Genomic DNA, 144,179 nt, shown 5'->3' with positions numbered 1-144,179 from the left:
AGGGAAAACTGCTCTAGAGGTCCTCTTCAAAAAGAACTACAATATCAGCCAGCTGCTGGCATTATGTCAGGCTGTCAGTGAATAATGTGTAACATGTGCCAAAAACAATGCTTGCTCTGCCCCACAGCCCCTGCCTGGCTCACAAAGGATGGACTTAGGGGTGGACTTTACCAACATACAACCAAATAAAGGGTTTAGGTACCTTCTTGGAACAATCTGCACCAATTTGGGATGCGTCCAAGCATTGCAGACCAGAATGGAATGAAGTCACGCGGTGGCCAAAGTACTTCTATGGGAGATTGGGCTTAACCACACACAGTAATAACGGACTTGCATTTGGAGCGGACATTATACAAACCCTAACAAAGTCCCTTAACATTGCCTGGTAACTGCACACTATTTAACGCCCCCAGAGCTCAGGGAAACGTAGAGCGGATGAATTGCACCCTCAAGGAAACCCTGACCAAGTTCCACCAAGAGACTCACCCCCTATGGCCAGATTTACTTTGCCTGGCCCTCCTGTGTGCCCAATGCCCGCCTGGGGCACTGGATTCTCCCCTTTTGAGTTATTATATGGACGACCCTCCCCCCCCCTCCCACACACACGTTTAGGAAAGCTCCCAGGAGACCTACACCAGATTGCAGATGGAAATGAGTGAGGTTGCACCCTTGGGGTGTTCTATCTGTATTCTAATTCAACCTATCGATGCTTAGAGGCCAACTGGACTCAGAAATGTTATTCCATCTTCTGGACCCCAGGGATATTTGTATACACTGAAGATCAGTTCCTAACAACCTTTAGCCCCAAGTCTCAGGCAAAACGGGCCGTCCTGCTAGCCATTCGGATAGGCTCAGAAATTGTGACAGGAATAGGAACTGGATAAGGGGGCATAGGTTTATGCATAGGACTGTACCATAGACTATCTCAAGAGCTAAATGAAGACATGGAACGGGTGGCTGAACTCTGGTAACCTTAGAAAACCAAATAAACTCTCTGGTGGCAGTAACCCCCCAAAATAGACAAGCCCCCGACCTCCTCACTTCAGAAAATGGAGGGACTCGCATCTTTTTGGGGGAGGAATGTTGCTATTTTTTAAACAGTCAGAAATACTTACAACTAAGGTTAAGGAACTAAAAATGATTAATAATAATAATAATAATAATAATAATAATAATTCAACATTGACAACAGGAAAGTGCCAATCAATGGAACAAATGAGATCTCACAAATTGGGATCCTGGCTTCCTGCCCTGGCAGGGCCCCTCTTCTCCCTAATTTTACTTGTATCCATTGGCCCCTGTATACTGAATACCATGGTACATTTTATTGAAAACACTGTTGCTCGCCAAAGTACTGCAGGCATCTTAGCCTTCTGAGGGTACCAACCTAAAAAACTGAAAGGTGATACCTACTAAAAAGGTGTTTTAAAAGGCAAAAAATAGGATAACGTTGGAGAAGTGAAAGATGGCCAGTGGGACTAAAACGAACTCTGGTCTGTATCTTAGAGACCCCTCCTCCTGATTCTTCTTCCTTTGTTTTCTGTGTGCAGGAAAACCCCCACAGATATGGCAGCTGATGATTGTAAATTTCCTGCTCCACTTGCATTCAGCGCTCAGAAGTTTGGAGAAACAGGGTCCTCTGAGCCCGCCGTTCCACCAAGTTCTGCAACCCAAAGAAGATCTCTGAGTGCCGCTTGGTTTTTCGGCCAGCGTTCCAGCCTGGTTTTGTAACATTATAAACACAGAAGTGACCAAGGCAGACCAAGTCCCTTCTTATACAGTATAAGGAGGCAGAGGACCATTAACTGGTAAACAAGTAATTAACAAGTGTACAAGGGTAATGGGGTGCTGGGACTCAACCAGCTCCAAGTTGTCTAAAGGAAACATATGTTATATCACCCACCTCATATATGGATCATAGTTCTAAGTGTTGTGATGTTTATAATTGATACACGTGATAACTGCCAGGGTATTTCCCCTTTTCCCAAGTTACATTTATTTTGAAGAACTTATGTGAGTTAATGAAAGATACTGGGGATTCCGAGAATCAGTAGATGCTGGTGGACCATGTTTGAAATAGCAGCCCCAGAGGTCAAAAGACACAATATCTAATCATGTTTTTTTTTTTTAACAACTTCATTAATGTTTAACTGATATACACAAACTGTACATATTTAAAGTACGTAATTAGTGGAGCACCTGGGTGGCTCAGTCACTTGAACATCAGACTCTTGATTTTGGCTCAGGTCATGACCCCAGGTTCGAGCAAGCCCTTTATTGAGCTCCATGCTAAGCATGGAGTCTGCTTAAGATTCTCTCTTTCTCCCTTGCCTCTCTCCCCCAGTTATGAATGCTTCAGCTCTCTCTCTGAAAAAAAAAAGCCCTATGGGGCGCCTGGGTGGCTTAGTCAATTAAGCGTCCGACTTCGGCTCAGATCATGATCTCACGGTCCGTGGGTTCGAGCCCCGTCGGGCTCTGTGCTGACAGCTCAGAGCCTGGAACCTGTTTCAGATTCTGTGTCTCCCTCTGTCTCTGCTCCTCACCTGTTCATGCTCTGTCTCTCTCTGTCTCAAAAATAAATAAACGTTAAAAAAATTTTTTAAAAAGCCCTAATAAATAAATTACTTAATTAATAATTAATACTAATACTAATAAATACAATTGCATAATTTGGTAAATTTTGGTTACATATACACCAATGTATACATAACAACAAGGAAAAGAATATGTGTGTCACCACTAAAAATGTCCTTGTATCCGTTAGATATTCCTCCGTCCCCCACATCTTCCCGATTCCCATTCCTAGGCAATCTCTAGTCTGTTTTCTGTCCCTACATATTATCTTGCATTTTCTAGAATAGTATACAAATAAAATTATATAAGACATACTCCTTATTTTTTAGGGGTGGGGAGTTGACTTCTTTCACTTGGTATTTTGAATATTATCCATAGTGTTATGTGTTCCAATAGTCTGTTACTACTTGTTTATCCGTTGTTCACATTTCAGTGGACATTTGTATTATTTCCACATTTGGCGTATTTATTTCTTTTTATTAGAGAGTGAGGGGGGAGGAGAAGGAGAGGGGAGGGTGGAAGGAGAGGTGGGGGAGAGATAGGGAAAGGGAGATGGAGAGGAAGAGGGAGATAGAGAGGGAGAGGGAGAGGGGGAGGGAGAGAGAAAGAGAAAGAGAGAGCAGAGGGAAAGAGAAAAAGAATCTTAAGCAGCCTCCATGCTTAGTGTGGAGCTCAATGTGAGTCTCAATAACACGACCCTGGGATGATGACCCAAGCAGAAATCAAGAAATCAAGAAATCTACCAACTGAAGCACCAGCTGCTCCTTATCCTATTAAAAACAAAGCTTCTATAAACATTCATTTTTTTCTTTTCTTTCATCTCTCTCTCTCTCTCTCTTTTTTTTTTTTTTTTGTTTGTTTTTGTATGATCGTAAACTTTGATCTCTCTAGGGAAAATATTTGAGAGTAGTTTTGGCTGAATCATAGAATAGGTTGCATGTTCAGCTTTTTAGGATACTGTCAAAGTGTTTGCCAGGGTAGTTTTATCACTTTTACATTCTCATCAGCAGTATGTGAGAATTCCAGTTCTTTCATATCCTAGCTAACACTTTGGAGCCCTGTCTTTTGATTTTAGACATCTCGTAGGTATGACGTAGTAGTTGATCTCATTGTATCTCATTTATCTCATTGTAGTTTATATTTGCATTTCCCCTCATGATGCTCAACACATTTGCATGTGTGTATCTGCTGTACATATGTCTTTTTTGGTAATGTGTCTTTTCAAATCTTTTGCCTTTTTTTGGATTATTTCGCTTCAGAATATTGAATCTTGCGGATTGCCCATATGTTCTAGATATAAGTCCCATTTCACATAGGTGATTTGTAACTATATTCTCCCAGTCTCAGTCTTCTATTTCACACTCTTTGTTCTTTGAAAAGCAAAAGTTTTGGTTTGATAAAATCCAATCAATCATATTTTTTTCTTGTAATGAGTCATATTGTTGGTGGTGTAGCTAAGAAATGTTTGCCTAATCCAAGATCATAATGGTTTCCTACTTTAGGTACTTTTAAAAAGCTATCGTACTGTATTCTAGATCGCATTGGTTCTGATGAGAAGTCTTTTTCCTCCCTTTCTCTGGATTAAAGCAATTTGATTGTGGGGTGCCTTGGTGTAGTTTTCCTCCTATTTCCTGTCCTTGAGGTTCATTGAATTTATTGCAACTATATATTTTTAGTTTGCATCAACCTTAACAACTATAAATTCAAATTAGTTTCATTATTTACTGAAATTAGTTTTCTTGTCTGTGTTCCTTGGAGATACAATTACATGTATATGGGATGATTTGCAGTCACATTTTCTCCGTGTGTTTCATTTCAGATGATTTCCATTGCTATGTCTTTAGGTTCATCAAACTTTTTTTTTTCCTTCACTGTCTATATGCCTTTAATTCCATTCAGTAATCATAGACCAGATTTCTTATTTTAGTCATTGCTTTTGTCATGAGAAGTTTGGTTTAGGTCTTCCATATCACTTGCATGTCTCTATTTAACATGCTCATTCTGCCCTATAATTTCTTGGATATACTGATAATAGTTATAATAACTATTTGAATGTTCTTATGTATGAATTATATCATTTGTGTAATTTCTGGGTCAGTGTCAGTTGAGTTCCCCTTCCTTACGTGTCTTAGTTTCCTGCTTCTTTGCATGCCTGATAATTTTTATGGGTTGCCAAACATGGTCAGTTTTAGCCTGTCAGAGGCTGGATACTTCTAGATGCCTAAAAACATTCTTGGTTTTTGTTTTGGGACATAGTTTAGTTACTTACAAATAGCTTGATCCTTTCAGGTCTTTCTTTAAATATACTTTGGGCAAGGCACAGGCAGCACTTAGTTTAGGGATAATTTTTGTCCAGTACTGACACAAAAATCAAGTATTTTCCAAATGGCATGTAAATTGTGAGGTCTTCCACACTGGCTGTCAGGCATTATTCCTGACCCTGTATGGCAGTGGGTATTGTTCCTTCCCCTGGTCTCAGTTTCCTCATACACAAGAGTTTATCAATATCCAATTGAATACTCAAGACAGGCAATCTGTTGATCTCTGGAGTTCTCTCTGTGAACAACTTTCTCTTCTTTGGTACTCTGCTCTGTGAAATATAGCAGTCTTCCTGAATCAGTGACTACCCCCTCCACAATTCAGGGAAAATGTTGGGCTATGCCAGCTTCCTCCTCTCTAAACCACAGACTCAAATCCCCGCCTAGTCAATAAGCTAGGACACTGTAGGAACCATTTCATTTATTTCCCAATATCAGGGATCACTGCTCTTCACTGCCTGATGTCTGATGTTTTGAGAACAGCTTCTTATATATTTTGTCTACGCTTTTAGCTGCTTCCATAAGGAGTATAAATCTAGTTTTTGTTATTGCATTTGACTGGAAGTAGAAGTGTTAACACCAATTTACATTTTAGTATTGAGTCTTACTTCTCTGGCTTTGTTCTTTTATCTTTTTATTCTTCTTTGATGATAGATTTAATGTGGACATATGGAGAATGGCCATTGCTAGACATAGGGAGAAACTAGGGATGAGCTGGCAGATTGCAAGTATAGTTAAAAAAGAAAAAAAAGGAAAGAGTGAGAATATGCAGTCAAATCTTGAAGAAAGGAATTGATGGCGATTGTCAAAGCCATGTGAAATCCCAGCTTCCACTTTAACACCCACAATATGAGAATTCAAACTAATGTCTTCAACTTGGAAACCTTAATCTGCCAGTGAGCTTTACTAATTTCTACTGGTCTTCATAACTCCGTAACAAAGGCCAAGGTTTGGAATTTCTCACCTTTGTTTCTCAGAGAGAAAACACACCAAATTCACCCAGAAAGCAGTGCTTGGGTGAAAACTAGACGTCTTAAATGATTTTTTTTTTTTTTTTACTGCTTTGCTCAAATGATTCTTTAGCAGTGTTCGCCTTGGAAGAGAACAAACTGTGGCACAGAAGAAGACACATTGGACATGGAGTAGAGTCTAGGGTTGTTGTCTAACACAGTCATAAACAAGTTATGGGGAAGGCACTTGACTTTCCTAGGTCTCAATTTCCTCACCTGGAAATTGGAATAAGGACTCCCATATGAAGGGCCATTGTGAGATTAAATGAGATGATGCATGTGCCAGTTTTACAGAGCCTAACACTTAATATTACATGCAAGCGACTGTGTATTATTTCTTCTAGAGGGAGGGATTTGCATTTCTTTTAGTGGAAGGAAAGAGATGAATATACAACTGGACTATCAAATAAGAGGTGGATAGAGGACTGGCTTACTGGTGTACCTCCTTGTACTCATTCAGCCATCCTGGCCCTGGGCTCCCTCCAAATTAAAGAATCAGTGTCAGAAGACCTGAGATCCACCCGTAGGTATCTGACCCCACACAGAATATTAGCCTGTCTTAGCTGTTCAAATGAGGATAATGATGGCTATCATCGGTGGAGCACTTGTTCCGTGTTGTCAGGTGTTGGATTAAGCACCTTGCCAATACTGTCATTTAAACTTTTTGACGCTTTGTTATTATTTCCATTTTATAAATTAGGCAGCTGACTTTCAGATATGTTAAGTAATTGGTCCAAGGTAACACAAACACAAGTGGTGTGGCTGGGATGGGCACCAGCTCTGCTCCTATGCCAACATGCATGCTCTCACCCATGTTACACTGCCTTCCCATTAGCATGTTAAGGGTTTGGAAAGCTGAGGGCCAACCCTGATAAAGTACCATGGAGTATGTTGGTGCCCTAGCTAAGATCTTTTTCCCTTACCTGACCGGAAACATTTTCATATTAACTGAAACACTAGTCCCTGCATAAGACAAGTTTCCTCAAATTTCTCTTAACGTTATACACTGGTCAGAATATAAAAAGCAACGACTTCAGAACTTGAAAGTTAGCAATAGGAGGTGAATGAGGGAAGGGAAGCAAAACAGGAATGACCGTGTGATGGTTATTATTACGTGTCTACTTGAGTTGGCCGTGGGGTGCCCCAGACTAAACATTTTTTCTCTGGATATTTGTAGAGTGTTTCTGGGTGAGACTAGCGTTTGATTTGGTGGACTCAGTAAAGCAGACTATCGTCGCCAGTGAGTGTGGGCAGCATTCAATGTCCTGAGGTCCTGAAGAGAACACAGGGTAGAAAAAGGAGGAATCCATGCCCCACCGCTTCTTTTCTCAGCCTCAGAAGGTGATCCCGCTTAGAGGCAGAGCAGTGGGTAGGGTTAGGGTTGGTTCTCCGGAATTGCCTTTGCTCCAACAACCCACAGTGATGTGATTTCCCTGCAGGACTGAAATGAGGCCCCATGTGCAGTTATGGGTCAGGGGTAGCGTTGGAAGAGCAGAGCCAAACATATGGGTGGGCCAGACTGAAACTGTCTCAGGATCTCCTCCTCCATCTCCATCATGGCCATGGAAATGTCATGGAGAGAGTGTGACTTCCACACAGCATTTTCCCCAATGGTAATTGGCCCCAATCCGTTATTTCTCTCAGACGTCCATGCTAAGTCCCTTTAGGGCCAGAGCCCAGGCCAGCGTTAGGGTTAGGTCCTAGCTACCTGCATGTAGATCTCCTGGTTTCCCAATACCATTTGTTGAAGAGACTGTCTTTCCCCCATTGTTTATTCTTGCCTCCTCTGTTATGATGTTATGATAGTTATGAGTAATATGGACATTTTAATGATATTGATTCTTCCAATCCATGATCATGGGATAGGTTTCCGTTTGTTTGTGTCATCTTCAATTTCATCATTAACTTATGGTTTTCACACTACAGGTCTTTCACTTCTTTGGATAAGTTTAGTCCTAGCTATTTTACTCTCTCTTTTTTTGGTGTGATTAGGAACGGTGTTGTTTTCTTAATTGCTCTTTCTGTGACTTCATTATTATTATATAGAAACCCTACCAATTTCTGTGTATCAATTCCGTATCTGCAACTTTACTGAATTCGTTTATTACTTCTCGTAGTTTTGGGGGAAAGTTTTAGGGTTTTCTAGCATATTCTTATGTCATCTGTAGATAGTGACAGTTCAGCTTCTTTACAAAGGTAGATGACTTTAACTTCTTTTTTCTTATCTGATTCCTGGGGCTAGGACTTCTAGTGTTATATTAAACAAGAGTGGCAAAAGTAGACATATTTATCTTGTTCTTGATCTTAGGGGGAAAGCTCTCAGTTTTTCACCATTGAGATGTTAGGTGTGAACTTAATATAAACAATATATAAAATAATATTTTTATGTGTTGAGGCATGTCCGCCCCCCTGACTTTGTTGAGAACTTTTACCATGAATACCTGTTAAATTTTGTCATATGTTTTTTCTGCATTTATTGGTATAAACATATGATTTTTACCCTTCGTTTTGTTGAGGTGGGATATTATGTTGATTGATTGGATGAGCCATCTTTGTTTCCCTGGAATAAAAGCCACTTAATCATTTTAGTGTGTTGTTGAGAGGAGTTTGCTAATATTTTATTGAGGATTTTAAAGTCTACTTGGTTTGATATAGGTGTTGCTACCTGGTTCTGAGGTGTTGTTGTTGTTTGATGTTGTTTTTGTTGTTTTTGTTGTTGTTTGCTTTCATTTGCACGGGAAATGTATCTCCATCCCTTCACTTTCAGTCTGTATGTGTCTAGGTCTGAAGGGAGTCTGTGCTAGGCAGCATACGGATGAGGGTGGTTTTTTGTCCATCCTGTTACCCTATGTACTTGGACTGGAGCACTTCAGCCATTTTTTTTTTTTTTTTTTAATTTTTTTTTTCAACGTTTTTTATTTATTTATTTTTGGGACAGAGAGAGACATAGCATGAACGGGGGAGGGGCAGAGAGAGAGGGAGACACAGAATCGGAAACAGGCTCCAGGCTCCGAGCCATCAGCCCAGAGCCTGACGCGGGGCTCGAACTCATGGACCGTGAGATCGTGACCTGGCTGAAGTCGGACGCTTAACCGACTGCGCCACCCAGGCGCCCCCAGCCATTTATTTTTAAAGTAATTGTTGACCGTTATGTACTAATTGTAATTTTGTTATTTGTTTTCCGGTTGCTTTTGTAGGTCTCTGTTTCTTTTTTTCCTTACTCTCTTTCTTTCTCATAGATGGATTTGTGTTGTGCTTTACGTGGCTTTCTTTTTCTTTATTTTTCATGTATTTTGTGTTTTGAGTTTGTTATCACAAGGCTTACATATAACATCCCAAGGAAAAGGCAGTCTATGTTAATTTGGCGGTCACTTAAATATAAACACATTTGAGAAATTTAAAAAGACTAACCTTTGGGGCAAGTGAGTGGCTCAGTCAGTTAAGTGTGCGATTTGGACCTCAGGTCATGATCTCACAATACGTGAGTTTGAACCGCACGTTGGACTTTGTGCTGACAGCTCAGAGCCTGGAGCCTGCTTCAGATTCTGTGCCTCCCCTTCTCTCTGTCCCTCCCTGTTAACACTCTGTCTCTCTCTCTCAAACATGAAATAAAACATATATTTTTTTGTAAAATAAAATACAAAGAGTAACTTTTTTAAGTCCCTCCTCCAAATTTTATGTGTATGGTATCATATTTTACATCTTTTTATTCATAATTCTGTAATATCTAATTATGATTTTCCCCCATTAACATTTGTTGCATTGCTGATTAGTGGTGATAAACTTCTTTATCTTCTGTCTGAGAAACTCTTTATCTCTTTTTTTTTTTCAAATCTTAATGATAATCTTTTCAGGTAAAGTTTTCTTGGCCATGGGATTATCCTTTCAGGCCTTTGAAGAAATCATGTCACTCTTTCCCAGCATGCCAACTTTCTGCTGAAATATCAGCTGACAGCTTTAGGTGTTTGTTTGTTCTGATTTGTTTTTTAAATCATAGGTAACTTTGCTTCTCTCTTACAACTTTTGAAATTCTTCATTAATCTTTAAACTTTGACGTTTTAATTCTGATGTGTCATAGTGTGGGGCTCCTTGGTTTCATCATGTTTGGAACTCGGTGCTTCTTGTCCTAGATGTCTGTTTTCTTCTCTAGTTTTGGAAAGTCTTCAGTTATCTTTTCTTCGAATAATTTTGGTCCTTTTTTTCCTTCTGGTGGAATCCCTATTATGTGGATTTTTGCTCACTTGATATTTCCAAAGTATCCCTTAAACTATACTCAATAAAAAAAAAAAAAAATCTTTCTGCTGTTTGTTTTGGGTGCTTTCCCTTAATCTCTCTTCCATATCACTGATATGTCCTTCCGCATGCCATCTTCTACTGTTGATTCCCTCTAGTGTTTTTTTTTCCAGCTATTATATTCTTGAACTCTGATTTTGTGTGTGTTTGCTATCTCTTAATTAAGGGTCTCACTTAGTTCTTCCTTTTCTCTGCAGCCCGGCGAGCATCTTGACCATCATTAGTTTATATTCTTTATTTAATTGAGGCACAATGCTTACCTGCATTTCAGCTCTTTTCTGGGTTTTTTATTGTTCTTTCTTTTGGAGCATATTTCCCTGTCTCTCCTTTTGCTTACCTTTCTGCATTTGTCTCTATAGATGATGCAGAGCAGCTACTGCTCCTACACTTGAAGGAATTGTCTTATATATGATTGTCCCCCTAGGTAGACTCTGTGTGCTAGTTGGTGACATTGGCTGGCTGGCGGAAGCCGTGGCTTGCATGGACTGGGGATCCTGGGGCTTTCTACATAACAGGCGCCCTGTCAGGATACTTAAAGCTGAAGTGAAGGCAGACTGGGGTGTCCCAGGATTCTGTGTGTTGAGGGTACCCTGGCAGGACAGGTGAAGCTGAAATTATTGCAAGTTGAGGCATGCTGGGGTGCTGTGTATAGGTGCCCTGTACAGGGTGGCTAGAACATAAGCAGTCTGGGGGACAGGTTGTCCTTGATCTCTCTATGCAGATGGTTCCTGGGCATGATAGGTGAAGCTAAAGTGGGTACAAGCTGAAGGCACCTGGGGCTGTATATGCAGAGGATACCTTGCCAATATAGTTGAAGCTGAAGTGAATATAAACTAGGGTGTACCAGGACTTTCCACTGAGAGGGTGCCCTGAAGGGGCCGTGGGAGCTGAGGTGGGTTACAGTCCAGGAATGGCTCATTTTATATGCTAGTTCCTCTTTAAAGTGCATTGTTTAAGGGGGGAAAGCATGCCATGGGTGTGTGTGTGTCCAGTGCAATTGGGGCTGGTGTGTATTGTGGGCCTGGAACTTACTGAGGCACCAGGCCAGCTACAGCAACTGGACCCTGCTCTGGTCTATGCTTTTAAAGTGGAAGGAGAATGTGGGGCAGCTGGGTGGCTCAGTGGATGGAGTATCTGACTTCAGCTCAGGTCATGATTTCACAGTTCATGAATTTGAGAACCACATTGGGCTTGATGCTGTCAGTGTAGAGCCTTTCCTGAATCTTCTTTCCCCCTCTTTCTGCCCCTGCTCTGCTTGTATTCTCTGCTTCTCAAAAATAAGTAAACATTTAAAAATGTGGATGTAAAATGTAACCCTGCCATTCTTCCATCTCTATGACCCGGAGAGAACTCCTGTGGCTCCTCTGTCGTTGACAGACTTCTAATGCTCTCTTTTATATGACAGTTGCTCTTTTCAAACTGCAGTGTTTTTTTTTTCTTTCTTTTTTCTGCCCAAAGACAGAGGAGTCTGTTCCTGGTCCTTCCCCAACTGCCCTTTGCAACGTTAGGGGTGAGTGTTTCCTTTGTTACTGTCTCTCTGTCTTGCTGTTGTCTTTCAATTTTCTATGTTTTGTTAGGCACAATCTGTGCATTCAGTCCTCAGCTCCTCAGGAGGAATTGTTATATCAATGGGTGCAATCCCCAGGGAGCTGGACAAATTGGAAGTACACCTTCTGGCTGGTTCACCAGAAACATAGTCAGGGAGTTCAGACACAAGAGCACCTATCTCCAAGGGAACAAAAAAAAGTGAGGTTTGGCTACCCATTACTGACAAGATCGCAATTCAAAGGAACTAGTGGAGGTGAAACAAATGGGAAATTTATTCAGAGGCCGACACCAGAAATGCAGCAGACTCACATCAAAGACTCTCTCTAAGCGCTGAAAATACTTCCAGGTTTATGTAAGGAAAATGTGGGACAAAAAGAGGTAGGTATACACAGGTGGTCACTAAGGTCAGGCTGGTCATTGTCTTGGGCTTGAGGGTGGAGAGTAATTGGCTCAGGCAGTCCTTATTGCTAGAGCGGTAGATTCAGTTCCCATCAGGTGATACTTTGCTTTCAGGATCCTGAATTAAGAGATAAGCTGAGGGTGGGGAGGGGGCGCCTGGGTGGCTCGGCCGATTAAGCATCCTACTTCAGTTCAGGTCATGATCTCATGGTTCATGGGTTCATGCCCCACATTGGGCTCTGTGCTGACAGCTCAGAGCCTGGAGCCTGTTTCAGATTCTATGTCCCCTGCTATCCCTGCCCGTCCCCCACTTGCGCTCTGTCTCCCTCTGTCTCAAAAACAAAGAATCATAAAGAAGGAGACAAGCTGGAAAGAAAAAGTTAATCAATTGGAAATTTTCAGGTCAATATGGAGGTAGATGAAATCTTCTTTCACCTTGGAGGAGTTGAGTTCAAGGCCTTCCTACACAGCCATCTTGAACCGAAACTAGAATAGGGTCCCTCTGAATCCTATTTTGATTGGGGAAAGTTTGGGAGAAATCCAAGGAAGGAGACAATAAAAGCAAGGAATCTGCCAGTTCTGTGTACAAATCGACATAAACACCAGTACTTCCCCTGATTACAAGTGTGGCATGTACAGAAAAAGGCATAGAAAAGGCCTTCAGATTGGAAAAAGTAAAAATAAAAATTATCTCGATTCTTTTATTTATTTATTTTTCAATTTGTATTTTGGAAAGAGAGAATGAGCAGAGATGGGGAGAGACAGAGACAGAGAGAAAGACAGAGAGAGAAGCTTAAGCAGGCTCCATGCTTAGCACAGAGCCCCACACGGGGCTCAATCCCCTGACCATGGGACCATGACCTGAGCTGCTGAACCCAGCAGTCTGGTAGTCAACTGATGGAGCCATCAAGGCGCCCTGAAAACTGCCGCGACTCTTAAATCATGTGATTATCAACATGAAACAAATTCTAAGGGGTATACATCAGTTTTCTAGAACTCAAACATAATTAAATAAGCCCCAGAATACACGGTCAATATATACAACTTAGTTTTATTTTTATACATAAGCAGTGAACAATTAGAATATGAAATGCTTTTAAAGAAACATTTATTATCACACCAAACATTGAAATACTTACATTTAAATCTAACAGCCATGCACAGGATCTGTATGCTAAAAGCCACAGAAGGCTGATTGGATCAATCAAGGAAGATATAAATAAATGGAGAGATATACCATATCTACCCATGGAAGCCCTGCTAGTAAGATGTCAGTTATCAACTTGATCTAGAGATTCAACAGAATCCCAGTCGAAATCCCAGGATTGTTTTGTGGATATCAGCAAGCTGATTCTAAAATGTTTGTGAAAAGACAAAGGAACTAGAACAGCCAAACAGCTCTGAAAAATAACCAAGTTGGAGAACTCATGTTGCACAATTTTAAGACTCAATATAAACCTCCCGTATTCAAGGCAGTGTGATAGTGAAGAAAGATGGAGACACAGGTCAAGAGATAGAACAGAGAATCCAGAAACTGAGCCCATACACAAGCATCCTCACCCAACTTCTGATAATGACATATAGCCAACCTAACAGAAAAAGGGATATAGTCTTTCATCAAGTGTTACTGGAACAATTAAGTGTTCGTATGCAATAGTAATCAATGAACTAAGTAATTATTTGTTTAATTAATCGGTTCATTGATTAATTAATTAAGAGAGACCTTGACCTAAATTCATAACTTATACAAATATTCACCCAAATGGATCATAGATGTAAGTGTAAAGTACAAAATTATAAAACTTTCATAAGAAAGAAGGAGTGATGTTGATTCATTGAATCTTTCAATAAAAACTTTTGGAGCACTTAGAATGAGACAACACAGTCTACACCCAGAGGATCCATTAGTGAACAAAAGGAGCAAGGGTCACTGTGATCTTGGTGCTTAATAGTCCAGTGGTGGGACTGACAAAGATAATGGAAATAGAAACTATGGTAGAGAATAATGAATGGGGAAAAAAAGGAAATACATCTTGGAGAGGATAGAAGAATTGGGGGAGGGGGTGTGAAATACTAGACAGGGTGAAATACTAGACACAGAGGGTCCTGCTGAAAAAGGTGTCAGTTGAATAAATACCTCAAGGAAATTCGAGAACTACCTGCTGACGGGAAGGTGATCTAGGCAGAAGGACCCATGAATTCCCCAAGGCAGGAGTGTGAAAGTGTACTGATGGGAAGCAAGGAGGCCAGTATAGACAGAGAAACGAGGATGAGAAGAAGGAGGAATAAAGAGGTGGAGGTTGTGGGTCAAGGAGGAGAAAAAGAGGATGAGGGAGAGAAGGATGTAAACACTGCCAGCAATAGACAAGGTGAAGCCAAATCTGGTCATACCTGTTCCTCCGCCTCACATTACCGGCTGCAGATCTTTTTAGTTTTTAATTGACATTTACTAAACTGTGTCTAGACCATGAAAAGCTAATTCTACTTGTAGCAACTAATTGAAGCAAGAAAATGGAACACCCTCAATGATCAATAGCAGTGTTTAAATAGGTTATGGCATGCTATGTGGCCTTTAAAATTCATAGCCCTGCAGAACATTTATGACCTAGCGAAATGCTCGTATCACTAGATGACCAGAAATGGGATTCACAGCTACATAGCTAATTTTGGTTAATGCATGTACATATACCTCTTCCCTGGCGATTATACCACAGTGTTAGAGGTGCTTACCTCCAGGGGCACCTGAATGGCTCAGTCGGTTAAGCATCTGGCTCTAGATTCCAGCTCAGTTATGATTCCACAGTGTGTGGGACCAAGCTGCATATTGGGCTCTGCACTGACAGCGTGGAGCCTGCTTATGATTCTATCTCTCTCTCTCCTCCCATCCCTCACTCTTGCTCATCTCTCTCTCATTCTCTCTCTCTGCCAAAAATACATAAACATTAAAAAAAGGGTGTTTAGATATGCTTATCTCCAGGTGTTTGACTTATGACCATTTTTCTTTCTTTTTTTTTAAATTTTCTAAATTTTCTGCAATAAATTTTAAGACTACCATAATCATAAAATAACGTTTCAAATAAATGATTCAGTCTAGTGTCATTTAAATAAATAAAGGGTTTCAATTCATAAATTTATTAGGTACATTCAACATATCAAGGATAATTTCAAATAGTCCAGTGTTAACGTTGCTAAGGTCTAGATTACAATGGGAGTCTAGGGATACCTGGGTAGCTGAGTCAGCTGAGTGTCCAACCTCTGCTCAGGTCATGATCTCACATTTGTGAATACAAGCACCACACCAGACTCAGTGCTATCAGCATAAAACTCACTTTGGATCATCTGTGTCCTCTGTTTGCCCCTTCTCTGTTTGTGCTCTCTCTGTCTCAAAATCAACATTATTATTTTTTTCATTGTTTTAATTTTTTAAATGTTGATCTATTTTTAAGAGAGAGAGAAAGAGTAAAATTCAGGAGAGGGACAGAGAGACAGAGAGACAGAGAGAGAGAGAGAGACAGAGACAGAGACAGAGACAGAGAGACAGAGAGACAGAGAGACAGAGAGACAGAGAGAGAGAGACAGAGAGAAAATCCAAAATCCAAATCCGATTCCGGGCTCAAACTGACAGACTGTGAGATCATGACCTGACCTGAAGTCAGATGCTTGACCAACTGAGCCACACAAGAGTCCATAAAAACTGTGAGTATATAAGAAATTACATTTGTTTGAAAATCATATAATAGGCTTTACACCATATGCTATTGGCTTTAGGAAAGACTTTAGTGAACAGATTCATCAACCCACTGACTCTAATTAATATATTAACTTCCAAAATGTCATCTTCAGTGGGTCTGCTCCAGGACCACATCATATTAAACACGAACAAACAAGCAAGCAAGCCAACAAACAGACAGACAAAGAAACAAACAAAACAAGAACTAGTAGCAAATCATGACACAATGATCCATCCCACGGTCAACTTTTGTTACTATTTTTTTTGGCCAAAGAGCTTATTTCAAAGGATTCTATTGCTTTTAATACAGATGAACTTCTGCAATTAGTTCAGCATATAGGTTTGTGGACATACTGAAAATGTAAAGTAAATACATAATTTTATATTGTATAACCTTAGGCCTCTAACTTCCATGAAACTCCAAAAGGAGGACATTACCAGCACCATCTCCCTGCGATCACTCCCCATTCCTGCTCCATCTCCCTTCCCCAACGTAATCAATATCCTGACTTTGAGCAACAGAGATTAAATTAGTCCATGTTTGAATTTTCTAAAAATATAATGGAATAATATGCATTTCTTTAGATCTGGCTTCTTCCGTTCAACATTATAAGGCTCATCGGTGTTGTTTTGGATAGGTGTAACTCAGGGATTGGTACTTCCACATTATATTCTCTTACATGATTATTTAACAATTTGCTTATCCATTCTGCTGTTGATTCACGTCTGGAATGTATGTTTCCATACTGTACTCATTATTCGGAAGGCTGCTATGAACACTTCCCTTTTACTGTGCTCAGCATGAAGCATATCTACTACAGCGCGTTAATGTTTAGTTAGCTGCCTTAGCCTTAAACCCTGGCTGTACATCAGAATCACCCTGATGTCTGGATGGCAGTTCCACAGATCATTCTAATTTGAGCTTGGGTTAAGAACCACTAGGGTAGATGTTGAAATCCCCAGACAAAAGGAGGAGATGAATCCAGTTTAAGGAATTCTCAATGGGTTCCACTTTCTGGACAATAAAATGCAATGTAAAAATTATTTTCTGGCCATATTGACATCACTTTTCTCCCCCTCCACCTCCCCATCTTTCTCCTTCTCCTTCTCCTTCTCCTTCTCCTTCTCCTTCTCCTTCTCCTTCTCCTTCTCCTTCTCCTTCTCCTTCTCCTTCTCCTTCTCCTTCTCCTTCTCCTTCTCCTTCTCCTTCTCCTTCTCCTTCTCCTTCTCCTTCTTCTTCTTCTTCTTCTTCTTCTTCTTCTTCTTCTTCTTCTTCTTCTCCTCCTGAGGACTCCTCTTCCTCCTCCTCCCCCTCCCCCTCCCCCTCCCCCTCCCCCTCCCCCTCCTTCTCCTTCTTCTTCTTCTTCTTCTTCTTCTTCTTCTTCTTCTTCTTCTTCTTCTTCTTCTTCTTCTTCTTCTCCTCCTCCACCTGAGTACTCCTCTTCCTCCTCCTCCCCCTCCCCTCCCCCTCCCCCCTCCTCCTCCTCCTCTTTCTTCTTGTTCTTCTTGTTCTTCTTCTTGTTCTTCTTGTTCTTGTTCTTGTTCTTCCCTTCTTCTTCTTCTTCTTCTTCTTCTTCTTCTTCTTCTTCTTCTTCTTCTTCTTCTTCTTCTTCTTCTTCTATGGTGTAGCTTACATTTTGACCTACAAAAGACCCCACCCTGGAGATACAGGTTGCATGGATGTAGTGACAACTATGAGGAAATCAAAACAAAATACAGTGTTTTTGTTTTGTACATGAGTGTAATGTGCCAGGATTTTTTCCACACGTTTTACAGGCATTACCAATAATCTCACAACTATACTGAACATAGGCGTTATACTTCCCCTTACAAATTGGAAAAGCAAACTCTGAGGTATCATTTGCCTACAATCGAAGATCTGGCTGGTAGAAGAAATTGATGGGGCCAGGTAATTTAAAAAATCCACAATTTTGCCCAAGGTAACCTCTGGGAAATCAGAAAATGAGCGGCTTTCATAAGTGCAGCTGCCCAGAGCCTTTCGGCGGAGCCGTCTGTGTGGAGCCCGGGCTTTGGCGCCATCACATCTCCAGGATCTCACTACCAGGAGAAACCCCCATTGTTGGGAAGGGCAAGAACATCCATGCATGGCAACTTAAGGTGTTTTAACCCCTGTCAAGATAGTGCAAACCTCTAATTACTTCATTCGGTACTTCAAGGAGCAAATCAAAGCACACCTCGTGGGATTTTCAAAAATCACTCTGAGATGAGAAATCAAACAACGAAAAGTCATAGCAACGCAAAGCAAGAAACACTTTCCAAAACAGAAAGGGCCCTCTGGAAGGGCCAGGCCATGAAGAGGGGATGAGCCCACTTTAATGCAGCAGTGCTCTCAGGAGCAGAGCACATAAAACAAAACAAAACAAAGCAACACAACAACAACAACAACAACAACAACAACAACAACAACAACAACAACAAAAACGTTAAACAACGTTAAACAAAAACGTTAAAACACATAAGGAATAGAAAACTATCCACAATGATGAAACCGAAGAATTCCTGTCAGACGAAATTCCAGGAAGAAGTGACCGTTAAAGAATTGATCAAAATAGATAAAAGCAGTATAACAGCAAGAATTTAGATTAATTGTCATAAGATTAATCACTGGGCTTAAAAAAAGGCATACAAGACAACAGAGAATTTAGTATTGCAGTGATAAAAGAACTAAAACATAGCCATGGTTAATTAAAAAGGCAATGACATAGGGATTGGTTTTAATCACTGATACAAAAACAGATAAGCTGGAAACTTGGATGTCTATTACCCAAGTTAATAGTTATGCGATTGTAGCAAAAGCTAATTCTAAAAAAACTTCTAAATAATGAAAAACAGAAAGCTAAAATATGTCAAGGTTTAAATACCTAGCATGAGCCGTGCAGCTGTATAGTTGTTTAAAATTCTAGGATATCAAATAATATTATGTGATAGCCTTTGTAACACATGCGAAGTTCACCATTTCTACCTTTGCTCTTCTACATGTGGAGTAATACTTTATTGGGCCTTATAGAATATCTGAAAAAATGAATAGTAAAAATTATAAAGTTTTTGAAAGTATATTTTGCTAATGATTTTGTCATGTCAAACAAAGTTATAAATAGGTGTTATTTCCAAACCCTATTCACGTGCACTCTTATTATGGCTAGACTCCATAAAAAGTTATTGCACAATTGCAATAAACATGATTACCAGTGCAATCTATTTTTTTTTTTTAATTCCATTTGTTCATTTATTTGAAAGCCAGAATAGAGCATGGAGAGTGTACCCTGTAGGTTCTGGATTCTCTCCTTGATTCCACATATCTTATTTGGGCTGCTACCATAAAGACAGTAAAACAATATTATCTGGACAATGAACATGTAAACTTTAGTACACCTCACTAGTATTACAATTTTGCTGATTAGCATATGTGTTTACAAATACACTCGTGTGCACTGGGTGAAGTTAGATGTTTCATACTTCTATCCATATCATGAGGAATTCAATATATTTTAAAGAGTTAGATTCCAGTTACCAAATCTAATGGGGGATAACATGCACAGTTCTTGCTTATTTCTCACTTATTGTGCAATTATGAAGTTAACATAGAGCCCAAAGGGTAAATTCTTTTTAACTACACTTAACTGAACATATATCACTGAAAGTCAAACTTTGGCCTTTCAAAGATGACATGAGACTGAACGCGGAAAACCCAAAAGACTCCATGAAAACGCTGCTAGATCTGATACATGAATTGACCAAACTCACAGGATACAAAATCAGTGTAAAGAAACTGGTTGCATTTCTATACACCAATAAGGAAGCAACAGAAAGAGAAGTCAAGAAATCAATGCCAATTACAATTTCACCACGAACCCTAAAATACCGAGCAAGAAACCTAACCAGAGATGTAAAATATCTGTAAGGTGAAAAGTATAGACAATGTATGAAGGGAAATGATGAAGACATAACAAAATCAGAAACAAACAAACAAACAAACAAACAATCCATTCCCATAGAGTGGAAGAATGAATAGTGTTAAAATGTCAATACTACCCAAAGCAATCTACACATTTAATGCAATACCAATCAAAATTGTACCAACATTCTTCTCCAGACTAGAGTAAGCAACCTGAAAATTGGCACGGAACAACCAAAGAACCTGAGTACTCAAACTTATGTTGAAAAAAGAAAGCCAAAGTGGGAGGCAGCCCAGACTTCCCCTTTCCTATGGAGCTGTAATCATCAAGATAGTATGACATTGGCACAGAAACAGGCACATTAACCAATGAAACAGAGTAGAGAACCCAGAAGGGGCCCCACAAATGTATGGTGAACTAATCTTTGACAAAGCTGGAAAGAGAATCCAATGGATAGAAGACAGTCTCTTTACAAGTGGTGCTGGGAGAACTGAACAGCAGCATGATGAAGAATCAACTAGATGACTTTCTTACAACGTGCACAAAAATAAATGCAAAATGGATGAAAGACTTAAATGTAGACAGGAAACCATCAAAACACTAGAGGAGAAAAGAGGAAAAAAACCCTTTGACCTCAACTGCAGCAATTTCTTCCTTGGCATGTCTCAAAAGCCAAGGGAACGAAAAGGAAAAATGAATTATCAGGACCTGGTCTAGATAAAAATCTTCTGCACTGCAAAGGAAATAATCAGCCAAATTAAAAGGCAACCGATGGAAGGAGTGAAGATATTTGCGAATGACATATTGGTAAAGGGTTAGTATACAAAATGTATAAAGAACTTACCCAAGTCACACCTGGAAAATGTAATACAGTGAAAAAATGGGCAGAAGACATGAATAGACACTTTTCCAAAGGAGACATCCAGATGGCCCACAGACACATGAAAAGATGCTCAACATCACTCATCATCAGGAAAATACAAATCAAAGCCACACTGAGATACCACCTCACACTAGTCAGTGTGGCTAAAATGAGCAACTCAGGAAACCACAGATGCTGGCGAGCATATGGAGAAAGAGTAACCCTCTCTCCCTGTTGGTGGGAAAGGAAACTGGTGCACCACTGTAAGCATGAAACCTACGGACATCACAATGACTCTAAACGCATATCTTTCCCTAATAACACTGAATTTCAATGGACTAAATGCTCCAACCAAACAACATAGCGTATCAGAATGGATAGAAAAAACAAAAACAAAAAACAAAACAAGACCCATCTCTTTGCTGTCTACAAGAGACTGATTTTACACATGAGGACACCTTCAGATCGAAAGGGAGGGGATGGAGAACTATCTATCATGCTACTGGAGGTCAAAAGAATCCTGGAGTAGCCAACTTATATCATGCAAAGTAGAGTTTAAATTGAAGACTGTAACAAGAGATGACGAAGAGCTTTTTATTTTAATTTCAGGGTCTCTCCATCAGGAAGAGCTAAACATTTTAAATGTCTACACACCAAATTCGGAGACACACACATATATAAAACAATCAATTAAAAACATACAGAAACTTGTTGATAAGAATGTGGTAATTGCAGGGACATTAAATTAACCACAGAAAAAAGGATGGAAAATCTCCAAAAGCATGGAGGTTAAAAAACATCCCACTAACGAATAAATGGGTCAACCAGGCAATTTGAGAAGAAATTAAAAGATATAAGGAAACAAATGAAAACGAAATACAACAATATAAACCCTTCGGGATGCAGCAAGGGCAGTCCTGACAGGGAACAACAAAACAAAACAAAACAAAACAAAAAAACAAAACACAACAAAACAACAACAGCAACAACAAACATTGCTATCCAGGCCTATCTCAAGAAACAAGTAAAATCCCCAATACAAAATGTAACAGCACACCTACAGGAACTAGAAGCAGAAGAGCAAGGCACCCCAAGCCGAGCAGAAGTAGAGAAATAATAAAGATCAGAGCAGAAATAAGCAATATGGAGTCTAAAGGAAAACAGGTGAGCACATCAATGAAATCAAGAATTGTGTTTTTGGAAAATACACAAAAGTGATAAACGTCTAGCCTGGCTTCTCAAAAAGAAAAGAGAGGGGACCCAAACAGGTAAAATCACAAATGAAAATGGAATTATGACAACGAATCCCTCAGAAATTCAAGCAATCATCAGGAAACACTATAAGATCTTCTATGCCAACAAACTGGACAACCTGGGAGAAATGGACAAATGCCTCCATACCCACACACTTGCAAAACTCAAACGGGAAGAAATAGAAAATGTGTACGGACCCATAACTAGTGAGGAAATTGAATCAGTTATCAAAAATATCCCAATAAATAAGAGTCCTAGACCAGGTGGCTTCCCTGGCGAATTCTAGCAGACATTTAACGTAGAGATAATAGCTATCCTTCCCAAGCTGTTCCAAAATATGGAAATGAAAGGAAAACTTCCAGACTCATTTTATGAAGCCAGCATTACTTTAATTCCCAAATCAGACAGAGACACAGAAAAAAAAGGAGAATTACAGGCCAATATCCCTGATGAACAGGGGTGCAAAAATTCTCAACAAGATACTAGCAAATCTCATTCAATAGCATATAGAAAGTATTCAACATGATCAAGCGGCATTCATTCCTGGCCTGCAGGGCTAGTGCAATATTCACAAATCAATCAATGTGCTACATCACATTAATAAAAGAAAAGATAAGAACCATAGTACACTGTCAATAGATGCAGAAAAAGTACTTGAGAAAATACAGCGTCCTTACTTAATACAAACGCTCAAGAAAGTTGGGATAGAAGGAACCTACTTGAAACATCATAAAAGCCATTTATGAGAAGCCACAGTAAATATCGTCCTCAATGGGGAAAAACTGAGAGCATTCCCCCTGAGATCAGGAATAAGACAGAGATGTCCAATATCACCCCGTTGTTGAACATAGTGTTGGAAGTCTTAGCATCAGTAATCAGACAATAAATGAAATGAAAGGTGTCATCATTTGCAACGATGAATTCAAACTTCCAATTTTGCAGATAACATGACACTATACATGGAAAATCCGACAGACTCCACCAGAAGTCCTCTAGCATTGATACATGAATTTAGCAATGGTGCAGGGTACAAAATCAATGTACAGAAATTGGTTGCGTTTTATACACCAATAATGAAGCAACAGAAAGAGAAATAAAGAAACGGAACCAATTAAAAATGCACCAAGAGTCAAAAAATACCAAGGAATAAACCTAACCAAAGATGTAAAAGATCTGTATGCTGAAAACTATAGAAAGCTTGTGAAGGATATTGAAGAAGATACAGAGAAAGCGAAAAACATTCCATGCTCGGGGATTGGAAGAATAAATATTGACAAAATGTCAATACGACCCAACGCAGTCCTCACATTATATGTAGCCCCAATTACATTGCACCAGCATTCTTCTCCAAGCTGGAACAAGCAATCATAAAATGTGTATGGAACCACAAAAGACCCTGAATAGCCAAAGTAATACTGAAGAAGAAAACCAAAGTGAGAGGCACCACAATGCCAGACTTTAGCCACTACCACAAAGCTGTAACCATCAAGACAGCATGGTATTGGCACAGAAACAAATACATAGACTTAATGGCATAGAATAGAGACCCCAGAACTGGACCCACATACGTATGGCCAACTAATCTTTGACAGAGCAGGAAAGAATATCCAATGGAAAAAAAGACAGTCTATTTAACAAATGGTGCTGAGAGAAGTGGACAGCAACATGCAGAAGAATGAAACTAGACCACTTTCTTACACCACTCTCAAAAATAAACTCACAATGGATGAAGGATGTGAATGTGAGACAGGAAACCATCAAACACTTGAGGAGAAAGCAGGAAAAATCGTCTCTGACCTCAGCGTCAGCAAGTTCTTAGTTGACACATCTCCAGAGGCAAGGGAACTAAAAGCAGAAATGAACTATCGGGACCTCATCAAAATGAAAATCTTCTCCACAGTGAAGGAAACAATCAACAAAACTAAAAGGCAACTGACCGAATGGGAAAAGATGTGTGCAAAAGTCATACTGGATAATTGGCTAGTATCCAAAACCTATCAAAAGAACTCACCAACTCCACACCCGGGAAACAAATAATCCAGGGAAGAAACAGGCAGAAGACTTGAACAGACACTGTTCTAAAAACGACATCCAGATTGTCAAGAGACACATGAAAAGATGCTCAACAGCACTCCCCTTCAGGGAAATCCAAATCAAAACTGCACTGAGATACCACCTCATGCCAGTCAGAGTGGCTGATGTGAGCAAATTAGAAGACTATAGATGCTGGTGAGGATGTGGAGAAACAGGAACCCTCTTGCACTGTTGGTGGGAATGCAACCTGGTGCTGCCGCTGTGGAAAACAGTGTGGAGGTTCCTCAAATCATTAAAAATAGATCTACCCTAAGACCCAGCAACAGCACTGCTAGGAATTTACCCAAGGGGTAGAGGAGTGCTGAGACATAGGGGCACATGTACCCCAATGTTTATAGCACTACTTTCAACAACAGCCAAACTATGGAAAGAGCCTAGCTGTCCATCAACTGACAAGAGAATAAAGAAGTTGTGGTTTATGTATATACAATGGAATACTACTTGGCAATAAGAATGAAATCTGGCCATTTGTGGCAACGTGGATGGAACTGGGGGGGGGGGGTATTATGCTACGTGAAATAAGTCAGGCAGAGAAAGACCGATACCATATGTTTTCATCCATGTGTGGATCCTGAGAAACTCAGCGGAAGACCATGGGGGAGGCGATGGGGGGAAAAAGTTATAGAGAGGGAGGGAGGCAAACCATAAGAGACTCTTCAATACTGATAACAGACCGAGGGTTGACGTGGGGTTGGGGAGAGGGGAAAGTGGGTGACGGGCATTGAGGAGAGCACCTGTTCGGATGAACCCTGGGTGTTGCGTGGAAACCAATTTGAAAATAAATTACATTGAATGAAAAAGGAAATCCAGGGGTTGCTCTTACTGAATATAAGGATAGCTTTCCATTTTCAGCACTTTATGAGCGTGAGGTAGTAGTAGATTAAGCTGCGTAGATGAAAGTTTTGTTTGTGTGTTTAAGAAAAGGAGTTGAATAAAGACAGAGGCCTGTCACATGTATCACGTTGACCGTGGCAAGTTTCTCTTCTGATTGTTACCATGACTTATCACTCTTAGTGATTCACATAGTTTGGAGTCATCCTTTCATACGAAGTGGATTTCAGTTCATCATGGTAGGTGGTCTTTGTAGTATTTTGTGAATGAATTGTGTATGTGGTGATGATGGATGGACTATGCTGGTTGCTTTCAAAAGCACTTACACGGACGGTGTAACACGTTTTCTACCCTTGGAATCCCATACGGTCTCTTACTCCCTTGTGTATGCCTTACCTGAAATATTCATGAATTGGTAGGTAGTGAATAGGTTTTAGTGGCACTGAATGCCCTACTGGCCACTCACACAGAATTCGTTGACGCTTTGCTCTTAAGCACACAATGACTCGGTCTTCCCTAAGCTGCATGAAAGTGAGCATGGATACTAACTAGGCAAACTGTTTGCTGCTGCTGTGAAGAACAGCTTCGTGAACTGTGAGCTGTACCAACACAGGTATGGAACCCTAAGCAAGGCACAGTATATCGGTATTCTTTGAAAGGGTAGAGTAGTTATTTCAATTTGGCTTTCAGTGCGTTGCATGACAAGGCATTTAATTAGCTAAAACCCTCTTAGAGTCGTGTTTGATTGCAAGTTGTGTGTACTGTCCACCGCTAAGTGTCATTTCATGTTAGATGGAATTAATGGAGGCTGAAGCACCCGTGCATTCACCTCTAAGACAACCCTCTTGAACTCGTGAAGAATTATGGGCCTTCTCAGGTAAGATTAGGTACAGGTCTTTCTCAAGGGCATAGTCTTAAACACAGCCAAACCTAAGGCAGCTTTGGGCAGCCCACCGTGATAAGATATGCAGACATTGTGACCTCACAAAGCGCCTGGTCTCCTAGCAACTGCGATGTAACTCTCACAGCCTGCCTCCTGATTTGGCTTCACGGTAGAAAATTCATCAGGGCCCTGCGGCGGCCGCGAGACCTGGCAAGCGCGGGCGGCCCCTAGTGGCCTCACATCCTGAGCAGCAAGAAGAAGCTGGGGGCGCTGGCCCCAGGAGGCCCTGGCCCTGGCAGCAGGGGAAGGAGCCTCTAGCGCTGCAGGAGGGGCCGCCCTGGAGGCGCCTGAGGAGAAGATGGTGTACACGCGGAGGCAGCAGCCCCCGGAGGCCTGCCTCCAGACGGGCCGGCCAGCTGCCAGGCGGAGGCGCCACGGAGCCCGGACGGTGGCGGTCGGCCAGAGGAAGATGCCGCCCCCGCCGCCGCCCTCCCGCGAAGACAGCAGCCACCGCAAGCCCATGGCCCCCGGGCCCTCCTCCGGGGGCTGCACCCTGGAGGAGAGTGGGAGGGCGGCCACCCCGACGCTGACCACCTGCCCCACCATTCGCGGAGTGGACGACGTGTGGGTCGAGAGCAGCCTGGCAGAAGCGCGGCGCCAGGCGCGCCAAGTCCTGGGAGTGAACCTGGAACCCGTGGTGAGACTCCGCTGCTTCCCAGTGCCTGGGCGTGAGATGCGGGCCACCGCCGCGCGACCTCTCAGCCCCGGGACGGGTTGTGCCTGGAGGGATGAACCAGGGACAGCCGGGACCGCGTCCCCTAGTACACTTTATGGGCGAAGAAGCACCAGATGGTCCCGGCCCGCGCCCCCGGGATGCGGCGCCGCCTGCTGGGTCTCCGCGGCAGCTGTGCCCCTCTGCTGCCTCCCAGCACCGGGTCTGCGGAGGGAGGAGACCCCTGGACCGCCAGGGAGGTCCCCTTTCTTCCTAACCCCAGATTGAGATGTCTCCAGGACTGTAGGGGCAGATCCATGTGCTCTCTTGTTCCCTCATTGGTCTGAAGTCGTCAGAAGAAGCCATTCCACCCCCACCCCCTCCAAACGAATTTGGTTCCATGCTTGTGTAATAAAGCTAGAATTTCCTTGCTGTTCTCCCACCTCTGGCTCCTCCCGCCTCATTTTCTTTCTTTCTTTCCTTTTTTGACTGCCACTCTTTCTGGACGAAAGATCGAATATGTGTGGAAAGTTGTTGCAATAGTTGGTATTCTCAACACCAGTTGCAATAGTGGGTATTCTCAATCCCACACCTTTCTGAGTTTTAACTGGATTCCAACGCTTTGACCAAGGATACTGTCTAAGAAATTCAAGCGTATCACTGTTAATAATGTAAGGATTTGTATGGCTTTGAATGTCATGGGCTCGGTGATTACAAACCAAAAGATTCAAAGTTTCAACTGTGTACACATTCTTAAGACGTTTCTAAAGATTTTATACTGAAATGTAATGTTGATGTTTACTGAACTCCTAAAGGAAATGGTAGACCCTCGGAAGGTTTTGTTTAGTAAAATTAACTTGGGAAATTCTTTATAAGTGGGTAAAATTGAAAATGCATTGAGAAACCTCACAGTTTCCATTAAAAACCAATGAGTGAATTTCAAAAAATAATAAATAAATAAATAAATAAATAAATAAATAAATAAATAAATAAATAAATAAATAAATAAAATAAATAATTAAATAAAAAACTGGTGCTGGTTATGGACATGGATGGAATCCACTCGGAAATGACTTGGCCTTGTACCAATCTCACATACTGATCTGGGAATCTTTCCAGGATAATTTATTTTAAAATGGAAGTCACATAGTGTAAATGAGTAGGGGTAAGCGTGGTGACTAAACCTGCATACATAATAGCCGTTGGAATTCTCTGAAGTATTACTGATCTAGAGTGGTGGTACATTTTTTTTTTTTTGGCACCAAATAACTGGTGGAGGTTATCTTTGGGCAAAACAGATTTTCCTCACTTATGTTTGTCATTGTTGTTGGATAACAGGAAATATCCACATTACCATGCATCACTCTTATAAATATCATGGCAGTTGGTTAACAGTTTTGCTCCAGGACTCTCCTTTATTATCTTATGTCCATGCACAGTTATGTTAGCAGGTATTGGTCTTTTGTTTGACAATCAAAGACCACAGGGATCAAACAGGAGAGCCACACAGAGTACTTTTCACTTTTATGATAGTGTTTATGTCCTGTGGCCCAGCATGGAATTCTTGATTATCCAAGTGACCTCAGTTATTGGTGGCAGCAAGACTTAATGGTGTTTAGTCAGTGGTGCCGCAGCCAGATTTTACTGCGATATCGGAAGGGCCAAGGAGTGATTTTGTACCACTATTCTTTCAAGTTTAAGTATTTTGCAATAGAACCATCCATCCCAGGCTGAAACATGACCTATTAAATCTTCCATATTACGGTTTCTCCCTGCTTGGCAGCTTTTTAGGGGAATAATGAGAGTTGTGATTCTTTTTTTAATTTTCTTTTAATGTTTATTTATTTTTGAGACAGAGAGAGACAGAGCATGAATGGGGGAGGGTCAGAGAGAGAGGGAGACACAGAATCTGAAGCAGGCTCCAGGCTCCGAGCTGTCAGCACAGAGCCCGACGCGGGGCTCGAACGCACGGACCGTGAGATCATGACCTGAGCCGAAGTCGGACGCTTAACCGACTGAGCCACCAAGGCACCCCGAGAGTTGTGATTTTGACTCTTGAGCTTGTAGAGTTCAAATGGCATAGCTTCCTAATATACAGTTTTCAGTAAGCCTCATATTCTTGTTTTCACTACTCAGTGGTAATGTGTTGTTACAAATACTGCCACATGAGTAAACAAAAGTGAATAATTATTTAAAAGATGCAGAGGGTTAAATTATACTCGTTTCATAGGAAGCTTATATAAATTTTCGTTACTAGCTTCCATGGCCAATGGTATTTCAAATACAGAGGTTTTTCTCCCCCACCCTTCCCAAATTAACTGTTTTAGCTAATTAGCCCCTGAGGAAAAGATACATATTTGTACAACTTCCCTATTGTATATAATTGTATAGTAATTAAAAATGAATCCAATGACCATATTTGAATGTAATTTCAACATATAGCTTACCGAGGTAGCTTCCCAGAGGGTTTTGAAATTAGATGTAGCTGGGAGGATAACTTTGCTCAGCACAGCTTTGAAACACAACCATTGACACCATGCAGTTATTTGAACTTAACTGAGAATCTTAGTTTTTCCCTGCTATACCTTGTTACTTTATTGCACTTGAACTTGCATTCATGCTTTGGGTTATCTGGGCTATCTGATTTCGGTTTGGATCTGAATGTCCATCCTAAATTCAATATGTTGTTTAGCTGGTCCCTTAAAAAATATTGCCATTTCTAGTTTAAAAAACAGGATATTTAAAAAAAAATTGTTTTTGCTAAATTTTTAGCAAAATTTAGTAGGAAAATGAAAGTACTTTATGTATCCTTTTGGGCAGACCGTGAAAAGGAACTTGACACGGTGGCTTTTCTGGTGAGGCATTCATTTGCTGTCTTCTAAAATGAGTCTGCGCTTAGGTTGTACAGGTTTTTGAAATAAGTCCCATAGTCTTTATTCATTCTCGTACCTTTATATCTCATATGACACAAGAAGGAGAAAGTTTATGACCTTGCTATGCTTGAGTGCCTATATGTGGTGACTGTCACCTCAAATAAGCTTTTGAATTCCTGATGTCATTTTTATCCCCCTTCTACTTGTCACCCAGCAACTAAATTTTCCTTACAGAACCAGTAATGTTATAATTGTGGAGAGCAAGCTTCATTGTTGTTTACTGTCACTGTTGTGCTGTGTGTTTTGTCCAAGTTGGAGTACACAATTGATCCAGTATAATTTAAACCGGTGGCTTACACATATTCATTTGCTGTGTGCAAACAATAGTACTAGTGTTCTGAACACTGTTGAATAAAAATGCATGAAACATATTTGGATACAAAGAAACCTGAGCAATTTTGAACTCATAGTTTTTTGGTGTTCCAAGGATTGCCATGGAGCTCTTAAAATCAGTGGTTTTAGTGCATATATAATTTATATATATATATAATATTTATATCATTTAGAGGGTATATATATTATATAGTGGATATATATATATATATATATGTATATATATATATATATATATACACACACACACACACACATACATATATGAAATTTGCTTTATTGGTGTATTTAAAATATTTTTGGTAGATTGTCATGTCTTATGGGAATTAGAACTCAGTTGTTTGTCATGGAACTGAATTGTGTTCTGGGACAGTTTAATGTGCACATATGATTAAGATTTACAATCTGGTTGTACTTTTCTTTTTAATGTATTAACTGTAAATACGTGTTAGGGAATGTGCAGTGTCTGGCTCTTGTAATGATGTTGGAAAGTTTTGAAATGGAATCTTATGTTTGCATGTGAATCGCAAAGCAATGTGAGAAATTTTTATTTCTTTTGTTTACGGCAACACCCTGGAAGCCTGGAGATATGGTTTTTATGCTATTTTGGGAGTCAACAGTATGTCAATATAAAGACTGATGATCTAGTGAATCTCGGAGACAATGCTTCATGTCAGAGTCCAAACCATTACCCAGTTTGCCACAATAAACACGTTAAAACTGCATCAAAGTTCATTTTGAGTCCTGACTCCAACCCCCTTCTAGTAGTGATAGAAAGCCTAACACTCACGTATGTTTACATTATAAAAGAACATAATGTGCTGCATAAGAGTAGCAGCAGTAAAGCCTGTCCTAGAGAATAAAGTAAAGCCAGAATTTTCATTACAGCCTAGCGGGTAGAGGTAGAGTGCTAGCAAGGGCAGGATTCATAGTATTATGTGCCCTGGATTTGTCTTTGTGTCTGAGTTCCTATCCATATTTGGAGGCAGCAGCATACTAACTGTGGATCAAATTGCCTGCGGTGGGATGAAAGATTGACCACTTGAAACCGTTAGAACTGTACGTAAGTTACAGAAATGCTCTGTACTTTAGCTTCCTGAAAAACCACATGTGGTTAGTAAAATAAACTATTGGACTACTGAGAGGATTAAAAAAGGATGTTAATGGGTGAACACATAGAAAATGCTTTATAAATGCTATTAATTGGAGGCATGTGGGCTGAAAATAAATATATATATGCTGAGAGGTACTTGCGAGTTTAACATCCTGAAAATAGAGTGTGGTCTGAGAAAGCCAAAAGACAAATGATGAGAAGGTAATGTATGAGTGGGTTTAGTTGAAGAAAGAGACAGCAGGAGGTGAGGTTAAGTTGATTTATTAGGAAGTTTTCACTCTTGGAGGTTTTCTAGACTTTTCTAGACTTCCTTAGATATTTGGGGTCTTTTGTCCTTTGTTCTGAAATATATTTAAAACATATTGTTATGTATATTAAACTATCTGAGAATTTATACAAATAATAAGAGTTACCGATCACAAACTTGCCAAATGTCAACATGAAATTTTCATTTTGGGTAAGCTCGGTAATGTTTGCTTTAAATCCATGTGAGTTTACATGTACAAAACTAAATCTGAAGCAATATGTGTGAGTTTTGTACTTCCTGTGTTAAAGGAGACCAGTAAGTGCAGTAGTTAGATTTGAAATAGCAGAACGTTGCTACCATAGGGAAAAGATAGCCTCACAGTTGAAGCATGGACACACTCATCTTTAGATTTGGGTCTAATGCCTGTGACTTAGCTCTGATTCCACTCCCACCTGCAGAAGGAATAACAACATATTCTAGGTTGGGGAGCAAGTCAAAGTTACAGTAGCTGAAATTAACAATAAAAGAATTTCCCTAGATGGAATTTATCTGGTGGTAAGAAGATCAAAACTGAGCCTGGCTGCAGAGTTTGCAAGAACAATGACTTATCGTCAGCACTCCCTTGTCTTGGCAATGGCTCCTTACACTGAAATTTATAACATGCGGGACATATCCAGAGCCCAAAAGGAAAGCAGTGTTCAGAACAAGATGGGACAGTATTGCTCTCAAACAAATTTGAATAAATATTCTTGGGGACTCAAAACTGAACTTCTCTTACTTTGAAAGGTATTCATCGAAATGTTAATGTTGAGATTCTTCCAACTACTGAAATAAGTTATGTAAAATGTGTATGTATATATATATGTGTATATATGTATATGTGTATGTATATACATATACATATATACACATATATACACATGTGTATGTATATATACATATATATACACATATACAAATATATATACATATATACATATATGTAAAGAAAGGAAGGAGGTTATCATGAGTCACTGGTCCATAACAATTCTGAAGTTCAGCTGGCCCAGGTAGGCAGTCCTTTCATTGGGTCTTAAGGCCTGGGAATGATTTTCCATGGCTCTAGCTCCTCTGGGGTTCTGGCTTTCAACCTCCAAGTCATTCTTCCCTTCTCATGAAAGGTAGCCTGTGTCTACAGCCTTATGGTTGTCTTGGCCTACTTACTTATTGTAGGAGTTTGTGGGTCCAAAGCCTTCTTTCATTTTACTCTCTGGGATTAAGTAAACCCTTCTCTAACATGGACGTTTTCAAACCTTTATAAGGAAAAACACTCCTAAACTTCAAGTTATGTTGTAACAGAGAGACCCCTGTGCCCCACAGTTTAGTCTGCGAGGGTATGCTTATGAGAGAGAACACCAGTATTCTCCAAGACCCTTCTTCATTTAGGACACTTTTCTAGCATCTTTTCCCCAACGTCATCTGCTGAGTGAGGTTGGTAATAATTTCACCTTCAATAAGAGTGACATTATTGATGTTATCTGTGCTAACAAAACATGAAATTGTATTTGAATGGCATTGAGTAAGGGCAAGTAGTATCGGTTAGGGATGTGTTCAGCTGACACAGAAAGGCTGCCACCAGTGGCATGAACAAAGACAGTTTTACTTACAAAGAGGCTGTAGGCTGTGTCCCATTAAGGCAGCAATGTCATCTGCAGCAGGCTGCATGGAATGGCAGAGCTGCCAATTTCTTTACGACCTACTACACAATTTTGGAAAAAAGGGTAGCAGCCATTAATATAATAATACCAATATTTTTACCACTTTCCATCTTCAAGATGCATCACATGTGTGAGCATTTCAAGCAAACTCATAGGACTTCTAGAATTTAATACTTGTGAGTCACGGAGAAACCAGTTCTGTCTTATCAAATCACATTAAATACTCATGCCATTCAGTATCCTCTCAGATGAACCGTTGGAAGGTGTTCCTGTATTAGCGTTGTATTTCTGTTGGCAAGAACCTTGCCTCCTAGGAGGCACTATAACTTTCATATCTATTAGTAATTGCCAATGAAGTAAAAACCAAGAGTTTTCTTTGTCTTCTTGTTGACACGTTATAATGTATACTAAGTTACCCCGTTTCCTTGTTTAATTTCTTCGCATCATATACCAACTGCAATATCATCACGGAACAACGGTGGCCCCGAATGTAGCATCATTAGCTTTGGAAACTTCAGATATGGCCACGGTAACAGTTAGGGTGGACTCCATCCAGTTCTTGGCCACTTTGTCTTGTCTGATTCTCCCCGTTTATCTACCTCCCACCCCACACACCTAGCCCCAGCAGCACTGAGAATCTTGTTAGTCAGTGAATCTCCAGCAGATACAGATGCAGACCATTTCTCTGGATAATCTTTATGGTTGACTGTGGCCTGGGTAGCAGGACTGGTTCAGACAGAAACACCTGATTTGGGTGCCATCAAGCAGTATCTGTGCCCTCCCTGAGAAATGGGACAGTATGCATTTCAAACCCTTCAAGTCTCCCTGCAGACTTCTGTGTTTTGTTGCTTTCATCCACCTACCAAAGCAAGCCAAACTTTATGCTAAAGAGAGTGGGCCTCGTGTGTCCTTTGCAGATTGGAATGCTGTTACTAGTTTGGGTTATCTTAACAAAAACTGGCAAATTATCTAAAAATGTAGAATTCGGTGTGAATTCAGAATCCATACCTGTAGTAAGCCTCCATGGTTCCGTTGATTAGGGAGAGGTATCAGACCTTACTGTAAGAAACCCTGCCTTCGAATGCTACAGCTCTATGGGCTTTCAAAGCACTATTTCTAACCTGGTTATCAAAAGTCGTTAAGTCTTTGTGAGTATACATTCAGAGCTTTTTTTAAGATCTGGATCGTAGTCTCCAATTTTTCATTACCTTCCTAACACATTTATTCCCAGAGTTCTCTTTATTTTTGAATCGTTCTGTTGGGCCTTTCACCACACCTGTCAAATAAAAAATTTCCTCAAATTGAATATATGAACATTTAAGAGCAGTCACGTGTTCAGTGCCCAAATATTTTATGTTTTCCGTTAGGAGTTTATTCTGTCTGTGGATGGTGAATAAACAAATGTCTTTTTTTTTTCTTTTTCCCCCACATAATTAAGTAGATGTGCAAGGCAGGATGCTAGGTACCTGTCAAGGGTAATAGGACGTTCAGGAGTGTAAATAAGATTTCTGTCATCAAAAAAAGAAAAAGAAAGATTATTTGATGAACTAAGATAAGCTAAAAAGCTTAAAGAACTTGATGAACTAAGATAAGCTAAAAAGCTTGATGAACTAAGATAAGCTAAAAAGCTCTACTGACATGATGATAAAGCTCATCTTTAAAGCTTGCTTTGTGTACTGATATTATTCCTTTTTTCTTGAAATCTAAAGACGCTTTTCTCTTTGGCTCTTAACATGAAATGAAAAGACATTTTCCCCCTATATGTTCTTCTGTCGTTTTTAGGCTGAGCTTTTACAAAAGGCTTTTATGTATTCATTGCTTTTTATCTTCATCCTTTGTCCGAAACAAGCCTTGAGATGGGGAGTGAGGGGGACTATTTCTAACCCAAGCTCAGAGGACTTAACTTCTCATAAAACCCATCAATTGATGAGGCATTGAACTCGTATCATGGTGTTCCTTGTGCAGCCCATGGGCAGGATTCCACTGAAGTAATCGATAGCATCGTGGAGACCCTGTCTCTGGAAGGAACTAACAACAAATAAGGATTTGACCTTATAGGCAGATTTTCCTAGAAATCTAGGAATCAAGAGGGCCAGAAGTGGGATGGTGGGAGAGGGACACTGCAGATGTGCTGAATACCCAGGTTCGCTTGAAGCCAACTGAGCAGAGGAAGGTTCTGTCCTGGAGGAGCTTGGCTCAGCAGGGATCAGCTCCCAATTGTTATGCACTTAGTGAAAATACACTCATGAGAGCCTACATGAAGGATGCCTCCAGAACTCTAAGAGGATTCGTTCCTTTCTTATGTCTTTTTTTATGGAAAGTGTCTTGGCGATGCTTACTTCACCTTTGTGTGTCCACAGTTCTTCCTCCCACTAGTTGTGTTGCCATGAACCTCCTTACATAGCCCTTGCTCCCCTCCTAGACCATGTGTTCCTCATGGGCAGGGCTCACCTTAGCCATCCGTGTGTCATTACTACAGTGCCAGCCATGTGCACAGGACCCTGTACATACTGAATGAATGCAATGTGTTTATGGGGTTTCAGTTCCCCATTTTTACAGAAGAACTAGCTGTCTCACTTCAATTTTATGTGTAACAGCAGCACTCTATACTGGGGATTCTCTCTCACATTCTCTCTTTTTACAAACACCTGCATAATCAACTTTTGATGAACTCTTACCCTTTTGTGATCAGATGAATTGGGTGGAACCTTTGCCATCTTGACCTACTATCTTATTTGCAACCCAACACCACTTCAATTCCCTATCCTACAGTAAATTCTTGCTTAGCAAGAGGCACTATAGTTCAGTGACTAAGAGGGTGGCCCCTGGAGCCAGGCTGCTTGGCATCTAAAATCCTATTTTGCTCTATTTCTAGCAGCAGACCTTTGGATAACTTACTTTTTCTCTTTGTTACTCAGTTTTCTCAGCTGTAAAATCAGGCACAACCTAGCACCTTCACCACAGAGCTCTGAAATGAATTCAGTGAGGTAACAAAGGTAAAACACTTGGAATAATGCATGGAACCCCCTTCACTGCGAGTCAGTAAACACTCGCCTTTATTAGTGATGTAACTACGTTTTTGACAAAGTCGCTGCTTGCTTACTTAAAACCTCCACATTGTCTGTGTTGAATGTACAGAAGAGGTGAACTATGGAAGGGACCATGTCAGAGTCAGGCTTACTTGGTAGAATGAGGTCCAATTCCCTGATGCTGGTGATTGCAAGAGGATACTCAAGGGCACATAGAGGCACAGAGAGGCACAAGGCCCTCGGTACAAACCCATAACAAGATGATCAGAAAGCCATAGGAAAACAGAGGGAACAAACTAATTTTCCTTTAGTTCCCACCATACACCAGTACAGTTCTCTGCAATTCACACACGTTTCCCTCTCAAGCAAACATAACAGGCCTGTGGGAAAGGTATTATTATTCCCATTTAACACGCAACTAGACTAATGCTTAGAAAGTTTAAAAAACTTGCCAAATATCACATCTATGTGGCAGAGCTAGGATTTGAACCAGCATCGGTCACATCCCACTGCCTCTGGCAATCTTTAGAAACATCTTTGGAAGAAGTGAAATACGTTCATCATAATCATGCGCTGAATAACATAGGACTGGGTACTATAGGCCCATGCAATCCCAAGGCGGGAAAAATATTAATTTACGAAGGCTATTTTGCTTACTGTTATATTTCTCAGAGTGCACAGCGTAAGTGTTCACTCTTTGTGAAATGAGTGAGTTTACGAGGGAATGGACAGAAGTGTGAATACCTATGCTCATACGATTACACCGTGTAGTTTGGTTGAGGATCTCGGGACACTCTGCCTTACATCTTAACTCAGCAGAGTAACGGGAACGTTAGAGCTGTCATAGCAGGTGAAAGAGAAAGTTACTTATCATACCACTTGTCCCAAATTACTCGTAGGCCAGTTTAAAAAGTAGCACACAAACATAAGACAGTGAGAGAGAGCCAGGAAAGCTCAGAGAGAGGGAGAGAGAGAATCCCAAGCAGGTTCTACGCTGTCCGCACAAAGCCTGATGCAGAACTGGAGCTCGCAAACCATGAGATCATGACCTGAGTCGAAAGCAATATAGTCACATGCATAACTGACTGAGCCATCCAGGTGCTCTCACCTTTGTTAAGATTGAAATTCCCAGGTTTTTACGTAGGTAAATGACAGATCTTACAAACAACAACAAAACAGATTAGAAGGATGGTTCAAAACCAAGGATTGCAAGATTGCAGTAAGGACATAATATGTGGGAGTTATCGGGGTGGGTGGGAGGAAGAAAGGGCCAGGGGCCAGATGGAGGGTCTGTAAATGGAAGCCGACATTCTAGCAAAGGTGGAGACTTGTTACTTCCACTCCTTTACTCCCGAACGTGTTGTCCCCAGCATGTGGTGTCCACTTACCATATGCTTCAGGGCTGGAGGATGGATAAGCTGCCCATTGTAATCAGGAGAAAACATTCCACCCACAGTTTTCACTAATTGGCCTGTTCTATAATGTTTACCCTCTTACTGGCATTGCTAAAAGCACCTACTTTCTCTATACCACCATAGAACAGGCGGATTTTCCCTTGTCTGCCTTTGCTCGCTTGCTTGTCAGTTTATTGGTCCACCTGTGGCTTTATTCACCACTCACCGAAAACTGACTGAGGGACTCTGTGTGCCAGGCTCTATTCTTGAGGTATACCCCTGCCTCCGTAGTGGTGGTGGGTAATTCTTGACCTCTGGGCTTTCAGCTACTACATCAGGTGGGGCTCTCCATCACCTTCTGTTGCTTTTTCATTGTCATTGGGAAGGTGTCTGCCTGTTTCTTCTCTCTAATTATGTACACGGTAGAAATCAGTGCTTTGGGGATATGGATGACTGCAGTGAAAAGACCCCTGGACGTGTCTTTTCCCTTGGGGAATTTGCATATTTGTGCATATTTGTGTCTCAAAATCTAGTTTATCCTAGAGGTAGACATTTTAAACAAAGCAAACACAGTCCAGAAGGGGCTCAAGAAACAAAATCGTTGGATGTGTCCCTGAACCTGGTAGCAATGCAGGTGGGCTAGAGGCTTACAGATGTGTAGCTAGACTGTTGTTGGAAGACAGCTTCACTGTGCATCTTCAGCCAGGAAGTGGTACAGCTGGAATGAGAATTCTCCTAGTGTGATTCTTGGCCTGGTGTTTTCCTGCTGACTCATTGGCCTGGGAGGGCTGAGACCTGTTGGAACTTTGTTACGTTTTGCTGCAGAATCAAACACTAGCTAGGTTTGTCAGGTAGTTATAGAATGGGCTTTTACAGCAAGGTAGGGTTGGGGTCAGGGTGACCTGGCAGGAGGGAGGAAACTGCACAGGCAGGAGAGTGGGACTGACAGAGGCTGTTTTCTTCCACTTTGTTTGGGCAGACCTTAGTGAGGATGTCTAGTCCTGAGTACTGGTGAAGCTTCTGTACTGGCCATGGAGTTGGGCGGGCACCTTAGAGAGATTCCTGACAGTCTGGGGGAAGAGTGTGTGTGTATGTGTGTGTGTGTGTGTGTGTGTGTATGTGTGTGTGTGTGTCAAAGAGAGAGAGTGAGAGAGACAGAGACAGAGAGAGTGAGAGAGAGAGAGAGAAAGAGAGAGAGAGACAGAGACAGAGACAGAGATGGAGAGAGAGAAGTCCCAGTAAGGGAATGTGATATTTATTCGGATTGCCTCTTCAATTCATTTTCAAAGGATTCAAATCACAGGGAATTTCTCTTAATACTAAAAGTATGTACTGAATTTAATCCTAATAACATTAATAAGAAAATAGGATCTAGAATTTGATGTCCATCAATTTATAAATAAATCCTTCTGGGGCAGAAGGGTCAACATGGTGGAGAAGTAGGGGGAACTGTACAATCCATGTCTCTCAAACAAAGTGCTGAAGCCAAAGTATTTTGAACCCCAAAAGTCTGCGAGGAAAACACACTGAATACTCCTGAAGGAAATGAGACAGCTTGAGAAATGACAGGTGGCTGATTGTGAACTGGGTTACATAAATTGGGCCGAGTAGGAATGGAGGGAAGAGATCCCCTTCTGCGGAGAGACAAAAGTAAGAGAAAGAGTGGCTCCGGGAGTGTAGGGCTGTATGTGGATAAGAAGAGAACCTCGGACTGGGACTGAGAGGGATCTTATCTCTAACTGTGGGGCTTTCTTGGGTCTGGGGCTAGGCTCCATGTTTGCGCACCTGGGGAGGAGAGGAGCCAGCATTGGTTTCAGGGGTAGATCAGGGGCACAGTCCACAGAAGGAGACAGTAGCACCTCCCTGGAGGGCTGTGCAATAGAACAAAGCCTGCCTGCCTCCACCACCCCCCGGATCAGTGGCTGGGTCTAGGGCGCAGTCTGCAGTAGGAGAAAGCGGCCCCCTCCCTGGGGGCGTCGCTGTGGGACAAAACAATGCCTGCCTGCATCCACCATGCCCAAGCTCAGCAGTGAGGTCAGCAGCGCAGTCCACGGCAGGAAAAGGCGGGGCTCCCTGAAGCACAGCAGCACAAAGATAGCCAGGAAGACATTTGTAGCAGCACAGAGAGGCACTTCCCCAGTGCCAGAGCACACGGAACGGGTCTGCGAATCCTAGACAAGCGCTATGCCAAAGGAGTCAGCGGAGCAAGAAGGACCACCCTGCGTGTGCCTGGGCACAATGAGGACAACTGGAACGGAGTACACCAGGTCATGGAGAAGAGGCTGGGCATCACCGTTTCCCCACCACCATCACCACCACCACCACCACCACCAAGGCGGGGCCTCAGGGATCAGTCCGAGGGTCCATAGCGGAGGTGGGACCAGCCTACCCCAAACCATGCCCCTCTGTGCTGGGTACCTGCTTATCTGATGGAGCAGGGTAGGCGCTGTGGAACCAGGCAGGTCCATCATCCGGACCAATGATGTTGCATAGACTGGATTAATTCCGGAACAACTCTTGTTAGTTAGACATATTCTCCCTTCCTTTCTCTTCCCTCTTTTAGGTCGATAACTCTGCTTGTTGGTTCGTTTAAGCGGACATTTATAATCCATTCCCTGGATACATTTCCTACCTATATTTGTATACTTTCCTTTCTCTCTCTCTGGAATCATCAAGCCATCTAGTTTCTCTGTCTGGGTAAACTTATCTTCCTTTTGTTCCCCCATCTCCTTCCTTATTTTCCTTTCTCTCTCTCTGCATTAAGCCATTTAGCCTCCCAGTCTGGTCAATATATATTTTTTTTCCTTTTCCCCACTCCTGTCATTTCCCTCTTTATATGTGTTCTTCCAACAGCAACGCCTCTACCTTGTTCTTTACTTGTAGCTGGTGTTTCTGGTTTGTTTGTTTTGTTTTGTTTTTTATTTCAGACTGTTTTTCTGTGTGTGTGAGTGTGTGTGTCCATTTATTTCTTTTAGTTGCACGTTTCCTTCCATGTCACTGTTTCCTGTGTGTTGGTTTGTTTGTTTTCCTTTCCAGGGCTACCTCAAGGGACAAATAAAAGCACTCCTTGTGGAGGGTCAAAAACATCATGACGAGTAGAGAACTCAAAGAGCCAATGCCACAACAACAGAGAGCCAGTACCACTCTCCAAGAAACACTACCTGCAGGGCTAGAACCTGCAAAGGGCGTGACCCCCATTTCATATAGCAATTCTTGCAGGTGCAGAGCAAATAACAAGCTTGTAAACCTCATAAGAGAGAGAAAACTAGCCAAAATAATGAAACAGAAGCATTCCCCTCAAAAGAAGTTCCGGGAAGAAGTGGACAGCTAAAGACTTGATCAAAACAGATATAAGCTACATATCAGAATTTAGCATAACAGTCAAAAGATGAATCATTGAGATTGGCAAAGGCATAGAAGACAGCATGGAATCCATTATTGCAGAGATCAAGGAAATAAAAAGTATTCATGAAGAATTCAAATGGTATAAATGAGGTGCAATTTAAAATGGAGGCAGCCACAGCGCGGATTGAAGAGACAGAGGGGAGACTAAATGAGTTAGAAGATAAAAATATGGGGAAAAGGAGGCGAGAAAAGATAGAGAGAAAATTGAGGATCGAGAGGGGAGAATAAGAGAAGTAAGTGATGCAACCAAGGATTTCCAGAAGAGAGCAAAAAGTGGTGTGAAGATGACCTTGAACAAATCATAGCTGAGAACTTCCACAATCTGGGGAAGGAAACCGGCATTGAAACCAAACGAGCACAGAGAACTCCCTTCAGATGTAACTTGATTTGATATTCTGCACAACATATAATAGTGAAACTGGCAAAATACAAGCATGAAGAGAGAATTCTGAAAGCAGCTAGGGATGAATGGACGTTAACGTACAAAGGTAGAAGTATTGGGATAGGAGCAGACCCATCTACTGAAATCAGACAAGCCATAAAGGAATAGGGGAATCTTCAATGTGATGAATAGGAAAAATATGCAACCAAGAATCCTTTATCCAGCCAGCCTGCCATTCAGAATCAAAGGAGAGGTAAAGGTCTTCCCAAACAAACCAAAACTGAAGGAATTCATCACCGCTAAACCATCCCTGCAAGAGATCCTAAGAGGGATTCTATGAGGGAAATGTCGCAAGTATCACAAAGTGCCACAGACACCAGTACAATCATGAAAAGTACAGACATCACACTGCCTCGGAACCATAGCTTTCCATAATAACACTGCATGGAAGTGGAATAAATGCTCCAACCAAAAGACATAGGGTATCAGAATGGATAATACAAAACAAGACCCATCTATTTGCTGTCTTACAAGAGACTCCTTTCAGACCTGAGGACACCTTACTATTGAAAGTGGGGGGATGGAGAACTACCTTTCATGCTACTGAGAGTCAAGAGGAAGCTGTATTAGCCATACTTATATCAGAAAAACTTGACCTTAAATTAAAGTTTGTAGCAAGAGATTTTTTTTTTTAACATTTTTTATTTTTATTTTTGGGACAGAGAGAGACAGAGCATGAACGGGGGAGGGGCAAAGAGAGAGGGAGACACAGAATCGGAAACAGGCTCCAGGCTCCGAGCCATCAGCCCAGAGCCTGACGCGGGGCTCGAACTCACGGACCACGAGATCGTGACCTGGCTGAAGTCGGACACTTAACCGACTGTGCCACCCAGGCGCCCCGAGATGTTTAAGGGCATTATTAAATAACTACAGTGTCTGTCCATCAGGAGGAGCTAACAATTATAATGACTATGCAGTGAATTCGGAAGCACAAAAAGATTTAAAACATTTAATCACAAACATTAACAATCTCATTGATAAGAATGTGGTAATGGCAGGGGGCTTTAATATTCAACTTACAACAATGGACAGAAAATCTAGACAGAATCAGGAAAGAAACAATGGTCCTGAATGATACATTGGACCAGAAGGACGCGTCAGATATTTTAGAACTCTACATCCCAAAGCAGCAGAGCATACTTTCTTCTGGAGTGCACGTGGAACATTCTCCAAGAGAGACCACATACGGGGTCACTAAAAGCCTTCAATAAATATAACAGAATTGAGATGACACCATGCACACTTTCAGATCACAATGGTTAGAACTTGAAATAAACTACAGGAAAAAGTCTGCTAAACGTCTAAAAGCATACAGGTTAAAAAACATCTTACTAAAGAATGAATCAATCAAACAGACAGAGAAGAAATTAAAAGACATAAGGAAACAGATAAAAATGAAAATAACAATCAAAACTTTTTGAAAACAAATTTACTTAAAAAGATGGTAAAAGGGTTACTGAAGCCGAGTTTTGCATACTTGAGACAGCATGTAATGCACTAAGGAGTCAGAGTGCTTGGGGTAACGGCCATTTCCATAACTTTCTTAGTTCTGTGACCTTGAGCAATTATCACATCTCCTTCAGCCTCAATTCCTTCTTCTGTACACAGGGTCAATTGAGATGCTTTATCAGGTAACCGTGCTTGCCACAGGGAAGTGATTGGTAGCTGTAAGTTCATTGCTTTGCCCCTGATATTCCCAGGACTCCTGCCAGGGAGCCTGGAGGCCTGTGTGCTGGCCTGAATCTGCAGCATTTTCAGGCAAATTGTTCACTTTGTGATTAAGTCTTCCATTTCACTGAGCCCTTGATTCACCCCATTTGTTCTGGCATCTGCCGCCTTGCTTGGGTTCCCTCCTCCTTTTTAAGACCCTTACTTGGTTTTGTGTGATACAGTGATCACACCACCTGAGCATCAGTTATTCGCAATAAGCGTGACTCCTCTGAGTAGCTATGGTATTCTGATTATTCCCACATACAGCTAGTTTCTGCAGCTCTGATTATCTGCTAAATTATACCAATGCATATTTTAGAAGACTCTTTTGTTGTTGTTGTTGCTGTTTTTGTTGTTGTTGTTGTTGTTGTTTTTGTTGTTTAGAAATCATTTGCTTCAGGTTCATCTAGTCTATCCAGGAACACCTGCAATAACATTGAGATAAACCTTGGTGTTACCTGTTTTCACTTTTTAACGCCAGTGGATTTTGTTTTTGGTTTTCTTTTTCAGGCTCCCTTTGGGAACTTCTATTTCTTCCATCTTCTCGCTCATGTTTCCTAAATAGACAACGGATTGTTTGCTAGTTGCTGTCTCTGGGACGTTGTTGCTGTTTGCCAAGTGTTAGTATTGGCATGCCAGGCCTGGGGTGTTCATTCTTTCACAGATTTTTGTTCCAGGTCTTCATGACAAAGGCAACAGAATGAAGAAGGTACTGAGTTGAAGCAGTTAGAAATTCACTTCAAGTAGGACTGCCAGAGGAAGTGGGCACTGCATTTAGAGGAGGAGACACAGAAATGAACCACAAGTGAGCAAAATGAGTTGGGTGTAAGAGAAAAAAAAATAATTCCAGCATGATAGTCAAGTTTTCTCTGCTTTTATTTGAACTATGGGATAAATGTGTAACGTACTACAAACCCTTATGATTTGGGCTGCTTATTTTGATTTTAATGTTTGTTCGTTGGTTGGATGGTTGGTTGGTTGGTTGCGTGATTGGGTGGGTGGGAGGTTGATTTGCAGTGTGTGTGAGGAAGGGGAGGGGATGAGAGAGGGGGAAGAGAAAATTCCAAGCAGGCTCTGTGCAGAGTGTGACCTGGGGCTTGAAACCACAAATGGCGAAATCATGACCTGAACTGAAACTAAGATTAGGTCACTCAACTAACTGAGCCACTCAGGCTCCCCTTGGCTGCTTATTGTATTTGCACATTGGGTCTTCGTGTTACAAATACCATAGGGAGTGGTGTACATGCATGATCTAAGGAAGGTGCAGCTATTATTTTTTTTCCTTATAACACTTTATTCAGGAGTAATATTTCATAAGTTTATTAGAAAGACAGTGTGAAGATTGTAATTGGGAGGAAATCAGGTAAGGAGTCATTGCAGTTGACCAGGAGAGGTGAACATGACAGGAATTAGTGTGGACGCAGGAAATGGAGACATGAGGACAGATGTGTTATTTTTTTGAAAATGATTTTTGTTGTGTACTTAACATTATATAAAATAACTCTTTTGGTGCATGGTGCTTTGAGTTTTAAAGATTGTATATACTCATGTAAATGTCACCCCAGTGATAATACAGAAGAGTTCTGTTCCTGGGACACATAGGTGGCTTAGTCACTTAAGCATCCCACTCTTGATTTCGGCTAAGGTCATGATCTCACTGTTCTTGAGTTTGAGCCCCTGCTCACGAACTTCCCGGATCCTACTTGGGATTATCCCTCTCTACCTCTTTTTCTGTGCCTCCTCCACTCTCACTCTCTGTCTCCCCCCAAAAAAAATTAGACACAAAGAGAACAATTCCTTCAGCTCCCAGAATTCCCTCGTGTTGAATCACTATCACCCCACCCCTGAGGCCTGGCAACTATATATCTCCAACTTTAATATCATATAAATGGATCCTTATTGTAGGTAACTTTATGAGACTGGTTTCTTTCGTTCAACATCATGCCTTTACAATACATCTGTTTCTTAGTGTTTCCCTGTACGGATATACCAGGGTTTGTTTAACCATTCATTTCCTGAAGGAAATTTGTGTTTTTCCATTTTTGTCAGTTATGATTAGAGTTGCTGTAAACATTTGTGTGCATGTTTTGTTTTTGTTTTTGTTTTATAAACATAAGTTTTCACTTCTCTAGAGCAAATGTCTAGGAGTCAGATTTATGGGTCACATGCAAGTATTAGGTATTGTCTTTAAAAATATATATATATTTCATGGGCTCCTGGTTGGCTCAGTAGATTGAGTAGCTGACCTCAGCTCAGGTCATGATCTCACGGTTTGTGAGTTCAAGCCCCATGTTTGGCTCTATGCTGACAACTCGGAACCTGGAGCCTGCTTTGGATTCTGTATCTCCTCTCTCTCTGCCCCTCCCTGCTCACACTCTGTCTCTCTTTATCCCTCAAAAATAAGATTGAAAAAAAACATTTTCAATATGTGTATAGCAGTATTTCAGGGCAGTTTTAATGTGTTTCCCTGAAGCCTAGTGTTGTGGAGCATCGTTTTGCACACTTCAACATATGATATTCTGGACACAAGACCTTTCCTGGATACATGATTTGGGAATATTTTCTCCAAGTCCATAGATTGTCTTTTTGTTCTTTTCACAGAGTCTTTTACCAAGCAAAAGTTTTAGTACTAATGAAGAGCAATTTAGAGATTTTTTTCTTTTATATGAATCCAATTTATACACCTTATAACTTCAGATGTACTTTGTACTCCTTGTTCATATATTTGCTATTCTATAGCAGCATCAGAATATTTTCAGTTTGTTGCTATTGGTTGCACAAGTTGTATACTGCACAGTTCTAGGAGGCATGATTTATATGAACTATAGTGCGAATGGTAACCCTCAAATCTGTAAAATGTACAACTTGTACACACATGTATTATCTCCTGGAGGGTCTTTTCTACTGTACAGATTGGAGTCATTGCTGTGGTTCTGTTTTACTTTCCTTGTCATTTATTTATTATGTGGAGTGTATACTGAAGCCAAATTTAAGAAGCTCCTGTTTATGAGCTATCTAAAGGTAATTTATTCTCACTGATTCTCAACTAGCTGGGGCCTATCCTTGGGGTACAGCAACATCTGGCTTTCAAGCTTGTTCCCTTAATTGAATCTATTAATGTGCATTCATGGAAACTGGAAACTATCTTCAACCAGCCAGTTTTATCTAGATACCCATGATATTAAAATTCACCTCTAAACAAATGACTAAACCTTTAATATTTGTAGAATCATCAGGATTTGAAAAAAAAAAAGGAACAATATAAAAAAGATAGAAAAAATCAACAGAATATAATATAAAAACAAAAATATCATTTGCAGGGAATACTTTGGCTCCATGTAATTCTCTATTTACTCTGAGTAGCTCTAAGTTGGGGTATGACGTCCCTCTGACAATATGAATGTACATTCAGTGTTACAAGATGTTTGTTTTGTCAATACTTAGTTCCTCTGAAGATGGAATCACAAATTATTAACTGATCAACAGTTAGTGTTGTAGCAGAATCAGGAACAATTCAACAGAACAGGACTTTTCTGGGTGTGTTCTTATAGAATTATATAATTATGTCCATTATTACTACAGGTGTCTTCACCTACCTGGCCTCTTCATAATCAGCTACAGTAGCATTTCAGAAAGTATCCCATTCTTCCGCACTGAAATGTTGAAACATTTTTTTTTTTAATTTTTGTGTCTACATTGATTTATTTTTGAGAAACAGTGAGACAAAGTGTGAGTGGGGGAAAGGCAGAGAGAGAAGGAGACAGAATACGAAGCAGGCTCCAGGCTCTGAGCAAGTGGTCAGCACAGAGCCTGATGCAGGGCTCAAACCCATGAACTGTGAGACCCTGACCTGAGCTGAAGTCGGACACTCAACCGACTGAGCCACCCAGGCGCCCCATGAAATGGTGAAACTTTTATGATGCTAGTTGTAGGCTTTTTTGGTGGGGAGTTGTTTTTGTTTGTTTTATAAAAGTCCTTTATCAAGTTGATGAAGTCTCTCTGGACTCATAGTTTGCGGAGAGAATGATTTATTTACTATGAATGGAGGTAACAAATGCCTTGTCTGCATCTGTTTTTAAGACCATCTAATCATTATCCTGTCTTTCTTCTTTAGCCTATTGTTGTGAGGGGTTAAACTAATTGATTTTTGAATATTGAACCAGTCTCCCATACTGGTACTAAATCCCTCTTGGTTATGGATGTATAATTCTTTTTACACATTGTGGGATTTGATTTGCTAACATGTATTGGGTATTTTGTGCATGAAAATGCAAGACACTGGTCTCCAGTTTTACTTTCTTATAATGACTTTACCTTGTTTTGTCAATGCTGGCCTCCTAGAATGAGGAAGTTTTCCCTCTGTTTTTATTTTCGGGAAGAGATCATAGGACATTAGCATCATTTTTTCCTGTAAATGTTTGCTAGAATTCTTCAGTGAAACCATGTGGGCCGGATGCTTTCTTTTGGGAAGGTTATTCGTCCTTGACTCTATTTACTTAATAAATATAGGCCTATCCAGATAATCTTTGTTTCCTTATGTGGGTTTTAGTAGTGTGTGTCTTTTATTTGTTTTCTATATTTTTCTAAAATGTTTTCATTTCTTTCTGAGAGAGAGCTGTAGAGTGGGAGGTGGGAAGGGGCAGAAAGAGAGGGAGACACAGAATCTGAAGCAGGCCCCAGGGTCTGAGATGTTAGCGCAGAGCCTGACACAGGGCTCAAACCCACGGGCCAGGAGATTATGACCTGAGCTGAAGTCAAACATTTACTGACTGAGACACCCAGGTGCCCCATCGTGTGCATCTTTTAAATAATTGATCCGTTTCATCTAAGTGATGAAATTTGGGGGCATAGAGTCATTCATAATATTTTCCATTATCCTCTTGATGTTCATGGAATCGGTAGCAGTTATGTCTCTTTCAATTTTGATATTAGCCATTTGTGCCTACTTTTTTCCTTGGATAACCTAGTTAGGTGTCCTTTGCCTTTATTGATATTTTCAAAGAACCATCTTTTGATTTCTCTATTGATTATCTCCAGTATTTTACTATCTTTTATTTTATTGATTTCTGTTCTAATTATTATTCTTTTTAATTATTATTATTTCTTTTCTTCTACTTCAGCCTTCAACTCTACCTCCTCCCCTATTTTCCTAAGGTGGAAGTTTAGGCTACTAATTTAAGGTCTTTCTCCTTTTCGATTTTGTTACATTTATTTCCTTACTTTGAGAGAGAGAGAGAGAAAGCATGTACGTGAGCAGGGGCATGGCAGAGAGAGGGAGAGAGAGAATCCCAAGCAGGAACCCAATACAGGGGATTGATCTCATGACCATGATAGCATGACCTGAGTGGAAACTAAGAGTTGCATGCTAAAACGACTGAGCACCCAGATGCCCGAAGATCTTTCTACTTTTCTAATAAATGCATTCAGTGCTGTTCATTTTACTGGAAGCCATGTCTTCAGTGCCCCCCTCACCAAGCCCTGCACATTTTGGTAGGTTGTATTTAATTTTCATTGAGTCCAAACTACTTTGAAATTTCTCTCAAGATTCCTTCTTTGATGTGTTATTTAGAAGTATGTTCTTAAATCTCTAAACATTTGGGGATTTTTTCTGCTATCTTTTTATTATTGCTTTCCATCCAGTTCAATTCCAGTGTGGCCTGACAGCATACTTTGTATGGCTTCTAGTCTTTGAAATTTGGTAGGATGTGTTTTATGGCCCAGAACATGTTCTGACTTGGTGCAGGTTCTGTGGGAACTTGAGAAACATGTTTATTCAACTACTGTTGGACAAAATATTCCATACGTATCAGTTAGATCTAGGTGATTACTGCTACTGCTTAGTCCAGCTGTAGCCTTACCTATATCCTTCTAGACCTGTCAGTCACTGACAGAAAGGTGTTGAAGTCTCCACTATAATAATGAATTTTTCTCTTTCTCCTTGAAATTCTAAAAGTTTTTCCATCATGTATTTTCATTCTCTGTTGTTAGACATAGAAAATTAGGGATTGTTATGTTTTCTTACAGAACTGACCCTTTATCTCTCTAGATAATCTCTTTATATAATGACACTCTTTATCTCTCTAGAGTTTCCTTGTTTGGAAGTTTGCTTTGTCTGGAATTAATGCAATTACTCCAACTCTCTTTTGATAAGCATTAGCATGATAAATCTTTCTTCATCCTTTTACTTTTAATCTATCGGTACCTTTATATGTCATGTGAATTTCTTCTAGACAATATAGAGTTGCATCTTGTTTTTGGATCTCCTGTGACAATCTCTGAGCTTTAATTGGTATATTTAGACTATTCACATTTGATGTGAGTATTGATATAGTTGGAATAATATCTACCATGTTTGTAACTGTTTTCTATTCACTGCATTTATACTTTGCTTCCTTTCTATCTTCACCTTTTTCTGCCTTCTGGATGTTAATGCAGCAGTGGGTATATTCCATTTTCTTCTTTCTCTTAGCATATTCATTATACTTTTTTATTTTCAACAGTTGGAGTGGTATCCCCTTTATTTGCATTTGCATTACTCATTTATAACTAGTCAAATTCCTCTTTCAAATCACACTGTACCACTTCACAGGTAGTGCAGCTACCTTATAAAACTTTCTCAATTCCTCCAACCCATGCCTTCTAATATTGAGGTCATCTACCTCCTTATCCATATGCTATGATCAACCGAGTATATTGCTGCTGTTATCACTTTAAACAAATTGTTATCTATCAGATAAGTTGGGAATGAGAAAAATAAAATATTTTTATCTTACCTTCCCTTATTCCTACTCTAATCCTCTTCTTTTTTAAACATAGATCTGAATTCCTTATCTATAACCTATATCCATATTCCTTTTTCTAAAGACCTTTCTCTTGAGAGAGACAGGGGGCACAAACGAGCAAGGGGCAGAGAGAGAATCCCAGGACAGGCAGAGAGAGAGGGAGAGATAATGGGATCTCACGCAAAGCATGGCTCATGCTCACTTGCAGTGGGGCTGGAGCTCACTTGATGTGGCACTTGAACTCACAAACTGTGGGACTTGAACTCATGAATGATGAGATCATGACCTGAGCTAAAGTCAGGTATTTAACCACTGAGGTATCCTCCAAGGAAATTTTTTTTTTTTTTTATTTCTTACAAGGCAGATCTGCTAGTGATAAAGTCCTTCCTTTTTTGTTTGACAACGTATTACTTGTTTTTGGGTTGTTGTTGTGGTTTTTCTTGTTGTTGTTCTTGTTGTTTACAAAGGTGAGGGATTGTAAAATTCAGATGCTTTTGGAAAGAGTAACGCACTCCATGCCTAACGTCTTTTTTTAATGTTTATTTATTTATGTTGAGGGAGAAAGGGGCAAGGGGGGGGGAGAGAGAGAAGTCCAAGCAGACTCCATTCTGATAGCAGAGAGCCCTATGTGGGGCTCAATCTCATTAAACATGAGATCATGACTTGAGCAGAAACCAAGATCGGATGCTCAACCGACTGAGCCACACAGGCACCCCAAAAAGTCTTTTTTCTTCAGTTTGAAATACACTTTTGCTGGATATAGAATTTTCAATGGGTGTTTTTTTTTTTTCCTTTCAACACTATTTTTATTTTTATTTTTATTTATTTTTATTTTTATTTTTATTTGTTCTTCTACCCTGGCTATGAAGAAAGGGATAGATGGGGTAAGAGGAGAGAGAGTGCTGCTGGCTGGTGGAAGGGCATGATCTTAGCCTGGCTGGTGAATTGCTGTCTGACAGACACACTAAATGGAGCACTGAAGCAAACGTGCAGTCATCTGAGGGAAGATGCAGGAAGAGCTGAAAGTGTAAAAGGACAGTGGTATCACTGAGGTATTTGAGAAAGGGGATGATGTGAAACATGCCAGTATTGTGTTGGCTCAAAAAGCACATCTGCAAGCAGTCTTGTATATTCACAAAAACACTTTCTACCTACCTGGCATTGCGGCTCTCTGTAGTTTTATGATGCCTGTATTTTTCTTTTTTTTTCTTTTTTTTTTTTTTTTTTTTAGTAATGAAAGGAAAATGTTGAATTCTCTAGTTTCCAAACTCATTTCTGGGACATCATTTTTTCTTGGAAGTTTTTGAAAACCATCCAGTACTACTCAAGGGAAGGTGAGACTTTGCTTCTATGGTATAAGGGGAAGGCCCCAAAGCCCAGTGTGGTCTGAGCCAGTGAAACCACTGAATGTATCTGTGGTATCAATCTAAGTATGCATGTCGGAATGGTAGCTGTTGCTGCTTTAGCTGTGGATTTATTCCTGAATGAAACCAGGAGATACTGTATGTGGAGAAAAGTAATTAAGAAAAGCATGTGTAACAAGGGACATGTTTCAGTTGCATATCCAAGATCAAATGTGTGTGTGTGTGTGTGCGTGTGTGTGTGTGTGTTTTGTGTGTTTAAAGTTTTTATTTATTCTGTGTGAGAGAGAGACAGAGAGAAAGAATGCAAGCAGGGGAAGGAGAGAGAGAGAGATAGAGAGAGAGAGAGAGAGAGGAAGAGAGAGAACCTGGCAGTGCAGAACCTGACGCAGGGCTCCCTGTCACTAACCATGAGATCATGACCTGAGCTGAAATCAAGAGTCCGATGGTAACTGACTGAGCCACTCAGGCGCTCTGTCTTTATTTTTTAAACATATGAACTCTTGAGTCATAGTTCTCCTTGGGTTTTAGCCATTTTCTTGTAGCAAATGTATTCTGAAATACAGAGAGGTTTGTGTGCTTCAAAGTGAACAGTGGGATGATGTATTTTTTTTAAGGTAGTATATCAGCTCAGAGGGGGCACATGGCAGAATGGCTGAATATGAGCCTGGAGCCAGATGACCTGGGCTTGAACCCTGGCTGACTAGATGTGTGACCCTGGGTAGCTTATTTAACCTTTCTGTTCCTTCAGTCTCCATTTGCAAAATGAGGCTAATGATTCTATGCCCCAATGTTCCTGGATTGTGGCCGTGCCTGGCACAATTGTTAATGGCTTTCCGCTTTGATTCCCCAAAGTATCTTTATTTGGACAAGAAATTATATTGTTGCCCTCACAATAAGCGAACCTGTGTCAGAAGATCCATTTTGAAGATTAAAAACATTAAAAACAACACCTGCTCATAATATGTGCTCAGCAAGTACTAGTTGCTATTATTAGCTATGACAACCAGAATACACGTTTTAACTATCCAGTTTCATGCATTACCCCAGAAGCAAGGATTGTTACTGTAGACCTTGAACTCTGAAAGTGACATGTTTTGTTGGAAAATGGAGAATCACCACAGTGTGAGCAAATTTAATACAGTTTTGAAAAATTCTCTTCCAGTTTAACCTAGCATGGGTGAAACTAGTAGCTTGAAAAAAATGGCCGTTTTCTTTCATTTCACTAACAGGGTAATCACCACCCAGGACATGCTGGTGTTACAGAGAAAATACCATGGGGGTCGTTAATTTGGGTTTTGTGTTTACTGTGCTGTTCTTTCCAGTCTGATCCCTAGTTTTCTTTCTTTGATCTTTCTTTGGGCAATACCTTCCTTTTCCTCCCCTCATGTAATGTCTAAAGTCAATTGCTGTCCCTTCTTCATACATCCTTGTGCTAGCGGATAAAGAAATTATACATAACTGAAAAAGCTTTATTTGCAGTAATGGTTTCATGTGCCTACTCTTAAAATCCTTTGACGTGTTTGAGATTGGGTAGAAAAAAAGTGGGTTAATTGGGATATGACTTTTCTTCATATAGGCATCTTGATGACAGTTTCTGCCAAGCTTGTGAGGTAGTCACGCTAGACAGGCACAGAAGTGGGACGGACCTCGACTCCTGGCCCTGCCACAGGCTAGCTGTGTGACCTTGGGCACTCCATTTGTTTCATCTCTCTGAGATTCAGTATTTAGCATGCTTAAAAAGGGGGGTAAAGACATGTGCTGCTTCCCAAGGTTAAACATGAGGCTCAAATGAGATGATGAGTTAGTGTGCTCTAAGCAAATGTTGGCCAAGAGTTCCTTTCTTTAAAAATCAGTTGATGTGATTGGGACTCCTTTTGTAAGATCCATGAGCAGAGGCTTGGAGGAAAAGAAGATAAAAATGCTGCTTCTGTTTGTGTGTTTCTGAGTTGCCTGTGGCTGTAGTACTTGGCTATCTAACCAGGTGCTGCTTCAGCATGCATGAAATACTTCAAATGGGTGACAAGATGGTTTTTCTTTTATCCTAAACTTCAGGCTGTTGGAAGCATATCTGTGGAAGCCTGTGTGATCTGACAGCTTGAAGGCTCCACGAGAAGTCAAGTGTGCAAGGGAGCCCAGCTTTGAGCCAACCAGGGAAAGGATGGCTTAGCTCTCAAAGGAGCGTGCACGTTTCTCAGGTGATAGAGTAGAGAATAAAATGTGTCCCTTTAAACTCCACATTCCCCTGCTCTTCAACTTCTAAGAAACTCTTTGGCTACTAGCAGTCTGGGCTCTGGAGCCAGCATAGTATTTTTCTTCTTTTAGTTTCTCCTGGTTTATGATTTGCTCCCCTCAACTGAAAAAATGTTTTTATTATAGAAAATTTCAAATATGTAAAAGTCAAGAAAATAGTATATTATACCCCCATGTGCTTAGGATGTAGTTTGAAAAATTATCAAAAACTCATGTCTAATCTTGTTTCATCTGTCTTTCTACCCGTTTTGTCCTTGCTCCCGTCTTCCCCTGGTTTATTTGAGACAAATCCCACACGTTGCATTTTATTAAAAATATCATGATGTTTGTTTTTATTTTTAAAAAGTTTTATTGTTGTATAATTGGCATAACTTGCAGGAAACTAAAGTGTGCTATTTGATAAGTTTATACATCAGTGTGGATGAGTATACACACAGATCAAAAACTATATACACACACATATCCATGAAACCACCACAGTCTAGATAGTGAACATATCCATCACCGAAAAGTTTCCTTGTGTCCCTTGGTTATCCTTTCCTCTTGCCCCACTCTGCCACCCATTACTGAATTGCACTCTGTCACAATATATTAATTTCTTTTTTTTTAGAGTTCTAGATGAATGAGATCATAAATGACGTACTTTTGTTTTTGGTCCAGTTTTTTTTGTTTTCTTGTTTTTTGTTTTTGTTTTTGTTTTGTTTTGTTTTGTTTTTTCCCGCCGTGGCATATTCTTTGTCTATTCTACCAATATCATCATGTGGTGACTAGGTACCATTTAGGAACCTGCACGTCTGGGATGCAGATGGGATACCTGATGAGACCTAGACTAATCTTACAATCAGTGTTAGAGCTGTAACTTGGACCCAGGCAGGTCCCAGATGGTACTCCTGGGTGGCCCAGTTGGTTAAGCCTGCTTGGGATTCTCTCTCTGCTGCTCCCCTGCTTGTACACTCTGGGAGAAAGCCGGGTGACATCCCGGAGGAGGAGACTGAGCAGGTGCCCCGAGGGTCCGAGCTGACTGTGCTAAATTCATTAAGAGATAATATTTTCATTAAGAGATGGTACTCCAGGTTGGCTCAGTTGGTTAAGCCTGCTTGGGATTCTCTCTCTGCTGCTCCCCTGCTTGTGCTCGCATTCTCTCTCTCTCTCTCTCTCTCTCTCTCTCTCTCTCTGTCTCAAAACAAATAAAAATGTGTTCTTTCTAAAAAAAGAGATAATACTTGAGGTGGATCTTGCAAGATAAATAGAAGTTTAATGGACAGTAGGGAGTGGTGTATAAGGTAGAAAGAATGTAGTATCAATGCGGGGACATGAGAAACTTATTGTCCTGGGGGCTGATGATGAGAAATAATGTTGGGAATTCTGGTATGGCCAGAAAGATGTAGGGTGTAAAAAAATACCTGTTTTGGTTATCCAGAGCAGCTTTTTCATTGATAATATTAATGAGGTCTTTAAAAAGTCTCATTGATATGTTGAGTAAGTGCAGGAGATCCCATTTCTGTTTTCTCAGTTCCAAGGATCTCAGATGGGGAGCTTCTGAACAAGCTGATCTCAAAAGCATTTTCTGATTTCAGCCAACCTAGGTTTTGCCATCCAGGAGTAAATTCACTGCTCCCACCTTTTCTGCTCATCTCTGAGTCCCTTTCGTGTTAAAAGAGATCTGCTTGCTACTTTTAAACTGAATAGTATTTCCAAACCTGTCCCCACTGTCAGTAGTTGAAAGGCTAATAGTCAGCTAGCATCTGAATACCATTGGAGTGGTACCTCACTTATTTGGTTCATAAAAGGATGATGGTTGTAAAAAGGAAAGTGAATGATGTGGTAGTTTAGTCATGTTTTGGAGGCTAACTCTTGTTTCCTGCTTTAAAAATGCATTTTGCTATTTCCTAGTTAAGAATCGATTATAATGAGAGGTAGTAAATGCAAAATAAAAGGCGCTTTTAGGTTTTAATGCACAGTGCTGTTGTTGAGAATCAGTGAAACAGATTGGTTTTTGTTTTTGTTTTTGTTTTTTAAATGAATAGGTAGTTTGTGGATGTGAATTTCAAAAGGTACACGTGTTCAAATCCCTTCTTTCCTCCTCAAGCAACTTTAATTGTTCTTTAGTGGCCCCTTTTATAAAGGGAGTCTATGCTTGTATTAGCACATATGAGTGTGTTATTGTTTCTAGGATTTTGTTATGGAAATGTTAATTAGTAAGAGTAGAGAGAATATTATCTCTTGCCAGTCAGGATAGCAAGGAGTGTGTGTGTGCATGCGTGCCTGCGCACGTGCCCGCAAGTGAGCAGATAATCTAAATAAGTGTTTACTTTTCACCTAAAAAATAATAAACATGCACATTAACAAAGTTTAACCCATACTGAAGAAAAAGAGTAGTTAAACAGAAACTGACTAGGCCCTTTGGATTTAACAAAGACTTCAAGCAGCTACTATATTTAAAGAACTAAAGGAAAATGTATTTGGATTTAACAAAGACTTCCAGCAGCTAGTATATTTAAAGAACTAAAGGAAAATATATTCAAAGATACAGTAGGAAACATGATGTGAGTCCACCGAGAATCACAATAGACAAATGGAAGTGATTTTTAAAAAAGTGAAATTTATGGAATTGAAAAATACTATAACTCAAATAAAATTTCACTAGATTAACTCAGTAGATTAGAAATAGAAGAAGGAATCTGTGAACTTGAAGGTAAATCAAGGGAAATGTGCCAAGCCAAAGAATAGAGAGGGGAGAAAAATTGGACACCAATCAGTAGAACACCATATGACAATATCAGGTGCTCCAACATAATTATGTAACACATGTATAATAGGTGCCCCAGATGGAGAGGAGGGAGAAAAAGGGACAAAAATATTACTGAACTAGTTGTTTACATACCAAATTTGATGAAAATTATCTGAAAGATCCAAAAAGTTGAAATAACTTCAATTTGGATGAACTCAAAGAAGAACACACCTAGACAAATCATAGTTACACTATTGAAAAATAAAGATATTATTTTGAAAGTAGAAAGAGGAAGCTCCTTATCACATATAGGGCAAGAATAATGTGACTAATGGCTGATTTCTCATCAGACACAATGGAAGCCCGAAGATGGTGTACTGATAAACCCGAAGTGCTGAAAAAAACATCAACTAAGAATTCTGTGCCCAACAAAACTCTCCTTTAAAAATGAAGATGAAGAATTTAGGCTGTTTCAGTCGCCCTGCTCCTCTTCGCTGGCTAGGAATTCACCACGTGTGGAGAAATGGTCTTGGCGGCCAGACAGCAGGCCCCGGGTTTCACAACTGAGGTCGAGCTAGCAGGCTGAAGAATTGTACTTCAGGTGTGAAATGGCATCTGTACTGTTGAACTCCATCACGGGGAAACCCGCAGAAATGCACTGGGGAGGCAGTGTGGGGTGCGTCTGTACACTCTGGGAGGAAGCCGGGTGACGTCCCGGAGGAGGAGACTGAGCAGGTACCTCGAGGGTCCGAGCTGACTGTGCTAAATTCTGCCTGCTTGGCTGCACACCTGGATTTCACACATTGGTCCTCGGCACATTGAAGCTCTGTGTGGCCAGCGTCATGGGATACCTGGATCAGAAACCGTGGCGGTGGGGACACCCTTCCTGTGCACGTGCCGTGTACCGGGCTCCCAGCTGAGCATGCACAGAGGTCATCCTCACTTTCAAACTGATGATGGGCAAGCTGAGACATCAACTGCCCTCCAACGTCACCCGTGCACTTGAAAGTGGCTGAGGCGTTGGGCCTCGTCTGGGCACGTGCTTCCCGGATCACTGGCTGTGCCATCAGGCATCTGGGAACAAAGACTGGTGTTGGCACTAACGGGTGACAGGGGTTTGGACACCTGCTTGGCCTCTCTGCACCTCAGCCTTCTTGCCCACAGGTGACACCATAGGGGTTCCGTTGGGAAACAGAGACGGTGTGAGTCTGTGGGCTCTAAGGGGTCGTTTTCTTCTCTGCACCCCCACCACCTTCTTGGGTGTCTTGGCCCTTAAGGAGATCAGGAAGAAATGGAGAGATTTTGCCGTGGGATATGATGGCTTAACAGGGCAGGATTCGGAGACTCGGGAGTTTGGCCCTAAGTTTGACCACGTGCCGACCAAGGGGTGCAGGCCACCTTTTGAGGTTCTGCCTCTCCCTGCCACCCTGACCGCGGTGTGAAATCCAAGAACAGGCACAAAGTCATTATCAAGACTTTCAAAATAAGATCATCAAGGAAGTAAATAAGACTGGGTCTCCAACAGAAGAACCCCATCCCCTTCTCCACAGCTTTTGGGGTCTTAATGGCCAGGTAAAGCGGTTTGCCTTTGGGCAAGCTTGACCGCCCGCTGCCCATGGACCATCGAAGAGGCACAACCACACAGCTTGGAATCCCTTACCGCCCCTGATACGCCACACTGGGTGCCCCCGCTGGCCGTGCTCCTGCCTGACCTCTGCATTCTCAGACGCTCAAAGACGAGGGACGGTGCCGGCCGCTACGAGGACGGAGTGTTTCCTCTGTGCACCAGACACAGGAGGCCAGGTGCATGCTCCAGCCTCAGCTTTGCCACTAACCGTCTGGTCAACCTCCGTGAGTCCTGTTCCCCGGCGAGACAGCTTCCCCGCCCCAGAACTGGGCACAGCGATTGGAGGAGGCCTGGAAAGTTAGAAGTGTGTGTGTTTTGTTCAGCTCTGGGATTCCCAGCACCCAGGCCCGGGGGCCCCAGATGGTCCATAAGCCTCCTTCCACTTTGCTTCCCTGCTTAGGTGCTCCAAGGAGGCAGGGACTACATGTCCCATAGAGGGTGCCCTGGACCACTCCCCCCACCCATTCATCCATCCGTCCGGGTGTCATGGCTGACTGTGTGCCTACAGTGTCTCCGTCCCTACCCTGGCCCGGAACACCACACTGGCCCCCAAGTTGCTTATAGTTCAGTGCGTGTGGTGATGAGGAGGGACCAAGCCTGTCTTAGTTTCTGTGGGCATTACCCATGTCTCCTGGCCTGGCTCACAGAAAAGAGCAGTCTATTGGTTGTCATAGCTTGGAAGTTGAGGGATGGCCTGTCTTCAGGCACAGCTGGGTCCAGGGCTCTCAGTCGTGAAAAATACGCAATCAATAAAGTTCTTTTCTGTCCCGTTCTGCTCTTCTGGCGGGTAGACTGAGCCTCCTTGGCTGTGGGCTCTTAGCAAACATCACACAGCATCTACAAACTCCCCTGCCAGCTGGTGACGTCCTCACGCACAGACTAAGTTCACACACTCCTCAGCAGGAGACGGTGATTCACATCACCCCCCCTTGTCCCCTCGTTTCAGCCAAGGCCTCGCTTTGTACCCTGTCACTTGCTGCCCTCCACTTGAAGGTGCCAAGTCAGTTTTAGGGACAGAAAGCCAGTTCAATGCATTAGCTCTATGACCAGAAACACAAGCTGCAGGCATGGCTGGATCCAGGAGCTCTCATGATATCACTGGGGTTCTAGCTCTCTCTGTGTCTTTGCGCCGTTTCCCTCTCCTTCTCCAGATAGGCTGTCTCTCCGTGGAAAGGAAAGATGGCTGTGAGGGACGATGGCCCTGAGGCACCAGGACCAGGGCAGGGCAAATTTGCACAGATTCAAGGAGACGCTCACTCTCAGGGTCATGCCTGAGAGCTACGTCCCCCCTTACACTTTGTGTCCCGGCTACCCCCCTCCCTCGAGCTAGAGCCAGCCCTGTGCTCACTTCAGCAGTGGGGCAGAAAAGAGCTCTTGGTTCAAGCAGTTTCCATAGATGATAAGGGAACTCTGGTAACAAGTTTGACTGGCCCTGCTTGGGCACACGATCCCACTTGCAGTACCGCTGAGCAGACAGGACCCCTGGGCTCCCGGGAGCAAGGTCTTCTGCGTCACGGTCCCTTGGGAACCACAAGTACCGGAGGGTCAGCCCCCAAAGCACAAGCTGGATGGGCAAATGTAACACATGGTCTCTGGGGTTCCACACGAACCCGCGAGCACCTAAGTGTACCCTATCTTTTATTACCTGGTACTGCTACGTGCTTACAGATCTCAGCCCTTCAGTCAAACACGGAATCTGTGAGGATGAGAGCTGTGCCTTACGCCCCCACAGCGCTGAACAGAGAGCCTCGTGCCTCCAGGTGCCCACGGAACCTTCCTACTATGACTTGATTCTGCACTGGGGCTGCTGAGGAAGTAGACTCTTATGCTGCCTGATGGGAAAGTTTGATGGCTCCCCCTACTGGCTAGGCTAATCCGCATCAGGGATGGGATGACGCTATTTCCACGGATGGCCTCTTATGGGTCACATGTGCATGCGAAACACGGCCTCCTCGTGGAGCTGCGAGAACCCGACTCTCTCTCTCTCTCTCTCTCTCTGTGATCCCTGCTTCGGAGAACTCCGGCCGGTGGGGGAGACGCTGTATTCTACCTTTGTGCTTTGGGAACACCAAAACCGGGCCTCATACATCCCGGAGACCCCTGCTTCTTCTAGCCAATGGGAAAACTGGGCGAATGGCAGCGTGGTGGGCCTCTGGGCCTCCACTCCAGAGTTCTTGGATCAATGAAAAAATATCACTGCCTGCCTTTGCTCTCGGTGAGCAGCTTGGGGTCTCGGCTGGGTCCCAGGGAAGGCTCTCCTTCCTAAGGACACCAGGGTCGCAGCTTAACAAAGGACGGGTCTTGTCGGTGGGAAGCAAGACCAGAAAACAGCATGGTGGGGAGCTTGGCAGATACTCAAGATGCTTGGCAGATGCTTGGCAGATTCCCACCTACCCTCATTTTATTTGGAGAGACCAGAAAGCTTCTGAAGCCGTCCGCCCTCTTGAAGTGAATGTATTCTTTAGTTATTCATTATAATTGCCTTCGGAATGTGCTCACTAATCTTAGTCTCCTAGTTACTTAATGGTTTTGATTGGCTGGAGAACACTTTATCTGGGTTAATTTACTATTCATAGTACAACGATGGAGTATTCATTTTGCTACCCAGATTACAGCGGTAAATGGAGTTATATATCATCCACAGGAAAGCTACATGGGAGGTTAGTGTTAAAACGCCTTTCAGGCATCTTAAAGTAGAAAACAACATTCCTGCCCAAACTTTTTCACGCGCCGCATTTCCTGCCCGAACTTGAAGCTGTCCGTGGCCCTTCTGTGAATGCATGTGCTTCTCAATGCCTGGGAAGTACTCGCCCTGACCCCTTTGAGCGGCTCTCTCTGATTCCAGCAGGTGTGGGATCTCAGGGAAAGCGTGTCCCAAAGGAGGCAAAGACGGGAGCAGCCAGAACTCCTGGGAATGTCCAGGTTTTCTTCAACATATTCCAAATGCTCTTGGAATTTCCTGCAACCCTTGCTCAGAACCTGACCCCCTGCCTACTAGGCTGTCCAGAGTCTGGACCCCCATCCCAGTCCAAAATCTCATTCCTACCTTCCTGACTTCTGATGTGCGGACTCTATTTAGGGATTCCATTCTGCCAGGACTTAAGACCTGTCCTGGTCGTATCTAAATGTCACTTTCCCCCCAAACCCCAAAGGACTTGGCCCTCCTGCTTGTGCTCTGAAATCAGGATCCTCTACCTAAAATTCTTTAGAAGAATGGAGACAGACGGTGTGCATAATTTAACCGGTTGAAACCGGCTTTCTCCAATCCCCACCGGAACTCTTAATACTTACACTGGAGGCCACACCATGAAATTATAACCCCCTTCTGCCTGTCCCCTATATCAATGTCTGGACCCAGGAACCCTGCCTCCTCCTGGCCCTGGAAGGCTATCTGCTTGATGTTGTGAAGCTAAACAGGAATGGGGAGAGGTCTACTTGCAGAGGTAAACAGAGGCTGGGCATCCAGGAGGGACCTAGACACACTTCTACGGACTGTTCTCCAACACAGAGAGTCAGTCACTCATTCCTGGGGACCTCAGCAAACCGCGAGAGGTACGGCTGATACGGGCTGGGGAGCCAAGAGTAAATGGGATGGGAACTGAGAGCCTCGCACATCTGAGAAGATGACCCCAGACCTGAGGTGTCTTCTGTCCAAAGGGAACAAACTCTCTTCCAGGACAAGGTGGCAGTGGAGCTGAAAACAGCATTTGCTTTCCCAGATATAGGCTCTGCAAACAACCACTTGCCTTCCTTATCAGTGCCTAGAAGCCAGAGTTCACTAGGAGTTAAAGACTGAGCTGGTGCATGACGATAGGTATGTACATAAAGCACATTGTAGCACTGCTGCCTGGCCTGTAAAACCCCCACCCACCAAAAACAAAAAGAACTAGAAACTAAGTGGATGTTCGTCACTGGGGCAAAGGTTGCTAAGTTATTATATAGCCACAGAGCAATGAGTGTGCAACAATTTTTGTAAAGGGTCTTGACTCGGAGAGACTCCTAAATGAATACGCTGTCCAGCCCATCCCTCAAAGAAATGGTGGAGAGAAGTGGAAAGAAATAGTAAGTCGAAGGATTTGAATAAAAACATCGAGTCGCCATTTGCCACGGGTTAGACCAGGCCAACAGGGACTCAGGAGACTTTTACTTCCTTCATGTTATTTTTGTGTGCTCTTATGACTTTTAAGTGATCAACACAAATTATTTATAAGCAGAGGACAGCCACTGAGGGTGTGGGAGTAAACACAAGATGTATCTAACAAGAGGGCAGAGAGGAGCCCATGGACGGGGTCTTATGCCCCTCAGGCTGGGCCCCCAGAACTGTGTTGTAGACACAGGTGTATAACCTGCCTGTCTCTTCCAGAGTGAGGCTCTCCGGAATTCTGAATATTCAAGAGACAGAGATAAAGGGCCGGAGGCCCATCATGAGAATACAGAATGTTCGCTGACTGCAGAATGACCATTTTCCCATCCAACATCTTGCCCTGAGCTGTCAGCCTCTCTACCAATGATCTGGGTATGTGGGGGACCTAACATCTTGCACAAACTGAAGTACGGTCTTCATTTTGCAAACAAGAAAGCCCGATTCCCTTCGGGATAGCAATCTGAAGCAAACAGAAACAGCTGTTTGAATAATGAGCTCTGTTGTTGGCATATTCAGGAGGCAGGAGGCAGCTGGTGATCAGATACGGACATCCCGGACCCTGGCTTGGCCGCCGCAGGCAGTATGGGAGGGCAGTGGGTGGGGGTGGAGGGTGTTGATTGGCATCTGGGAAGCCTGCACACATCTCCCCGAGGCCTTCCAAGGTCCCACGCCATCTCGGTGCCAAGATTAGCTCACCGTGGTGAGAATGATGGTGCTTTCTTGATTTTCAAGAAGCCACCACCTCAGACCCGACTTGTCCGCGGTCCCCTAAGCCAGCCCTCCCACCTTGGGGGAGCGATTATGGGTCTGAAGATGCATCTCAGTGGATGTTAACTGAGACAAATGTTCCGCTCTGTGCATTTTCCAATTTTAATCGAAGGAAAGTAACTAATTATCTCGGAGAAGCAGCCATTATACACTGGCTGCAGGCTGACCTTTAGCAGGAGATGCCTTAGGGCTTGTGGGGGCAGTCGATATGTTAACCAGTCATTAAAGCTCGAGATTTCCAAGGGAAGGAGAACATCTGCAACCCAGGATGGGCCCCAGCACTGGCTGCAGCTGGAGGGGAAGAACGAGCCTGTCATATTCCTGGAGAAATTGATCGGACCCAGTGTTGATAGGTAATGACATACAGCATCTCCCGGGGCCCCCATACCCGGGGGAAGCGGGAAGCGTGTCTGTGCCCTGCGGGCAGAGTGGCATGTCAGCTCATTTGCACAGAGGACTTTGTTGGCCCAAATCAGACAGGTGTGGGGGTATATGGAGAACAAGGCACAGCGTAAACAGATGTCTCTGGCACTTGGAGAGGCTGTGATACTGCGTGTGTGTGCAATACTGTACGCGCACATACATTTGTGACGCAGGTGAAGGGCCAGACCCTCCTGCCGGGCCCATAAAACACAAGTGAACTCACACAGCCTGGAAACACACCCCCAGGCCAAAATACAGAGTCACTTCTAACACTCATGAGACCAGTATTGCCTAAAATGATTTCCAAAGCAGAATTCCATGATCGCCGCAAAGGACAGCATTAACAACAATAAAAACCGGGGGACTGAACATCAGCAGAGCTCATGTGTCCCCTTGAGTGATGCGACCCCTCAAAGGGGGTGACAATGGGTGGGAATGAAGCAGAGCAGTGCCCGGGTCTGGCTGGTTTGGCAACGGGCGACAAGTTCAAAGGGCACTCTTGCCTGGACATGGGATCTACCCAGTGACCAGAGCCACCCACCCCATAGTCAGCAACTACAAGGGAGGGTCCCCAGGCTTGGCGCTTTCTTCTGAATGAGGTGAAATATTTCCCCCTCCTCCACACAGGTAGTCCAGGCCAGACCTTCCATGAGAATCACCTGCTTCTGAACAAAACCAACCAATCAGAATCACCAGAACCCCTCCCCTCCCCCCAGGTCCCTGATCACGTGGCCCAAATCAACCAATTAGAATCGTGGGAACCCCTTTCCCCTCTCCTTTAGAGAAGTGATTATATTTTTCTCTCCCTCTTTGCTGTCTGGACAAAAGCCAGTCTCCTTTAGCAGAGAGGGAGAGGCACAGGGTAGGGGGAGTGGAGGGGGTAGATATAAACCCTTATCCGAGGGAGGCACCACACAGGAGCCACAGCCCCTCAGCCCAGCTCCATCTGTAACTGCTGGGGTCGCTGCTCTGTTTTCTGGAGCCAGATGCCCCTGATCCCTGACCGACAGGACTGGGTCTGTCTCTTACATCCAAACTGACCCCAAGATGCTGAAAGAAAGTGGAATGTCGTCAGGTTTGTCCTCATTGCTCGCCTGTGCTGGGCAAACCCTATCCAGGAGTATTAATCCAGCTTTTCCTTTCCTTTCCTTTCCTTTCCTTTCCTTTCCTTTCCTTTCCTTTCCTTTCCTTTCCTTTCCTTTCCTTTCCTTTCCTTTCCTTTCCTTTCTTTTCTTTCTTATTTATTTATTGATTTTAAGAGAGAGCGAGCAAGGGAGGGGCAGAGAAAGAGGGAGAGAGAATCCCAAGCAGGCTCCATACTGTCCACACTGAGACCAACGCAGGGCCTGAACTCATGAACCCGGAGATCATGACCTGACCCAAAACCAAGAGTCGACCACCTAACGGACCGAGCCACCCAGGTGCCCCTAATCCAGCCTTTCTTGTCCCTGACAAAGCCTCCAGGCCTTACTGTGTTCACCCCACAAATGAGACCTCCCTCCGGGATGGGAAAGAAAACACAGGAAATAAAAGACAGCTAGTAGCTGTGGGAAGGAAGCAGGTAAGTGTTTCAACACTGTGGGACCACAGAGGGCTTCCTTCCCTGGGGGCTCTGTCAGGTCAGGTGCCAGAACCCCCTGGTTGTGCCATGGGATACGGGCCACTAGACCTCTCTGCTGGCTGGTTATCTTCACTGCTCTGAGGGGACTGGACCTTCCTTCCTGCTTAGGGCAAGTGCACAGCTTTCCCAAGAGAAGTTCTACCATGACGTGGATTCTCAATTACCAGGAGTTCATGTGGTCTCATTTTTCTCACCGACCGTTTTACTGAGACAGGCTGTGTATGTCACCCCGCCCCTCACCCTGCAGGGGACAGGCAGGTTCGTCATCCCCATCACACCAGAGGGGAAGCAGGCTGGCCCGAGCTGTTGCAGCACTCGGTGTCTTTCCTGGTCACGATGCAGAAACGGTGGTGTCTGCTCTGGCCACTGTCCTGACCAGATCGGCACCAGCAGGTGTGGCCCCTGCACACAGTGGCCAGAGATGGGAGTCAAGATCCTGTATCTGACATAACGTTATCTCCCCCAAATTAAATCTGTGCATAGCATGCTTGCCCTGGTTGCAAAACTGTTTCTACAAGCGTGCGTTCGAATCATGTCTTCCCCTTACAAAATCAAGAGCAGGCTTTCTCTTTCATCAGTAACTAACACTTGTGACCTGAAGCGGTGCACAGTGCTTGGTTTGCTAACTGATGAGGAAATGAACAATAGTAATATCTGACCTTTAAAGGGCATCGGATGAGTCATAAAAAACATTCAGCAAGAAAATACAGCACAAAACTGTCTGCCTACAACTTCACCCCTTGGTCTGTCTTTCACTGTCTCCTTCATTTGGAATGCAAAACAAAACAAAATGTTTTCTCGGGTGTGGAAATGTGCCAACAATCTTCCAGATCGGACGTGTTCCGCTGCCTAGGGACAGGCCGGCCGGGGAGACGGGGCCCGAGGGGTGTGGGCTCCAGGCCCGATGCTGCAGGACTCAGGGACTGTGGTGTATATGTCCCCGGCACAACTGTGGGTTCCTACCCTGTATGGTGATGAGGACCCGGGTGCTTGTGGCCGAGCAGCGTCATTTGCAGAGTGAAATGAGGCCGTGCAGAGTCTGGCCCCCTGAAAACATGGAAGCCATGTGAGCTCCGTGACATTCAGACCCCAAACACCCAGGGGAGGGCCCGGGACTCCCAGCTGGAGAGCCAGAGCCCAATCCGTGCCTCTCAGGCCATGGGCTTGGGAAGCAGCTGGGGATCATATGACAATGCAGATTTTGAATCAGAGGCCAGGGCTGGACCACAGTGGGATTTCTCATGGCTCCCAGGCGAGGCGGGAGCTGCCCGGCCGCTGGCCAGACTGGGAGCAGCTAGGCTGGAGACAAGTTGAAGCAGGCCCTCGTCCGTCTCAGGGACACAGGCTGGGCTGCACGGTCCTTGCGCTGGAGCTGAGCTGGGGACGCCATGTACGAGTGAGCCTCAAACACACTGCCTTCCCCTGCCCCCCCTGCAGTGCACCTCCCACTACTTGCTGTCCCATTTCTGTTCCCTTACTTCCCCTCTGCTCCTCACCTCCCAGTCCCACTCAGGTCTGGGGGCCTCTCACACTGCCAGCACCAGTGAAGCTCTGCAGAAGGTTCTGAATGGCACAAATGTAGGCTCAGGTGGTGACGTTCACCATGACCCCAGAGCCCCACGTCCCCAGGTGGCTGTTCTCACTGGGATGCCACCACACCATCTGGATCCAAGGTCACAGATGCGACTTCGCAGTGTCACTCTGGTGTGACTCCTGGGGCCCCGGGTGTGCAGCGAGAAACGTGGGACTAGGGTCTCCTAAACGTGGGGACCACCACTGACCCAGCCACTGCCCCACAGTGCACGTTCCAGCCACCCCATCTCCCCACTCCCCTGCCCCCCAGCCCCGCCACCAGCAGGGCCGGCCAGAAATGCCAAGCAAGGAGGGGGACCTGGATCACATCCCCGCCAGGGATGAGTGGGCATCAGGGGCTATGCCCCCCTGCCCCCTCGCCCCTGGGGGAGCTCGGAGGTGTTTCACAAGGATCTTCGAGTCTGATACAAACAGACTGGGTTTGGGCCCCTGCCCAAACCCTATGATTCTTCTGGCATCTCTTTGTAAGTGAACTCTTGGACCCAAGTCCTTGTCTGAAGGCTTGCGCCCAAGGGCCCCAATCACAGAGCCCCTGGGGCACCTGTCAGCCCCCGAGCGGCAGTGACACTGTGTCCCGGGTCTCCCACTGGCAGGTGCTTCTTTCTGGCAAAGGTTCTAAGAGAAGCGCCTTCAGGCGCCTGCTTCTGGCTCATGGAGTCCTCATGTCTCCCAGGGGTGGGGGGTTTCCCTGTAGGCTGATGCAGTCTTCGGGCCCCAGAGCAACATGCCGAGATGCAGACAAGAGCAGATTTTGCATATCTGCACATCCCCTAATTTCCTCACCGGGGACATGCTGCCCAAACCAATAAATCCAATTGCTCCTTCAACGTGTTGTCACGTACGCGGGGCTGGCTGCGGGTTTCAGAGGAAGTGTGTCAAGTCCACGTTTGCAGAGCATGAAAGGGATGTGGAGGCTCCGTGGCAATCAATTTTTCGTAAATAATACACACGTGCAGCCTCATCACGTATTCAAAGAAGCAATCAAGTGGTCGGGGAGAATGATCATTTATTCTGTTGGATTTCTTCAGAATGAAATCTGGGACAGATCAAACAAAAAGGTTATAAAATAGGAATTAGAGGTAATGAATGCCTGCTTGTTGCCAAGGAATCTGAGCACCTCGTGCATAATTAAAGCGGGTGAGGTCAGGGGCAAGCTCGAGGTGACTTTGCGAGCAATCCCTCTGCATTCATTCATGGGGCAGCAGTGACATCGGTTTACAGTATAAGGCTTCATCATTTGAAGTGAGCAGAATTCGAAAGCTTCGTATTAATGTGTTGTGATGAGCACATCGTCAGCACAGGACGGCAGACGGGTGGCTGCGGTCTTCGTGTTTGGATTCCCTGAAGTTTTCCTTCTCTGCCCTCTTCCAGCTCAGGCAGATGGGGCTTGCCTGTGTTCTAAGGTCACCCCTCCCCTGGGGGCAATGACAGAAACTTTCCAGTGTTTGAATGGCATCTGTCTCATCAGCAGGCAGGGTAAGGACGAGGCGGGAGAGAGCTGGAGGTTCGTGAGGGCTCTTGGATGAACGGTTGGTTCTAAACTACCAGGTAAGTCAGAACCTTCAGCCTCTCACCGTCACATTCCCTACAGGAGCAAACTGTCACAGAGACGTGGGTCTAGGTGCACGTCAGTAACAGGTGAGAGTCCAGGCACGTCTGGCATTCAGACTCAGCTGGGTCCAAATTTTAAACAAAAAAATGTTTTTAACGTTTATGTGTTTTTGAGAAACAGAGAACAAGCGGGGGGAGGGGCAGAGAGAGCGAGACACAGAATCCGAAGCAGGTTCCAGGCTCCGAGCTGTCAGCACAGAGCCTGACACAGGGCTCGAACGAATGAACCATGAGATCGTGACCTGAGATGAAGTCAGTTGCTTAACCGACTGAGTCCCCCAGGCGCCCCTGGGTCCAAATATTGATTCCACACTCTTCGTGCTGTGTGTCTTGGACAGTTCCTGAACCTCTCTGACCTCTGCCTTCACTTACAAAATGGAGCTAATAGGTCGGTGGGAGGAATAAGTTAGAAGGTGGGGGAAGGACTTAGCACTCTGAAGGCACATGAAGAAAACCGTTACCGAAAAGAAGTTCTCCCTGCAATTCTTGTCATCGTCTGGCCAGGTGCCTCCCAAAGCACTAGGTCCTTCCTGGGTGCCCTGCACTCTGCTCACCGCAGAAACACCAATTCAGTTAAACTGCCTGTAACATGGGAAGCCTGCGTGGCAAAGTCGGGTAAGCGTCCGACTCTTGATTTCGGTTCAGGTCATGATCTGTCAGTTTGCGGGTTCGAGCCCCACATCGGGTTCTGTGCTGACAGCGTGGAGCCTGCCTGGGATTCTCTCTTCTTATCTCGCTGCCCATCCCCTGCTCATACTCGCATGTGCAGGCTCCCCCCAGCCTCTAACCCAAACCTAACTAAATAAACACAAAAATAAATAGTCCGTAACACTGAAGAAGCCGCTGAGCACTGACACAATTCCCATCCCACAGCCTTCCAAACTCGGCCGTGCCTGTGGCCGGAGTTGCCACGTCAGGCTCCCCGGCCTCCAGCACTTCTGCCCACACTGAGCTGGCGGGGGGCGCAGGACAGCCTGTCAGGAGAGCAGCAGGAGGGCTGTGCAGCTGGGGATGCTCTGCCACTGAAGACCTGGGACCCTCACTCATACAGGCGGAGCCCAGGGGTCCACGCCCAGGGTGGTCTGGGCCGTGCAGAGGCACCAGAAGCAGTGGTGGGCGGTGCAGGGCATCTGGCCCATGAAAAGCCTCCATCACGCAGCCTCCCTGAGGCCTCCAGGGAATGCAGTGGCCTCTGTGCTCCCACTCTGCTGCCTTTCTGGGGTGAACAGGGGTGCGAGGCCCTTCTCCTGGCAGGACGGGGAGAATGACGCCATGCCTGGGTGGCTCCTGCTCCGGGAGCACAAGAAACTTCCACCCAAGGGCCTCCGAAGTCAACAACGACTGAGTAGGCCACCTTGGGATCACCTGGATCCCAGATACGTAGTATGAACAGCTAGCTCTCAGCTTCCAGGGACTCTCTTGCCTGTGAATAAAGAGGCCCCACTCCGATGGCAGCCATACAGAAGGAGTCACCGGGCCCATCTTCCTGCACGTCTGGCTTCGGAGCACCCTTCACCCGTCCCCCGGGCTGGCCTCCACCAGCAAGTGGCTGCAGCATGTCGCTGCCCTGACACACAGCAGAATCCCAAAGCCGAGGCTGGGTGTGAATGCTTGTGGAAGATCCCAGGAGGCCTCGTGTCTCCAGGACCCCCAGTGCACACGTGCAGGCATGTGCCTGGCCCCCCAGGTGCGGCTGGCACCCCTGGAGCCATGTGGGCCTCCAGGCGGAGGGGCGGATGCGGGCGGAGACTCTGCGGGGAGAGAGAGAAGGGGAGGTGAACATGGGACAGGTGGTCAGCAGTGCCCAATGGCCCCTTTTCACACTCGGCTGTCGGAGTCTGTGTTTGGATTTTGGGTGGTTCAAAGAGAATGCCTACTTTCCTTCCACTAAGTCATTTGAAATTAAGTCCACAAAGTGAGTATCAATCTTTGACTTCATCGTGACAGGCTGTCCGTAAATTAAGGGCGTAAACGTGATGGTGATTTCTTTTTGTTGTTGTTGTTCTCATATATTTTTTGCTACCTCCTCACAGATGCATAAAGGATTCTCTATGTACTGGCCCCAGAAGAGCCTTTTTTTCCAAGAGAAATAGAACATCTGGAGGCACCCAGGATTTCCGGTCCCTAGAAAAACCCACCCCAGCATCCTCACAGCACATCAGAGACAGCCAGCCATGCTCGTGGCCGTGACACTCAGCCACATGTTGAAGAAGAGCAACAGTGAAGTGCCACACAGAACTGTGGGGACACTCGCAACCTGTCGCCCAGCAAACCACAACGACCTGCCACTATCACTCATCACACCTTCCTCTTACTTGCTGAACTTGTATTAAAGCTCCTAAGAGCCATGGTCTGGGAACAAGAGACAGAGAGATGGGCCAGGTTTAGGAGTTCCCTAGAACTACTTATAGGGGTCACTGCTTCCTTGAGAGGAGTATTGGCTTTTCAGGAGAAACTCAGACAAATGTTGAGAGAGAGGGAAAACAGGAAACAGCGAGGGCAGAGGGTGAGGCTTTGTGCCACACAGGCGGTGTCAGTGACACATCTGTAGCCCGATTCCATGTCCAGTAAAGTGAGTCCCTACCACTGCTGGCCCCCTCTTTGCAGAAACAGTGTCAGGACCCTGGCCATTCTTTTCTTAAGTTTTGTATTTATTTTTGAGAGACAGAAAGCATGAGCACATGTACGTGAGCAGGGAGGGGGCAGAGAGAGAGGGAGAGAGAGAAACTCAAGCGGGATCCGTGTGCTGTCAGCACAGAGCCCAATGGGGGTCCCCACCCCACGAAGCTGAGACCATGACCTGAGCCAAAGTCAGATGCTTAACTGGCGGAACCACCCAGGTGCCCCGACCCTGGCCACGTGGTTAAGGGAAGCAGATAACACTCTTTAGTGATGTTGTTAGCTTGTCACCTAACAGGACACTCTGCAGACCCAAGGTCCCCAAAGCTGGGGTCTGAAAGAGCAAGGGGTCTCCTCACAATCCCGCATCCTGCTCAGCACCAAAGCGGCATTCCAAATCGTGGGTGTGCCCACCCTCTGGCTCCACTCCCCACCTCCTCCGGGTGGCCACCTTCACGGGCTCCTTCCTGCCTGTCTGGCCAGAGAGGCCCTCTCCTGCCCCAGTGTGTATCCTCTAGATCTATGTCCTCCTGTGAGGTCAGAGTTGAGCCGTATTTGTCCACTAACAGGCCCAGCATCAGCCCCAAGTTTTGGACCAATACATGTTTTTAGAATCCTGTCTTCCTTACGCCCATACCTATCAGCGCAATTCCACACTTTCAAAATGCATTTTCAGCTCAAGTATTTCTTGCTCTTAGCAAATCCCTTCCCACCCCCACCTTGTGAAATTGAATTTGCGTTTACATTCTAGCAAGGTGCAATGTAATCCATTTCACAGACTGAGTTCCACCAAATTTGAACCCTGGGTCAGTTTCCACCATTTGGTGGGATCACACATCCTCATAAAAACCACTGTAGGTTTCAGCAAATCACAGACGGGGTGCCCACTGGGAGGGGCTGGGGATGGAAGGAATGTCACACAGTTTCCATAAATAAGACCATCGGGGAGACTGGGGGGCTCAGTCAGTTGAGCATCTGACTTTGGCTCAGATCATGATCTTGCTTTCGTGGGTTCGAGCCCCGCATTGGGCTCTGTGCTGATAGTTCAGAGCCTGGAGCCTGCTTCGGCTTGTCTCCCTCCCTCTTTGCTCCTCCCCTGCTCAAGCTCTGTCTCTCTCTCTCAAAATAAATAACGATTGGAGAAAAATTAAAAAAAAAATATCTTTATGTTGTCTTGCCCATGTTTTGGCCCCGCTCCCCATTACCATGGCGAATTGAAAGTTTTTAAAAGGGTGGGCACTGATGTCATGCAGTTTTGTTCCTTTCCTGGAGAAGTATCACATCAGGCACACTGTGGGGTGCTCCCCGAGTCTGCAGCAGAGGGTCACGTTTTGGTTTGTGGGGGGATGAGTATATTGTACATCCCACAGATGTGCAAGAAGACTATTGTTAACAGGTGCATTTTCACCTACATATGTTGAAATCGATGGGCCCCACATCTGTACATGGGGCTCGAGGGCACCAGACGGGAAGATTCATTGACGAGGGGACCATGCTTGGGCTCTCAGGGAGTTCTGAGGTGGAACCAACCCACAGGGGACCATCTTATTCTACAGGTTAATATTCATCAAATAGAAGCACCCAGCTCTATCTGGACCAAAACTAATGGGTCTTGATTTTTTTTGCATCTTTCTTGCTATGAGAAAAGGCAATTAGTTTCAATCTGGGAAACACCCCAGGGTGACAATTTTAGGTGCCTTCAACCACCAAGCTCACCTTCCTCCCCATTGTTTCCAAAATGGGGCAGGATTAAGCAGCGTGCTCCCCAGTGGCTCAATGCCAGCCCCTGTGTCCTCCCTGTGGGTTGGATACCGCCTTTGCGCTAAGCAGCAGACCTCCCTGGCTTCGCTCCGATAGGTACACGACATCTGTCAGGGCAGGGGCCCTCCCGTGTAAGGATCTTAGCCACAACAGGCCTGGAGATGTGTGGACACGGACCTTCGTGGTGTGGGCACTATGATCCGGGATTATGTGTTACATCCATAGCCACTGCTGTTTCCAGACAGAAAGATGATATTGCCCAGGGCTGGTAAAGCTTCAAAGGCACGATTGGATGTAAATTTCCTCGAAACGTCCATATCCTCTGAATGATAACACCACTAATGTTGCCTTAAAAAAAAAAAAAAAAAAGAGGTTCTGAATGCAATGTTCCCAGATTAAAATATAGTATCTATCTTTCTTCACAGGATAGTTTATCTCAAAAAAAAAAAAAAATCTCCAAGCTACATTTTGGGAAGCAGACTCAATGGCAGTCCACAAAATGTATCTCTTAGGAGAAAGACAATGAAAATACAAATAGAAGTTGTCGCCATCAGCACAGAGGAGGAGGGCTTCACAGAAGTGCGGCCGTCAGCAGCTTTGAAGTCTGGGCTCCTCCAGGCACCCTGGATGGCTCTCGCACTGCGTGGCTGCACTTGGAAGACAGAACTGCACCCCAACAAACATGCCTTGACTCTCCACTACGCTCACCTCGTGCCAGGCACTTTGCCGAGTGCCTCATTGCCCATACCTAACGCAGAAATGACCGGCAGCGTGAAGCGCGCGGGATCGAGAATAGAAACGGCGACGCTGCCTTAATTGGAGGCACAAAGCAGCCGAAGACCACTGTGTCTCTGTCTCTGCTGTGCGGTCTGCAGATCTTTGTGAGGAATGATGCTTTTAATCTTCAAAGCCTCTATGGCATGCACACCACGACTGTCCCCATTCTGCATGTAAGAAGCTGAAACACAGGAAGGTTGAGAAACTTGTCTGAGGTCACACAGTGGGAGACAGAAACAGGGTTGAGATATTGGGCCAGTGCTCTTCTCACTCTGCTAGCATGTCTGGCAGACCCGCACAAGGGTATGAGTGCACCCCCAACACACACACACACACACACACACACACACACACACACACACACACACACGGCAACAATTTGCATCTCCAAGGCCCAGGTCTGGTAACATCTCTCCCCCTGTGGTCTCTAATCAATCCCTGAATCTTCTTTTAAACAGTGTTGCCAAAGCCAGTGGGGATCACCTGACACTGCTCTAAGAATCTGATGAAAAAATTAAGGATCCTTTCCCCCCAAAATGGACACACCAGCTGGCTTGGAATCCCATATCCAGGACTACACGGACCCCGTAATGCTGAGGTGTGAGGCCCCAGCTAAGAACTTCTACCCTAAAGGACGCCCTTGTCCGACCTCTCTGGTAAAGGCGTGAAGCCTTTATTGGTTTGATTTAGCTTGCCTTGTGCCAGTTCATCTTAAATGACCCTGAGATCCACCATGGCGAAAGTCTATTGATTGCTATTAGATTTTTTCTGTTTTCATCCTGATTCATATTCAAAACTGAATTAAGTTCTGTGGAAAAACACCCATCAAATGCTTCTCAAGGAGTAGAAAGCCATTACTATGGCCCTGAGATTCCACCCTACTATTTTTCTCGACTCCCCCCACCCCAGCTCACTCAGCTGGAGAAGGGAACATTAACTAATTGGATAATCAGCATGCAAAAGAAGGAGACCAGGATTCATGCAGCCAGCAGGGCTGAGTCTGCACTGGACCCAGGCCTGGGGCGGGACTCCGGTGACCTCACATCTCCCAGAATCTGAGGGATCAGGGAGACCACTCCACGTCTCCACCTATGGCTTAAATTGCCAACTTGAGAAATTGCACTCCTCATTGCGTTACATCCAGATGAGACGTCTGATGTGCTCACAAGCCCTGAAGGTGAACGCACGCCCCATGCTGCGTGCCTTCCAGAGAGAATAAAGGAGATGACTGCCTGTTGCGGCGGGAGGAAGTGGGTGCAAGCCTGACTCACCCCTGATGCACCGCCAACCACTCTGGGAGCAAATTCCTGCTTGGCTTCTGTTCAGGAGCTGAGCTGCTCTCTCCCTCTTTTTAATCTCTATTTTTTCATCTTTTAATTTATCATCACTGTGTGATCGCTGCCTTGCTGCTAAATTTGTAGTGAGGTGCTGCAGACTTGTGCCCTGTGTCTGAATGGGCTTGTCCCCACACACCCCCCCGCCCCCCCCCCTGCCCCCCGCACGCCTGGAGCCCAGAGAGGAGCCTGGCTGTGCATCCCCGAGAGGTCCCGCAGCAGCTTGCGTTCTCTCCCCTGAACAGACACAGTGCATTCACCATCTAAGGATCCGCCTTCCCTATTCTCAAATAAGAAATGAACAGTGGTTGAAATTCAGCTTTGAATCTCTCTGGTTCGAGTCAGCTGAGCCACTTCAAAAGGCTGTGAGTGCAAAGGAGGTGTGCGATTTGGGGGAAGCTTTGCAATGTTTCAGACTTTGAACTGAAACACTTCTCCAGCAGGCCTCTTTAGCCCGGCTCTCCCCATGCTACCAGCCAAGGCACCCCTTAGCCACGGGGGAGCAGGGAACAGGAGGACTGGGGGAAGGTCCCCAGTCCCTAAAGCAACACCCCTTTAAGATTCCTAATGAGGACACCCTTGGGGCTCAGGCTGAGGCTGTGAGAAGGAGCCTGGCTTCCTAAAGGGGGAGCATGTGCCGGCGAGGCGCCACGGTGTGGAAGTCCCCAGAGACAGGCACCTCCCTGGGAAGGCAGGGCATCATCCATGTCCCAGGTGTAGAAGGGGCATCAGGCCACAGCCAGAGGGGGCCGTGCCTCCCTAGCCTACGGTCTCCCTCTGTCCTCTGCCACCAGCAGGCCACAAGCTGTGCCTCTACACCCACCCAGCCTCAACCCTGCAGAGGGACAGAGGAATGTGACCCAAGTCTGAAACTTTACATGAAGAGACCAAACATGCTAAACTAAATTCAGTAAGTCCTTGGTGTGTGAGCGTAATTCGTTCCAGAAACACACTTGGAATCCACAGCACTCATAGATCAAGGTGAATTTCAAGAACCATCGGCTAAGTTGTGATCATGGAACGTTCAGTGCCACCTACGACTCGTATGGCAAGACATCGCTCGTTTATCAAGCTAAAATTTATGACAAGTGTTTGCTCTTCTTGCAGAAGACTCACAGCACAAGTTACTTGCAATCCAAGGCTTTACCGGATGTAAATTATTTCTTCAGACCGAGCTCACTGGGCTGGGCTGAAGGTTCCCCCCACTTGCTACATGGCAAATGGGGGACCCCCGAGGACACTGGAGCAGCCGCTTGCAAAAACAGAGCAACCACATGGTGTGTGCACATCTGAGTGAGGTGTGAGACAGTCTGAGACCCAACGCCCACACACCGACCAGGAGCAGGGCCAGCGGGGACCCCCTTACTGGGAGGGCACAGGCCGGTGGGCATCTGTCCTGGCATGCATGGCTATGCTCCTTTCCCTGGTAACAGTGGAGACAGGGAGCATGGGAGGGTTTGTAGGGTACTTCTCCCCTCTGCCTACTGGGACTTGAGCTTTCTTGGTGCACAATGTACTCTCCCAACTGGAATAGAAAAATGGAAGAAAGAAACTCATTAAAATCTACATGTGTAGGAGGAATATGTTCATCTTGGCTTTTAGGTTATAGTTAAATTGTAGTAAATTGTAGTAATGTGTGTCCCTCCAGAGTTCCTAGATTGGATCCCTAATCCCAAATGTCACTGTGTTTGAAGGTAGGGCCTTCAAGGAGGTAATCAAGGTTAGATGACGTCACGAGGGTGGGGTTCTAATCCAACAAGACTGTGCCAGGAGCACAGGCACCAAGCACAGAGCATGGGCTCTGGGAGGACACCGGGAGCTGATGGGAAGCCACAAGCCAGGAAGGGACTTTCACGGAGACCTACTCTGCAGGCACCTTGACCTTGGACTTCCAGCCTCCAAAACCTTGAGATACAGATTCCCTTTGTCTGAGTGTCCCGTCTGTGGTATTTGGTTCTGGCATTCAGAACCGAGACAACGGGCTTTCCTGAAACTTTCTTCTACTCTGTTCTCAAACGAGTTAGGAGCTTCCTTTGGTGCTTGGTATTCGCCATCACCCTGAAGGAGCACCCCACCTCAAGGTGGAGCCCCCAAATACATTTGTTAGTTTTGCGGCAGAAACGCCACCTGCTCTAGACGGAAGAGAGGCAGGGGACAGAACAGGAAGACAGATGGTGGCCCCAGAGGCTGGGGGTTCTGCATTTTGACTGCAAATGAGCAGTCGATGAGCTTGCTAAGTACATGCACGTACCAGCCAATCAGCACCAAACCTTTCTGGAAGAAATGTCTACACCCTTCTGCAGAGTGGAGGGGCTGAATGGGGACTGGGGCTAGGCACTTCCTGCACGTGTAGGCTATAAGTCATGGAAAGAAAGCTACATTTATACACACACACACACACACACACACACACACACACACACACACACATATATGTACATATATATGGATATATATATGTTATACATATATATAGACACACACATATATATACTTATATATGTATATATAATATTACATTTATATATATTTATTATATATTATATATAATATTATATTTATATATTTATTATATGTATAAAATATATTAATAAGAGACCTTAAAACCCCAAACCAACATTTTCGTCTTTTGTATCTGAGCAACCAGGAAGCTGAGTGTGCATGCGGGTGCCCACGCGTGTACGTGCACACGCACACACGCGCGCGCACACACACACACCCCCCCCACACACACACTTTTTAACTTGTTATTGTGAAACAACAAGCCCCACCAGGGCTCCAGGTGGAGGAGGAGGGGTTGCTCGGTCACATTTGTAAGGAAGCGGCTGTCGTTTTCACTGGGCTGTGGTTTCCCCGGACGTGCACTGTGCCCACCCACCCCAGTCTCCAGCTCAGTGCCAGCAGGGAATCTGCAGGGAGCCTTCTGATTTCCAACCTGCAAAGGCCAACGCTGGTGAGGGCAAGGAGGAGAAGTTCGGGTCAGACCCCGAGGGAGAAGAAACCCAGGCATCTGGGGGGGCAAATGGATCAGGATAAGCTTCACCTCCGAGAGCTTTACGCCAAGAGCAGTTACGGGGAATAAGGGAAAAGAGCTTCCCAGGGCTTTCCAGCAGGGCCAGAAGCAGCCATGTGCTAAAGTAAGTTTGTCTCCGGGGGCCACAGGGCCTGGCTGCTGGGGAGATGGGGAGTGATGCGTGGGGAGCTCAAATGGAAAGAGAGGGCACTTTCTGTTTTCTCACTATCTTTAGTTAGTTTGCAAAGAATGTATCGATACCACCACTTTTCACAGCACAGGTTTGAAGGAGTCAATGTTACTGCTGCATCACACAGCCATGGTTGGGGTCCTGTCTCCTCTGCTTCTGTTCAACTCAGGGCAAGCATCTGGGCCTCTGTGAGCCTGAGTCTCAGCTGTCAAACAGGCACAATAATGACACAGCACTGGCCTCCTAGGGCTGCTTTGAAGATGAAAGGGACAGTGTCCATTATGGCCACTATAGCACATGGCCTCATAGGCCGGGAGTGCTAATTGGGTGTTAGCCCTTGGTACTGACACCCTTTGCATCAAGTTTCCTTGCCTCTTATGTTAGTTTTGGCTTCAAGTTTGCTAAACGGTGTATCTTTGCTCTGGGGAAGTGTTTGGTCTAAAGCCCAGGCAACGAACGAACAGCCCTCTGTCACCTAGGCTGTCAGGGGACATGTCACTGCCTCTCAGAGCCGAATCCTGCCAGCCCTGCCATGCACTTCTCCAGGGTCCCCGGCACACGGGTCTTCTACGAGGCCAGCTGTCGACACACACTGTAGAACATTCACTCAGCTCTCAGAAAGGCCTCCTGAGTGGGCTTCTCGGCAAGGGCTCCACTCTGTAAATTCCGGAGCAGATGGAGAGAGCCCTCATCCTTCAGCCAAGGGTTGGAGGCCATGGAGGCAAACTCATCTGATGGTGTGACTCAGAGACTCGCTCATCCACAAGCACTCTGGGTGCAGAAGCAGTCTCTTGGCTGCTTCCAGCCCTGGGCCCATCTGCTACTCCCTGGCCAGGTTCCCGACCGTGAGGGTGGAGGTTCCAAGCCAAGGGCAGCAAGCGTCCCCAGCCAACCCAAAGCCCTCTCCCCCCTAACTTTCTCTGTGGTGACCACAATGCGATAAGCAGGTGCACCTCTCCTTATGCCTCATCACATGTCTGGACTTCCGGGAGACCCACTCTTGAAAAGAAGAAAGATCGAGGGCTGGGTCTAGTGGTCACCAAGAGAGCATTCGAGTACCCACAGCTGTAAAATACTGAGCTCGATTCCAAGAAATTGTCTGTACCTTTGCCAGATGTGAATGGACTGTTGCCTGAACAATCGTTTCCTTTTGTAAGAAGTGGAGAGCCTTCTGGAATCCTGGAATTCAATCTCTACAAGGAGCCTCAGACCTGGAGAAGGTCCAGTCTCTAAGTTGGCAAAAGACATCATTCAGGACCCCGGGCAGTCACAGGGCTTCCTGCAGCAGCGCTGTTTTTCATTTTCCATCTGGCCACCCAGCAAGTAAAGGGTTGAAGGGGAAAATTCTGGAGCAGACATCTGAGGCACGTGCTCTCTCTCTCTCTCTCTCTCTCTCTCTCTCTCTCTTTTCTCTCTCTCTCTCTCTCTCTCTCTCTCTCTCTCTCTCTCTCTCAGATATATATATCTGTATTTTCTCTCTCTTTCTCTCTCACTTCCCACCATGTGCCCATGTGACAGGCAAGTGCCTCATGCTCCTGCTGAAGTTGAATGGGAGCACGTGTCTAGAGGGCAGGAAGCATAACTCAGCATTAGCTCCAGGAAGGATTGCGTTTTATAAAAATTCCACCTTCCCTGTCTTTCACCAGCTTCTTAGAACGTGCAGGAGAGAGAGGAATCTCCCAGAAGTTTCCAGGGCACAAAGCTATGAGGAGTACATTCACTATGAATTTGTTAATTGCATCAGAGATCAAGGCCAGCAAGACAAACTGCATCAGTGTTAGAATACTCCCGACAGCATCCCCTAGGCTCTGCTGTTTGCTCAACTAGACACAGACGTGGGCTGAATGGTCTGGCCTGACCTTGCTGACTCACCTAGCCCTCTGCTGACACCATCCATCTGTGCTGCTCTGTTGGGAAAAAAGGCTCTCGAACCAGCAGTGGAAAGTTTCTGTGGGTGGTGATGCTTCCACCGGGCGTTCAGAGGTGCTGGTGGGAGACATCCAAGAGCAAAGAGAAGACTTTGTGGGTTCAAGCTGTGGTGATTTGGAGTGACCCAGGATCATTGCACCCCAACCACTCAGTGTCATTTCCTTCCTTCTGGTTAACCTTACCTGGCTCTGATGTGTTTATAAGATGCTCTTTGTTGAGTGTCTGTGGTCTGGTAAGGGAAAGAGGGGACACGGTGTCCCCACAGACAGATGTTTGCTTGACCTGGAAGCCTTTTTCTGGCAAAGGTAAACCTCTCCCTGAACAAGGAAATTTGTGAAAGAAAAAAGGGGGGGAGCCAGGATCACTGAGGTTCTAGACCATGCCCCTCCCTGCAAAGGGTGAGCACTGTAAGTCCTTTCTAAGTCCTACCTTGGGGAGGCCTCACCTGCCAGTGGCTCTCCTGTTGTTACCTTTGACAACTGCATAAGAAGCAAAAGCCCTTGGCCAGGCACTCAGAAGAAGGCCTTTTTAAGGCCTTGGACTTAGGGCTTTTGATCTTACAGCACAGACTTACCTACTCATTCTGGAAAGCTCATCAAATTTTTCAAGGCATACTGGGCCATACTAGAAATTCCTCTGTAGCCAGCACAAGCCATGAGAACACATTTTATAAATCTGTGAATGACCTTACAATGTCTTCCCTTGGAAAGAAGCCGAAAGGATCACTGAAATAAGCGTCCAGGCTTTGTACTGGCCTTGATTTGAAGTAAGACCACTGGGAATTCACACCAAATGAAGCTTCTCTGACTGTTCACAAGCAAGACTTGCTTCTAGATTTAATTTCCAAAGGAAGGAAATGCATCCTGAAGACACACTTGTTAGTGGAGAACATAAGATTATATAGGTGGTGGTCTTGAAACAGTATTCTTCATCCCCTGCCTCCAATGACATGCAAATCTAAAATCAGGTGGATAATAGAACTAAATGGAAGGGGGATGTCATATAAGCCTAGGAATAAAATACAAAGATATATTAAAAACTAATACTATATACTGGGGAGGGCAAGCCTTGCTAAATTAAGTCATAAAGTACAGAAACAAGGAAGGAAAGAAAGACGTGTTTGGTTACATGAGATTCTTAAATTTCTCTATACTATGCACATAGTTTGACGGCAACAGATATGGAAATAACCTGAAACATACACAGAAAAATAATTGGTGCCTGAGATAGAAAATTTTCTATAACTCAATAAGAAAAATCCTTTCAACACAATAGAAAAAAAAATAGTCTAGGAATGATTCTTCATAAAACCAATCTAACTTGGACTGAAAACTTCAGCTTAAGACCAGGCAAGGTGGCCTCCTGTGCCCTCTACCAAACCCAACTAAGCCAATGGGGGGGGGGGGTTATTGACAAGCCACCCTATTGTGGAAAAATGCCTCGGTGACAGTGAGAGTGCAGCACTCTAATTGGAAAGACTCCGTCCCATGAGGGACACCCCAGGAAACACACACAACTGCTTCCATAATCCTCCAACATCCAGAGTATGTGTCACATGCCGTGTAGACCTCAAGGAACGCAGTTATTTCTACCTTGATGTGACTCATTTGGGTTTAAAGACATCATCAGAGAATATCCTGAAGTCTCTGACACCGATGGGCAGTTGAAATGAAAGCGTCAATGGAGCGCCTGGGTGGCTCAGTCGGTTAAGGGGCCGACTTCGGCTCAGGTCATGATCTCGCGGTCCGTGAGTTCGAGCCCCGCGTCGGGCTCTGTGCTGACAGCTCAGAGCCTGGAGCCTATTTCAGATTCTGTGTCTCCCTCTCTCTGACCCTCCCCCATTCACGCTCTGTCTCTCTCTGTCTCAAAAATAAATAAACATTAAAAAAATTTAAAGAAAAAAAGCGTCAAGAACGACTTCTCCTGCCTGGACCCGTGCCTCCAGAAACACAAAGGGAGGCTCAGCACAGCAAGACCGAATGACTGGATGTTCTCGTTCCGTGAACTTTGGGGAAGAGAAAGTGCTGCTTGACTACGAGAGACACATTCACTGCAACCCGTTCTCTACTTAGTCTCTTCTCTGTCAAGGCATTATCCATTTTGCATGATGGAACTGTCATCAACAGATTCAATAGAACCTATATTGTGGTCCTCCATATCTATTTTTCAGGGACACAAAACCATTCAGGATTGAGTTTTGATGCCTTGGGCACTATTTCACACCTGGCTCGTTCCCCACTCCTACCACCCATCCACTATTTCCATCTTTTAGATTCCTGAATGGCAAATCCAAAGCCCCTGCAATACCCAAATCCAGCTGGAAAGTGAAAAATTAACTCTGCTTTCAAAATGTCAAATGGTTTTTGTGTGCCATGTGCTTAAGGCTTGCAGCTATAAAGCTTGGGAAAGAAATAACTTGGACACAACAATGTCTATAGTGTATTCCGACTCTAAAATGTTAGGATCTATCCAACAACAGAAATTGGCTAAAGAAAGTATGTTATAACCATAAGATGGAATGTTATCTGGCCATTTAATTTGATGCGGGAGAACATGAAATGACAATAGGAAAATGCTCATGATATAGCAAGAAGGAAAGCAGATTATAACAGCCTATTTACTGCATAATAACAGTTTTGTGAAAAATGCAAATAACAACCATGAGTGTGTGAACACACCCCTATGCCCGTGACAAAAAAGTCTGGAAGGATTGGCATTAAAAACTCACTGTGGCTACTTGTTAGTAGTGGGAACACGGGTATGTTTTATTTTTCCCATAGTGCTTCTGTGTGGCTGAAACCTTACTAGTAAACAAATACTGTTTTTCTAATCAGAAAAAAAAAATAGGCATTTAAAGTATAAAATAGCCAAGATGCATAATAGAAAAATAATTTCATTGCTTTGGAAAACTGGCCATAATAGCTCAGCTTTTTACTGTGGTAAAATACACAAAACATAAAGTTTATCATTTTAACCACTTGAGGGTGTACGACACAGTGGCAGTGAAGTACTTCCACACTCTTGTGCAGCCACCACCACCATGTAGCTCCAGAACATTTTCATCACTCCAAGAGGAAATCCCGTACACATTGAGTTCCCACCCCACTATACACCTGTCCCCTAAAATCTACAAATGTGCTTTCTGTATATGGATTTGCTTATTCTGTACGTTTAATGTAAGTGGAATAACACAACATGTGGCCTCTGTGTCTTTGCTCACTTAACACAAAGTTTTCAAGATTCATCTGTGTTATAGCATGTATCTGTATGCCATCCCCTTTTATACCAGAATGCTATTCCGTTGTATGGCTATACTACACTTTATTTATCTGTTCATCCCTTGATGGGCATTTGAGTTGTTTCCACCTTTTTTGCTACTGTATTTAGTACTGCAACACACATTCGCATAAAAGTTTTTGGTTGAACACCTATTTTCGATTATTTTGGATATATACCTAGGAGTGGAAATGCTGGGTCATGTGGCAATTCTAGGTTTAACCTACTGAAGATCATCCAAAGTGTCCTACAGAGTGGCTCCATCACTTGAAATTCTGATCAGCAATGCACAGTGTTCTAATTTCTCCACATTCTCACAAACACTTATTTCCTATTGATTATGATTATGATTCTACATATCCTAGTGGGTGTGAAGTGGCATTATCTCATTGTGGTTTTATCTGCATTCCTCAAATGACTGTTCATGTTGATATCCCATGCATTAATTGGGCTTTTAGTCTTTTTGTTGTTGAATTGTAAGTGTTCTTTATATATACTGGATACTAGACCCTTTTCAGATATGTCATTTGTAAATTCTTCCTCATTCTGTGCGTTCTTTTTTTCATTCTGAATAGTGTCCTTTGATGCAGGAAAGAGTTTTGAGATGAACAAGTATAAGTCCTCCAACTTTGTTCTTCTATTTCAAGATAGAGTTGACTATTCTATGTGCCTTGAATTTTCTTACAAATGTATGTCCAGCTTTAGTACTTTTACAAAAAGCCATTGAGATTTTGATAGCTATTAAAAGGAATCCATAGATTGTTTGGGGGAGTCCTACAATCTCAACACTATTGTCTTCTATCACATGAACACAGGGTGTCTTTATATTTAGCTGCCTTCATTTTTTCAGCAATATTTTGTAGTTTTCATTGTACAAGACTTGTACCTCCTCAAATTATTCCTAAGTACCTAATTCTTTTTGATACTGTTGTAAATGGAATTGATTTCTTAATTTCTGTTTCAGACCGTTTATTACAGAAATACAACCGATTATATCCTCTATAAATAGAGACAACTTTCCTTTTTCCTTTCCAATGTTGGTGTCTTTTTATTTCTTTTTCTTGCCTAATTGCTCTGGCTAGGACTTCGCATACAATGCTGAAAAGATGGTGAAAGTGTGAATTCTTGTTTCATTCAGGTGTGATATTAGCTGTGGATTTTACATAAATGTTGTTCATTACATCGGGGAAGTTCCCTTTATTCCTTGTTTAGTTTAGTTTTTGTTTGTTTTTACCTTGAAAGGGCACTAGGTTTTACCAGATGCTTGTTTTTTTTTTAATCTGCATTTATTGAAATGGTTATGTGATTTCTTTTCTTTCTTCATTCTATCAATGTTAGGTATTACACTGATTGGTTTTGGTATGTTGAACTACTCTTGCATTCTTGGAGTGAATCCCACTTGCTCATGGTGCATATTGCTACTATTGCTACTTGCTTTGGTTTGCTAATGTATTGTTGAGGATTTTTGTGTTTTATTCATGGGCACATTAGTTGTTGTTTTTTTTTATGTCTTTTGCTGACTTTGGTATCAGGGTAATGCTGACCCTATAGAATAAGTTAGGAAGTATTCCTTTCTCTTCCATGTTTTGGAAGAGGTTGAGAAAGATTGGTACTGATTGCTTAGAGGTCTGTTAGAGTTCATTGGTAGTCACGTGGTCCTGGGCACTTTTTGTGTGCTTGTTTGTTTGTAGGTTTTTGGTTAATGATTCAACTAGTTCAGCTTTTAAAAGAACCGTATTAAAACATAAATTGAAGATTTTCCTTCAAATGACCAATTCAGTCACTTTTAACTTTGACCCTGATATGAAGCCCATGTAATTTTGCAATTTGGATGAAGAACTTCTTTATTTAACCAAACAAATTGCTTCCAAGTTTATGCATATTCCCATTGGCAATTAGTTCATAAAATCTTGGAAATGTAGGTTTCCTCTGACTTCATTGCACATTCAAGCCCTCTTGTATCTGTGGACCCGCTTTAGGGTTAACGGCTTACTTACTACAAAAGAGACAAATAAAATATGAATAGCTTATAATGTCAAAGTATGGAAGGTAAGTGACTAAAAATGTAATTCCAACTTTTAGATGTTAGTAGCTATCAGAAGGCCAAAGTCACACTGTAAACATCACTCCATTCATTCATTACGGAATATAGTATTTATTCTATGGAATACCATGAATGCTCCACTTAAATGCCTGTGCTGTTCATAACCCCATGTGAAGATTATATGTCCCTGGTCTCTGGGGTCCTTTCCACCCATCAGATTTCTTACCCAAAAGAGCGCTCGCTCTTCATGGGGATGATCTATTAAAATGCCTTTCAGCTTTGCTCACGTTTATTGTTGCTGTTGTTTTGTCATTGCAATTGTTTGGTTGCAGTGATTTTTACCCGTCCATCCCATGTACTTCCTGACTTCAGAAAATTCTTTCTGAGTCGAATTGTTGGGTTCACACTTTTTATAGTCCAAATAAAACAATTCTGAAAATATATCTTATACCTGTGGCTACAATGGAATTTATGGGAAATTCAGTTTCATTACAGAAGCCGGACTTCCTACAAAACTAACCATTCACCTAGACACCTAGACAGTTGCTCTGAGAGAAGATATGCTTTGCACAAAAACAAGATGCAACTGAAGACACAATTCCCAAATAAGCAAATGAGGTAGTTCATGGGAGGCTGATGGGTGAAAGAAGTGAGCTCCCAAAAATCTGCTTCCTAGACGTGGGGGTCACGGCCAAACCAAACTTTCCCAGACTCCGTGTATTTCTCTGTAAGATGGATATGATACTAGTTCCTACCATGCTGGATTGTTGCGGGATTGAATGAGAGAAACCAGCTAAATCCGTTAGCACTATCTGTGGCAGGTAGTGAATAGTCAATACACGCTAACTGGTTAGAAGTAGCATCAGTACAAACAGAATCAAGAACATTAATGTTCTGCATTTTTCCGCGTATCAGATCCTCCGCAAATGTAAGCCAGTTACCGCTAGTGCCTTCGTGCTGAGCTTCTCAGCCAATGTACTCACATTCGTTCAATCATTCCTTCCTTCCTTCCTCCCTTCCTTCCTTCCTTCCTTCCTTCCTTCCTTCCTTCCTTCCTTCCTTCCTTCCTTCCTTCCTTCCTTCAACAAATGTCCAGAAAATAAATGCCTGTCGGTGCTAGCCCAAGTACTGATGACGGAATAGTACCAGGTCTCTGACCTAATTGTTTGCAGCAGGGGTCAGCAAACTTATTCTCCTAATGGCCAGAGAGCAAATATTTTAGGATTTTTGAGCCATACACCTCTGATGGAAGAGGCATTCATTTCAGCCATCGTCCTGCAAGAGCAGCCATGTGTCGAAATGAATGGCCATGGCCGTGTGCCAATACAACTTTGTTTACAAAAACAGGCAGTGACCAGCCTTTGGCTTGAAGTAGACGATTTAGAGATTTTCAGTATAGAGTCTAACAAAGGGAATCGTTAAATAAATACAGTCAAGTATGAGAAATACTCCGATGGTCTCAAAGAAGGCCAAAGAAGTCTTCCCAGAAGAAGCAATACTTAATCGAGTACCAAATGGATGCACACAGGACAGTCAGGCAAGGAGGGAGAGAATAACATTGTCGGCAGATGCATGGTGTGTGCAGGGCTGGGAGAAGAAAGAGAAGTCAAGAGACCAAGACGTAGAAACAGAGACGGTTGGACAGGGATGATATCAGAGGAGCACCTCAAACTGAACAGGGCTTGAGTGCTGGGGCTGTTGGGATGAAGCTATAGAGGGGTGAGGACCAGGTTGTGAAGGGTTCTGGCACTGGGACTTGTCACACCTCACCACCTGGCACACATCTCTGATGAGAGCCGTATAGGGCTGGCATCTCTCCATCTGCAGCCATTCCCGGGGCCAGGCACCTTCCTGACAGACCCCAGTAAACAATTGTCTATAATACCCCAACTTCTGAGTATCCTGAACATGCCAGTGAAATCTCAAAAGAGATCAATTAAAAGAAGGGCTAAACATTCAAGGAAGGTGACTTCGTTTTCAACAGAAGAAAACTTTTTGACAGTGAGATAATTGTATGCCATAATCTTTCAGTTTTTTAGGATCATGGACTAAAAAAAAGTAACTTCATGCTCATTCAGGATAAGAAAATAGATTTGCAAGATTAGCATCCTCTACGTTCAGATGCACAATTTCCATGTTCATCATTGGCCAACACAACAGCCCGTTCCCAAGGAAGAGTAATGGTTTGCTTTACTTGATGTTTTGAGCTGTCACATCTGAGGGCCAGGCCCCAGGGGACGCACATTGCCCCATCACTTGGAAACAAACCAGTCTGTCCCCTCAGTCAGTCGGTCACCCCATGAGGCAACTCAGCACTGAGGTGGGCTCACACTACAGTGCCCTTCATCCTTTCCAATGGCTCTGGAAGGTGAGGATGTGGGTGTAGGAACATGAAGAAGACAGAGAATTCAAGAGCAGATAGTCACACTTGGATTGAAAATAGTCCAGTGGTGGCCGGTCCTGCCTCATAATAAGTAAACACTCAGAAAACCAGCATAGACCTCTGCATATAGACCCATATGAGGGGAAATGCAAAAAAATTCTAGCACAGAAAGCTGGCTTTTCTCCCAAACATCAAAATCTGAACATGTTCTCAAATATATACAGTAACCTATTCTCTTCTGTATTCTACTATTACCTTACATTTTAGCCTGAATTTAATTCTTAGTTCAGGATAGCTTATGAACTCAAACATGCTCGTAAACAAATGTTCGAAGGAGAAGGCACAGCAGAGATGGTTTCAGCTCTTAAAATTCTACATATAAAGAGCGATTAGTGCATTAAACCTACCCTAACATTTCATTCTCTTAATGGAATTCATGTTGAATTTTGATAGCAAGAAGTAAGAGATTTTATTTTCATGAAAGCCCATTTCTATTGCATGACACTAATAAATGGCTAAATAAACACAGCATCACCAGGAAATAAATCCCAATTTGAAGTCTGAAAGGGGACTCCTATTTCTTGAATATCCTGAATGTCAACTTTTTGATGGGAAAAATAATACATAGCAGTGACTGTACACATAGGTCTATACTGGGTATCTTGGCCGTGTGTCCCGAGTTTCATTTGTTGAATCCCTATGTTTTCTGTTCCAGAGCGTCTCGTGGCATTTATTATGTTCTCCTAAAACCGCAGCTCATGAAGGCGGTGGAAAGGTCACTGTTTCCTGGTTATGTTTTTTTCAACATTTTTTTTTTTTTTTTTTTTTAATTTATTTTTGGGACAGAGAGAGACAGAGCATGAACGGGGGAGGGGCAGAGAGAGAGGGAGACACAGAATCGGAAACAGGCTCCAGGCTCCGAGCCATCAGCCCAGAGCCTGACGCGGGGCTCGAACTCACGGACCGCGAGATCGTGACCTGGCTGAAGTCGGACGCTTAACCGACTGCGCCACCCAGGCGCCCCCTGGTTATGTTTTTTTAAAAGAGTTTAAGTTAATATATATGTCCTCCAATAAAAGATGATGTTTCATGTGCATTTGTTTCTGAAATTGAGGCGTATCTCTTTGTGTTCTCCAGGAGCCATTTTTCAGTTTCCGAATGTTTCCTGAAGTTTCCCTACAGCAGGGTGCTCCCCTGCACATCTGTAATGAGGGCAACTTTGTTCCCACCTTTGTCTATGGACAGGGACACAAGCAGCGAGGCTCAGACAGCACAGGGCTCTCAGGAGACTCTCTTCTGAAGACAATGGTACAAAGACCTTGCCATGGAGAAAGGCAGAAGGTCATAAAAATTAGTGGCCTTAACACCCTTAGTTAAAAATATAAAGGAAATCATTTATCTTCCCTTAAAGTTTTATACTAGTCCGCCTGTTCTAAAACAAGAGAACTCTAACACTGAGCTTCGCAGCAACCAGGAAATGTTGCTATTTATTTTATATTTTGGACTTCTGGTAAGATGGCATTTTTACATACTGGTCATTTCAATTTTAATTGTTGGTGAGATTTTTTTTCTCAGCGTGGAGGAAAATGACCATCTGTCCTCTGGTTTCCCTGAAAAAGGAGCAAGAAAAGGAGGGCTTCATTTCTACAGGCTGGCTTTCTTCCAAAAAGGGAAAGTTCTCCAAAGTGTTGCGCTGCCACTTGGGCAAGAGAAGGCAGGGAAGTGCTGGCAGACACAGGGCAGGGGCCTGGCAGGCTCTGCTATCAAGCAGGGGGACCAGCAGGCCCATACTAGGAACCTGGGAAGAACAGAAATGCCCAGGGGAGCTGAGGGTCAGGGAAGTGTGCAGGAGGTGGGTAAAGGGAGAGGGACTAGGAATTCAAGACCAGGGAACAAGTTGAGGAATCAGGCCAAAGGCTCAGTCACAGAAAGGACACAGAAGAGCTTACAGAGTCTGACCAGGGAGGGGCAGGAGCAGGTGGGAGGCCAGGTGGGGATGCTGAGAGGGCATGAGATTCAGAATCAGATGGGTCAGGGTCAAATGTGCTGCAGGGCATGTTTCAGGAGACTCGTGGAGCCCCTGCCACACATCAGCACAACTCAGACTTCCATGAAGCCTTTCCACCTTTCCTGATGTTCTTGGTCTCTTGCTCTGAGCTGTGACAGTCCTTCCCTCTGCAAAACTCCCCCACAGGCTCACCCATCTCCACCTGGTTTCTTCTTCATTATCCCAAAGCTCTTTGATCCCCAGGTACTACTTGCTTCATGACTTTTTGAGCCCAGGGACTGGTCAGGCGCACGTGTAACTGGATCTTCGCTATGGAAGACAGAGGCAAGAAAGCAACACGGTTCCCTCAGGCCAGGACCCAACTCTGTTTTTACACTTTTATTCACTGAAATTGAAAACACACACAGTACCACTTGACGAATTTTCTCAAATTGAATACATTCACATAACCAGTACCCAGATGAAGAAACAGAATGTGATCAGCACCACCCAAAAGCTCCCCGTAGTCCGTCCCCTTATGCTGTCACAAGGGTGACTACTGCCCCAGTTCGGGAAGGCTTTGAGCTGAACTTGCAGACATACCCATAGTGCACTGCTCCCAGAACCACAGCTGAACATCCAGGGGACGCGGGGCTGAGATGCCGACCAGCGAGGATCAAGGTGAGCATCAGCCCGAAGACCTGAATCAGGCCTTGAGTGGCATCCTTCTTTCATTACGAGGCTCTGGCTCAAAAGGCAGCTATGCGACACCGAGCTTCACAAGTGCAGGGAAGGACAGCGGGGCACTTGGTCTTGCTCAGCGGATCAAGCCAGGGGGCTGGAGAGTGACTTTTTCTTAGGGCTTCCAATTGCTCAAGACACAGCTTACTACAGCTCTTCCTGAGCCAGCAAAAACATTCTACCAAGTCTCCTGCCTATGACTGTGAGTAGGTTGTTTCTTGGTGAATTAGCCCCTTGGCGTTCACACTGAACAGAGAAGGAAAATGTTCCTTTTTGTCCCCCCAAGCAAAAGGATGCAGAAAGCATCCTCAAGGGCTTGTGCTTAATATCTTCAAGACAGAGAACAGGTGTACTGCCTTCCAAATGTCAAGGAGCCCTGGACGAGCTGTGGGCCCCCATTGTGCAGCTTTCTTTGGTCCAAGGGATGCTTCAGAAATTCTGAAAACAACACCACATTGCAAACAAACACTCTGCACTTGGAGAAGGGAGTTTTGTTCTCCAGGTCAGGGCAGCTCGCACCAGCCCCTTTGTCCTTCAGGGAAGGGATAATCATTACCACAGTTCCTACAAGTCGCCGTGTGTGATTATCTCAAGGGCACTTGACAATTTCACCGCCTGTGCGTCCCCAAGGACTTTGTGTGCATGAACAAGGGCTCCTGTGTTTCCGCAGCCTGTGGATGTGGTCCATTGGAATCAACTGAACAAAATCAGACCTGTGATAGGGACCCACGATCTGAGCTAGAGTCAACCAGGTGCCAGGGAGGCGGAGGGCCCTGGTGAGGGAGGTCATGTGCAGAGCCACTTGGGAAGGCTGATTCATTTGGCTCGGTGGGCTCTGGGAAACCAGGGCACATCCAGCCCTCACCTTACCCACAATCCTGCTGTGCCATGAGCGATGTGAGTCTGTAACAGAGCCCAGCAGCTCACCACAACTGTGTTAGGCCCTGGAACGTTGTCTCCTTAACCTCCACAACATCCCTATGAGGAAGATACTACTGACCCCATAACATATGGGGAAAGTGAGGCTTTGAGGGATCACACAGCAGGAAAGCACCTCAGCGGGATCCACACTGGACTCGTCTGCCTCCAGAGCCTGGGCTCTTCACAGCTGTGCTGTCCTTGGGGTGGTAACACCAACGCTGATCCTTGCACCCATGTTGGAAGGACCCACTTTCGTGGAACAGTGTCTGCTCTCACGCTCCACGTCACACTCGGCAGTGTCACCACCTGGCCATGTTGCAATGTCACAGGCGGGAACCTTGGGTGGTAGGAAAACGACACAGCTCTTGGGGAGAAGCGTCCTCTGTTGCTCCTGGTGTGTCAGGCTGGTTGGGGACCTGCTTCTCCGATCTCCATTTACTCTTTTCTATTGAGGTGACATTCACATAACTTAAAACCAACCCTGTTAAAGTGTCTAATTCAGCCGCATTTAGTACACTCATAGTGCTGTGCAACCACCACTCCTATCCAGTTCTAAAACATTCTCACCCCAAAAGGAACCCTGACCTATTACACAGCCACGCCATTCTCTCCTCACACAGCCCCTGCCAACCACTCATTCTTCTGTCTCTGTGGATTTTCTATCAGTGGAATCACAGAGCATGTGACTTGGGTCTGACTCCTTTCACTCAGTACTACATTTTCAAGGTCCATGCACGTGGTAGCATGTCGATACTGTCTCTTTTATGGCTGAATAATATTCCATTAGATCGTGCCTCTTAAAAGCGAAGTAAGAGGTAATGCGGTCTCAAAGAAAGAGCATTGACTCAAGAATCTGTGAAACTTTCATTCTTCTCATGGGATTATGATTATCCTTCTGCATCAGACAGACCGACCTGGGTGCACATGTCACCTCCTCCGCCATGTGGCCTTACTTGAGACACCTAATTACTCTGAGCACCAGCATCCCTGCCCATTGGATAAGCGTAAGTGACCGTCCCTAACTCACAGAGCTACAGTAGTAGCAAAAGAGGAAAACACATATCCAAAGATTGTCAAATTGCCTAACGTGCCATCACGGTACCTAAGATGATACCTAGTTTCTCCACTTATTGGTGGGAAAACTGCCCCACTTACATATATAAGTTGGGAACTCACCTGTACACGGCAGATGTGTGCCTGAGTTGCCCATGTAAATTAAAAGAATCAAATTCCCTATTCACTAAGCAAAGGAATTCTTTTTTTTTAATGTGTACTTATTTTTGAGAGAGAGAGAGAGCATGAGCATGGCGGGGGCAGAGAGAGGGGGAGACACAGAATCTGAAGCAGGCTCCAGGCTCCGAGCTGTCAGCACAGAGCCCGACATGGGGCTCGAACTCACAAAATGCAAGATTGTGACCTGAGCCGAAGTTGGTGTTTAACCGACAGCGCCACCTAGGTGCCCCAAAACAAAGGAATTCTTAGGTGGACAAAAACTATTACTGAAGAAAATCTGCTCTAAGTTCCGTGGGTGGGTTAGCCACCTTTTAAATGAACGTTTTCATCCCAGAGTCCAGCGCAGTTCTTGGCTCAGAATAGGCACCCAGCATAAGTGTTTGTGTAGGCATCGGCAAAGAAGGAAGAGGTCTTACACCGGACATATTTCGAGGAACGTTCTCCAAAACCCCTGGTTCTCAGACAAATGGTAACTGGCAGCCAAGTTACAGGCATAAGTATCCTTGTAGTCAATCCAACAACAACCCCTCTGGGGGTGGGCAGTACTGTGGCTTCTGGATGCAAAGTCATCATCTCTGAGGAGCAGTGCTGATAATGGGTAGGCAATGGATGGCTCAAATCACAAACTCAGACATGGTGAATGAGGGCTGAGCAGCGTTTACAATGAGGTGAGCCCAGCCATGGGGCTCACTTGGGCACAGTCCATCCATGTTCTCTCTTCTGTCACTGGAATACTTAAAAAAAAGAAAACAAAAAACAAAAAAAGAAACAAAAAAAATAACAAAACCAAAACCCTGCCAAACTTAGTTATTGCTCACGAATGAAGGATCCAGAGCAGAGACAGTCTCAATTAGAGGTGACTTTCAAAGAGCCCTTGGGTTCAAAACCAAGGATCTACCGGGACACCTTCTGCCACTACCTAACACTGCAAAACACATTAAAGAATGCTTGAGGCAATTCTGGAAGATAAGTGGCCTGTATTTCATTCACTCACAGAGCAATCTGATCTGCGGAATTTCCACCAGTGATAATCCATGCACAACGTCACGTTCCCTCCAATCCCAGCACCGTAATCCCAGCAAGCAGCGACTGGGTCCCCTTATGGCAGAGTTCAGGCACATAATAAAGGGAAACAGGAATAAGGAAAAGTATCAGTAACTGAAAAGTAAGGAACAGTGTACCTGGAGGTGCAAAACACACAAAGTACAACAGGAAAGAAGACTTTCTGCATGCCTACTGCGACAGGAGATGGGTCAGAACTCATCGGAGTGCTGAGGGCAAGAAGTGGAGGGGCTGTTAGCGCTAGGGGCTGATGGGAAGTCCTGGGGGATCGGTGAGGGCTTGTTGATGGACGGGAGGTGTCTGGCATGCGGAGTCCTTCCTGAGTTCACGCATGTCTTCTTGTGTGACTGGGCATCTGTGTTTGACACCTGGAGCCCATCAGCGTTAGGTCCCCACTCTCTCCAGAAGATGCCATCGCAAAGGTCCTCCAGCAATTATTTTCCTGGGTTGGAAGGACATCCATCTCCGTGGGGTAGGGAAAGCATTTACAATGATGACCTGTCTGAAGTAAACTCTCTAAGAGAGGTCCAGTGGCTGGCGCCATGAAGAAGCCTGTCCACGGTTCAGTTGAGGTGACCATTACGGCCACGTTGGCCAAGGGCTTCTGAAACCCTGCTCCCGGTGCCAGGGCTCTCTCAGAAAAGGGCCTTCTGAGACTTTTCGCCATGGGCAAAAGTGCTGAGGTCTGGAAAGCCCCAACAAAATTTCTTAATTTTGAATTAAATTTTTGAAAGCAAAACATCACTTTACCAAACTGTTTACCTCTCTGACGCCCCCCTGAAAGACTGAGTGGAGACCCAGTTTCTTCATTTCCTGAGATTTAAATAATGCTACAAGCCCGGACGAAAGAAAGATGTCCAGATACTGACACCAGTGGACACACAGCATCTCTCAGATATTTCAAAATACTTCTAAAGGCTAGTGAACTATATTGGGCAGAATGAATACATAAGCATCGCCTTTGCGACTGAGAGCCAGCTCCTGAAAGCCTTCTAGCATCATCAGTATTTAGCATTGATGGTCTTTGGTGGGGCTTTCTGGACAGCAATTACCAATTCTGGAAAGCAAGACACACTGCCCCCTAGCCACAATGCGGACACCACAGCTCTGCGAACAGCCACACGACGGAAATCCTCCAAAGTCACCAGACGGCAGGAGAAGCAGCGAGTGCCGAGGAAAAAAGGCAGGTTTGGGCCAGGCCGCGTGTCTTCTGCTGTTTGGACTTCATGCTGAAGGAGCACCAGTGGGGCTAATTCCCCGAGGAGCTGCACGTACCCATTGCCATTTGGCGTGGCCACCTCAGTGTTCTCAAAATCAGGAGATTTTGCATAGAAATCTGGGTTTCCAGGTTCTCGTGGAACAGCACAGGGATCAGAGGGTGTGCACGCCTCGTGGCCTCACAGTCTCTGCACACCTCTGTTTCCCACACCTGGTCTCCTGTATGCACAGGCTGGATGTTTGCACAATAATCCAGCCCTAACTTGGTGGCATTAAATGACACCAACGATTTATTGCTGTTATTAATTCTCACAGTTCTGGGGATCAGCTGGAACGAGCTAGGTGGTTTTCACTTGGGGTTCGTTAGGCGGCGACGGTCCCACAGTGGCGGGCGGTGGAGAGAAGCTTCCTCACTTACACGTCATGATGGGCAGCCATCCTCCACTGGAATCTCAGCAAGGGCTCTTTGGGGGAAGGTCCGCACTTGTGTTCTGCAAAGCCAGGCTTGCAGGAAAGCAACTTGGTTCTAAGAGTGAGTAACCCGATAGACGGCAGGGATGCTCTATTCACTTTCCTAAACGGGCCTCAGTGTCAACCTTGGCTGTATTCCATTAACGACCAGCAAGGTCCTCGACCACCCACGTGAAAAGGAAAGGGGCGTCAGACCCCTCCACTGACTAATGGGAGAAATGACGAATTTGTGGCCTTGTCTCGAAACCCCTGTGGTCGTTCCTCAGGTCACAAATTACGTATATTCCTCCCACACGCCAAATCCACGCACTGTCCCCCATACCTGTCAAAAGCTGTTATCATGCATTAGGCTCAAGCTGGAGGCCAGGACCCTGACCTCAAATCAGGTCCAGCTTTGGATGAGGCTGCTCTTGGATCACTCCTCTGGTCCAGCTCTCTTTGCAAAGACCCCTGATCGTGCCCACAGGAGGCACGGGGCCACCACCCCATCTGCGATGTTCCTGTTAATCGGGTGATGTGGCGGGCCATGGAGGTAAGCTGCCCGGTCCTGCTGCCTTCAGTGGCTGTCCCCAGTCCCTGGCTCTGCCCGCGGGCTCCCAGTGCAGACCTCCCAACTGTCCCTCCCTGGCATGAATATATAGCTCACATCTACAGCAGCTGGTTTCTCTGTTTGCTTCCTGAGCCAACATGTTTGGGATTCAAAACCTTCTTTTCTTTTTTTTTCACTGTGTCTTTTCCTGTTAGTCCTCGTGGGCAGCATTTATGTGCACAGAATGCTCTTCAATACCCTGCACATCTTTTGTGAACCTTATTGGAGTTCATGCCATTTGACAGAAGCCATGCCTGGAAATCTGAGCTGAGGCGGCCTGGTTACGATGCCCTGGGGGTGGCTGGGGACACGACGGACCAACAGGGAGGGCCTGGGAGTCCGTGGTCTGTGCAAAGGGTCTTTAATCTTTCTGCGTCCCCAAGGAAATTTTAAAGTCAGATCCATGGCTGTTTCTTTACACCATGATTTTGAACAACAGGCTCCCAGGTTTGGTTTCCCTGGAAGCTATAGCTTGAGTTGAGATTTGTGGGCTCTCTGAGAGGGCTGGGATGAGAAAGTACTGAATCTGGGACCCACCGTGTCCCGATTCCTCTCCATCTGATAAATTATTTTAAAAGCTCATCTCTTCCTTCACTCCTCTGACTACAGTCAGCTGGAAAAAAAACATGAGGGTTCCTGTGAACACACGGCCTGAAAACTCACTTGGTAAAAACTACACTAACCATTTTCTGTTTTCTATGAGCAACGATGCTGGCCACGCTTTCTGGGACAACATAGTAAGGGCCTTCTGCCTGCTTCCAATCTCCCTTTATGCCCCCCTGACAGTCTTCTCTAGGTTCTCTGCCTCCCTCGTGCCACACCAGGCTGTTTTATTGAAATACATACTGTACCTTATTTTTAAGGGGTGCACTCTGTTGGTTTAATGCAGGATATATTGTGAAATGATCACCACAGTCAAGGTGGTTAAAAACCCCAAAATCTCACGGTTAGGATCTTGTGTGTGAGGCGAGGACACTTAAGAACTACTCTCTTCGCAAATTTCAAGTGTACAGTACCGTTAACTGTAATCACTACGTTGTTCATTAGATTCCTAGAATTTATGCATCTTTTTCTTTAATGTTTTTTTTTTATTTTTGAGAGAAAGAGAGAGAGAGAGAGAGAGAGAGAGTTCAAGTAGGAGGAGGGGCAGAGAGAGAGAGGCACAGAATTTGAAGCAGGTTCATACAAGGAAGGTAACTGTGGTGAAGAGGAAGGTACTTCAGTGTAGAAACAATGACACGGTCCCTGGGTGGCTCACTTGGTTAAGTGTCAGACTTCAGCTCAGGTCATGATCTCAAAGTTTTTAGTTTGACTGGCTTTGTGCTGACAGCTCAGAGCCTGGAGCCTGCTTTGGTTTCTCTCTCTCTCTCTCTCTCTCTCTCTCTCTCTCTCTCTCTGTATATACTAAATAAACTTTAAAAATCAAGAAATGATACTTTTTGCCACATTCATTATTACGGTATTACAAAGAAACCTTCTCTCTGTCTTAGAGGAACCAGTTGGCTGATTTAGTAAGGGGGAACATATGCTTTCAAAGTTAAAGGTTCTGTATTCAGAAGATTACAGGGGACGGAAGAAAGGAAACTCACATCAAACATGGGCAAGAGAATTGGGTCTACTTGAACAGACTATGGATTTCATGAAATCAGGGTCAACATATGACACATGTGTGGGTGGCAAAGTAGATGTCACAGAAGAAAAAATCAGCGACCCAGAAGACACAGTGATACCAGCTCTGAAGAATGAAACACAGGGACTAAAAACATTCAAAACATAAAATGGAGTATTTAGCTACCTAATAATTTTAAGAGTCTACAATAAGAAGCAGTTCGAAGAGAAACATATTTGAAGAAATGATGGTGAAACATTTCTAAATTGGATGAAAACTATAAACTCCCAGATGGAAGAATCTCAATGGCCCTGAAGCACAAGAAACATGAAAACCACACAAAGGTACAGCATAACTAATTTCTTCAAAACCAGTGATGGAGAGAAAAATCTTAAAAGCAATCAGAGATTCTAGACTAAAAATAGCTCAGAGGTTCATCGTCTAAGTTGTAGTTAACAAAGAGCACAGGTTCAGAGATGGGGATGTTATCTAGGAATGAAAAAGAGAAAACTTCAGATAAATGTACAGATTGTGTTAGAATCTTTAAAAACACACCCAGTTGATGGGACACCTGGGTGGCTCAGTTGGTTGAGCACCCGACTTCAGCTCAGGTCATGATCTCATCATTTGGGAATTCAAGCCCCGTGTCAGGCTCTGTGCCGACAGCTCGGAACCTGAAGCCTGCTTCCAATTCTGTGTCTCCCTCTCTGTCTTCCCAGCCCCTGCTCACGCTCTGTCTCTGTCTCTCTCATAAATAAATAAACATTTAAAAACTTAAAAAATAAATAAATAAAAACATACTAAGTTGAGAAAAAGACACAAGATATTTTCAAAAGCAAAAAAAAAAAAAAAAAAAAAAAAAGCATTCAGGGAACAAAGAAACATTCCATAAACAGGAACAAAGGTAAGTCTAAAGACCCCAGGGAAGAAGACGGGAGAGAGCATCTCCACTGAGGGAAAACAAACACAAACCTGTCCACTTAGGATACTAATCTGAACAAAAGTATATTTCAAAAGTGAAGCTGGAATAAAGACAATTTATGTGTAAAAGGAAAGCTGAAAGGATTCGTGATGAGCAGACCTGGTACACGAAATAGTAAAGGAAGTTCTTCGGGAACGAGGGAAATGATAGTAGATGGAAACAGGGATTTACGTGAAAACTAATGAAGACCAAAGTGGGGAATAAGTGAGAAAATATATATTTACTCATTATTCAAGTCTCTTTAAGAGACTTTTAGCTCCTTAGAGAAGAATAACAACACTGAGGCGTGGTGTTTGTAACACACACGGAGGAAAATACACAACAACAATAGCACAGAATCTGAAAGTCGACCTGATTCACATCACTTACACAGAAATGAATAAAAATGAATCGTGGGTAAAAAATATAAAGCACAAAACTAAACCTTGAAGAACTATAGTAGGGGAGAAACATTTGGGGATTTAGGGTTAAGCAAAGATCTGGACACCAGCATAATTTGGTGGACTTCATCCAAATTAACCACTTTGCTCTTCAAAAGGCCCTGTCAAGATAACAAAATGACAAATTAGAGACTGGGACACATATTTTCAAATATATTTCCAACAAAAGCCTTATTTTAAACTATATACAGAATCTGTGAAAATCCAATTGGATTTAAAAAATCCAATTAAAAGCTGAGCAAAAGATAGGAACAGACATCTCACTAAATACGATACAAAGATGTCATATCAGCCCATGAAACAATGTTCAACCTCTTTTCCACTAGGGAAATGGAAATTAAAAGCATACTGAAATTCACACCATCAACACAACAGAAATTTTAAAAATAGTGAGTACACCAAAAGCTAGTAAAGATTTGGAGAAACTGAATTGTTCCTACATTGCTGGTGGGAATTTAAAATGGTGGAGTTACTCTGGAAAATAATTAGAAAGTTTCTTTTAAAATTAGTGATGGAATTATCAAAGATCGAGCAACAATACTCCCAGGAAATAATTCTAAACTTATGTTCATGTAGATACTTATAGACACAATTCATAGCTTTATTAGCAACAGTCAAAAATGGGAAGTTACCTAAATATCCTTCAGTGGGTTAATTGTTAAACTAACTGTGGTATATCCATACCATGGAATATTACTGGGAAATAAAAAAAGGAATACTAGCAACTCCTTGGGATTAATCTCAAGGGATTTACTCTGAGTGCAATAAAGCTCATCTCAAAATAGTTACATACTGTATGATTCCATTTATATAACAGTCTCAAAATAACAAAATTATAGAAATAGAGAACACATTGGTGGTTTCCAGGGTTAAGTTAAGCAGGTGGAGGTAGAAAAAGAAAAGTTCCTGTAGCAACATCAGGGCAACATGAGGGATCCCTGTGGATGTAAATGTTCTGTACTTTGGTTATACCAATGTCAATATCTTGGTGGTTATATTGAAGTATATTTTTGCAAAGTGTTGCCTTTGGTGGAAACTCAGTAAAGGGTACACGGGACTTCTCTGTATTATTTCTGACAACTGTGTTATTTCTTACAATCTCAAATGTACAAGTATCTCAAATACAGTTTTTAATTTAAAAAGATATATTGGGCTTTATCAGAATTAAGAACATTGCTTTCATAAGACCACTATTAGGAAAATAAAATGTAAGCCAAGCCACAGAGTAGGAGGAAGGATTTCCAAAACTTTTACCTGACAAATTATTTGTTTCCGGAATATGTAAAGAATACTTACAATTCAATAATAACAAGATTAAACAAGCAATAAAGGACAAAAACAGGTAATTCACCAAAGAACATGTATATGGTTAAAGACACAGGTAAAAGAACATTCAACAGTATTGATCACTAGAGATAGTGAAAATTAAAACCACAACGGGATACCAGTGCACAACTAACATAATAGCACCAAACAGAGAGACTGAGAATTTCGAATTTTATAGAGTGTTGGAATACATGAAATTCTTAAATGTTGCCAGTGGAATGGAAAGCATGTCAGCTATGTTAGAAAATTCCTTGTGAATTTAGTATAAACATGCATTCAATCAATGACCCAACAATTCCATTTCTAGGTTTTTAAGAAAAATGAAACTGTGTGTCCACATAAAGAGTTCTACATAAATGCTTTATTCCTTAGAGTCAAAACTGTTAAGCAACCCAAATAGATGAATAAATTGTGGTTTATGTACACAATGGAAAACTACTCAGCAATAGGAAACTATTGACACGTGCAACACAGGAAGAATTCAAATGCATATCATTAAGTAAAAGAATCTAATTTCAAAATGCTATATAGTGAATTATTCCATTTATATAATTTTTAAATATATACATTTCAAAAGAATTAAAGCATATAGTGTACGTTCTCTAACCACACTGGAATTAGGTGAGAAATTAATGTCAATCATGGATAAAGATGTGGTTTATATACACAAAGGGATACGACTTGGCAATGAGAAAGAATGAAATCCTGCCATTTGCAGCCACGTGGATGGAACTGGAGGGTATGATGCTGAGTGAAATAAGTCAGTCACAGAAAGCAGCATATGTTTTCACTCATGTGTGGAACTTGAGAAACTTAACAGAAAACCATGGGGGAGGGAAGGGGAAAAATAATTTCAAACAGAGGGAGGCAAACCATAAGAGACTCTTAAATAGAGAGAACAAACTGAGGGTTGCTGAGGAGTGGGGGAGAAAGGGAGAATGGGTGATGGGCATTGAGGAGGGCACTTGTTGGGATGAGCACTGGGTGTTCTACGTAAGCAACGAATCATGGGAATCTACTCCCGAAGCCAAGAGCACACTGTATATACACTGTATGCTAGCCTAATTGACAATAAATTATATTTAAAACAGAAATTAAAGTCAATCAATAACCTGATAAAAACTCTAAAATCTTATAAATTGGAGAACGCACTTTGAAACAAGCCAGAGATCAAGGAATAAATCACAAGTGAAACAGAGTATTTTGAATGATATAACACTCTACACCCACTAGGATGGCTAAAAGGAAGAAGACAACATCACAAGCTTGGGCAAGGATATGGCAAAATTGGAACGATCAGACTTTGCTATGTGATTGTAAAATGGAACCGCTGCCATTTTGGAAAACCTTTTGACATTTTTCTCAAAATGTTACACATAGAGTTCCTAATGACACAAGCAATTAATTGCACTCCAAAGTATGTCTAAGAAAACGGAAAACATATTTCCACACAAAAACTTGTACACAAATTTTCCTAGAAGCATTACTCATGATCGCCAAAAAGTGGAAACAATCTGAGATGTCCATCAACATATCAGAAGATAAAGTGTGATTTCCATACAGTGAAACATAAAAAGAACTGAAGGGCTAATGAAGGAATGCAGGGCTACAACAACATGGATGGACCCTGAAAAAATTATGTAAAAGAAAAGGCCACAGTTTCTATGACTATCATATGAAATGTCCAGAATAAGAAAATCCACAGAAACAGAAAGTAGATTGATTAGTGGTTGCCAAATGTTGGTGGGAGGGGACCAATGGGGAGTAACTAAGGAAATCAATTGACTTACCTGAGGAAATTATAAGTAGGACAGCAATAATTAGTAAAATAGGAAATAGACAAAAGCAGAAAGAATTTTAACAAATTGAAAAGTTTTTCTTTGGAAAGAGTAATAAAATTGCTAGACCCCCCCTAATAATACTGTATTAATTTATTTTAATTTAACTTTTATTTATTTAGTTTTTAATTTTAGAGAGAGAAACAGAGCATGAGTACAGGAGGGGGGAGAGGAGAGAGAAAGAAAACCTTAAGCAGGCTCCAGGCTCAGTGTGGAGCTCACTACGTGTCTTGATCCCACGACCCTGGGATCATGACCCAAGCCAAAATCAAGACTCGGATGCTCACCGACTCACCCACCCAAGTGCCCAATACCGTGTTAATTTTAAAAAGAGAGAGAGAAAGAGAATATAAGTTATTGACATAAGGAATAAAAATATGTACATCCTTACAGACCCTACAGACATTGAAAGGACAAGGAAAGAGTCCAAATATTGGATGAATGGATAATACACACACACACACAATGGAGCATTACTTGACAGTCAAAAAGAGTGAAATCTTGCCATCTGCAACTACGTGGATGGAACTGGAGGATATTATGCTAAGTGAAATTAGTCAGAGAAAGACAAAAATCATATGACTTCAATCATATGAGGACTTTAAGAGACAAAAGAGATGAACATAAGGGAAGGGAAACAAAAATAATATAAAAACAGGGAGGATGAGAAAACCGAAGAGATTCATAAATATGGAGAGCAAACTGAGGGTTACTGGAGGGGCAGTGGGAAGGGGGATGGGCTAAATAGGTAAGGGGTGCTAAGGAATCTACTCCTGAAATCATTGTTGCAATATATGCTAACTAATTTATATGTAAATTAAAAAAAATAAAATAAAAAATAAAACACGTCAATAAAATAAATGAATGAATGAATAGATAGATAGATAAATAGATAAATGGACAAGGAAATGTTTAAATGATTTTATGCCAATAAATTTGACAGCTTAGATGAAAAAGAAAACGCAACCTACCAAAACTGTCACAAGTAGAAACAGAACGTCTGAATAGTCCAGCAGGACAGCAGTGCTACTTTTCCATCCAGAGGACCTGTGACTCCTCCCATTGAAGGTTTCTACCCAGCAGTGTTGTCGGAGCTGTGCATTTGAATATCCTGGGAAGCTTTCGAAGATACCGAATGTGCGTGTCACCCTTAAAGATTCTGATGCAATTGAGCAGAGTGGGCCCAGACATGGCAATTTTTAAAACATTTCCAAGGTAATTCTCATGTGCAGCCAGGGTTCAGAACTCAAGTGTACAAAAACTTCCATCTTCTAAACAGTTGTGGGTCCCGGCCCCGGCTCTGCCACTAATCACCTGTGATACTGACAACCTCCGTTTCCCTGTTCCCTCGGTTACTCTTCTGCATAAACAAGGGAGGTGGATTCCATCAGTTTACAAAGTTGTTTGTGCAGTGAGACTTGAAACCATCATGCCCAGGGGACCCCATCGTGGAGGGAGCTAAATTAAGAGTGTCTGTGATTGAGCAGAAACAGCCAGGAACACCCGTCCTCCCCCAAACTCCCTGGAGGCACTTCTGCAGAGTTCTGGGACCTTGGGCAAGTCACGGGCTTCGTGCCTCTGACGTGCCCTGTAGCCGGACAGTAAGTCTCCGCCCACCGATGGGGTTGACTTTGTAGAATGCGAAGGCACCTCCAGCTCTCCCCACACTGCCATCTGCACCTCTTCATACTGAGACCTTCTGACGCCTCCTTGTAGCTACTTAACTGACGGTCAAAGGGGGTTCCTCTCTTTTTCTTCCAGCGGCCCCCACAAGCCATGCTCAGAGGGTGCATTTATTTATTTATTTATTTATTTATTTATTTATTTATTTTTTAACGTTTTATTTACTTTTGACACAGGGAGAGACAGAGCCTGAACGGGAGGGTCAGAGAGAGGGAGACACCGAATCCGAAACAGGCTCCAGGCTTTGAGCTGTCAGTACAGAGCCCCACGCGGGCCTCGAACTCACTGACTGCGAGATCATGACCTGAGTAGAAGCCGGACGCTCAACCTTCGGAGCCACCCAGGCGCCCCTCAGAGGGTGCTTTAAAAAAAAAAAGTTTTTGAGGGGCACCCGGATGGCACAGTCCGTCAGGCATCCGACTTTGGCTCAGGTCATGATCTCCAGGTTCCTTGGTGCAAGCCTTGCGTCCAGCTCTGTGCCAACAGCTGGGAGCCTGGAGCCTGCTTCATATTCTGTGTCTCCTTCTCTCTGTGCCCCTCCCTCACTTCCTCTCTCTCTCTCTCTCTCTCTCTCTCTCTCTCTCTCTGTCTCTTTCTCTGTCTCTTTCTCTCTCTCAAAAATACATAAACATTAAAAAAATTAAAAATAGATAAAATAAATTGTTCACTAGAATGCCCTGGAAGAACAAGACGATGAGGTTTCAGGCCAGCGGGGAAATTTGGTTTGGCTCTGGCCAGCAGGGGTCAGGATGAGCTGTTCCACAGGGGTCCAGTGAGGCTACTGGTAAGTCCTGTGTACTTCTGCTGCGTTCAGAGAAAGTGCGGGCTCTTAGTCAGCAGCTCGGTGTCCAGTCATCTGTCATGAGGAATGCTCACACAAGTGTGCAAAAGACAAGAGAGGCAGGGACGCTCAGGCAGCGTCTGCCGATATGCCCCTCCTATCACCATCACCCACGCGGACCGTGACCTTTCCCACCCTCGGCCTCCACTGGTTCTTGGCTGGAGAGCTCTTCTCATTCCTCATCCAGAGAGCATGTGTCACTTCCTCCAGGAAGCCCTCCCTGATATCCCCGACGAGGCCGTATCCACAGACACATCTAGCCTACAGATAATAGTGGAAGCATTAATATGTGACTCCCCTTCTGGGTAGACGATTAGGAAGGATGCTGCCTCTGGCCAAACATAGCCCTGGGGACTTATGGCTTGGGGAGGGATGGTGGTGCCCCCAGCAGGTGGATACAGCCCTACATTAGGGCGCAGGGTTTGGTCAGCAAAGTGTGGGCTAGATTTCAATCCCCTCTCATTGTACCCTCTTGAGAAAGCCCTTGGTCAGTACACAGACCACACAACCGTGCAGGTGGCCCCCTTCAGAGCATCTGTGACTCATTCCCATAGCACGCTTTTTGCATGTGCTATCAACACGTATTTGCAGCGTCTTTGCAGGCAAAGACATGTTTAATTTTGCTCATATTCTATTCCTAGCCTAGTTCTCGATTCTTAGTAAGTGGTCAAAGATGTACACTGGACAACCAGCAGACAAGGAGATTTGGAACACGAGGCATGTGGTAGTTTTGTCTGAATGAGCCTCTAACTTGTGGAGGCTGAATGATTTTCAAACCCAAAGGACAGGCTGTGTCCCAGAGGGAAGCCTCATAAAGGAGAGCCTTTTCCTTCAAACATGAAGACAGGCAAGAATCTACTCCATTTTGCTTCCAAAGCCTGCATAGCTCCTCCTTGTAAAAAATACCAACAGAAAGAGCTTCTGGGGAATCTCCTCACTGAGCGTGCACATGGCTTCACATCAGCCCCAACCATCCCCTCGATCTCTGCCATCGGAGAGGTGACTTTAAATTACCTAAGAAAACTGGACATTCTTACGTTATTACAAGAAAGTAGTGAAAATTTGGAGGGGCTGGCTGGCTTAGTCAGCTAAGCATCTGACTTTGGCTCAGGCCATGATTTCACGGTTCGTGGGTTTGAGCCCCGTTTCAGGCTCTGTGCTGACAACTCAGAGCCTGGAGCCTGCCTCGGATTCCGTGTCTCCCTCCCTCTCTGCCCCTCTCCCACTCGCACTCTGTCTCTGTATCTCTCACAGAAATAAGTAAATAATAACAATTTTTTTTAAAAGTATTGGAAATTTAAACAAAAGGATGCGTACCCCCAGCAGCTTTTCAAACATGCAAACGTCCCTTGTTTTCTTTCACAAAGTGATGGGGCTTGGTGATATTCCTGTATTGGCGTCAATGCTTTTGCCTCATCACTGACAGCTTACTTATTTGTACTTATTCATCTCATTTGACCTGGACTTGCCCAGTCTCCTGTGCATCAGGGGGCATGGTGGTGGCTATTACAACCGTGCTACGATAAACATCATTGACTGCCCATCTTCGCATACATACGTAAGTATCCCTTTAGGACACATAACTAGAAGTAGAATTTCTGCATCTAACTGTGCAGATACCTTTACATTTGAAGCAATAGTAGGCAAGATCTACAGCTTTAAAGCACTAGCTTGACACATACAATTATGCCGTGTGTGTCTGTGGGTGTCTGTGCACACGTGCTCACGCACCTACCTATTTATACACACAGTCTCCTTCCTCCTCCCCATCACAGGGCCTGATGCAGGCACCTGATCCCAGCACACTAACATTAGACACTGCCTCTCAGAAATGGGGATGGTGGCCTCTTTCCCTGGGCTCAGGGGACCCATTTCCGCCTTCCTAAATGGTCGTAGGCAGCATCCTTCTGCCGCCTCAATCTCCACGGCCTCAGTGTCTTCAAAAGTCACCCTCATTCTTCATAGACATTCTTGATCTTCAGCTCTCCTGCCCACCTTTACTCCACAGGGTTCATGCTCCAAAGGAGAACAATGTCTCTGCGGGAGAAATGTTATAAGCATTTCAGGAAGGAGCAGGTGGGGAGGAGAGGGAAGCCCCAGGGGGCGTCCACTTCAGAGAGCAGGAAAGGAGGGATAAGGGGCCAGCCATAGAGGCACAGCCAGGGCAGGGCTGGGCTTCCAGCACAGGGGAAGGCTGAGGTATTCAAGGCAGAGGGAGGACACAGGAAGAGGGTTTCTGACCCACCAGTGCAGGGGACATGCAGGCACACCTGGGCACAGCTCCCAGGCCGATTTCGGTCTTCCCTCAGGAAAGAGCTCAACTCCGCTCTCCTAGGAAGGCCCCTTGACTCCCTTGGCTGGAATCTGCGAGCTCTGATTAAACTTTGTGCATTCTTTCACTCATTCACTCATTCACTCATCCTACCAATGCCCACTGAGCACCTCCTGTTTTCTGGGTGTCGACATCATAGATTGAAAACAGAAGTGTATAAATGTGAGGGATTCTTACTCCAGCTGCACCTTCTAGAAGGGAAGGAGGGCAGGGGTGGAGCGGGCAGTGGGAGGAGACAGGGATTGGGAATCACAAATAATGGTGTCCCCCTTTCTCCTTCCTCAGGCACTAAGCAGCACCCACTCACTGCCAGGCACGGTCTGGACACTGAGGACCCGGATGTGAACAAACAATTTGCCCTTCCCCACCCCGCATGGTGTTCCACTAGCTGACAAGTGCAAAACCAAGACAGCCTGTGTACCTGCAAGGACAGATATGGCCAAAGGTTAACAGAGCCGGAGAGTGATGGAGTGAGAGGGTCCCGCGGAAAATAAAAAGTAGGGAGGGCTTCCATGAGGGTTGCCTTTTGAGGTGAGAACAGAATAACTAGAGAGAAAATAACATCTGGGAAAAACATGCTAGTTAGAGAGAAGAGCCAACGCAAAGGCCCTGGGGCAGGAGGAAGCCCCAGGACAAAGTGCTCAAGGAGCTGATTGGAGGGGAGGAGAGGGCTGGGCAGCAGTGAGACAGGGGAGAGAGCAGAGAGGTAGAGGATGGGGGGGGGGAAGGAGGAGGAGCTGGTAGGGAAGGGGACAACGTGGGCCCTGCAGGCTGGCATAAGAATGTGGGTTTTGCTCTGAGTGATATTCAGCAGCCGGTGGTTTTAAGCACACAAGTGACGTGGTCCAACCCATTCTGAAGGACACTCAGGCTGCTATGTTGAAATCAGATCACAGGGCAGGTCAAGGATGTACCAAGTTCCTGCCTCCAGGGTGTTCTCAGGCTATGAATGGTGTTGGGTGGTTCCTTACGTCCCCCCTTCCATACAGGGACATCCAACACATCCCCGTTTGTCCCAGGCTCCTGGCCCTCTGCACAGTGTTGGGTGAATCCGGGGTAAGTTTTGCTGAGGGAGCGGGGGAGGAGGGAAGGAAGGAGGTGACAGTTCCGCAGTCAGAAGGGGGCCGAGTCCGTAACATCACATTTATTTCCTAGATTCTGTTTGGATCTGCCTCCTGGTTTATCTTGCTTATTTTGCACATGACAAGCTGATAGCCATTTAGCAAACACTCTGCTCTATTTTGGGTGAGACCAGCATATGGCAACAAGAACAACTGTGCCCAGAACCAGCTCTTGGAAGCCAAGCTCTGGCAAGGTCGTGGAGACTCTGTTCCATAAACAGCCATGTGCTGAGAAACCACAGCTAAGAGCAGACGCAGTCATGGCCCTTTCCGTCAAAGCTCATGAATCCATGGCGGGGGATCGGGGAAATGCAGCTGCTACAACTCTCTCAGAGCGTCGACCCACGTCCACTGGCCAGACACACCAGTGGTGCAAACTTCAGGACAGAGAGCATGTCTTCTGTTAGGGAGTCACGGTTGGGGGGGGGTCACTTACTTACCTACTGTTTTTGATATGAGTGTGTCTGGATGGGGGACAGAGGGACAGTCAGTGGGAATTCATCAGGGATTCTAAAGGATCTGAAAAAGTTTTTGACTCTCCATTAATATCTCTATCTCTATCTCTATCTCTATCTCTATCTCTATCTCTAATCTATCTATCTCTATCTCTATCATCATCTATATCTATATCTATATCTATCTCTATCTCTATCATCATCTATATCTATCTCTATATCTATCTCTATCTCTATCATCATCTATATCTATCTCTATCTCTATCTCCATCTATTATCTATCTATCTCTATCTCTATCTCTATCTCTATCTCTATCTCTATCTCTATCTCTATCTCTATCTCTATCTATCTATATCTACATCTACATCTATATATATCTATATATATCTATATATATCTATCTATATAGATATAGATAGATATAGATAGATAGATAGATAGATAGATAGATAGATAGATAGATAGATAGATAGATATAATGAACACAGAGCTTGCATAAAAATTCAGAAAGTTCCTGAAGCCCTTGCATGATTCTCTGGAGAAGAACTCAGGCCTTCAGGACACCATCCAAGGCAGAAACCCACAGCAGTCAACAAAATCCATGGTGCGAGATGTGGGAACGCGGTGTTTTCCTGCGGGACCTGGGAGAACTTACATGCCTTTGCTAAACCGATCAGCAAATATCAAGTGTGGCTTTGGCTTTATCGCTGCTTTGGAGGGCTGGCCTCTTTGTTTAATGGAGAAATCCTGCCGGTCCCTACTGGACAGGCTAGAGCACACACCTTACCAGCAGGGTGGAGGTCCCCGGGTGTGGCTGTCTAAATTTCAGCTGTTAAGCTGTGGGCAGGTGAGTACTGTGTGCACACTCTGATGGGCAGATTGAATGGTCCGCGATGTAAATGGTCAGCAAAGGGAGAGTTCACAGCTCAGATCTGCTGGGGCCAACTTTAAAGCATGGGGAAGCTCAATTTCCATACTGCACACCTGGAAAGATGAGAGGATTTTTTTCTGATTCACATGAGGATGGAGTCTGGAGAGCACGGAAGGACCAAGAGACAGATCTCTACAAGGAAGTCCCTCCATGTCTGGGCCCTTTGTTCTTGTTAGGACGTCCACAAGAGCCCCTTTGATAACCCTCATGTTAAAAGGTGGGGTCCTATATGCCAGCTAGGATGGGGGCCATGGCACTTTTTCCCAGTAGAAGCTGAATGCAAGATCAGCTTATTAGGCAAGCAGGGGCTTTATACTCCATACAAAGGATAGTATCACATCTCATAGAGCCAAAAGGTCTCCACGTGCTGGAGCCAGTATTCTAGAACTCCTACAAAGAGCAGGCCAAGAGTCAATCATTCTACTTCGTCTTTCCTGACAAGGTAGACCACTGGAGGGAAGGAACCCTTGACAGGAACATAGAACCACTCTAAGCACAATGCAATCAGGCTAGGACATATTTTTTGGTGGGACGAAAAGGATTAGGGGAACTTTGCCTTCTCTTTTCTTTGTTGCTCTTGACCTATGTAAGTTTTCCAATAAATCCTGTTTTCTAGTCAAAAAAAAAAAAAAAAAAAAAAAAAAAGGTGGGGTCCTCTCTCCTTAAGCATGGGGTGTACTTAGTGGCTTGCTTGTAATGAACAGAATGTGCTAGAATGTGGATCCTCCTGGAGGTTGCTGTGCGGTGAGGACGGGAGATGCTCAACTATCTGGAATCTCCTCCTTCTTTTTTAAAATTTTTTTTTCAACGTTTTTTATTTATTTTTGGGACAGAGAGAGACAGAGCATGAACGGGGGAGGGGCAGAGAGAGAGGGAGACACAGAATCGGAAACAGGCTCCAGGCTCCGAGCCATCAGCCCAGAGCCTGACGCGGGGCTCGAACTCACGGACCGCGAGATCGTGACCTGGCTGAAGTCGGACGCTTAACCGACTGCGCCACCCAGGCGCCCCATGGAATCTCCTCCTTCTTGAGACACAGGCTCAGCAAACATTCACTGTGTACTGACCGTGTTCCAGGGATGTGGTCTAGGGACACAGAATCATGTGAGGCGAGGTCCCCATGAGATGGGCAGGGAGACATGAGACAGACGCTGTCACTGGGCTAACCCTCTGGGTCTACTGGGGTTGCATTAGTCGGTGAAACTCCCCTGCTTGTTCCCCTTTTTCCAGAAGCAACACACAAGGACAGCCCAGAAGCAAACACTGGGCACAAAGGGGACTTTGCCCTCAGGAGCTTGGGGACAACTCCGCGTTAGGACAACTTACCAAGTAACAAGTCCCCTGGTTCCTGCTTGGGGAAAGGCCGGTCCTGCCACAGAGAAGGCGGCCAACTCCTAAGGTCCCAATTGGAAAAGACACTCCACTTGGTGGGAGAAGATCCCCACCTGAGCATTTGGGGCAGAACAGCCCCAAGGGGGAACTTTCCAGCATCCACAGACACACAAGCAGAGGCCAGGTGACTGCCTGGCAGAGAAGACTTGATGACATTCTTGCGGGGAAGAGGGAACAACTCCATAGTTGTCCTTTATGGGACACGACGGGCTGGAGGTGTGCGGGGTGGCTTCGTGCAGAGCTCAGGAAGCAAGAGGAAGGAGGAACACAGGGTCAGTGCATGGGGACGGGGAGGGAAGGGAGGTGTACTTTGAGCAGGGATGGAGGGCCAGCTGGGGAGGCATGGACTCTGTCTAGGACATGACGTATAGGGATGAGACTGCACTGCGTGTCCCCAGCACGCCTCTGGAGTGCCCCCGCCTCCCCCAACACGGCACTGCTCTAGGGGATTTTCTCAGCGAGCCCTCCACATACTAGTCCATGTAGCCACTGTGCCCAAAGTGCTGAAACCCAAAACCTGGACGTCACACTTGCCAGCTCTTCCCGCAGCCTCTAAATCCATCAAACGCTGAGTCCAAGGATTCTGACTCCCAGAAGTCTGGGAAATGTGCCTCTTCTCACCGCCCGCCCCCCCCCCCCCACGGACACCTTCCAATCCAGAGGACCATCACGTCCTCCCGAATGGCACCCAACTTGTGCCTAGCTTCAATCCAGCCCCTGTGAAGCACCCAGGAAGTTTTCAGTCATGGGTTTGGTCATGTCCCTCTGCTGCAGAAACTCCACTGTGCCCTTGCTTGTGGGATCCGAAGAGTCACATCTGTGAGAGGAAGGGATTAGAGGGGTAGGACAACAAGTCTACATGGGGCTCTCCTCTGATGGGGAAAACCCTTGTCTATCATATCCTGGATGGAGATGCTGGTCAGTGGCGTTGGCCTGTGGCAGCCCAGTAGGGGATTCTGCTCTCGCCAGCCTCACCTCCCACACAGCGGTCTCCTCCCCTGACTCCTCCAGGTCTCCTGGCCAATCCCCTTCATGGCCACGCACTCAGACCAGGCCCCCATGAGCTCGCTGCATCAGACCATAGTCACCTGTACCTATAACACCTGCCCTTCTCCATAGCAGTTGGTCCAATTATCATTTTTTACATGTGTTTGCATGATTTCCTCAAAATTAATCCTTTCCCTTGCTCTGGACTGTATACATCAGAGCTACATCTAATTTGCAACTGGATCCCTGGGCCCCAAATGGACTGGCCAAGGGTCTGGAACGTCACAGAGGGTCTGGGTTGAGCTTTGGAGCCCTGACGTACCCACACACCTGCAGAAGGCTGTGGTTACATGGATGCTGAAAACACGACAGTCAGGGGAACGAGGCGGGGGTTGGGGGGCTCAGTCACGAGTTCCCTTCTCTTTCTCTCTCCAGCAGGAGGCTGGCTCAGGCCTAGAGGAGAAGGCTGTGTGTCTGGGGCTGGGGGGCAGCCCCCTGAGCTCTGAGGACAAAGTGTGACTGCACAGTCTTTAACCAAATGGTGTGATCTCAGAGGTGTGCACATAAAAGAATCTGAGGGGCGGCCTGCAGCAGTGATCATGACAGGCATCCGGAGGAGGCACCCAGGACCCCAGTGGGGGGAGACACTGATAATCCTTATCTCTAACCTGTGCCCCCTTCAGGCCCAGAGCCTTTCCAAAGGCCAATAAACATTTTACATTCTCACTTCAACTCCAATGTGGGAGCATGTGCTCCTTTTCTTTGGCTTTTCAAAGGGAGGACAAGGCTTAAGATAAGGCTTTGGAAGCTGTGAACTTCCTCCAGGGTTAGCAATGACCAGCAGTATTTACTGAGCACTTATTAGGAGCCCACCCAGGAGTTACTTTCAGCTCCTGTGGCCACACAGGCATTGCTATTTTCCCAAGGAGGAAAGGGAGGGGTGAGAGTTTAAGCTTTCGGGATGCATGCACAGTTGGTTTGGTGGCAGGACAGAAGCTGGAGCTGCCCAGCGGCTCCCACAGAACCTGCAGACGTGTGATTGGCCACTTCCGTGGTACCTGCTGTGCTGTCCACGAGGATCTTGCCGTCCAGTGAGGGACACAAGAGAAGAAGGGTCACTGAGATTTCACACCAGATGATTCTCTGTCCTGGGGGTTGGGGGCGGGGCGGGTGAGACTGTCACCATCCTGGGCACTACAGGGTGGTTATCAGCATCCCTGGTCTTTACCCACTAGATGCCAGGACCACCTCCCCTCCAGTTATGACCACCAGAAAGTGTCTCCAGACATTGTCACACATCCCCTGGGGCAGGGGCAGGGGCAGAGTCACACCCTGCTGACAGCCCCTGACACTGGGGACATGTGAGTTTTGCAAAGTAGAGACACACTTGTAGAATGTTGTGCAAAGGAAGGCCCTACCTTCTCATAATGGTGTGCAACAGCACACATTTTAAGAACCCTGAAACCTGAGCTCTCCACACCGTCCTGGAAATTGACATGAGGGAAGAGGATTTGGGGTAAAGAGAGTTTTTCAAAATGCAGATTAGTTTTCTCTCTCTGCAAACACATTCCTAGGTAAGTCTCCACGCCCTAAATAACTCAAGGTGTGCCCTCCGTCTGTTCCTAGGGGCCTCTTCCCATAATATGACTCCCATATTTAGTTGCCCACGTGTATTTCTTATCAATCCTGGGATTATGTATGCACACAGGTACCTGTGGGATTAATGTCTGTCTCTTCTCTCAAATGGAAAATCCATTGGGAAGAGCCCTGTGTCAAATCCTTTGTGGCCCAGGGTCAAGCCTTGCACTGATCAGCTCCTCAGTAATAATGTTGAGTAGATCTCTGGGCATTGATTCTTTCAAATTCTTCCCCAAATCATCAGGATAAGTTAGAAATATCTAAGTGTACACACTCACAAGACACAACGTGGTGAGTATTTGCAGAGAAGGGGGTAAGAACCTCACAAATGTAAAACCTGGGTAAATATAGCTCCAACCTAATGGCGGTGTCATTGATTTTTGTCACACTTCACATCTTCTATTTTAGAAATAATAGTCATCAGGTCCTGTAATCAAAAGTTTCCCTGTCAACTTACTGATTTGGGCGTACTTTTTGTTTTTGAAATAACACCTGCAGAGCAATCATTAGAACCTTGATTAATTCTGTGCGACACAAGGAGAAAAATGAAATACATCTTTTAAAAAGCTGCAGGGTTTTTGGTGTGAATAATTTTCAGAGCGTATTCTAAGAAGGGAATATTCTGCTAAATAGGAAACAGTACAAATATTAGAAGAGGTGGTGCATGCGCTTGTGTGGGGGGTGCTGTGCGTATATAGTGTCTAAATGTATGTGTTCACAAAAAAGTGGAGAAACTATTGCGAAGAAAAATCAGAAAACTCTTGGTATCTTGCAGAAGATGATCAGGTTGACGTCAGTTTAAAAATTCCCCCAATTCAACAATATGGTGGAGGAAAAACAAGAATGCCCAGGCCTTATGTTTAGATATGACAGAGAATTTGAATTTACTTTGTTCCCTCCAGCTTCTTAAGAAATACCCGAAAGCTAGGAATTAAAGTCATAAGGAGACTCGTATACAAAAGAAGTGGAGTCTTGAGTGATGGCTCCACCGGGGAAGCCAGACCATCCCCTGCATAACCACTGGTGAAGGGGCCTCCCGGAGAGCCCCCACACGGAGGGAAGACCCCTGTCCCTCAGGAGGCTGCCCGGAGTGGGGGCTGTCAATGATGCCCCAAATGTGTGTGGAGAGCACTCCTGGCGAGGTGGAGCATTTCACACTACATGCTCCTGCTGGTAACACACACACACACACACACACACACACACACACACACACACACACACTTTCACTTTGGGTCTATTTTGGCCACTGTAATATTAACAAACTGACAAACTGGGAGAGAAAATCGGAGACTGATTTCTCAGGGGCTCTCTTCCACTGAAGCCCTCCCAACCCATTTCACGATGTGCCAGGGATTTCATCAAAGCTAATGAAGAAGCAGCATGAAGTGCCAGCTGGCTTCCGGACTTGGCTTCCACTCCTACCCAAGGAGCTTCAGCCTCTTGAGATCCGAAGGGAATCCTGTTTGGAGCATCCAACGGGCTGTAGGGCTGCACAGAGATTCAGACACATCCTCAGGGTTCGTGAAACCCTTGCATTAAACTACTCCTTTCTGTGGAGAACTATTTAAATGCTTACTCTATGTGTGGGTGGCGTCCCTGTCCACTGGCTGTCATCTGAAGAGCTCACCTTTCTAGAAGAGCCCACTGTGAAAAGTAATGTGGGTGGGTTTCATTATTCCTATTATATCCCTCCCCAACTTCCCCTCCACCAACAGAATTGTGTTCTGGACACTGATGCTTGGAGAAGCATGACTTTGACACAGCCTGCCCACCAATGTGCAATCAATCCCCATGTTTCCAAGAGACTGGACAGTGGGCCTGGGGTGGAGCTGTGGCAGGGGGCTAACTTGAGCTACTTTATTGTTTTTTTAAAAATATATCATCAAGTTAGCTAACATACAGCATATACAGTGTGCTTTTGGTTTGGGGGGTAGATTCCCATGATTCATCGCTTACATACAACACCCAGTGCTTATCCCAACAAGCGCCATCCTCAATGCCCATCACCCATTTCCCCTCTCCCCCGCCCTCCCTTCATACTTCAATACCACCTCTCACCAGTCAGAGTGGCTAAAATGAACAAATCAGGAGACTCTAGATGCTGGAGAGGACGTGAAGAAACGGCAACGCTCCTGCACTGCTGGTGGGAATGCAAACTGGATCACCCACTCTGGAAAACAGTGTGGAGGTTCCTCAAAATTAAAAATAGAACCACCCTACGACCTAGTAATAACACTACTAAGAATTTACCCAAGGGATACAGGGGTGCTGATGCACAGGGGCACATGTACCCCAAAGTTTAGAGCAGCACTTTCAACAACAGCCAAATTATGGGAAGAGCCCAAATGTCCATCAACAGATGAGTGGATAAAGAAGATGTGGTTTTTATATACAATGGAATAATACTACTTGGCAATGAGGAAGAAAGAGCTGCTTTAAACAAAGCCTGGTCTTCAGTGTGTGTGAGTGATTCTCTGGGACAGGAGGTGTGTAAACGTGGCCTCTGGCCAGACTCCAGCCTCGAGGCAATGAACACCCTCTGGGGTTCCTAGAAGCCCACCAGGCTGTCACAAATGGCTACAGAAAATTAAGTGGTTCTAGATCTCCCAGAGGTTCTCCTTGTGGGTACACAAGAGAAATCAAGTGAAGATAATGTTTTGTTTTTTTTTTTCCCCAGAGATACGTCGTTAGTAGAAATATTCCCTACATTTTATCTTTTAACTTAAATAGTTATTTCATGGCCATCAAAGGCTTCTCAAGCACTTTTTAGAGATGATTTTGTCTCAGAATGGAATTTCATGCCCCATTATCTTGCAATGATTGTAACTTTTACATGATCAGTATTCACTTTTTTTTTTTAATGGGGGCATTGGGGCACAGGAAGCATTGTGAAAACACTAAGTTGTTTGCCTTACAGATGGGTTCAGGGTTGAGTGCTTCTGAAGGTGCACCTATCCTGTTTCCAACACTGGTAATGAGAATATTGTTAAATAAAGATAGAAATTAAAAATTCAGAATATATTTTACATAATTAGTATTTTAAACTTGTGTGATTTATGCACCATTTTAAAGAATGCTTTGCCATACTGTAATTCCCACCATAAATCTCGCCCGTAATATATACATTAAAGTACTCTGAGATTGCTCTAGAATGTGAATTACTAAGTGCTGATGAATAATTTTGAATAATGTGACTGCTTTCACCATTGAGTGGAAAATTAAGATTGTGGTATTGCTCTATTTGGAAATGATTGGTTTGCAAGAGTGAAACTCACAGCTGTTGGCCTCCTCTAAATGATGGTGCTTCCTTCCAGACCAGAGGAGCAGAAACTAAGACTCGCTTGCAGGGTTTATCACGCTAAAATGTTCCTACGGCAAAATAATGTTTCCTTCTAGGTGCCCAGATGACCAGTAAATCTTGGACATCTCCAGGGGAAGGCTGAGAGCCCTTGTCACGGTGTGTGAGGGTGTGAGGGGGGGGCACATCCATGGGTGCCTGCCCACATGAACTCCATGATGATTCTCTCTGGTTTGTGATGACAGGAGGTGGGCACTAAAGCGAGGGCATGGCCTCGCATGGCCCAGGGCTCCACTCTCGTCCAATGGAGTGTTTTCCCGGACAGAGAGCTTAACTGGGACCCCAGACTTTCAGTGCTAAAACCAGAGAAGAGTCTGGGCCCAGCAGGGACTACTGGTCACCCTAGATGACGATGATGATGTTGGTGCCAAAAACAAGAGCACAATGATGGTTTTAATAATACTAGCGACAGCAAATGCTAACACATGCACGGCTCTGCCTGTGGGCTGGCCCTGTTCTAACATTCCAGAATGTTAACCACTTCGACCCTCACAACGATCTCATGCAACACATATGACTGTTTCTCACTTTTCCAATGAGGACACTGGGGTTCAGGGAAATTAGGTAACTTCTCTAAAGTTACACTTAATAAATAAAGGGGACTTGGTGCAAACTCTGATGGTCTGGGTCTAATGTCCAGTCTCTTGATCACTTTATATATATATATATTAATGTTTATTTTTGAGAGAGAGAGAGAGATAGAGAGAAAGAGAGAGAGAAAGAGACAGAGGGAGATATAGAATCTAAAGCAGGCTCCAGGTTCTGAGCTGTCAGCACAGAGCCTGACGCAGAGCTCAAATTCTCAAGCAGTAAGATCATGACCTGAGTCAAAGTCAGAGCTCAACCAACTGAGTCACCCAGGCACCCCTCCCTTTGTTAATTTTAAACCAGCAAGAACTACCACCAGTTCTCAATTTTTTCATATGAATCAGGTTCTTTGCTGGATATTTGATATACTTTGCATGCTTAATGTTCACAAATGGTGTGTAAGGTGCAAATTTATGTCTCGGCATAGAAAGATGTGCCCAAGGTCACACTCTTGGTGAGCAAGGCCAAGACTGGACCTACATCTCACGGACTCTAACCAGAGGTGATCTGATGTGGCAGGGGCCCCTCCTGATTGCTCTGCCAGCAATCACTCCACATTGCCACACACTCACCGTGCAATGGCACACACAGCTGGTGTCTCTTGAAAATGTTCTTGAAAAAGGAGTAGAGATGAGTAGTTTGGGGGTATATTAACTTTATGATATCTCAAAACTTGACTACATACCCTTTTGCTGCCCATGTGACAGAAAGTACTTCTGGAACACATCTGCAGCAACGGCAGCTGTCTAAGAAAACACATTTGTGTGATTGTGTGAGTTGCTAATTAAACCGATGCCTTTTTGGAGACCACTATTCTTGCTTGAAAAACAAAAACAAAAAAAATGACTGAGAGACAAATTGTGGTGTTTCAGACCTAGGTGTATGGAACCGATATCAGAATTAGAATTTGGAACATGTCGGGGCACCTGGGTAGCTCAGCTGGTTAAGCGACCAACTTCGGCTCAGGTCATGATCTCGTGTTTCATGAGTTCAAGCCCTGCATCAGGCTCTGTGCTGACAGCTTAGAGCCTGGAGCCTGCTTTGGATTCTGTGTCTCCCTCTCTCTGCCCCTCCCCTACTCACATTCTGTTTCTTTCTCTCTCTCAAAAATAAATAAAAATTTTAAAAATGAAAAAGAGAAGAATTTGGAAAATTTCCATTTTTCTCCATGAACTTTACATGTTCCCAATACTGAATGATTTTTCTGAATAAGTCAGTGGTGATATTGATGAATATGAGATTTTGATATTGTATAATGGTCTATGTCCACTTTTGGGAGATCGGCCCCAAGACTCACCAGCACTAACGCACACAGAGTCCGACAGACATCAGCATGTTTAAATATGCCAGGGTACACTTGTGGGTTCATTACAACACACAAGGTCATCAGTTTGGACACAGTTTGGGAATTTCAAAACCATCCAAATACATAAATGCATACTAGAAGATACGAGCAGCATTAGCAAACACCTTGACTTCATGGATCTTACAGAACACCAACCACACTCAACAACCGCAGAAGGCATGTTCTTTACAAGGGCATGCAGTGAGCTCCCCGAGACAGACCCCACACTGGGCCACAGATTAAGTATCAGTTAACTTAAAAGTACTGAGATATACTGAGTATGTTCTCTGACTCCAACGGAATTAAATTAAAAATCAACAACAAGATTCCTAGGAAACACAATTCCGTATTTGGAAATTAAACAACACACCTCGAATTAATCCATGGGTCAAGGGAAAAATTAGGAAGTATTTCAAAATCAAATGGAAACAAACATACAACCTATCAGATAAGGTGGTACTTGAGGGAAATAGATAGCCTTAAATGTTTATATTATTAGAAAAGAAGAAACGTCTAAAATTGATGACCTAAATTTTCCACCTGTGGATACCCAGAAAACAGAGTTCTGGGCAAATACAGGAATTATAAGGATAACAATAAAAATCTAGGACGCAGGAACCAGATGAGCAATAGAGACATTTCATAGTGCCCAAATGTGGTTCTTTGAAAAGGTGAACAAAACTGGTGTTACCTAAACTGGTCCACAGAGAAAGAGACACATGCTCGCTCCTGATACCAGAGATAAAGGGAGTGCCATCCTCACTTGTATTCTACAAGTGTACACGGGAAATACGGAATACTGGAAGTAACATTGCATGAATGAAATCTGAAAGCTTAGACGAATTGGACAAAGTCCCTGAAAATGCAAATTTAGCACACTTGAGGCAAGATGCAGCAGAAACTCTGGGTAGATCTCTGTCTTTTAAAAGGAACTGAATTTGTTAGCAAAACCATGTGTACAAAGAAAACCTCAAGACCACATGGTTTCACTGGTGAATTTCATCAAATATTTAAAGAAGAGGGGTGCCCGGGTGGCTCAGTCAGGTAAGTGTCTGACTTCAGCTCAGGTCATGATCTCACAGTTCGTGAGTTTGAGCCCCGTTTTGAGCTCTATGCTGACAGTTCAGAGCCTGGAGACTGCTTTGGATTCTGTGTCTCCCTCTCTCTCTGCCCCTCCCCTGCTCACACTCTGTGTGTATCTCTCTCTCTCTCTCTCTCTCTCTCTCTCTCTCTCTCTCTCTCTCTCAATCTCTCTCACAAAAATAACCATTTAAAAAAGGTTAAGGGAGAAATAGCACAATTTGTACATAATTCTTATAGAAAATAATAATGTGAGGATATTAATTTCCAAATCATGTTATGAGGATAGCACAGCCCTGACATCAAAAATTGACGAAGATGATATAGAAAAGGGAAATTACAGACCGATATCCCTCGTGAACGTAACACTCCTTGGTCAACATGAACACCCTGAATGCAGAAATACACAAACTGGGAGGCATGTCACAACTAAATGTGGTTTATCCCTGGACATCTTCACATTCCAAAGTCAACATAATTTACCCTATCAGTACGATAAAGAACAAAACTTTTGACAGAATTCAGTGCTTATTTACGATTAAGAACTGTCAGCAATCAGTCAGAAACAGAAAAGAGTCTCCTTGATCTCCTGAAGAGCATCTCAGAAACCCTACTGCTAACATCATACCTGTGAGCTATGAAAGGCTAGCGCATGTGATATCAGGAGCAAGGCAGACATACCCAATTCCGCCAAATCTGCTCTACATGAGACGGCAGTGTTGGGCCAGTGAGTGGGACAAAGACTGCTTCAGAGACAATCCTAAGGAATCTACAAAAAAAAAACCAAAACCAAAACCAAAACCAAAAACAAACAAACAAACAAAAAAAAACAAACAAACCGTTAGACCTAATAAGACAATTTAGCAGAATCACAGGATACAAGCTCACTACAAAAAAAAAATAATAATAAATAATAATAATAATTAAATAAATAAATAAATAAATAAAATCAATTGTACTTAGCAAACAAGTAGAATATTAAGTTTAACACTTTAAATAACAAACTCACAATATTCCATTTACAATAGAAACATGGTTAGAAATAAACTTGCTGAAATCCACATGACATATGCACTGATAGCTTTCAAATATAGCTGACAGAAATGAAGTAAGTCCTAAATAAATGAAAATGTATAGCATGCACATGTCCCTTGGAAGACTTGATAACGTTAAGATATCAATTCTTTCTAAACTGATCTATAAATTCAACAAGATTTCAACCATATCTTAGAAGAATTTTCTGAGAAACTGACCAGCTTATTTAAAAATGTGTGTGCAGATGTGAATAATTTAGAATCACCAAAGTAATATCAAAAAATAAGAACAAAATTGAAAGTCACCTGACTTCAAGACTTATTTTAATAAAAAACACAAGGAATAAAGTGCTGGTGAAGATATGGAGAAAAGAGACCTTCGTACACTATTGGTGGGAATGCAAACTGGTGCAGCCACTGTGGCGAACAGCATGGAGGTTCCTTGAACAATTAAAAGTAGAACAACCTTGGAGTGCCTGGGTAGCTCAGTCAGTTGAGTGTCTGACTGGCTCAGGTTTGTGATTTCGAGCCCCACATCGGGCTCTGTGCAGACAGCACAGAGCCTGGAGGCTGCTTCAGATTCTGTGTCTCCCTCTCTCTCTGCCCCTGCTCACTTTCTCTGTCTCTCTCAAGAATAAATAAATATTAAAGAAAAATAAAAATAAAATAGAACTACCATATGATCTAGTAAATTCTACTACTGGATATGTACCCAAAGAAAATGAAAAAGATACATGTTTAAGGCAGCATTTACAATAGCCAAGATACAGAAGCAGACCAAGTGTCCATCAATAGAGGAGTGGATACAGAAGACTTGGTCTATGTACATATATGTATACATGGATATATGTGTATATGCTATATATACATACACATAAAATGGAACTTTACTCAGCCATAAAAAAGAATGGAATCTTGCCATTTGCAACAACATGGATGGAGCTAGAAAGTATAATGCTAAGTGAAGTCACTCAGAGAAAGACAAATACCATATGATTCCACTCATGTGGAGTTTAAGAAACAAACGAACAAAGAAAAAAAGAGACAAACAAGAAAACCAGACTCTTAACTTTAGACAACAAACTGGCGGTCACCAGAGAGGACGCAGGTAATGGGATTGGTGAGACAGGTGATAGGGATGGAGAGTAAACTTATGATGAGCATGGAGTCATGTACAGAGATGTGAATCACTCACTCTATAGTTCACATGAAACTCCAATGGGAAACGACCACACCCTCTCGAAATGACTACCACCGAAAGAAAAGCAACATTAAATGTCGATGTGTGTGTCGAAGGACTGGGGCTCTCACACGTTGTTGGTCAGTGTTTCATCCATCTCTCTCTCTCTCTCTCTCTCTCTCTCTCTCTCTCTCTATATATATATATATATATATATATATACATATATATATGTATATACATATATATAATAAACTTTATATAAAGTTTACTTTAAGTTATATAACTTTATATAAACTTTATATACTTTATATACAAACTTTATATATAAACTTTATATATAAACTTCATATATAAAATTTATATGCCTTATAAACTTTACAAACTTTATATAAACTTTATATAAAGTTTACTATATATAGTAAATAAGTAAATAAACTACATATATAAAGTTTATTTACTTATTTTGAGAGAGAGAGAGAGCACATGAGCAGGGGAGGGACAGAGAAACATGGAGACAGAGGACCCAAAGTGGCTATGCCCTGAACAGCAGAGAGCCCAACGTGGGGCTCAAACTCAAGAACTGAGAGATCATGACTTGAGCCCAAGTCAGATGCCTCACCGACTGAGCCCCCAGGTGCTCCAACTGTCAGTGAGTGTTTCTAAGGAAGCTACACATGTACAGCATGACCTGGCAATTCTGTGGCCCAGGCGTTTTCCCAAGGAAAAATAAAAACAGGTGTCCACAAAACACTTACACACCCCATAGCTTTATTCACCGGAGCCAAAAACTAAAAATAATCTTGGCATCAGTGAATGGGAGAATGGATAAACAATCTGTGTGTCTATCTACACAATGACTGGGGCTCAGTAACTTAATCGAACAGAGTGGGTACATAACCTGACTGAATCCTGAAAATCATTATGCCAAGTGAAACAAGTCTACAGAAAACAGCACGCAGTATGGTACCATTTATCCAAAGTTCTAGAACAGGCAAAACAATCCACGGTGGAAAATAACCAGGAAGCGGATGCTTCCGTGGAGTGGGAAGGAAGCGGGAGGTGATGGGAGATCGGCAGAAGGGAACGTTCTGTGGTGAGGGGGATGTTCAGCGTCTCGCCAGGAGTCTGGGTTACTTACACACGTGCATTTGTCAGAGCGAAATAGGATGATTCACTTAAAATGTGTGCGTTTAGTGTTATGCAAATTTTACCTCAAAAGAAAAAAAATCTAAATCAATACTAAACTCTAGTTTATGACACGTATGTTGAAGAACCCAGGGAAATGTGCCCTGACTTCCACAAGTGACTCTGAAATACATAAAAAGCATATGATGGTTTGATGCTTGGAGGGGATAGAGAGATGGACGAAGCTGTGATAAAACAAGAATAGTGAAAGCTCCATGGAGGAATCTCATGCAGGCCTTCACTGTAAAATTCCGTCAGCTCTTCCGTAAGTGTGAAGTTTGTAAGGTGGAACGTTGGAGGGGAAACAAAGTAGTGGCTGAGTGCACACTGGGCTCAGGCACTTGTGTCCCGCTCTGCTGGATGCAGCTGGCTCTGCAGACGGTGGCCCTGAGCCCTGAGCCCACCAGAGATGCCGTGTGGCTAAGAAACCTGCTCGGTGCTCCCTGGCCATCATCCTCCCTCAGAGGGGTGCACAGGCACAGCAGACAGGTGGGGTCCAACACGGACGCCAAGTCATGAGAACATGGGCTCTGAAATCTGATCTCCGGGGTGCGGACTTAGTTCCATTTCTGATGAGCTATTCAATCTCAATCCAGTGATGTAAACCCTCTGTGCCAGAGTTTCTCTGTCCGCAACGTGTGGGTAATACAGCGCCCTCCTCTTCAGGTTGTCACAAAAAACATACCAAACTAGTGCTTTTAAGTGACTAAGGACAGTGAGTAGCACCATCGCCATTGTCACTGTCACTCTGTGACTGTCATATCCTCTCTGTTCACCTCCGACACAAGGACACACAAGCACTCCCCAACTCCTTCAGCCAACATCCTAATTCCCCATAACAGTAATCTCAGAAAATGGATGCGTGTCCCAGTAGCCAGCCCACCTCTGCCCTCAACATGCTCAAGCCACAGCATTTATGAGGACACTGGGTATAGCTCCTGGCTTCTCTCTTCCAGTAACCTCACCCTCCTTGCCTCAGTCACCCATCCTCACGCCTCTCTCCTGACCCTGTGGCTGGTGAAGCCACACCACCTCCCTACAATCACGTCGAGCACAGCACTCTCGAAACACCACATGTATCTAGACACGTATCAGAGCGACTCACCCGCTCTGGTCATTTCACAGCCAAACCCCAGCTATTTCTGAGAGTCTCTGAGATGCAGATCTGGGGGCCTGTCTAGGGTCCCTCGCCTTCCTTCCTCATGCAGATTGATACCTCCTGAGCAGTCAACCCCCTTGGCCTCTGCCCACATGGCCTATGTCCCCAGAAGACCCCTGCCCTGATTAACCAAAATACTCCTCCTACATGTGCCTGCACCCACCCAGCTGACCGTGGCAGTAGGCCAGCACAGACATGTGTCCAGGTCGCTCCAGGACTCAAGGCCACCCATCTTGCAAGGGCCGGGGGCTGCTGGCCTCCCGTCTCCCCATGACGGCCTTCCCTCCCAGATCACCAAGGGAGACAGAAGCAACAAGAAAGAGACAAAGGTCCTCCCAGCCATCGCTCGCCTGGCACCCATGTCCCCCTGTTTCCTCCACCTGCTCACTCCTGCAAACACACATCCGTGTGCCCTGCGGAGGCTGGGGACCCTGTGTGGACACCAAAGCCCTAGGCCTCTCACAACTTCAAGACCACGTCTCAACCACGGTCATCTTGTCTTTTGTTACCAACTCGCCCCTCTACAGAATTCCTTCTGGCCACAGATGGGCCAAAAATGCCTCCCACCTTGAACAAACCACGTAAGCTCCCTTCTCCCATAGCAGGTACCTCACTCTCTTCTCCCCTTTATGGAAAAGGTCTCAGAGGCTGTGACCATACTCAATGCCATCACTTCTGTTCCTCCCATTTTCCCTGAAACCTTCCCACAGAAGGGCGTTCACATCCCCTATTCCCATCACGTCCTCCAGCAAGACCCGAGGGATCCCATCACCAAATCTCACAGTCAGACTGTCACCAGGATGGCACCCTGCATGTTCTTTCCTCCACCCCCAGGGCTCATGCTCACCTGGGACACCTCCTACCCTGACAGTCACTGTTCCATCCTCTTCTTGCACCACTGCTCATTCCCAGGTGAGCTCGCTCAGGCACCGGCACCAGCTATGTGTCCATCTCTGTCCTACGGCTCTACCTGCAGCCTAATCACCAACACAGTCAGACAAACATCCGGGGCACACTTGGCTGTCCCATTTTATTCCTCCTTTCAATTATACAACACAGACTGATTTAGTACCTACCACGTGCCCCACATTCTTCTGCATGCTAGACATGTATCAGAGAATAAAACAAACACAACTCCCCACTAATATTCTAGCAGGAGATTCTGTTCTGCTATGAAAGACAATTAACAGTAAAAATGACTAGATTACACGATATGTTAGCGGATAACAAGTAGTACTGAAAACATACCGTGGCCACAGGGCAGGGAGCTGGGGGAGAGGGCAGTAGGATGTAGTTCTTTACAGGATGATTCAAGGAGCCCTCGGCAGAAGGTTACACTTTTTTTTTTTTTTAATTTTTATTAAATTAATGTTTATTTATTTTTGAGAGAGAGAGAGAGAGAGAAAGAGAGAGAAAGAGAGTGGGAGCAGGGGAGGGGCAGAGATAGAGGGAGACACAGAATCCAAAGCAGGCTCCAGGCTCTGAGCTGTCAGCCCAGCGCCCAACGTGGGGCTCGAACCCACCAGCCATGAGATCATGAATGACCTGAGTTAAAGTTGGACACTTATCCCACTGAGCCACCCAGGTGCCCCATTTTACATTTTAGAAGAGGCTAGTGAGTTGGCAGGAAGCTGGCTGGGGAGGAGTGTCGGGGGCAGCTGGAGGCTGCAGGGCAAGGAGGGGTATGGTGCAGAGGTCCAGGAGACTCATGGTCAGGACGTGGAGAGGATTGTAGGGACCCTGACTTCTGCTTGGGGTGACATGAGAGTCCACGGATGGGCTCTGTGCTGAGATACAATGTGGCCCTCGCTGCTCTGCAGGCTGATGGGACATGAACTTGGGTACAGGGGGCACAGTGAGGATGGCTCGCTGCCATAACCCAGGCAGGAGTGATGTTGGTGGCCCAGGCCAGAGGGGTGGTGCTGTGTGGGGACAGCACGGGGTTCTGGTCCAAGGAGATGCGTTGAAGAATCAGCCAAGGGAACCTCAGGGGCGTGTTTATTCTCAGCGTCCCGGTCAGCATCCTCGATTGCCCCTGATTGGCCCATATTATCACCAATCCAAATATCTGCCTTTATCCATCAATCTAGATTAATTTCACAAAAATATTCTACCCCCAAAAAAGAAAACTGCAGAACAACAGAGGATTCCATGTGTGTAAAAGAAAATATTGAGTTTTTTTGGGGGAGATGTATGCATATGTGATGAATTATAAGAAAAGCAAAGAAATAATTATAGCATTTGGGGTAACAGGAGAAGGGGTACAGTTGATGGGTGTTTATGGGCTTCTTTGTGTTACCTGAGTAGGGTAGAGAATCCACTCATTGCCATTCTTTAAGGAATGCACCCAGTATATGTACTCTTCTGTATATATGAAATATTCAAGATCGGATAAGGAAAAAGGTGCATTTAGAATGGGAAACGTTCATCTAAATCAGGCTTCTCAAATGTGCATATGTATAAATATGGAGATGCCTTATAAGTACCATAGAGATGTATTATATAGATGACATTGTGGTAAATGCATATGTATTTCTATAAAGATACATAAGAAATAAAGTAGCTAAAAGCTAAAAATACTACTTCTAGAAAATAAACTTACATTGCTTCTTAGCCTTTTGGCTAAGATCAAGTGTAGAAAATGAGTACACAGTGGAAGGTCAAGTGTACAAAAGGAGCACACAGTGGAAGGGGTGGAGAGAACCCTAACTTAGACTTCTACATCCTCCCCATTATTGTGATCCTACTTAGAACGGTAGAAACCACACCTGTGTGTAGCATCTATCTACTACCTTCTTCTCTACACTCAACTTTGTAAAAGTCATATATTGTATATATTACCTTTATAATATTTTTAAATAGTGGTTAAAAATGCCACACTAGGGCGCCTAGGGAGCTCAGTCAGTTAAGTGTCCAACTTTGGCTCAGGTCACCATCTCACGGTTTGTGAGTTGGAGCCCCACATCTGGCTCTGTGCTGACAGCTGGGAGCCTGGAGCCCGCTTCAGATTCTGTGTCTCCCTCTCTCTCTGCCCCTCCCCCACTTGCACTCTGTCTCTCTCTCAAAACTAAATAAACATTAATTTTTTTAAATGCTACACTCAGCAACCTGAAGATTCTGCATCTATAATCACAATGAAAGTAAACGTATTTGAAATTCCTTGGCCCCAAACCCTGCCCAAACCAAGAATCATCTCGTCAATACCCCAGTGCTCGAGTAGAGCCTGTGGAGCTGTCCCCTCTCATCAGCAACCATTGTGTAGGAAGGACAGCCTGTGGTCACTGCATCCCCAGACATAAAGTGTCAGGAGGCGTGTTCAGGCAGCTGTCCGTGGTACTGCACTGCTGGCCTTTTCCCAGACCGCAGATAAGGGCCATCAGGGTCTCTTTATGTCGAATGTGCTATAAAGGCCAATACTGAGACGGAACTTGGCATCCGGGTCACATTTGGCACAACAAACGAGACCTCGGGCCGGAAGCAACTGACTCCACTCATTTGTTGCAAAGAGGAGTGGGGACACATGAAAATGGCCATTTCAGATCACGAGTGTCATGAATACAAATGAAAAATAAACTCACAGTGTCTGCGGGTCGTGAAGCCTGTCATGCTTGGCAACTAGGAGGCGGGACTGAATTTAAAACCATAATCAGACCTGCTAATTGTTCACTCACTGCCAACCGTCTGAGAAAACAAACATATTAATATGGCTTTGACTTTTGATGAGTACTTGTGTGCATCGCCTGATGGGAGAGTACACAGAGATGAGAACACGGGAGGAGAGAAGTAAGGCAGTTTGGAAAACATCAGATGATGTATTGTTTTTGTACATAACGTTTCCTACCTCTCAAAGAGGGCTGCTGGACTTTCACAGAGATTCCCACATTCTTCATTAGAAAAACTTTTCGGGGGGGCACCTGGGTGACTCAGTCAGTTAAGCACCACGCTATGTATAAAAAGATCAAAACAGCATGGCTCTGCCCTGCAGAACTTACAGTGGAGTGGAAAAGGTCTTTTCTCATACAGCGTGGTGCACACCATGACAAATGCCTATGACAGCCCGAATGAGGGCCCCTGAACACATGTGATGCCTGGCTTGTGCCTAGCACAGGACAGATTGTGTGTGATGCATGTCCTCGTCCATGAAACGTATACTGTCTCCCCTGCTTAGAACATGATCCCCCCATATTGCTCACTCAGAGACACACCTATACCTGGTGCCTGCCATCCAGAGGAAGTCATCAAAAAAATGGGTTGGACGTGGGATGTCTGGGTGGCTCAGTCAGTTGGGAGTCTGCTCTTGATATGGGCTCAGGTTGTGATCTCACGGTTCATGGGTTCGAGCTCTGTGTGGGGCTCTGCACTGGCAGCGTGGAGCCTGCTTGGGGTTTCCCTTCTCTGCCTCATCCCCACTCATGTGTACTCTGATTGCTCAATCTTGCTCTCTCCCTCTCTCTCAAAATAAATAAACTTTAAAAAATATGTGTCGGGGTACCTGGGTGGCTCAATCAGTTGTCTGACTTCATGTTAGTTCATAATCTCATGGTTTCTGAGTTTGAGCCCCGCATCAGGCTGTGTGCTGTCAGCTCAGAGCCTGGAGCTTGCTTCCAATTCTGTGTCTCCCTCTCTCTCCGCTTCTCCCTGCCAGTGCGCTCTCTCTCTCTCTCTCTCTCTCTCTCTCTCAAAAATAAACGTTATAAGTATATGAATGAATGAATGAATGAATGAATGAATGAATGAATGAATGAATGGTCATAGATTCAGAAGATAAAAAAATCTTAGAGGAATGTGGACAAGGCAACCAGGCTTGGGTGTTCCAGCTAAAGGTGCAGTCAGAGCAAAAGCCCTGAGGGGTGGGAAGCTTGAAGAAAGGCCAGAGGGGTGGTGGCGGAGGCGCCACCAGTGGCCTTGGTGTCAGCAAAGCTGCGGTCCCAGCTGAGGCACGCTGACCCACACAAGGAAGAAGCCTGCGGGGGGTGGGGTAGAGGGCTTTACCACAACCCCCACGGAGAGTATTCCTGTCCAGGATCCTCCACCCAGGTGAGGGGTTCCCGGTACAGAATGGGGTCCTATAGCAGGGGAGACACTGGCCGACCCAGCCTCGGGGGCAGACAGACTGTCTTCCCCGCCCAGCAGCTGAAGACGCTGCTGGAAAGGGGGAGAAGAGACTCAGCCCAGAAGGCAAGTGGAAACTTCTCACCTGAACTCTGAAAATAAGGAATGGGTGGTTTGAACTCTGCTTGAAACTATGCATTGGGAGACAGTTAGTCCTTTCAAGGCCATGGGCTAAATAATCTGAGGCATTTTCACAGAGCAGTGACTCATCTGAGATAGATTCATCACTTCACCTCACAGCTGGCCTTGTGGGGACTAATTTGATGACGTGTCTCCCTTCAGTGAATTTCCAAGAAAGGGTTTTGTGCGCCTCTATGTATTTAAGATGAAAAACACAATAAAGCTTTTTATTATCAAACCTATCCTGATTCAGTCGAAGCCCCACAGGTAAAATCTTCACGTGCCCCTGTGTGTAAACAAACACGGACACTGTGCGTGGGGACATGCACTTCTGCACACACAGGACACTGAGCACGCAACGTTGGCATATATAACATTACACCAAAACCCAGGGTACTTTTTTTCTCCTTATCAAAAATGTACTGGGCCATAGCTCTGTGAATATACTTGGTGATCTAAGCTATTCATTAAAGGTAGTAGAACAGAAAAATAACTTTTGATACACAGCCACTCCAACATGCTATGTTTTAGAGTCTTTGCTAAATCACATTGTCAGAGTTCACTTTATTTTACTATTGAGTCAATGTGAAAGAATGAACCCTCTCTCTCACAAATGTCTCTCCTTAATGCTCAGGACCTGCTCTGCTAAGTTTAATACAGTGACAGTTCCAGCCTTAATTTACTCCTTGGAACAAGCCATGAAGTATGCATTGCAGCTCTGTGCCTGCTCTGTGAACTGTCCCCTTTTCTTAAATACACAGCCACGTAGTAAAGGTCCCCCAGGAGGGGATTGGAACTAGGTTTGGTAGTTAGCAGCAAATCAGGCATAATGTGCACGGATCCAGAATCTTTCATGTGACACCAGGAATTTTTCAATCATCATCAAGAATCATAAAATACTTAGGAATAAGCCTAACCAAAGATGTAAAGGATCTGTACACTAAAAACTATAGAAAGCTTATGAAGGAAATTGAAAGAAAAATAAAAACAAATGGAAAAACATTCCATGCTCATGGATTGGAAGAATAAGTACTGCTAAAATGTCAATACTACCCAAATCAATCTACACGTTCAACGCAATCCCAATCAAAATTGCACCAGCATTCTTCTAGAAGCTAGAACAATCAATCCTAAAATGTATATGGAACCACAAAAGACTTCAAATAGCCAAAGTAATATTGAAGAACGAGACCAAAGCAGGAGGCATCACAATGCCAGACTTTGGCCTTTACTACAAAGTTGTAATCGTCAAGACAGCATAGTATTGGCACAAAAACAGACACATAGACCAATGGAATAGAATACAGACTCCAGAATTGGACAGACACAAGTACGGCCAAGTAATCTTTGACAAAGCGGGAAAGAATATCCAATGGAAAAAAGATAGTCTCTTTAACAAAGGGTGCTGGGAGAACTGGACAGCAACATGCAAAAGAATGAAACTAGGCCATTTTCTTACCCCATTCACAAAAATAAACTCAAAATGGATAAAGGACCTGAATGTGAGACAGGAAACCGTCAATCCCTAGAGGAGAAAGCAGGAGAAAACCTCTCTGACCTCAGCTGCAGCAATTTCTTACTTGACACATCCCCAAAAGCGAGGGGATTAAAAGCAAAAATGAACTATTGGGACCTCATCAAGATAAAAAGCTTCTGCACTGCAAAGGAAACAATCAACAGAACTAAAAGGCAACCGACAGAATGGGAAAAGATATTTGCAAATGACACATCAGACAAAGGGCTAGTATCCAAAATCTATGAAGAACTCACCAAACTCCACACCCAAATAGCAAATAATCCAGTGAAGAAATGGGCAGAAGACATGAATAGACACTTCCCGAAAGAAGACATGCAGATGGCCAACAGGCACATGAAAAGATGCTCCGCATCACTCCTCATCAGGGAAGTACAAATCAAAACCACACTGATATATCACCTCACGCTGGTCAAAGTGGCTAAAATGAACAAATCAGGAGACTCTAGATGCTGGCGAGGATGTGGAGAAACAGGAACCCTCTCACACTGCTGGTGGGAATGCAACCTGGTGCAGCCGCTCTGGAAAACAGTGTGGAGGTTCCTCAAAAAAACAAAAATAGAACTACCCTACAACCTAGCAAGAGCACTACTAGGAATTTACCCAAGGGATACAGGAGTGCTGATGCATAGGGACACTTGTATCCCAATGTTTATAGCAGCACTTTCAACAACAGCCTAATTATGGAAAGAGCCTAAATGTCCATTGACTGATGAATGGATAAAGACATTGTGGTTTATATACACAATGGAATACTACTTGGCAATGAGAAATCTGGCCTTTTGTAGCAACGTGGATGGAACTGGAGGGTATTGTGTTAAGTGAAATAAGTCAGGCAGAGAAAGGCAGATATCATATGTTTTCACTCACATGTGGATCCAGAGAAACTTAACAGAAGACCATGGGGGAGGGGAAGGAAAAAAAAAAAAAAGAGGGAGAGAACCAAACCATAAGAGACTCTTAAAAACTTAGAAAAAACTGAGGGTTGATGGGGGTGGGGGCGAGAGGAAGGTGGGTGATGGGCATTGAGGAGACCACCTGTTGGGATGAGCACTGGGTGTTGCATGGAAACCAATTTGACAATAAATTTCATAAAAGAAAAAAAAAGGAATTTTGCAGTCATTAAAAAGTCAACCATATGGGGGCGCCTGGGTGACTCGCTTGATTAAGTGTCTGACTTCAGCTCAGGTCATGATCTCACGGTTTGTGGGTTCAAGCCTCGTGTCAGGCTCTGTGCTGACAGCTCAGAGCCTGGGTCCTGCTTCTATTCTGTGTTTCCCTTTTAGCGCCCCCACCCACCTACGCTCTGTCTCTCTCTTTTTCCCTCTAAAAATAAATAAACTCTCACCTAGAAGTCAGTCAGGGTGATCTCCCCTCTCTCTCTTTCAAGAGAACCTCCATCTCTGTTCCAGAATTTGGTCAGGAGAACCTCCCCTCACTCTCATTCAAGAACCGCTGATCTCTGGTACAGAAGTCCGTCAGGAAAACCTCCCCCTCTCTCTTCCGAAGTCAGTCAGGAGAACGTCCCCTCTATCGTCCAGAAGTCAGTCAGTAGAACCTCCCCTCTCTCTCATCCAGACTGTGGTCAGCAGAACCTCCCCTCTCTCGTCCAGAAATCATTCAGGAGAACCTCCAGTCTCTCTCATTCAAGAACCTCCACTCTCTGGTTGAGAAGCCAGTCAGGAAAACCTCTGCGTGCTCCCGTCCAAAAGTCAGTCAGGAAAACCTCCCCTCTCTCATCCAGAAGCAAGTCTGGAGAATCTCCCGTCTCTCTCATCCAGAAGCCAGTAAGCAGAACCTCCACTCTGTGGTCCAGATGTCAGTCAGGAGAACCTCCCATCTCTCGCCCAGAAGTCAGGCAGGAAAACCTCCACTCTCTCTTGTCCAGAAGTCAGTCTGGAGAACCTCCCGTCTCTCTCTCATCTGGAAGTTGGTCAGGAGAACCTCCCATCTCTGGTCCAGAATTCATTCAGAAGAAGCTCCCCTCCCTCTCGTCCAGAAGTAAGACAGGAGAACCTCCCCTATCTCATCCAGAAGTCAGTCAGGAGAACCTCCCCTGTCTCTCATTCAAGAACCTCCAATCTATGGTTCAGAAGTCAGTCAGGTAAACTTCCCATCTCTCTGGTCCAAAAGTCAGTCAGAAGAACCTCTCCTCTGTTGTCCAGAAATCAGTCAAGAGAACCTCCACTCTCTCATCCGGATGTCTATCAGCAGAACGTCCAATCTCTGGTCCAGAAGTCAGTCAGGAGAACCTCCCCTCTCTCTCGTCTGGAAGATGGTCAGCAGAACCTCCATCTCTGGTCCAGAAGTCAGCCAGGAGAAGCTCCCCTCTTCTCTCTCACCTTGAAGTCAGTCAGGGTGATCTCCCCTCTCTCTCATTCAAGAGAACCTCCATCTCTGGTCCAGAATTCGGTCAGGAGAACCTCCCCTCAGCCTCATTCAAGAACCACTGATCTCTGGTCCAGAAGTCCGTCAGGAAAACCTCCCCCTCTCTCTTCCAAAGTCACTCAGGAGAACGTCCCCTCTATCGTCCAGAAATCAGTCGGGGAACCTCCCCTCTCTCTCATCCGGATGTCGGTCAGCAGAACCTCCTCTCTCTGGTCCAGAAGTCAGTCAGGAGAAACAACTTTCTCTGGCATCTGGAGGTTGGTCAGTAGAACCTCCCCTCTCTCGCGCCTGGAAATCAGTCAGGAGATTCTCCCCTCTCTCTCCTTAAAGAGAACCTCCACTCTGGTCCAGAATTCAGTCAGGAGAACCTCCCCTCACTCATCCAGAAGCCGATCAGGAGAACCTCCCCTCTGTCTCATAAAAGAACCTCCACTCTCTGGTCCAGAAGTCACTCAGGAAAACCTTCTCTCTTTCTCGTCCAAAAGTCAGTCAGGAGAACATCCCCTCTCTGGTCCAGAAGTCAGCCAGGAGAACCTCCCCTCTCTCTCATCCAGAAGCCAGTCAGGAAAACCTCCCCTCTCTCTTGTTCAAGAACCTCCCCTCCCTCTCTGGTCCAGAAGTCAGTCAGGAGCACCTCTCCTCTCTGTTGTCCAGAAGTCAGTCAGCAAAACCTCCCTTCTCTGTCATTCATGAGAACTTCCACTCTCTTGTCCAGAAGTCAGTCAAGAGAAACTCCCATCTCTCTCACTCAATCAAGATCGTCCACTCTCTGGTCCGGAAGTCAGTCAGGAGAAACTCCATTCTCTCACCCAGAAGTCACTCAGGAGAAATTCCCCTCTCTTGTCCAGAAGTCAGTCAGGAGAACCTCCCATCTCTCGTTCAGAAGTCAGTCAGGAGAACTTCCTGTCTCTTGTCCAGAAGTCAGTCAGGAAAACCTCCCCTCTCTCTCATCCAGAAGTCAGTCAGGGGAACCTCCCCTCTCAGGTCCAGAAATCAGACAGAGGACCTACCAACTCTCTCGTCCAGAAGTCGGTCAGCAGAACCTCCATCTCTGGTCCAGAAGTCAGTCAGGAGAACCTCCCCTCTTCTCTCTCACCTTGAAGTCAGTCAGGGTGATCTCCCCTCTCTCTCCTTCAAGAGAACCTCCATCTCTGGTCCAGAATTCGGTCAGGAGAACCTCCCCTCAGCCTCATTCAAGATCCGCTGATCTCTGGTCCAGAAGTCCGTCAGGAAAACCTCCCCCTCTCTCTTCCAAAGTCAGTCAGGAGAACATCCCCTCTATCGTCCAGAAATCAGTCGGGGAACCTCCCCTCTTTCTCATCCGGATGTCGGTCAGCAGAACCTCCATCTCTGGTCCAGAAGTCAGTCAGGAGAACCTCCCCCTCTCTCTCACCTAGAAGCCAGTCAGGATGATCTCCCCTCTCTCTCCTTCAAGAGAACCTCCATCTCTGGTCCAGAATTCGGTCAGGAGAACCTCCCCTCAGCCTCATTCAAGAACCGCTGACCTCTGGTCCAGAAGTCTGTCAGGAAAAAACCCCCCCTCTCTCTTCCAAAGTCAGTCAGGAGAACGTCCCCTCTATCGTCCAGAAATCAGTCGGGGAACCTCCCCTCTCTCTCATCCGGATGTCGGTCAGCAGAACCTCCGCTCTCTGGTCCAGAAGTCAGTCAGGAGAAACAACTTTCTCTGGCATCTGGAGGTTGGTCAGTAGAACCTCCCCTCTCTCGCGCCTGGAAACCAGTCAGGAGATTCTCCCCTCTCTCTCCTTAAAGAGAACCTCCACTCTGGTCCAGAATTCAGTCAGGAGAATCTCCCCTCACTCATCCAGAAGCCGATCAGGAGAACCTCCCCTCTGTCTCATAAAAGAACCTCCACTCTCTGGTCCAGAAGTCACTCAGGAAAACCTTCTCTCTTTCTCGTCCAAAAGTCAGTCAGGAGAACATCCCCTCTCTGGTCCAGAAGTCAGCCAGGAGAACCTCCCCTCTCTCTCATCCAGAAGCCAGTCAGGAAAACCTCCCCTCTCTCTTGTTCAAGAACCTCCCCTCCCTCTCTGGTCCAGAAGTCAGTCAGGAGCACCTCTCCTCTCTGTTGTCCCGAAGTCAGTCAGCAAAACCTCCCTTCTCTGTCATTCATGAGAACTTCCACTCTTTTGTCCAGAAGTGAGTCAGGAGAAACTCCCATCTCTCTCACTCAACCAAGACCGTCCACTCTCTGGTCCGGAAGTCAGTCAGGAGAAACTCCAGTCTCTCACCCAGAAGTCACTCAGGAGAACTTCCCCTCTCCCGTCCAGAAGTCAGTCAGGAGAACCTCCCGTCTCTCGTCCAGAAGTCAGTCAGGAGAACCTCCCCTCTCTCTCATCCAGACTCTGGTCAGCAGAACCTCCCCTCACTCGTCCAGAAATCATTCAGGAGAACCTCCAGTCTCTCTCATTCAAGAACCTCCACTCTCTGGTTGAGAAGCCAGTCAGGAAAACCTCCACTCGCTCCCGTCCAAAAGTCAGTCAGGAGAATCTCCCCTCTCTCGCCCAGAAGTCAGGCAGGAAAACCTCCACTCTCTCTTGTCCAGAAGTCAGTCTCGAGAACCTCCCCTCTCTCTCATCCAGAAGCCAGTCAGGAAAACCTCCCCTCTCTCTTGTTCAAGAACCTCCCCTCCCTCTCTGGTCCAGAAGTCAGTCAGGAGAACCTCTCCTCTCTGTTGTCCCGAAGTCAGTCAGCAAAACCTCCCTTCTCTGTCATTCATGAGAACTTCCACTCTCTTGTCCAGAAGTCAGTCAGGAGAACCTCCCATCTCTCTCACTCAATCAAGATCGTCCACTCTCTGGTCCGGAAGTCAGTCAGGAGAAACTCCAGTCTCTCACCCAGAAGTCACTCAGGAGAACTTCCCTTCTCCCATCCAGAAGTCAGTCAGGAGAACCTCCCCTCTCTCGTCCAGAAATCATTCAGGAGAACCTCCAGTCTCTCTCATTCAAGAACCTCCACTCTCTGGTTGAGAAGCCAGTCAGGAAAACCTCCACTCGCTCCCGTCCAAAAGTCAGTCAGGAGAATCTCCCCTCTCTCGCCCAGAAGTCAGGCAGGAAAACCTCCACTCTCTCTTGTCCAGAAGTCAGTCTCGAGAACCTCCCCTCTCTCTCATCCAGAAGCCAGTCAGGAAAACCTCCCCTCTCTCTTGTTCAAGAACCTCCCCTCCCTCTCTGGTCCAGAAGTCAGTCAGGAGAACCTCTCCTCTCTGTTGTCCCGAAGTCAGTCAGCAAAACCTCCCTTCTCTGTCATTCATGAGAACTTCCACTCTCTTGTCCAGAAGTCAGTCAGGAGAACCTCCCATCTCTCTCACTCAATCAAGATCGTCCACTCTCTGGTCCGGAAGTCAGTCAGGAGAAACTCCAGTCTCTCACCCAGAAGTCACTCAGGAGAACTTCCCTTCTCCCATCCAGAAGTCAGTCAGGAGAACCTCCCCTCTCTCGTCCAGAAATCATTCAGGAGAACCTCCAGTCTCTCTCATTCAAGAACCTCCACTCTCTGGTTGAGAAGCCAGTCAGGAAACCCTCTGCTCGCTCCCGTCCAAGAGTCTGTCAGGAAAACCTCCCCTCTCTCATCCAGAAGCAGTCAGGAGAATCTCCCCTCTCTCTCATCCAGAAGTCAGTCAGCAGAACCTCAACTCTGTGGTCCAGATGTCAGTCAGGAGAATCTCCCATCTCTCGCCCAGAAGTCAGGCAGGAAAACCTCCACTCTCTCTTGTCCAGAAGTCAGTCTGGAGAACCTTCCCTCTCTCTCTCATCTGGAAGTTGGTCAGGAGAACCTCCCATCTCTGGTCCAGAATTCATTCAGAAGAAGCTCCCCTCCCTCTCGTCCAGAAGTAAGACAGGAGAACCTCCCCTGTCTCGTCCAGAAATCAGTCAAGAGAACCTCCCGCCTCTCTCGCCTGGAAGTCAGTCATGAGAATCACCCCTCTGTCTCCTGCAGAAACCCTCCCCCCCCCTCATCCAGAAGTCGGTCAGCAGAACCTCCCCTCTCTCATCCAGAAGTCAGTCAGGAGAACCTCCCCTCCCTCTTGTTCAAGACCCTCCTGTCTCTGGTCCAGAAGTCAGTAAGGAAAACCTCCCCTCTCTCTCATCCAAAAGTCAGTCAGGAGAAACTCCCCTCTCTCATCCAGAAGTCATTCAGGACCACCTCCGCTCTCTCACATCTGGAAGTCGATCAGGAGAACCTCCCCTCTCTCATCCAGAAGTCAGTCAGGAAACCCTCCCATCTCTCTGTCCAGAATTAAGACAGCAGAACATCCCGGCTCTGGTCCAGAAATCAGTCAGGAGAATATTCCCTCTCTCTCATCTAGAAGACTGTCAGCAGAACCTGTACTCTCTGGTCCAGAAGTCAGTCAGGAAAACCTCCCCTCTGTCGTCCAGAAGTCACTCAGGAGAACCTCCCCACTCTCTCATCCGCAAGTTGGTCAGCAGAACATCCCATCTCTGGTCCACAAGTCAGTCAGGAGAAGCTCCAGTCTCTCGTCCATAAGTCACTCAGGAGAACCTCCCCTCTCTCATCCAGAAGTCAGTCAGGAGAACCTCCCCTCTCTCGTCCGGAAGTCAGTCAGCAGACCCTCCCCTCTCTCATCCAGAAGTCAGTTAGAGAACCTCCCCTCTCTCTCGTTGGGAAGTCATTCAGGAGAACCTCCCCTCTCTCTCTCATTCAAGAACCTCCCCTCTATGGTCCAGAAGTCATTCAGGAGAACCTCTCCTCTCTCTTGTCCAGAAGTAAGACTGGAGAACCTCCCCTGTCTGGTCAAGAAATCAGTCAGGAGAACCTCCCCTCTCTCTCGCCTGGAAGTCAGTCAGGAGAATCACCCCTGTCTCTCCTCCAAGAGAGCCTCCACTCTGTGGTCCAGAAGTCAGTCAGGAGAACCTCCATTCTCTCATCCAGAGAGAATCTTGTCAATCAGGGGAACATCCCCTGTCTCTCATCCGGAAGTCGGTCAGCAGAACCTCCGGTCTCTGGTCCAGATGTCAGCCAGGAGAATCTCCCCTCTCTGTCATCGGGAAGTTGGTCACCAGAACCTCCAGTCTCTGGTCCAGAAGTCAGTCAGCAGAACTTCCCCTCTCTCGTTCAGAAGACATTCAGGAGAACCTCCCATCTCTCATCCAGAAGTCAGGCAGGAAAACCTCTCTCTCTTGCCCAGAAGTCAGTCAGGAGAACCCTCCCTCTCTCTCATCTGGAAGTTGGTCAGGAATGCCTCCCCTCTCTGGTCCAGAAGTCAATCAGGAGAAACTCCCCTATCTCTTGTTCAGCAACCTCCCCTCTCTGGTCCAGAAGTCAGTGAGGAGAACCTCTCCTCTCTCTTGTCCAGAAGTTACAACAGGGGAACCTCCCCCTGTCTGCTCCAGAAAACAGTCAGGAGTACCTCTCCTCTCTCTTGCCTGAAGTCAGTCATGAGAACCTCCCCACTCTCTCCTTCAAGAGAAACTCCACACTCTGGTCCAGAATTCAGTCAGCAGAACCCCCCCTCTCTGGTCTAGAAATGAATAAGGAGAACCTCCCCTCTCTCTCTTCCCAAAGTAAGACAGGAGACCTTCCCTGTATCGTCCAGAAGTCGGTCAGGAGAACCATCCCGCTCTCTTGTCCAGAAGTCGATCAGCAGAACCTCCACTCTCTGGTCCAGAAGTCAGTCAGGAGAACTTACCCTCTCTCCCGCCTGGAAGTCAGTCAGGAAAATCTCACCTCTCTCTCCTTCAAGAGAATCTCCACTCTCTGGTCCAGAATTCAGTCAGGAGCCCTTCTCTCCTTCCCTCGTCCAGAAGTCAGTCAGGAGATCCTCCCCTCTCTCTCATTCAAGAATATCCACTTTTTGGTCCTGAAGTCAGTCAGGGAAACCTCCCTTCTATCTCGTCCAAAAGTCAGTCAGGAGAACCTACCCTCTCTGGTCCAGAAGTCAGTCAAGAGAACCTCCCCTCTCTCTCATCCAGAAGTCAATCAGCAGAACATACACTCTCTGGTCAAGAAATCAGTCAGAAGAACCTCCACTCTCTCGTCCAGAAGTCACTCAGGACAACCTTCCCCCCTCTCATCCAGAAGTCTGTCAGTAGAACCTCCCCTCTCTCTCATCCGGAAGTCGATGGGCAGAAACTCCCCTCTCTTGTCCAGAAGTCAGTCAGGAGAACCTCCCCTCTCTCCCATTGAAAAGTAAGAGAGGAGAACCTCCCCTGTCTGGTCCAGAAATCAGTCAGGAGGACCTCCCCTATCTCTCGCCTGGAAGTCAGTCAGGAGAATCTCCCCTCTCTCTCATCCGGAGGTCGATCAGCAGAAAATCCACTCTCCGGTCCGGAAGCCAGTCAGGAGAACCTCCCCTTTCTCATTCAGAAGTCAGTCAGGAGAACCTCCTGTCTCTTGTCCAGAAGTCAGTCAGGAAAACCTCCCCTCTCTCTCATCCAGAAGTCAGTCAGGGGAACCTCCCCTCTCAGGTGAAGAAATCAGTCAGCGGACCTACCCATTCTCTCGTCCGGAAGTCGGGCAAAAGAACCTCCACTCTCTGGTCCAGATGTCAGTCAGGAGAACCTCCCTCTCTCTCATCTGGAAGTCTGCCAGGAGAACCTCCCCTCGCTTGTCCAGAAGTCAGTCAGACAACCTCCCCCCTCTCTCTTTCAAGAACCTCCACTCTCTGGTCGAGAAGTCATTCAGGAGAACCTCCCCTCTCTCTCGTCCAGAAGTAAGACAGGAGAACCTCCTCTGTCTGGTCCAGAAATCAGTCAGGAGAAACTCACCTCAATCTCGCCTGGAAATCAGTCATGAGAATCACCCTTCTCTCTCCTGTAAGAGAACCTCCCCTCTCTCATGCAGAATGCAGTCAGGAGAACCTCCCCTCTCTCATGCAGAAGTCAGTCAGGAGAACGTCAGGTCTCTAATCCAAAAGTCATGTAGGAGAACCTCCCCTCTCTCATCCAGAAGTCAGTCAGGAGAACTTCCCATCTCTCGCATCCGGAAGTCGATCAGCAGAACCTCCGCTCTCTGGTCCAGAAGTCACTCAGGAGAACCTAGCCTCTCTCGTCGAGGAAACATTCAGGAAAACCTCCCCTCGCTCTAGTCCGAAAGGCAATCAGGAGAACCTCCCCTCTCTCATCCAGAAGTCAGTCAGGAGAAGCTACCCCATCTCTCATCCGGAAGTCAGTCAGCAGAACCTCCACTCTCTGGTCCAGAAATTAGTCAGGAACACCTCCCCTCTCTCGTCCAGAAGTCAGTCAGGACAGAAGTCAGTCAGGAGAACCTCCCCTGTCTCTCATCTGAATGTTGGTCAGGAGAACCTCTCATCTCTGGTCCAGAAGTCAGTCAGGAGAACCTCCCCTGGCTCTTGTCGGGAAGTCATTCAGAGAGCCTCCCCACCCTCTCGCTCAAGAACCTCCCCTCTCTGGTCCAGAAGTCATTCAGGAGAAACACCCCTCTCTCTCACCCAGAAGTAAGGCAGGAGAACCTCCCGTGTCTAGTCCAGAAATCTGTCAACAGAACCTCCCCCTCTCTCGCCTGGAAGTCAGTCCTGAGCATCACCCCTCTCTCTCCTGCAAGAGAACCTCTGCTCTCTGTTCCAGAAGTCAGTCAGGAGAACCTCCAGGCTCTCGTCCAGAACTCAATCAGGACAACCTCCCCTCTCTCTCTTCCAGAATTCGGTCAGCATAACCTGCCCTCTCTTGTCCACCAGTCAGGAAGGAGCACCTCCACTCTCTCTCTTTCGGAAGTCATTCAGAGATCCTCCCCTCTCTCTTGTTCAAGAACCTCCTCTCTCTGGTTCAGAAGTCAGTCAGAGGAACCTCCCCTCTCTGGTTCAGAAGTCAGTCAGGAGAACTTCCCCTCTCTTATCCATAAGTCAGTCAGGAAAACCTCCCCTCCTTCTCATCGAGAAGTCAGTCAGGAGAAACTCCCCTCTCCCTCATCTGGAAGTTGATCAGGAGCACCTCAATTCTATGGTCCAGAAGTCACTCAGGAGAACCTCCCCTCTGTCTCGTCCAGAAATCAGTCAGGAGAACCTCCCCTCTCTGTTATGTGGAAGTCGGTCAGGAAAACCTCCCCTCTCTCTCGTTCAAGAACCTCCCCTCTCTGGTCCAGACATCAGTCAGGAAGAACCTCTCCTCTTTCTAACCCAGAAGTCAGTCAGCAGAACCTCCCTTCTCTGTCATTCATGAGAACTTCCACTCTCTTGTCCAGATGTCAGTCAACAGAACCTCCCATGTCTCTAACTCAAGAACCTCCACTCTCTGGTCCAGAAGTCAGTCAAGAGAACCTCCCATCTCTCTCATTCAACAACCTCCACTCTCTGGTCCAGACGTCAGGAAAACCTGCCCACTCTCTCATGTAAAAGTCAGTTAGGACAACCTACCCTCTCTCGTCCAGAAGTCAGTCAAGAGAACCTCCCTTCTGTCTCATCCGGAAGTCGGTCAGTACAACCTCCACTCTTTGGTCCAGAAGTCAGTCAGGAGAACCTCCCTTCTCTCATCAAGAAGTCAGTCAGGGGAAACTCCCCTGTCGCGTCCAGATGTCAGTCAGGAGAACCTCCCCTCTCTCATCCAGAAATCAGTCACCAGAACCTCCCCTCTCTCTCATCCGGGAGTCACTCAGGAGAAACTCCCCTCTCACTTATTCAAGAACCTCCCCTCTCTGGTCTGGAAGTCAGGAGATCTTCCCCTCTTCCTTGTCGAGAAATAAGACAGGAGAACTTCCCCTGGTCTGGGCCAGAAATCAGTCAGGAGAACCTTCTCCTCACTCTTGTCCAGAGGTGAGTGATCAGACCCTCCACTCTCTGGTCCAGAATTCAGGCAGGAGAACCCCACCCCCACCCCCTTCTCTCTCATCTGGAAGTTGGTCAGGAGAACCTCCCCTCTCTTGCCTGGAAGTCAGACTGGAGACATCCCCTCTCTTCTTTCAAGAGAACCTCCACTCTCTGGTCCAGAATTCCGTCAGGAGAACCTCCTTTCTCTTGTCCAGAGTCAGTCAGGAGAAGACCCCCTCTCTCTCATTCAAGCAACTCTACTCTCTGGTCCAGAAGTCAGTCAGGAGAACCTTCCCTCTCTCGTCCAAAACTCAGTCAGCAGAACCTACCCTCTCTCTCATACATGAGAACCCTCCTCTCTTGTCCAGAAGTCAGTCAGGAGAACCTCCCCTCTCTCTCATCCGGAAGTCGGTCTGGAGAACCACCACTCTCTCATCCAGAAGACAGTGAGGAGAACTTCCCATGTCTCCCATCTGGAAGTCAGTCAGAAGGACCTCCTCTCTCTCTCATGAGCCCCCACACTGAAGCCAGAGTGTCTTAACCAAGAACAAATCAGACCATAGCCTGTTCCTGATCTGTATTCCCACTAACTTGCAAAAACTTCTCCATATTGGCCACTGGATTCCCACATGGGTCATTTCATTCTCGCAGTTCCAAGGGGACAGGTGTTTGGAAAAGGAGGAATGGCCAACATCGTTAATTGTGGTAAAGGCGTCTAGTGCGGTGAGTACTAGAATGTGTGGAGTGAATTTACAGGATGGAAGCCCTCTGCATCCTGGAGCAGAACAAGTTCAGCCGCCGTCCCCTCTTAGGAAGGGAGGAAATGATCTGTTCACTGATTTCCTCTCAGCATCTATGTCACATATGGCATGCAGCTGGTGCCCAATAAGTGCATCAAATGAAAGACTGAATGTCAGGTGTGGAGGGCACCGTCCCAGGGAGGACGCCAGCTGCCCAGAAGGACCTTTACCTCCGTGCCCTCTGTGGGCAAGGATGACACCACGCAGAGCATCCCACGTCTACGTACATTGGGTGAGTCAATTCAGAGAGTGTGTGATGTGTCTGCAGCTCACCGTGAATAGCCCGTTTGCCTCTTGGTTGGCCTCACGTTCACAGGTCTGCGGTGCCTTGATGTGGAGGACTGTGCTATCAGCTTCACCGTAAGCTCATGATACTTTGGAGGCTTCACTGTGAGTCTGCTCCTGGGGCAGGAGGCATGACACTGACCTCATGACACACAGTTTCTTCTGCGTCTTTTGATGCAACAGTGAAACAGTACTCGTTTATTCTGGTTTTTAAAAATTCCCGGGTTATAAATTAAGAAATGAGTCCTGGAATCAGGAGTAGGCTCCTGCGTGAGGTCTTGTGATTCTTCCACCCTCACCTTCCATGGTTCAGGATGAATACAGCCAATCCTGGCGCGGAATGGGAGAGTAGTGGAGGGTATCCAACCGCTGTGGAGAGTGGAAGCTGTGATTCTGAAATCATTGTTCCAGGGCTTACTGCAACAAAGGGTCAATCAGCAATCTCCAAATGCGGCCACAGGTGAGCTGGGGAGCCCCTCGCTGCTGGCAGACTGGGTCTCAGCTTCCTGCTGAGACAGGGGCCCTGCCCTCAGCACCCTGCCACCTTGGCTCCCTGGGGGCAGCGGGGCATTCTTCAACACAGCGCACAAGGGACAGCCTCCTCACCAGACAGATGTCACAATCTTTTATAGGGCAATACCAGAAACGACATTCCAATCTTCGCCACATTCGGTGGCTGAAAGCAAGCCACGGATCACGTCCACACTAGAAGGAAGGGAATTCCAGGGACATGAGTTCCGGGAGGTCATCTTACACTGCCTGCCACGCCTCTAGACCCCAGTCCCCAGCAAAGGGTCTGAGGAAGAAGAACCCACAGTCCTCACAGTAAAACACAAATTCCCCTGCACCTTGCACGCCAACGTCAGTTTTAGGAAGACACGGCAAGGCAAACGTTGTTAGCCAGTGCCTAAATCATCCAGGCGTTGTTAGACAAGTGGAAAGCTACTTATTTACCGAGTAAGAAAGAAACAATCCCGGCCCTTGTGAAGTCTTCAGCTCAGTGCCAAGCAGCATGCTTCAGTGTAGCGAGGAGAACACTAAATAACAGAAACACAAAACAGCAGCAACAGCCATTTTTTAAAGGAATTTTGTCAATTTGAAGTCCAATATAGACGCTAATAATTGTTGTATTTACTCTGAATAACTCATCATAATGCCAAAGGTCTGGCTCATTTTTCCTGTGTGTTCGATAAATCATGTGTTTATAAATACATGTTGAGGTTCCCAGAGAGCTGTGTGCTCCATTCTTCATTCTGAGAGACAATTGATTAGCAGTACCTTGAAGTCATTTTTCAAGGAATAACCATCAATATTGACAGCTGCCAGTCTTTCCCATTTATAATCAGCTAAAAACAGTTCTTGCCCATGGGGAAAATATTTTCATTTCCAACCTGGGGTTACTTTCTAACTCCCAGGGTAGGAATCAGGCATTATGATGTGGTTCCTTAGAGATTCAACTGTCCAAACAGCAGCTGACACAGAGAGTTGTGTGCACATT

This window comes from Panthera onca, chromosome Y (genome assembly GCF_046562875.1).
Source record: "Panthera onca isolate mPanOnc1 chromosome Y, mPanOnc1 haplotype 2, whole genome shotgun sequence".
NCBI lineage: Eukaryota > Metazoa > Chordata > Mammalia > Carnivora > Felidae > Panthera > Panthera onca.
The sequence above is the reverse complement of the archived record's forward strand: the minus strand, read 5'-3'. Positions refer to the sequence as shown.